Source organism: Enhydra lutris, unplaced genomic scaffold (genome assembly GCF_002288905.1).
Source record: "Enhydra lutris kenyoni isolate GAN:26980312 unplaced genomic scaffold, ASM228890v2 scaffoldscaffold2, whole genome shotgun sequence".
Classification (NCBI taxonomy): domain Eukaryota; kingdom Metazoa; phylum Chordata; class Mammalia; order Carnivora; family Mustelidae; genus Enhydra; species Enhydra lutris.
Genome location: NW_019154086.1, coordinates 18,862,541 through 19,006,719, shown reverse-complemented (window position 1 = coordinate 19,006,719; position 144,179 = coordinate 18,862,541). Strand labels below are relative to the sequence as shown.

At 41.9% G+C, this 144,179-nt stretch overlaps 2 protein-coding genes and 1 pseudogene across 4 annotated transcripts in view; 2 read left to right on the top strand and 1 right to left on the bottom strand.

The window, feature by feature from the left end:
• Positions 1 to 28,365, bottom strand: part of LOC111150121 (phospholipase D1) — a 154,372-nt gene extending 126,007 nt beyond the window's left edge. For all 3 annotated transcript variants that reach the window (XM_022507491.1, XM_022507500.1, XM_022507508.1), the window contains exon 1: positions 28,231 to 28,365. The gene's annotated coding sequence lies outside the window, so the exon portion shown is untranslated. The remainder of the gene's footprint in view (positions 1 to 28,230) is intronic.
• A 51,802-nt stretch (positions 28,366 to 80,167) lies between these two features.
• LOC111151912 lies at positions 80,168 to 80,534 on the top strand (annotated as a pseudogene).
• Positions 80,535 to 97,617: 17,083 nt separating this feature from the next.
• Positions 97,618 to 117,741, top strand: LOC111152431 (transmembrane protein 212). The gene is given in 6 exon segments (XM_022510939.1): positions 97,618 to 97,809; positions 106,775 to 106,834; positions 107,810 to 108,127; positions 117,359 to 117,430; positions 117,596 to 117,646; positions 117,649 to 117,741. Coding segments are annotated over 6 exon segments (753 nt in total). The 5' UTR covers positions 97,618 to 97,650.
• The last annotated feature ends 26,438 nt before the right edge of the window (positions 117,742 to 144,179 follow it).

Here is a 144,179-nt window from a genome sequence, read left to right as displayed (position 1 = left end):
TGTTTATCATTAAAATTCTTTCCAGCTGTCTAAACGTCTGTGACTCCTCCCTTTCACTTCTTTCCAAAGGAACAAACAACCTCCTTTGCAGTGGGTTTAGGCAACACACAGAGCATTTTCAGTGATAACCCATGGATCTCACCTATGAGAGGAATGAAGCTGGCAAATACACACAGGTAAAGTCCTCCAAACATTCTCCAGGGCTAATGAGCCCTCCAGTTCTGTCAAGACGCTGATAAACATAGCAAAGTCTCATTTTTTCTTACCCATCCACATATTTACAAAAAATATGTGTTGAGGCAGCAGAGTACCATGGAAAATATGTGATTTTTGAGTCAAACAGCTTAGACGCTCCTTATGCTGAAACAAGTTACCTACATCTCTGTAAGGCTCAGTCTCCAAATCTATAAAGTGGAAGTAATACTGTTCAAGAATTGTAAGAATTAAATGATCTCAAGGGAGTGGCTCAGAGTTGAGGCTCTAGCAGATGGTGAAATAATGTTGGTTGTTCCTATGCCCTCAGCTACTCCTCGAGCTACAAGACCTCTGACCAAGGCCCTGTATCCACACCAGAGCCCAGTCCCACCCCTGAGAACAAGAACTAGCAGTCAGAGTTGTATTCTGGGGATGGTCTGACGTCACCCACTATAGAAAACACTGCTACAGGGGCGCCTGGGTAGTTCAGTTGGTTAAGCGACTGCCTTCAGCTTGGGTCAGGATCTCAGGGTCCTGGGATCGAGTCCCACATCAGGCTCCCTGCTCAGCAGGGATCCTGCTTCTCCCTCTTCCACTCTCCCTGCTCGTGCTCTCTCTCTCTCTCTCTCAAATAAATAGAATCTTAAAAAAAAAAAAAAAAGAAAAAGAAAACACTGCTACAAATATATGAAAACAAAGCAATTAAGCTAATATAGTTGCTCCTTTCCCGCTACAAACACAGAACTGCTGAATAAACTGTAATCCATTTTAAAAATACTTAGTTAAGGATAAAAGCAGAGGCAGCAACAACAAACGCAATAATGAAGGAAAACCTCCAGTTTCCAAGGATGAAGACAGAAAGTCAGATGAGTACTCTAGAGCTAAAGCTGAAGGGGCTCAAGGGTTTTGGTCTTGGATAAAACTTCTGGGATTACAGTTCTGTCCCTACATGAATGTTAGGAGACAGGACCCCAGGACGATAGGCAGCCGGGGCCTGGAAGCAAGCCTCTAAGAGTTACACTATCTGTTTCAAAGAGACTAGAAAAACTATACCCAGCAATCCTGGGAAGAAACAGCATGGAACTGAGGTAACTACAAAATGAGAACCTTTAGAGAAAACTGATCCAAGATTACAATTTCTGGCTTTCAGAAATGGAGGCGCAGTTCCTGTTACATCAGTCACCCCGCTGATAAGGACTATAAATTCAATTATAAAAAGTCACTGAAGAACAACTACAGAGAAGCAGAAATGGGAAGGTAATCTACATTTGGAAGAAAGGAATGGCAGAGTTTTTGTCCAAAAGCAGACTGTCTGTGCTAGGCTGGGTGACGAAAATTCAGATAGAAAATCCATAATCCTGTTGGCTTGAAGACCCAGACAACAGGCTTTATGGCTTTCACAGCAGCTGAAAAGTGAAGTGGGAAACTCTGGAAAAGGGAGCCACAGAGGGGAGTGCCAAATTCTGCACAGGCTGACTCTTGAACCACGCAGGCATGGGTACAACGCAACTCAGATAGTAGTAAAATGACTTCCACTGAGATTTCTGCAGCTGCCCACCACAGGAATGACAGCGCTTAGAGTTTTAAGTCCAGGCAAATTAACTACCCACTCAAAAACCAAAAAACCTTTTGAAAGGAACATAACTGAATTGAGCTTCTACAATATTCAGTCAAATTTTACCTAACATTTTTAGATATAGAAGAAATAGAAAAATGTGACCCATTCTGAAGAGAAAAGACTATCATCAATGGAGACTCATCCTGAGATGTTGAAATCAACTGACAAGGATTTTATTATATTTTTTCCTAAAAGATTATTTATTTATTTGAGGGAGAAAACCAAGAGTCAGATGCTTAACTGACTGCACTACCCAAGGACCTCCAGCTGACAAGAATTTTAAAGCAACTGTTATAAAAAACTCAAGAACGTAAAAGAAAATACATTTTTCATGAACAAAAGAAAATCTTAGCAGGAAGAAAGAAAAATTCCCTGGATGGGCTTAACAGAAAATGGCAATGACAAAAGAAGGTGTCAGTGAACTTGAAGACACATCAACAGAAATTATCCAATCTGAAGAACAAACAGAAGAGGAAGATTTCTAATAAATGAATAGAGCTCCAGTGACTTATATACTAATGTCAAAAGATCAAACATACATGTAATTTGGGACCCAGAAAGTTGGGCTAGAGAAAAAATGAGGAAGAAAAAAAAGTATTTAAGGAAATAATGGCTAAAATTTTATCAACTTTGGTAAACAAAATAAATTTACAGATTGAAGAAGTCTGGTGGATCCCAAGCAGGAATAAATACAAAGAAAATCATATCTATGCATATTAAAGTCAAGCTGCTAAAGTATAAAGAAAAGAGATGTTAAGAGTAGGAAGAGAAAAAGGACTTATGACATTCAAGAGGACCGTAATAAGGACCACTAGACTCTCATCAAAAACAAATGGGGGTGGGGCACCTGGGTGGCTCAGTCAGTTAAGTATCTGACTCTTGGTTTCGGCACAGGTCGTAACCTTAGGTTGTGAGATCAAGCCTCACTTCAGGCTCCACACTCAGTGCAAAATTCTTTCCCCCACTCCCTCTCCCTTCCCTTCTGCTCCTCCCACACCATGCTCTCCCTTTCTCTCTCCCTCTCTTTCTCTCTCTAATAAATAACTAAAACTCTTTAAAAAGGCAAGAAACAAATGGGGCTATAAGACAGTGAAATGATATCCTAAAATTCAATAAATATAGAACCAAATAAACGAATATGTTACTTTTCCTGAAACTAATCTACTAATTCAAATTCCAAAGAATTTCCTGTAGAACTTGACAATATGGCCCTAAAATTCATAACAGAAAAGAATTAAGAATAGGCAGGTAAGTTTTGTCCAACCAGATATCAAGAATTATTACAAAGCGGGAGAAATTAAAATAGTGTGGTACTGACACAGAAATAGACACATAGAACCAACTACGTTCTTATTTTGGTTCCCCAAAATAAGCCCATGCATATATGGATCTTGGCAGATGACAGAAATGGCAAGGAAAAGAATTAGAAAAGAAAAAATAAGCCCTTCGATAAACAATGTTAGCACTACTGGCAATTCACAAAGAAATAGAAAATAAAATTAGTTCTCAATCTCACAGCTCCCATAAGAATACTTTTGTGCAGATTAATGTCCTAAATGTGATTAAGAAAAATTCTAACCTATAGAAGAAGTCTTTATGACCTTAGGGTCACAAAAGCATCTTCACAAGATATAAAAAGCACAACCCATAAAGGAAAAGCTCATAAATTTAACTACACTAAAATTTAAAACTTCTGTTAGACAAATGCCAAAATTAAATAACAAACCCAAATCTGGAGAAAACATACACAGAATATACAAAGAACTCCTAGAAATACGAAAGAAGAAGATCCAAAAACCAGTAGAAAATAGACCAGGAGTACATGCAGGCAATTCACAGAAGAAGAATTCTAAATTTACAGTGAATCTTTAAACATGTTTAACCATTCCAGTAATCAGGGAAGTCATTTTAAAACAGCAAGATACTTTTTCATATCCATTGAACTAGTAAAATTTTTGCAAATCAGAAATTATAACATATTAGTAAGATAATGAAACTCTCATGCACCACTTGGTAGAAGTGTGAGTTAAAATAGCATGTTGGAGGGGCGCCTAGATGCTCAGTGGGTTAAGCACCTGCCTTCGGTTCAGGTCATAATCTCAGGGTCCTGGGATCGACCCCCACATCAGGCTCTTTGCTCAGCAGAGAATCGGCTTATCTCTCTCCCCCTGACCCTCCTCCCGGCCTGTGTACTCTCACTCTGTCTCAAATAAATAAAATGTTTTAAAATAAAATAAAATAACCCGTTGGAAAGCAATTTGACAAAGTCTAAAAAACTGGAACATGGCATAACCTTCCCCCGCAATTCTTACTCTAAATATATTTACCAAGAAACTCAACCATAGGTGAGTTTATATAAGAACATATATTATGAATGAGCACTGAAGCATGGTTTACAGTAAAGAACACTGGAAAACCTAAACGTCCACCCATCAGAGAATGGATAAATGAATTATATTTTTAATGAAGTACTATATGGCAGAGTAAATAAATAGACCAGAACTGCCTGTATCAACATGAACAAATCTCAACACAAAGTTTGGTGAAAAAAAGACAACTCAGAATTTTTGTTTAAGATTAAAAAAACACACAGAATAACCCTATATGGTGTCCATTAACATCTAGAAGTAGGACATACAAAGCAACTGGGGAAATAATATACAACAACTTCAGAAGAGCGGTCACCTTTAGATAGAGAGAATGAGAAAGAAGGCAATTAGGAAGGGGCACTAGGAGGACTCAATACACCAATAACATTTTCTTTCTTATTTTGATTCAGAAGGCTATGGGTCTAAATGATAAAACTTATTAAATGTACATGTTATAGGTACATAGGTTTTTATTTCCTAAATGTTAATCTCTATTTTTAAAATATTTCATTTAAAATAAATTTTAAAACTATCCAATATAAGTGACATTTTACTCACATCCTTAAATCCAATCTTGGTTGATGATTTTTGCGTTCCTTGCAAAAATGAGATTCATTACTCCTTCTAAATTCAGCCAATACTGGTGACCCACTAACAGGGGAACATATGAAATACCACAAAGTGCTTTGTCCCCCACTGTCCCTCACTTGCCCTTGGGAAAGCATATATATTTATAGACTTCAAGCTGATTTCCCTTAAAATCAACAGCTGGTATGCACAAATTTTGGCCTTGGCTGGGGATTGGTTCAACATGAACGCTAGAAAGATGAAGTTAAACGTGCCAGTAGTGGAACTGAAAGTAAATCTGGTCTTTTCTGAGGTAAATAAACCTTCCCAAGTGGAGCCTTAATGATCCATGGCTGTGATCTACAAAGCTGGGTTTTCCACTGTTAATGGCAGTGATGCTCAGGCAAGGGAAAAATGGTCTCCAAAACTGAAGCTGTATTTGCTTTTGCCTTCTCAGGGGAGTTATTAAGGTTGCTTCAATTAAATTTTTTTTTAAAGAAAGCCTTGATATATGCACTTAATTTCCCTTCCTTAGCACCAGGTAATTTAACACTTCAATTTAGGAAGTCCCTTTCTTTACTCTAGAAGTCCAAGTATTTCAAATATAATGAAGCTCATTTCACAAGTTCCTCAAAAATATAGAAGTAAAAATGATAATACGTATTATTAAAATTATAACCAACATATGCCGAGGATGCAGAGAAAGGGGAACCCCCCTACGCTATTGATGGGAATGCAAGCTGGTGCAGCCACTCTGGAAAACAGTATGGAGGTTCCTCCAAACGTTGAAAATAGAGCTACCATACGACCTAGCAATCACACTACTAAGTATTTACCCCAAAGATACAAATGTAGGGATCTGAAGGGGCATGTGCACCCCAATGTTTATAGCAGCAATGTCCACAATAACCAAACTATGGAAAGAGCTCAGATGTCCATCCACAGATAAACAGATAAAGATGTGGTATATATACAAAATAGAATACTATGCAGCCATCAAAAACCATGAAATCGTGCCATTTGAAATGACATGGATGAAACTAGAGGGTATTATGCTATGTGAAATAAGTCAATCAGAGAAAGACAATTATCATATGATCTCACTGATATGAGGAATTTGAGAAACAAGACAGAGGATCTTAGGGGAAGGGAGGGAAAAATCAAACAAGATGAAACCAGAGAGAGAGACAAACCATAAGAGACTCCTAATCTCAGGAAACAAACTGAGGGTTGCTGGGGAGTGTGGGGGGAGGGATAGGGTGGCTGGGTGATGGACATTGGGGAGGGTACATGCTATGGTGAGTGCTATGAATTGTGTAAGCCTGATGATTCACAGACCTGTACCCCTGAAACAAATAATACATGTTAACTTTTTTTAAAAGAAAATTAAATGTATAAAAACTAAGAATTAGTTGCAACTTACTTGGAAAAAGATATGAAAACCACTTTTTAAACTTTGAAGTCTTCTAGTCCCCAAAATTTGCAAGTAATTTTGTATCTTATACATAATGCATGCAAAACTCATACAGAGCTCTGAATATATTACTTTATCTAACTTTATAAGGATGTTTCAATATCACATTTTTCATTTATTCTATATTCACACTTTAGCAGCATTTTTGCATAATAAAGAATAAAATTGCTCAACATTAAAAAAAAATTATAGCCAACATAGCATTTTACTTCTTTTAACACATTCTCCTATACTTGATGTCACTGATCTTAAGAATACAAGGGGAGTATCGCTGTCCCTTCTACAGCAGAGGTGAGCAAACTGAGGCTCAAGGGAGAGAGGAGAGGGGCCCCACGTCAGGCAGTTCGGCTACAGTGTGTGTGTGGCGGGGGGAGGGGGGGGGCTCACTCTCGAGCTCTAGTGAAATTGAGGAAAACACGTATCTCAGACTAAAACATGCAGCCTCCCTGTTAGAGAAACACCTGAGAAACCACTGGCCCCAGCTACCACCCGGATTCTGGTTGAGAGGTAGTCTACGAGAGTGATATGGCTACCTACATTTGTATGTCCATTCCACACTTACTGGCTAACGATCCTAGGCAAGTAGCTTAACCTCTCCGTGCCTCATTTGCCCATCAATAAAAATGGGGTTGACTAATAATGCCTCCATTACTGTGAGGTAAATTAATTAACATATAAAATGCTAAAAATAATATCTGGCCCAAAGCTAAGTGCCATGTGCATGTTAGAAGCTCTTAGCATAAGCGGGCCTTCTTAGTTTTTAAAGCAAAACAAGGTAAATAATGACACCAAAAAGTTCCTCCAAGAAATAATATTTGTGAGACCACTATCCTGTTTTTTATTTTACTTATGTTCAGTCAGCCAACATAAAGCACATCATTAGTTTCTGATGTAGTGTTCTACGATTCATCAGCTGCATAAAACACCCTTGCTCATCACCACAGGTGCCCTCCTTAACACCCGCCACCTGGTCACCCTATCCCCCACCCCCCTCCACTCTGCAGCAATAGCCACTGTCATATTTAAATTCTCCTCATGGTAGGGGCTAGCTCAGCCGGAAGAGCATGCGACTTTTGATCTCAGAGTTGTGGGTTCCAGCCCTATGCTGGGTATAGAGATTACTTAAATACATAAAATTTTAAAAAATAAAAACAAACATATTCTACTCATGGTAGCAGTTTTCAAAAGCCATCTGGAAAAAGTGACTATTTTCAGATTTCCTTAAGTACAAATCTCTTTCAATAGACAACCTTCTTAGATTTCTTCTTCTTACTTAGATTTGTTCTTTTTATACTTCTTAAGACTCCTGTTTCTCCCTAGACTGATTCTTATAATACTTGTATATATTCACAGAAGTATTTATACTAAGAATTACCATTCCCTATTACAGAGTTTCACTTAAGAAGGATTTGTAGGAAATTGTTAGGAACCTTATATCACATACTACAGAAAATGACAACCACCTGCATATTATTACAAGATTTCAGACTGTCTTTAGTTCACCCTTTTAACATTGTCACCAATGGCGTCACTTGCATGTAGATATGTGGCTGGAAAAGACATCTGTGAAGATGCTCTTCTTTAGCTCAGAAACCTACAGTGTGGCCCTCCCCATCTCCCAGCCCCCTACACACACACACACACACACACACACACACACAGAGAGAGAGAGAGAGAGAGAGAGAGAGAGAGAGCTGGACCATAGCCCAAGATCATGATTATCGCATTTGGATTTCTGATTTGTACGCAAAATACCTTTATAGCCCAACCTTCTACTTAGGTTCTACTAATTTGCTACTGTCTGGCCAGTTGGTTCCTGGGGATCGAGTCTCAATCTGATCAGACCTCTAGAGTCAACTACCAATGCACAGAAGCTAATAATACAGAGGAGAATGCTGAACTGTACCATGAGGATACAGTCAGCAAAACCCAGCCCACGGGCAACTCTACAGGTCACACAGGCCGGAGTTTTATTCAAGAAAAATTACAAGGAAAAGAAAAGGATGCAAGAGAATCTGTTGATTAAAATTGGTTCAAAATACATCAAATAAGAAAATGATAAAACAAGCAAAATTAAACCCTAGCATCTGGGGATGCACACTCACGTGATAAAACTATGAAGAAACAAAAAAAGAGTGATTACTCTGGGGATCGGGGGACTGGCACCAGGGCTGGCTTCTGAAGTGGCTGGCACAGTTCCTTCTCTTGATCTGAGTTACTAGTTACATGGGTGTTTGATTTACAGCTATGTACTAGGCTGTACACTTGGCCCTGGTCATTCCCCCCACCTGTGCATTCCCTTGTCACTCTAAACACCCCTCCTCCTCCAATTCTCTGCCTGCTGAGACCTTCCACATTCCCTCTTACTGAAACTTTCCAGGCTCTCGCCAACCCATCCCCTGCAGGCAGAAACAACATCTCTCTGGACTAAGCTTTGCATCATCTGGTTTCTAAGTTTCTGGTGGCACTTGTAACTCAGAGGTCTGGGGGCAGGCCTCATGTACTCCATGATGTTGTCAACTCTTGGGAACGGGAAGCTGGGTCATTCCCACAGATAAGCACAGTAATCAATCAAAAGTCTTTTCCAAGTTAGATAAACAAACTAAAAACAATAACCAAAAAACTACTAGTCAATTAAAATTAAAAATGAGATGAAAACTTTGACTACACCAGGTTTACTGGCTCACAAAATCCCCATCTCCCTTAAGATTCCACAATCTATCCTCACTCACTCCTTTGGCTTATCTGCAACCAGTGTACAGAACTTGGGCCCACCAGCTCACGAGCAGAGGCCCTTAATCCTGGCTCTGCCACTTAGGGGTCTTGTAACCAGTAACCTCTCACTTTACTTATATTACTCTGGGCCTCTCCGAGCTTCAGTTCTGTCATCTATAAAATGAGATGAATCTTAAGGATCTAAGAAAGTACTTAACCCAGCACCTGACGCAGTAAGAACCCAATACATCATCGATTGTAGACCTATTATTGCCAACTATGAGTATCGTTAATGGGAAAGGTATATCAATCATCAAACATGGCCACTCTAGCCAAGAGAAGTGACAAAATAAAACAACCTAACAGACATGTTTCCTAAATGCCAAGTAAAGCATGGGAAGTAGAAAACTCAGTGCATCTGTCATTCCTTTGGTCACCATCATATGAGTCCAACATTTTTTGCTAAAGCAAAAATTTTGTGTTGCTTTCATTCTTCCTGAACTGGGAGCTCCTTGGAGACCCTGAATGACCATGTCTTGAACTCATGTGTCCGGACTCCCTAGTCACAACCCCATGGCCACCAGTGCTCTGGGAGCACAGCCACTGTCTCCTCTGAGCCTCTGCAAAGCCTGACTTCTTCTGACCTCCCACTTAAGGAGCTTCATGCTCCTTGCCATCTCTGAAAGAAATCAAGTATGATCTGCCTCGCCATCTCTGAAAGAAATCAAGTATGATCTGCCTCATACCTTTAGCATTTGTTGAGAAGAAATGGATTGAATGAACAAGAAAATTACACCAACAGTACTATTTTGCTTTGCATGTGGGGGGGGGGGTGGTGTGTGTGTGTTTGTGTGTGTGTGTGTGTGTGTGTTTATCTAAGAAAGAGGAGCTGATACACGCGTATTTGGTAGCAGCCCCTAAGTAAGAACTGAGGCTACAACCTCGGGACTGAGGAAACCAATGGATAGAAAACCCGGTGGGCGCCATCTAGCACACGTGATGATCTCGCCGTCATTTTGTCCAACCTCCTCCCACGCATGAGAAGGCAGAAGCCCCGGGAACACACAGAGAAAGCAGACGGGTCTCTTTTGTTCCGCGCATGCGCACACCAGTCTGTTTCCAAGCCAGCTTGTTCCCACAGAACAGCTTTGGCTGTGTCCAAAACCTGTAAGAAAAACGACCCGACAAGCAGGATAAACCGCTTTGGTCTCAGCTGCAGCCAGATTCTGCTCAGGAGGTGTGGACGCGCTGCCAGCCTCGCAGGAAAAGAACGAGTTTGGGATTGCTCAAGGAACCGCCACTCCCCTGCTTGTCGTTAAGGATCAGAATTTTCTAGTGACACCTGACTCTGCGACATCCTGCGAGCATCAAAAGCACATCAAAAGCACATGGGTCGCATCAAAGCTAACAAGAAATGGCCAACAGAAGGACGCGCGCGGCCAAACTGCAGTGTGGGAGACAGAGGCAGTGAGGACGAGGCAGACCCGCCAACCTTCGCGCCTCTGCGGCTTCTCAAGCTGTTGGGGACCGCGCTCATTCCCTCAGCAGCTGTGCACTGAGCAACCACGATGCGCTGGGCTCCGGGAACACAAAATGACCTCCGGTATTCTGCATTACTGTGAAAAGAGGGACTCGAGGGAAGGAACCCTCTCATGACGCCTCACCTTACTCTATATTCACCTCCTTCCCATCAAACCCAAAAGCAGGCCCCTCTTCCCATCTCACCCATCTCCTGCCCATACTGCTTTCGAACTTTTTTTTCCATTCAACAAGTGCCTTATCAACCTTGCTGCCCTCGGGTTTCTTCCTACCATCATTGAAAACATCCCGAAGCACTTCATTTACACATCTGTTCCCTTCTACCTCTCATATCTCTTACGCTGTGATTTCATAGTCAAGCTTTGGAAGGTATCGTGTTTTCCCTGCTCAGCTGGACTGAGCCAAACACTCCCATGCTCTCCAACTTCTCAGCCTCCCAAAAGGCTGCTCCCTCTACAGCTTTGCCTTCCTCCAACTTCCTTCTTGGCCTGATTAACTCTTTGCATTCAGGCTTATCACTGGGGCCACCTCCTCCAGGAAGCCTCCCCTAACCTCCCAGTCTGTTTCAGAGGCCTCTCCTCAGTGCTTCTACAGCATTTAGGGGAGTCCACTGAGAAACTTCTTTCCACTTAGCCTCTGTCTCCTCTAAAAGATTCTCAGTTGCCTGAGGAGAGAGGTAATCTCTAGATTCCCAGTTCCTCCTGTGTTCTAGACTCTCAGTAACTACAGACCAACTGAGGAATAAATATGAATAAGACTTAGAACAACTCACAATATGAGCAAAACAGAGAACATGTGCATAATGCTTCCCAGATTACAAAGCATTTTTCACAAATACATCTTACTTGATTTTCCTCGTTCTACAGGCAAACTACTATTTTTTACCCTCTTTGCAGCTGAAAAAGCAATGAGTCAAAATGATTAAGAGGTCTGATGAGGGTCATACTGTGTAAGTAGTAGCTCTGAGGTTCAAATCATGACTCCTGAACTTCACATTCCTTGCTTTGTCCATTCCCTAGAAGCTAATGTCTTCATATTCAGAGGTGCACAATACTCTATAAATATAGTCTCCTTATCAAGCCTGATATCTGGAAATTTTTTCTACATGACTCATGCCTAACCAAACTACTTAACAGAAGGGAAATAAATGGATTTTGTATAATCTTAACAAAACAAATAAATCTAGAAAAAGAAATAAGGCCAGAACAATAGAGATACCATTTCCATCTTCCCTTTGTAGGATAGATGAACACCCGTGATGAGTGGCATCCTATCTTCCCCAAACCTGCAAAGCATCCCAAATTCAGGGCTCACGATGAAATGGCCACAGATTTTCCCTGTGACTCATTCATTGTTAAAACCATGAGGCCGTCACCTTTTTTTGGTCAAACAGCAGCAAAGACAACTTGTCTCCAGGAACACCTTTGACACCCAGCAACCACCACATCTCCGACAAGCCATTCCCGTTCCCTCAGCTTATGCCAGGCCTCACGACCCCTGTTCATCCAGCTGACAGCACCACGTCCATGACTCTAACTCCCCTATTGCTGAAAACCTTTCCTTTCGGGTCCCACTGTCCTCCTTCTGCCGTAGTCACTGGGAAAACCAAAACCTGGGCCAACCCAAACTCTCTGCCTTCTTGACCCTTCCCCCAAGGTCTAAACACAGGCGCAGAAAAAGCATTCAACTGCACGGACTCCAACCTCAGCTGACTCTCTCCTGCTATCTCTCTCTCACCCCTGTTTCGAGGAAAACAGCTTTAAAAAGTCATCTACTTGCTCCTTTGTATCTCATCACTCCTCCCTCATTCTTCAACCCACTGTACCTGGCTTCCACGTCAACACCCTGCCAGCTTTCACCAAAGTTCATAACCACCTGCATATTGTGCAATCCAAAGGACACCTCCCCATTCTTGTTTTCATTTAACTTTCTGTTGCGTAATCCTTGACTCCATTCTTCTTGACTCCCTACTTTCTCTCGGCTTTCATGCTCCCACATCTTTCCAGTGGTCCTCCTCCTTCTCCAGCCACTGAGATGGAATGTTCTTTGAAGCTGTTCTTCTGCTCAATATTTACATGCTAGTATTTTTCAGGGTCCTATGATCCTTTTCTCCCCACCTCTTCATTCTAAGGGTTACAATACATGCTGAGGTTTCCTTTTGTTGGGGTTTCAATGGCTTCCCAGTGACAACACCATTGAGTACATTCCTTTCCACAAAATACATGCCTCTGCCTCTTCTGGAAGACTGGGAGCTCCCTGAATCTCTGCATTCTCGGTGGCCAGTGTCTACTGGGCCCTCGAGAGCTGTTTCCAGCCTACTCTTTCTCCTAAGCTTCAGATCTATTTATCTCTCTGCCTGTGAACTTCCCCATTGGGTGAACTTACTATGCTCAAGTTAGAATTCATCATCTTCCAAATACCAAAACATTTCCTAGTCCTATACTTCTTTCCTGAATGAACTGGAAACATCATCTACAGCTGCATAAACTGAATCCTGGAACTCATCCTCAGCAATTATCTTTCCCTGATTCTCTACATCCAATCAATTAAAAAGTCCCGCCCAATTCTACGTACCTCTTCAATATAACCATGATATTTTACGTCCATAATCACGGCAGGTTGAGGAAATTTTTAAGAAGTTGCAGTGTAGCTGGGTATTGGGTCCAGGCAGGTGATTAAGGCATTTAGATTTAATCTCAAAATCGCTACCCACCACCTCCCATTCCCTCCCCTGGACGCTGGAGGCCTAGAGCTAAAAGGCATTTAAAAATACTAAGCTTGGGCTGCCCCCAAATAGAATTTTGTAGGATAAGTAACATCGATTTCAATTGATTACTTTTTTATTAGCCAGCTAAACAATGGTGTTCTTCCACAAATAAAAAAGATACTGAGCTGAAGAGAAAACTGGTTCTGCTCTGCTTATGAAGTCACTGCAGAAAACAATGACTTCCAGACGAGCTTCTGCCGTGGGGAGCAATGCCTTCATGGGACCATCCGAGTTCGGTTGGTCACACTGTAGAATCAATGCAATATATAAAGTAAGCAAGCCAAACTGGATGTGTGTGGAGGGTGAGGTTTGCAGGAGGGAAGGACAGAGGAGTAACGAGAAACATGCCCGGCTTAATAAACACATAGTTGACAGATGATGATTCATCATTAAAATGGCACTAATACAGAGTTAATAAAAAGCCACAATGTGATCAGGAAAAGCCTTCAGTTCGTCACTTCCACAAACTCATTGTTATGGCACCTTTGTATGTCCCAAACTGTAAGTAGTATGAAGATTCATTAAAGGAATGGTAATATGAAGGGGCTTGGGCTCCACAGTAGAAAGAGGAAAGAAAAATGTACAGCAAAAATCTGCAAAGATGACTTGAATATATAAAAAACTTTGAACTCTACAGTTCAAGTGGGTGAATTTTATGGTTTGTGAATTATAACCCAATGAAACTGTTGTTTAAAAAATCTGAAAAGACATGGAAATGGAAAAAAAAAAAAAGACACGAAATAATAAAGAGTTGTAAAAATCGATCAACACGTATCAACACTCAGCGGGACAGCGGGTAATTTTCCTTGATCCTACAGAGGAATAGCCAATGCAAAACCACTTCTACATTTCTTGTAACAAAAACAGACCAATTGCTATTTATAAGCGGAAAGACACAGAGGAAAAAGCCATTGTCAAAGTGCTTAAAGCAATCTGTCTGAGCCTACGAAGAACATTGCTCAGATTCTATTGTTTCCACTATCTGGAGACTGCTCAGTGAGATGATCACGTTTTCACAAACACAACAGTCTCACTGAAAGTTTCTGCCAAACCAGTACCTTTAAAAAAAAAAAAATCACAAAAGTATGTACCGCACACACACAAACTATTGTAAGCTCAGAAAAAGCATGCAGTCTCGGGTACTAAAAAAACAACTAAAGAAAAGATAAATTCTAAGTCAGTGATCTTTCCTCTCCTAAGAAATGTAGTAGTGATAGTGAAAAGTGGAAATACCCAGCTCCCCAAAGGCACACATGGAATTGTGCTGGGTTGTTGGCTGGTTGAAAAAGAGGCAGGGTATGTATTTTTTTTAGTCTGTATTAGGAAAACAAGTTAGGTCATGCAAAGACCTTTTGAAATCACTTTAAAAGGTAGATACCAAAATGGAGGGCAGGTGTATGCTCAGAATTTGATCCACCGGAATAGAAACGGACGCCCCTCCTTTCCCGCTGACCAAGCAAAATAATTCAGCGGGTAAGAAACAAACCAAAAACCGATCCTTCAACTTCTGTCCTCACAGATAACTCGTGCAAACCCAAGGAAACCAAACGTAACTTACTTTCGGTTTTAAAAATTAGAACATGTTGAAACCACTGAGATTCAGTGTATGGGTTCCACTTAATCAAAGTTGTCTGAAACCGGGTTTGCTCTAACGTAGCTACGCATCATAAAAAACAGCCAATGAGGGAGGGACATCTGGGTGGCTCATCTGGTTAAGCATCTGCCTTCGACTCAGGTCATGGTCCCAGGGTCCTGGGATCAAGTCCTGCATCCAGCTCCCTGCTTGGTGGGGAGACTGCTCTCCCTGCCACTGTGCCTACTTGTGATCTCTCTCTCTCTGTCAATGCTTTCTAATAAAATCTTAAAAAGAAAAAAGAAAGAAAAGAAAAAGAAACAGCCATAAGCACAAAGAATTAAGCAGGAAGGGCACTGGGCCTGGAGCCAAAAATTTTAGATCTACTCTCATCTCCAGGGACTCTCAAATAACTCAATCCCAATTCAATCCCAATTGAAATTGAAGAGTTGCGATTTACTCTTTACATACCTATCTTGACATGCCAGGCATGTAAGAAATGTTCAATAAATGCTTTCTGAATTATTACTACTAATAACCACTAATAGCAAGCACTTACTAAGCACTTCTATACATTTTATCATTTAATCATCACGATAATCTTACACATAGGTTTTCAGATATCTGCCTGTCACAAATTCAGAAACTAAGGTTTAGAGAAATCAGTAATCTGCTCATGTGATTCAAGTGTTGGAGAGCAGAGGGAGGACTGCAGGTCCGAAGCTGCTTTATTTTTTTTAAGATTTTATTTACTTATTTGTGATAGAGAGAGAGGAAGGATGAGCACAAGCAGGGAGAGCAGCAGGTAGAGGAAGAAGCAGGCTCCCCCCTAAGCAAGGAGCCCAAGGAGGGGCTTGATCCCAGGACCCTGAGATCACAACCTGAGCCGAAGGCAGACATTTAGTGGACTGAGCCACCCAGGCTGCCCAGGTCCCAAGCATCTTAATAATGTGCATTGTTGCCTCTCTGAACTCAGCTGGGCACCTATCAAAGTAATCACAGTCGTCAGTGAATATCTGCATCTCCTCCATGTAACGTTTGTTTCATCACCCAACCTTTCCCACCCCCTGTCTCCCTGAGAGCACTGACAGTGAAAACCTTGAGATTTTTGTTACTCAAAGTGTGGTCCACGGACCAGAAGCAAGGGCATCTCCCTGAAGATGGTTGGAAATGTAGAATCTTTCCCACACCCCAGACACAGTATTTGCATTTTTTAAAACATTTTATTTCTATATTTGGGGGGAGGGGCAGGGAGGGAGAGAGAGCACAGAGGGAGAGTGAGAGGGAGAAGTAAACACCCCACCAAGCAGGAAGCCCGAGGCGGGGCTCCATCCCAGGACCCTGGGATCATGACCTGAACAAAAGGCAGCGGCTTAACTGACTGAGCCACCCGGGCACCCCTCAGAATTGGCATTTTAACAAGATCCCAGGAGATTCAAATGGACCGCAGTTTGAAAGACACTGGTTTAGACTACTCCAAAGTGATCTGTTACTTTAATGACAGGAAGAAGGGAGGTCTGAGAAGGAAAATATGACAGAAGGGTTCTATTCCTGAGAACAAAAGCAGCTTGCCATGGCTGTATCAGGACCTCAGTTCACTCGGATAGTGGCACACGGATACTGCAGAGGACCTTAAAGGATCCCCAGGAAACTGCTGATAGAGGCAAGAGCTGAATCTAAAAAGGGTGTACCTGTAGTCCCACTCCTTTCTAAAATTTCCTAACCTGCGTCTCTATGGGTCTCTAGCATGTAGCAAATAAAAATACATGAAGTCTTCAGCAAACCCTGAACCACTCATCAGAGATGAAGTGTATTCTGGCAAAGAGTAGGGTTGTGCTGTGGACTGATGAAACTCAGTATCTGTATAACTACCTTCCTACACAATCCAGGGGTCACTTCTTATCAAGGCAGCTCTGTCACATTTTTTTAAACATAACACTGAAGTCAACTTATGTTTGAGTTTATACTTGACTTATACTTGAGTTATTCCAATATGGTACACGGTTTTCTTGTAGGCACACCTACATTATTTGTAGACACCAAGCAGCTTACATTTTTAGCCAAGAAGTGTAGGACAGTAATGGTCCTTTTGCAAGACACAGGAATTATGCTGGGCTCAGAGTCAAAATCTAAAGAAGCATCTGTCAGAGTTAATTTTTACTCAAAGTTTCTTACCTGTTTAAACCAAGTTATGAAAGCCAAATAACTCCACATACAAAATCCACAGACATAACTATAACTAAAGGTGGCCTTCATAGAAGGTAGATGTATATTTGGTTTTTTAATTCCCATTTTTAAAATAAAAAAATATTGTGTCTGTTTCCTAGTCTCAAATCTATAATTCCAGGAGCTAAGACACTACACTGTGTATAGGTGGAAATTCTTTCTCCCTTACTTCTATCCTTTTTGTCATTTCAAATCTCCTAGGCAGGTGCTTTTCCTTAAAACCTTCACTTATACATTCTAGACACTCTATTTCCTCCCTGTGTTCATCTGGAAAGAATGAACAACTAGAGGGGCACATGGGTGGCTCAGGGGGTTAAGCCTCTGCCTTCGGCTCCGGTCATGATCTCAGGGTCCTGGGATCAAGCCCCGCATTGGGCTCTGCTCAGCAGGAAGCCTGCTTCCCCCTCTCTCTGCCTGCTTCTCTGCCTACTTGTGATCTCTCTCTCTGTCAAATAAATAAATAAAATCGTTTAAAAAAATAGAAAGAATGAACAACTAGAAAGGATTTCTTGCTAATTAATCATCCAGATATCTCCTAGAAAGTTTGCAAGATATTCCTCCTTCAACCACAATGGATCTATAGAAGGAACTGCTTTTTGAATTGCCAACCCACTCATTCTCTTACCATCATGATGATCCTCTGGATTCAGAGATTTTCTATCAACTACACCAACCAACCCAGGATTTTACAGTAAAGGAAAAGGAAAGATGTGAGCATGCTCAGAGTCAGAGGGCAAGTGGGAAGCAAAGTTTGGGGGCAGAGTGTCCCCCAGGGATTCTGACTCAGAGTCAAGTCCTGAGGCCACAGAAACAGGGAGGCACATATTAACCACAAGGGAGAACTGACAAGGCAGCTCACAGGCCTGAGTCAGCCTAGGATGGGGGCTTCGGGGAGCCTGGAGACAATCAAATGCAGGAGTTTCCCACAACAGATCCAAATTCTCAGTCCCAGTGGGACCAGCAATGGATTGTGTTTAAAAATCGTAACAATTGTGCTAAACCAACCGCATTACTGATAGCATTATTAAGGAACACATCACTTTGAAGCATATCTAAGTAATGTGCCTGTATAGCCACAAAAACCGTGAATATGCTCTGATCTGGTAACGATACTCTAAAGTAGGAGGACAAGAACGTACAGAAAGCTGTTCACCGCTAAGGATAAACGCAGACATCTGCATTTAGGTTGAAACATACTGACAAGTTCAGGCTGGGGCTGCCTGGACTGACAGCTGTTTTGTGAGAAAGCCCTGGGAATTGGAGAGGAGCCAACTTCACCTTGAGCTCCTTGGGACAGAGATTTTTTATTGATTTATTGGAAAGAGAAACAGAGAGACCATGGGCCAGGGGAGGTTGCAGAGGGACAAGCAGACTGCCCGGCTCAGGGCTCGATCCCAGGACCCTGAGCCAAAGTCAGACATTTAACCGACGAGCCACCTGGGGGCACTGACTAATGCATTTTATATCACATTCAGTGTGATGGCATTTTCTTTCCTCTCTTTCCCCTGAAAAGCTGAAATTTAACTGATGATGTATCTTGCCATGAACAGTGTCTTCAAATCAAGGAAATACAACAGTAATCCTGACCTTAGCATTGTGAAGATTAAGTGCCATAACCTATTTAAGTCTCTTTGGCACATTGCCTTGAAATATAACAACTGTACCAAAAAAATGGCACATGTTAATATTGGTATTTTTACGATCTGATGCATTCTTAGGATACATTAACAGAAGAGCAGTATCCAGGAAAACAGCCGATAATCCCAGCCTGCCACTCAGTCTACAGTTGGTGTACCTCGTTCAATCTGAGGACCTCAGCACAAGGACAAACCATAGCCACTCAGAGAACAGGGACCAGGCTAGAAAAGAGTCTGCAAAACATGATATTAGGAGAAATGGTCAAGGGCGCCTGGGTGGCTCAGTCATTAAGCATCTGCCTTTGGCTCAGGTCATGATCCCAGCGTCCTGGGATTGAGCCCCACATCGGGCTCCCTGCTCGGTAGGGAGACTGCTCCTCTCTCTCCCATGCTTGTGTTTCCTCTCTCTCTCTCTGTGTCAAATAAATAAATAAATAGATAAATCTTTAAAGAAAAAAGGAGAAATGGTTGAAAGAATCAGAGGTTTTTAGGCTAAACAAAAATGAGAATCCTCTCGAAGAAGTAGATGTTTCTTCTGTGGATCCAGTGGATGGAGCTGGAATACAAGGATGGTTATCTCTAGAGGCCCAAGTCACATCAACATGAAGGAGAACTTTCTGAGGGCTCCCTAGGACAGAAAGGGCCCTGGGAAGCAGAAAGCTTCCTAAAACAGGAAGTAGGCCATCATTGCCTCGCTGGCACCTCCTTGGTATGCTCTAGAAAAGTCTTCTTCTTGGTCTCATGGCTGCACTGTGTGTCCACTTCAACTCTAGAATTCTCTGCCTCGGTCTTCCTCCTCCAGATCTAGGTCAGATGTCTGGGGCCCACTCGGAGCACTAATGGCACCCTAGGCCGCCAACCATGCGGGCTCTTTTCCTAGGGAAAAGCTAGTACAAAAATGGCCAAAAAGTCAATGGAGAAGACAGATGCACTGGGATGGCTGGTTAATACCAGTTCTATCTCGGGTTCTTCTAATGAGGAACTTCCACGGGAGGTGGGGACTCAGTCTGGAGAGAGAGAACTGGTATATTCAAACTCAAATGGCAAGAGGCAGAGCTCCACGGTCCACACAGAGAAGTATGAAGTCTAGCTCTCAAAGAAGGCATTCCACAGCTCCTGAAACTGGGTCCCACCAGCCCTGCACCTGCTATACGTAGACTGTCCCAGCTAGGGCCTAATGAATTCACTTAAGACGCACACCAGTTTTCTGAATTATAGCAAACCTGGGCAAGATCTGCATTCTTTCTTCCAGATGCAGACCAACTTCCTTATTGCCGCAGTTACGTATCTTTTCTTAAGTTAACCCTCTCTCCATGCTTAAAGGAAAAACTCCGTACTCTGTGAAAAGGTGCTACGATCTCAAATTAAAACAGAATTATGACTTTGGACTGTATCTTCTTATCAGCATTTACTTGAATACTGGCATGAAACTTCCTGTGAACTTTGTGACTCAATCACATTGTCAACGTCATTATCATTTTATCTAAATCTTTCCGAGCAAAGGTATGGGTATCAGCCTTGTCCAATACACAAGGAAGCACCTTGCTTATATCAGGCAATCAGTGGATAATTTCACCAAGTGAAAATGAACGGCACAGTAGCCATCCAAATGAATGGCGCAGTAACCAACAGAAACCAACCTTCAGTTGGCTTCCCAAAATGATGCTACTTTTGGTCCAAGGAAAGCCACGGGCTACGGCTTTTTAGTTTTCTACCTCAGCCCTCAGTTAATCAAAGTCTATCTGCACATCTTTTGTCCAAATACATTTATAACCAATAGCTCTGTAAAATCAGATACAGTTAGCAATCCACAAGGATGTAAGATCAAAATTCTCTCTGCCACTGTATCAAGGCGTTACCCCATGTCCAGTACAGGGATGGAGTTTAGAAGCACAAAGGTCAATAGCTCTCTGACAGGGGTTCACAATGCAGGGGTAGAGACAGACTTGTAAGAGCTGATTCGCAGAGTGTGAAGAGAAGTGTAGTGGGAGCCTAGAGGAGGACATGCTCAGTCTGGGGCCCAGGAAGGTTACTGCTGGAAAGGCACATCGGGAAGGACTCTTGAAGACTGCTTCAGAGTTCACTCAGCATACTCGAACAGAACGCATTCCAGGAAAAAGGAAAAGCAGCATATATATATATATATATATATATATATATACACACGTATATGTATATATATATATATATATATAATCTAAGGAACAATAAAAAATATATAATCCAAGGAACTATTAGCTTTTGACTTTTGGTGTTAGCTTTTGACTTTTACCAAGCCAGAAAGAATGGAAATATAATTTCATTCATCATTACTAAAATGCTTTTAGGTATACAGAATGAAATATAGGAAATAACAGCAACTGGGGCATCAAAAGGAACAATAAAAAAACCTCACGGGTTTGAGCAAGAGAATAATAATTGTCTTCGGATATCGGAGGGTATGATTAGATGCCTGCTTCTCTGTGTAGAAAATATTATGAAAATTGGGGGGAGGAGAACCTATGAGAGTGCAGAGTTTGGTTTATAATGTCTAAGAGCATTCTAAAAAAGAATTATTAACAAAGAAAGTGGTTGCCTTAAGCAGGCATGTTTACACAATAATTATACAGTTTTGGAGTCCATTTGGGCTCTAATTCTAGCTTAGCTCATGGAAGTGCTTAAAAGTTGCTATACACATTGTAAGATGGTGTGCTCACCTTGACATCGTGAGTTCCAACACCACAACAAGCTGGCATCTATGGCAAGGTGTTCTGCATGGGGTAGGAAGGTGGACTGGACACCATTAAAAGGTTCCCCCAGCAGGAGCTCTCTCCAATGGTCTCTGCCCACTTCTGATCTGATGTTACTCCCTCCGCTCAAAACCCGCTACCTAAATCTTAGCTATCCTAACTACTGTTATTACATTTTCTTCTGATATTATCTTTCTACTAACTTGATCATCCCTGGTTTTGTCTTATTCCTGTGTGTGTGTTTAATAGTAGGCAAATCCTCTTGCAAAGCCTACTCAAATCCTTAGGAGGGCACAAATAAAGTCACTGGAAAACAAAGTAAAATAACATTCTATAGTTTATTATAAATGGCACTAGGAACAACAGTAGCTAATGTTCACTTAACCCCTACGAAGCATCAAGTTCTATGGCAGGCCTTTTATATATATTATTTCATTCCATTCTCACAAGAATCCTACAAGGTAAGTACTTACATTTTAGTCCTCGTTTTATAGATTAAAAAAAAAATTAAGTCTTAGCAAAGTCTAGTGATTCGTTCAAGGTCCCAATTAGTAAGCAGTGATCCATTCTAACAATTTTGCAACACAGTCTGCAACAATCTCATACTAATGGATAGGTACTCCCATATAGTTTATAAAATTTGAATACCGAATATTTTAACACAGATCTTAAATATAGGAACTCCAGAAAACACAAATGAGTCCCTTAATCTAATAAACAGGTGACACACTGAGTTCATTTTGCCTCAATCTCATACTTCAAGACACTACTGATTAAAAAAAGGGCCCTTAGAGTGACCAGGTCATGTTTACTTAAGTCATCCTTGAGCATCAAATTAAAATTCCCAGCTTTCTCACATAAGTGTCCTGAGTAGGCAAATCTAGAGAGACAGAAGGTAGAACATGGGTTACCTTGGGCTAGAGGAGGAAAAATGGGGGCAAAAGAGTGAGTACAAGCCTTCTTTTTGGAGTGATGAAAAGGTTCTAAAATTACATTACAGTGATGGTTATACCTCTGTAAATGCACTAAAAACCACTGGATTGTACACTTCTAAGGGGTTAATTTTGTGATATGTAAGTTATACGATATAATAAAGCTGTTAGAAAACAGTTTCCAGGGTTCAGTACCAAGTGATCTCTAGTCACTCCACGTGGCTGCTGTCTTCCAGAATAAACATGAAAACCAGATGTTTTGATGATGAGAATAAAGACCATGCCTGTGAGACTGGTGAGTTTTCTTTGGAAGCAGTAATCGGCATTCATTACTCAAATGCCATTAGTTAAGTAGTGACTGGTATTAGCTTTTGACTTTTACCAAGCCAGAAAGAATGGAAATATAATTTCATTCATCATTACTAAAATGCTTTTAAGTGTACAGAATGAAATATAGGAAATAACAGCAACTGGGGCATCAAAAGACCTCAAAAGGCCCAAAAGACTCTGAGTCAACTAGAACCTTGTGGCCTTGGGGACTCAATCATTCTTCAGCTATAAAATGAGGAGGGGGAACAATGAAGTCAACTCCTCTAAGACTCATTTCCATCTTTGTTATTCCAGTTGAATCATTTCTAATAAGGATCACCTCACTATGTGACTCGTCTCTTTCTAAACAGCATCAGCTGCTTTTACAAGCAAAGTGTTAATGAGACACACTGGAAATCCATTGAGAGTGTCTTTCCTAGACTCATGTTTCAAGTGTTTAAGTGAGCTCCCTCCAACATCCCTTATGAAATAAACTATCTACCTTAACATTGGAATGGCTAATCCACTGACTAAAATTTAAAACCTGATAGATAAAATCAAAGGGCAACTTCCTATAACAATGTATAAACATAGCAAAAACAATTGTTCTCCAAAATGAAATCATCCTGGCCTTTATAAAAATTGATCTCACCTCAAATCTAGCCTCTTTCTCCTAATCTATTTTAATTTTCATTATAAAAATGATAATTTCTTCTTAAAAGGAACCTTAGATTTGCAAACTATGTGAGGAAAATTAAATCATTCTTAAAGCCACCACCTTAAACAGATTGTGGGTGACGTTAACCTACAATTAAACTTTGGTACATCTTGTTCTCATTTTTTTCTCTCCACAATAGTTTTTTTTCCCAAATATAATCATGTTTAAAAATATTAATATGTGGAAAAGTATATAGAGAAAAGAAAATATAAACTACCAGAAATAACCACTTTCAAATAATCCCTAAACCCCTAGTCCTTAAGGTGACCACCATTTCTGCTCTCCCTAAGCATAACACAAATAGGTATATATTTTTTTTTAAGATTTTTTTTGACAGAGAGAGACACAGAAAGAGAGGGAACATTTGATTTCTTTTCTTTCCTTTTCTTTAAACTTAGTTCCTTAATCTATGAGCTATGTTTTTAAACATTGTCAAAGATTCCCAACTTATTTGTCACATGTTTAAGTTTTAGCAAAACTAGACTGTTATCTGTCCAACATTTTCAAATGCACATTTACATTTTTAAAGGAAATACACTTCTCATAGTCTTAAAGAGACTATGAGAAGTCTCACAGTCTTCTTTGAGAAGAAGACTTCTTTCCACTAAGCCTCAGAAAGGCTTCAGGACTAACAAAATAACCAGAGCTTTGATAACCAGCAGGAAATCATAGTGGGCAGGAATAAAGAGGACACTCCTCATACAGGCCAAATCAAAGTGAAACAATCTGAAGATCCAAGCCTTAGTGGTTTTATTATTTTAGCTTTTTAAAGTCTCAGAACTCCAAGGTTAGCTTAAGTACAAAGTTAAAACACAGTTTCCAGTTTTCATGACCAGTTTCCAGGTGGACTGGTCACCATTCCACCATTCGTTCAGTGACATTGGGCAAACTCTGCCCCTTGCCACTGGTCATGAGCAGAACAGGTGAGAAAGCAGGGAACAAGCTCACCTCCCACCCGTAGAAAAAGAACACAAAGGATATGTTCTGCTGACAGTAGGTCAACAGAAACATCCCGGAGTATGACGAGCAACACAGATGTCAGTGTTTATATGGTTGTTTCTCATTAGTAAGAAATATTGGATGGGGCGCTCCCTACTTGTGTTCCCTCTCTTGCTGTGTCTCTCTCTGTCAAATAAATAAATATCTTCAAAGAAAGAAAAGAAAGAAACGTTGGGTGATATTTCCCAAGAACATCCACTTCTCATACTGATTTTTTTCCCCCACTAGAGCATTCCTCTGAGGCACAACACTGTTACTGCTGTTACCTGCTATGACTTGGGATAAAGGGCATAACCTTCCCAGGGCAGTTTCCTCGACCATAAAATGAGGAGAAAGACAGCTGGCCTCTTAGGGTTGTTGTGAGGAGCACCTAAGAGGCTTAGGACAGGGACTGCCCTTGGGAAATGGTTTCAGTATTAGCTGTTGTTGTTGTTCTATTATTATTATTCCCAGCACCAGCTCTCCTACTCCTGCTAGGACTATTATTACCTCCCACTCCTGCCAGAAATGCTGGAGTGTAAAACTTAGGTCGAGTGTTTCAGAATGAAAGGGGGAACTGGAAAGGTCTGTGGTCAGATCAGCCTCAGGAGTAGTCTGTCCTCAGGCTTTGCAATCTGTTTGGGAGGTTAGTATTTACTGTCACCGTGAAACAGTGAGTGTCTCAGATGGGGGGTACCACAATCCCTCCCCCCACCCACACCCCCACACACTTTCTGATACACCAGCACAAGATTCCTGTGCATCAGCTCCTTCAGTGAGCGGGGCTAAGCAAGGACCCAGGAGTTACAGGACGCCTTGGTGGCTCAGTCAGTTAAGCGTCAGCCTTCTGCTCAGGTCTTGATCCCAGGGTCCTGGGATCGAGTCCCGCATCGGGCTCCCTGCCCAGCGGGGAGACTGCTTCTTCCTCTGGCTGCTGCTCCCCCTGCTCGTGAATACACTCTCTGACAAATAAATAAATAAAATCTATTAAAAAAAAAAAAAAAAAAAAAAGAACCCTGATTCCAGGGGTTAGGTGTGAAAAAGGCCGTGGTGGCCCTGCTCCCTGGAGCCTTTCTGGAAATCCTACAAGGCCTGAAACTGCAGACCAGGAGCCCAAACCTCCCCAAATGGGCACCGTGAAGATCCAGACCAGGGGGTGTAATGCAAGCCACCAGGGACATGAACGGATTTATCGAGGCTCAGCAGTCAGAAAGCATTTCTTCTAAGATCACCTTTCCTCCTACATACTCATTTCTTTCCTCTGAGTGCCTATCTTCCACAGTCAGTCAGTGCTCCCAATGCTTGGGGTGTGGGCCAATTCATACTAACACCATGGGTCTAAAGACTTGTCTCCAACCTTGAAGCTCTCAGTGTTTGTCAAAGAAAATAAGGATCACGTGCTTCTGCGTCACCAGCTAGGTTTGTAAGATTTAGGAAACACCAAGACTACTCCGAATACCAGCAAGAAGGCAGGCTTGGTCACAAGTGATCCGCTCAAAGTTTCACTTAACATTACATGGTATGCAATGAGAAAAACACCCGTCTCTACTTGATTTCAGGCAAAAGGCAGAGGCGTAACAAAACTAAACCATCCCAGCAAGATGAGAACAAGAATGACAGCAGGTGGTCCCAACCTAGAGTCAGGAAGAAGATCTGCTTAGACACTTCATCCTCAAATTACCATTTCTGAGCACCCTACTGTATGGTCTTTTTTTTCTTCCCCATGTTTGCAGGAAATTATTTTAAATGAATATTCTTTGGGAAGACCCTAAAATCTGGCTTTTTAGGGAGTTTCCTCTCTTATTCTATACTTGTCACATTTCTTTATTTGTGCTTCTACTTTGTAGTACTGATTGGTTCTCTCTCATTACAAGGCTAGGAAGCCCTTGGGAACGCAGAAACAGATCTCCCAGACAAAAATGAGTTTTATGTGAGCTTTTTCAGACTCTTATCTGTGCCAATTAAGGAAAATAATTAACGAGCAAAATATTCTTAACATTGTTCTTTGCTAAGTGGGTGCCTGGGTGGCTCAGTGGGTTAAAGCCTCTGCCTTCAGCTCAGGTAATGATCTCAGGGTCCTAGGATTGGCCCTGCATCCGGCTCTCTGCTCAGCAAGGGGTCTGCTTCCACCTCTCTCTCTGCCTGCCTCTCTGCCTACTTGTGATCTCTACCTATCAAATAAATAAATAAAATGTTTTTTTAAAAACCACACTGTTCTTTAAAATCATGGGACAGCTATAATCACTTTGACAATAGTCTTCCTTTAAGTTTGAAGTTGAGCACATTTAATATTAATAGTATAATGGTGCAAATATGCAGTGAGAACATATATTAAGTTATAGCAGTCTTTTTTTTTTTTTTTTTTTTTTAAGCTAAAATGACCTACTGGATTTGCTGTTAAAAAAAAGATCTACAGGGGCGCCTGGGTGGCTCTGTGGGTTAAGCCTCTGCTTTCGGCTCGGGTCATGACCCCAGGGTCCTGGGATCGAGTCCCGCGTCGGCCTCTCTGCTCACAGGGAGCCTGCTTTCCCCCTTCTCTCTCTGCCTGCCTCTCTGTCTACTTGTGATCTCTGTCTGTCAAATAAATAAATAAAATCTTAAAAAAAAAAAAAAGATCTACAGAGGCAGGGGCAATAACTTAACTGGACTGTTGTCTCTCAGGGTATAAAGAACAGTCAATTTTGTAACCCTGAAATGGCATGTGGCCGTAACTTTACAACTTCAGTTTCAGCAGATACGGAAACTGTGATCCTTAAGGAACCGCGGTCCTCACAGATGTTTTGAAAGTTCCTTTTTGTCTCTCTTTCCCCTCAATTTTATTTTTTTAAACAGGGAGGAACATGGAAGAACAGATCCTTTCTTAAGACATGGTCTTTCCCACTGGGGGAAGAAAGGGGCAGAACAAAGCAGCAGTAACAGACGTGCTCTTGCATTCTTTAGAAATCAAGTACATTACCTCGAGCTAAAGCACACTTAACGTGAAAACAGACTATCCCGTAGTGTTCCAAACTTTCAAATGTCACCCAATTTAACTACTCTTGCAGAACAATTTCACGCGGGGTTGCTTTGGTGACAATAATAAAGGTGAAACTGCTCTCTAGGTCTCTAATGAAACTAAAGAAGATACGCTCTCAGCACTTACTGCTATTCACTGAATTTCATTTTGTTACTATTAGCAATACTTCAGTGTCTTACAGGGCACACTCCATTGTCAGTGCGATTTACTCCAGAAGTAATCTCGGATTCCGAGGAATTACATAAGAATAAAAACAGGGACAAATAAAGAAGGGATTCAGCCCAGCTTGACCCACCTGTACACTCCGCCCACATCTACAGTTACTTGCGTAGTTTATGATGCACTCTAGAAAAACGCCAGACTTTCCAAAGAGAAAATTACAGTGATATTCGGTTCATTTTAACTACGAGAAGTAGGCCCAAGGGAAAACTGCTTCGGGCAATCACAAGGCTGTGAGGCACCACGGCTGCAGGCTGGACGGCAGCACATGGCTGCCTAGGGTTCAAGAAACCTACAATCAACCACATATAAAATCACAGTTACAACGAGAAGATTTAATGGGGTGGGGGGGATACCCAAAGAAAGGAATTCAGAAAAAGGAACTGAAAATGCTTACAAACAAGTACAAACTATCAATCCAACACACACATGCCATTTCATCCTAGCCTGCATGTGCCTTTAATATTGCCAAACTATGCATATATTATAAGGAGAATCCTAACCTCCAAACCTCCCCAGGAGCAACCAACTCACATTATTTTCTAAAAGAACACGGCAACGCCACAAATGCTGTGCTGTCATATCGCCGGGGAGTACAGAAAGAAAACTGAACACATGCAGCAGAAAGTTCAAAATGTTATTTACTAACCTGGTGCCCCTGGGAAAGTAGTCGCTTCATACTGCTCTACACAAAGAATCTTTACTATGAAACTAATCTCCAAAGCAGCTGATAGCCCAGAGGGAAGCAAACAGGCTACCCAGGGAATCCACAAACACAAGGAAAGCAGTTTGTTCCCAACTTGGCAACTTAAGTCATAGCCAAGCCCACAAAGTACTTCAGCCTATAAGCTTTAGTAATGAACTTGAAACCACTCCCCATATGTTAAATAGACATCGGGCTGCTGTGAGAATGAAAACCCACAGAACACAATTGAGCAAAGGCTTCAGGCTTCATTTTTGAACTTGCTGCCTAAGAAAACCGTAACACAAACTTAAGAGAACACTCACTCCTTTCTCCCTCTCTGGATACTGTATTAAAGCGACTCATTCATTTTAAATAGGAGGAATACAGTCTCACTGACCTCCCCCGCCTGCCGCCATTAGAGCCATGAAATGAATTTTACAATGTTGCCCAAGTGGTTAAGTGGTGGTGATAAGTACTATGATTTCATTTTACATAAGAGGGACATATGAAGTTACTATTTCTGAGAGAATCCAAGTCACATACTGTTTTCAGGTGGTGGGTTGCATTAATTAAACCTAAAATCTCATTAATTATTCTAAAGTTCAAATCTACTTAAATTCAAAAGGAATATTTTAAAGAACCTTCTAGGAGCGCTGGGTGGCTCAGTTGGTTAAGCGTCTGCCTTCTGCTCAGGAAGTATTGGGACCAAACCTGGCATCATCAGGCTCCCTATTCAGTGGAGAGCTTGCTTCTCCCTTTCCCTCTACCAATTCACTCCACTTGTGCTCCCTGGCTCTCTCTATCCTTCTGCCAAATAAATAAATAAGTAAATCTTTAGAAAAAAAAAAAAGAATCTTCTAACTTTAAGGTTTTTTTTTTAATTTGAGTGTAGTTAACACACAATGTTACATTAGTTAGAAGTGTATAGCATAGTGATTCAGTATTTCTATGCATTATGCTATGTTCCCCACAAGTGTAGCTACCACCGAGGATTGGATCGTTCTAACTTATGATTTGGATTTAGTGTCTGTAAATCTAAAAGTCACTCATAATTCAGTTTCACCATCTACATTTTGGTTTTATTTAGGAAAAAAAAGACTTTTTGGTAGTATTACAGTTTTTTTTTTAATAGTTTAAAATGGAACTGAATAGGACTCTCCATGGTTTCAAATTAAGAAATTTGAATTTTATTTCTCATTCTAGAAATATGCATTTGATAATTTCTTGAAGGCATTTAGATCTTAAAACAGTTCATAATGTTCCAGCACTTTGCTCAAGAAATAATGAAAATCCGTGCTCTGCTTTTTAACGTGACGTGTTCACAGTACCATATATACAGTCTGCTCCTAGTTTTTAACTCCAAGGACAGTTTTAATTGTCATGGCTTGCTTCCATGATTTCCACTTTGTTTAAAGAAGATCTATTTAACAAAATGGTCAAGATTACCTAACTCTGTTGTTTCTTCTAAGCCAAAAGATCAGACCAAATTTTCAAGGAAAACTCGATTCACTGGTTGCCAAACAAGATTTACATGTATTGCCGGTAACATCAAGTTACTCAAAACCTGTGAAACTTAAGCCATCGACATATAAACACAACAAGATCAGGCATGAAAAACCTGGAGACTCCCTGAGATCTCACACATGCCCCCACTTGCCTCCTCCACCCACTCCCAGGACAGGGTTCAACAGTTTCTCATGGGGTCACTTTAGAATGACAGGGTCAAGACAGTCACCTCAGCGAGAAAATGAGAGATGAGGCTGACGCCTTAAAAAAGAGCCAGAACCCCACCTGGTGGCAAGACCAAGAAAACGCTGGAACAGTTAAACCTCAGGGGAAATACAACTCTGAAGCTGGAAGAAAAACAAAAAAGCAGAAAAGGATCCGTTGTGAGTACATTAATGTCACACACAATGTGTGGTAAGGGTCATGGAAAGTTTTGCGCCCCCCACGAGAGCAAAATATTTCTTGAGGATACGAAAACACTAATGCAAAAATAATAATAATAATAATAGTAATAATAATAATTACCCTGAAAACCATCTCTTTCATGTGGATCTGGTCTATAAACATATACAATGATTTACATTCCTGGAAAAATTCTCTGATAAGTAATATTCATCTTTCCTTTACCCAAAAAGCTGTGATAAAAATGCCTGTGAGGTCAACATCATCTCTGAAATGGAAAAAATGTGGATAAATCCCAACCTAACCAGCTAAGTTCTGGTGGGACAGTGTCCATCACTCTGTTAAAAGGCTGTATCCCTAAGATTGTTCCTGTCTCTCATCAAAAGTCTTTCCTTCTGGGGCACCTGGGTGGCTCAGTGGGTTAAAGCCTCTGCCTTTGGTTCAGGTCATGATCTCAGGGTCCTGGGATGGAGCCCCACATCATCATCTGGCTCTCTGCTCAGCAGGGAGCCTGCTACCCTCCCCACCCCACCCCCCCCACCCCCGCCCGCCTGCCTCTCTGCCTACTTGTGGTCTCTGTCTGTCAAACAAATAAATAAAATCTTTTAAAAAATGTATTTGCTTCTACTTGACTTATTTCACTCAGCATAATCTCCTCGAGGGGGGGAGTGGGGGGGATGGGTGAGCCTGGTAGTGGGTATTAAGGAGGGCACGGACTGCATGGAGCACTGAGTGTGGTGCATAAACAATGAATCTTGGAATGCTGAAAAAATAAAATTAAATTTAAAAAAATAAATAAAAGGATTATCCATAACGGAAAAAATTCTTTCCTTTCGTCTCATATAAGTTATTTCTGCAAAAAATCCATGTATAATATCAACTTCAATGGAGATAAAGAATAGTTAAATTCTGGGTTTCGAATTACACTGGAGTAATAAACGTTAAAAAAAAATAAAAGTGGAGTAAGATGTGATTTTTAAATAAGCCCAAGCCACACTACTGAAACTAAAACTAATAATACTAGCAGCTACTATTTAAGCTTTCACTACAAGAACTTAAGTGGTGGGCAAGGTTCTAAACTTCCTCACAAGTAGTAAATCATTTACATCTCACCACTGTCTTCTTATACCAGTTTTATAGATAAGAAAACTGAGGCCCCTAAAGGGTAAGTACCTTGCCAAACTGTGAGTGGTGGAACTGGGACGAGAACCCAAGCAGTTTAGCTCTGATGTAAATGCTCCTAACCATGTACTTTATTAATTCCGCCTTCCTGAGTGCACACCACTTGGGAAATCCTGCCAGATTCTGGTCAGATGCAAGGAGGAGCAGACAGGAGAGAACTGTTCCACGGACAGTCCTCACGATGGTGCAGAGTGGGAAAGGCTCCGGAGCCAAGCAGCCACACAACTGAGACCAGGAGGCTTCATGGCAGGTAAGGGATCCCCAGCAGAGGGCACCCACATAGTCTTCCAAGGCAAAGAGGGAAATGGGGAACCATGCGGCCGCTGGAGGGATCACAGGGAGCAGAAGAAAATGCTGCAAGGGCAGCAGGGGTCCTCTGATGTCGATCTCACAGAGGCAAAAAGGCAACTGGAGAGTTTTAACTGGAGGGTGGCCAGATATGCATGTTGGAAAGATAAGTAAGGAGCCAGGCCTTGTAGAGTGAGTAGAAATTAAGAAGACGGTCCAAGGAAAGGAAGGGGCAGACCAGTGCTTTCAAATGTACAAGCTTACACTTTCCCAAGTGTTACCAAGGAAGCCGGGGCCCTAATGCCGGCAGCAGGGGTGCTTGCTAGCTCTCTTGAGGAAGCTAGGTTCAGGGCCTGAGCCACACAGAGTTTGTTGAGGCCATCCGCAGAGCTGGGAAACCGGGAGGAGGAGCAGGCTGGCGGGAGGAAGAGGCATAGCGGAGCCAAGCCCAGGAGCTGGACTTTGGAGGTGGAGCTGGAGGTCCCGCGGGCCAGCCAGGGTGGACGTGCAGGAGAGAGGTCTGGAGCTCCAGTTCCTGGCCTGTACAGAAGGGACCCAACTAGCAGACACTGCACAAAAGGATGGAGGACTGTGGCTGGAGGGTAGCAACAGGGCACAAATGAGTCTGCCCCGGAGAGCACAGGGCATAAGAGTAAAGGGAGAAGTTTTGGATTTTTTTTTTAAAAGACATATATTTTAGAGAGGGTGTGTGAGCAAGTAGGGGAGAGGGGTAAAGAGAGAGAAAATCCTGAAGCAGGCTCTTTGCACGGAGCCCTACACAGTGCTGGAGCTGAGGACCCTGAAATCGTGACCTCAGCTGAAGTCAAGAGTTGGAAGCTCATCCAAGTGAGCCATGCAGGCACCCCAAGGGTGAGGTTTTAAGGCAAGCAGTTTCTGAAGATCTTGGACAGAATTCAGGATGGGGATGGGGAAATTTTTCGTTTTAATTTTTACTAACCTCCAGCTGAACTTGAGCGTTCCCTTCCATTACAAATGTAGGCAATGATCCACAGTAAAAGGAGCCATACCTGTGACTCGTCACAGTAGAAATCAAAGGTGCCTTCATATCACATCACAATTACTGCAGACAACTCAAAGTATTTCCATGCATCAGTACATCAAATTATAGTAGTTACTACACCTGCCACTAGTTCCTGATATGTAATGTGTTAATAAAGGCTATATATTACACTAGTACATAGTTTTTGGTGTATGGGTAACTGTATATCAGCATAATTGGTTTCCTTTGTAATCCAATGCATTCTAACTTTATGCATTTAAGTGTAGGCATTTAATTTTATGCATTAAACATTATTCTGAAAAGAAACTCATTAAATTCACTAGCATGCCAAAGGCACCCCACAGCACACACACAAAAGTACAGAACATCTTGGGGCACCTGGGTAGCTCAGTCAGTTAAGCATCCAACTCTTGATTTAGGCTCAGATCATGATCTCAGGGTCATCAGATCAAGTCCCACTGTGGCGAGCTCCCCACTTGGTGGGGAGTCTGCTTCAGATTCTCTCCCTCGGACCCTGCCCCTGCGCACGCTCGCTCTCTCTCTCTCTCTCTCTCTCTCTCACACACACACACACTTTCTGTCTAAAATCAATAAATAAATCTTTTTAAAAAAGGAAAGAACATCTATCTGATTTAAGGGGAAAAAGAAGAAAAAAACAGAAAGGTATTTTTAAAAAGAATTCAGAAAAGGGGAAACCTAGTATGAGATGATTCAGTATTCAAACCCAGGAGCTCTGACCTGTGTTCCTCCACCAACTGCACACCCTAAAAATAGTACATAAAAATACTCCATCCCTTCATTTGCGTCAGCCAAGTGCTTTCACAAGTATCAGCTCATTCGCTCATCACAGAGATCCAGAGTAGGAAAAGTCAACCCCAGGGCATGAGACTTCAGAGAGGTCACAACTCGGGAAGATCCCACACCTGGGGCGTGAGAAGACACAGCATCTCTCGTCCTCACTCTATGGGGTTGCAGCTGTGAGCCCAGAAGACTGTGTGAAATCTATCCCTTTTATCAGATCAGCTAGAACCTGACCCCAGAGGAAGGGAATAGTGAGTGCCAAGCCCAGCAAGGGGATCTTGCTTCCTTCCAGGCTTCCATCTACAGGCAAGGCTAACAATTTATTTGGATTCTTTGCTCCAAGCTCTTTTATTTTGTTCTCATTGGTGATCCAGGGTGAGTTACCAAATTTACAGTATTTCAACTATTTAATTTTCCTTTGGCTATAACCAGAACAGAAGCCTGTATTTAAGCAATTAGTTTGAAATTAGATAGACAAGCTAAAACAATGTGCTCTCTGTTCTCTCCTAGCTGTGCCCACTAACTGGCGTTCATTATTTAATCTGTGACGCGTGTTGCCAGGGCTGCATTAGTAACAACGTGGCTTATTGTCTTCACATCCATTCTCTATTCTGCAACATTTGTCATGGCTCATATCTACATTTTATTTATTTTGCTTCCTTCACAGGGTCATTTTCTTAACTGCTACCAATTGCTCTAAACTATATTCTAACCTCCCAAAAGGTAATGACGTTTTGGAACTCAGTAATGAGAAGAAACTTAAGGTGCAAGGACAGACACCCTTTTAGATTACTGCAAATTTACACAAAATTGTATCATTAAAGCAGATTTTATTTTATGGATGACTAAATAACCTATCTTTAATTTTTTCTTATAACCTGATCAATTCACAGATTACTTGGCATCTTCTCATATAATGGCATGTGGTTCCTTTTTCACAATGGGGCTTTATATGACTGATGTAATATGGTCTTCTGAAAAAAAAAAAACACACAAGTTGACTATTTCTTAACATGTGTATTAAAACATAAATTATTATGCTTATTAATGGACCTTTCATTTCTAAGGTCCCTATTCCTTCTTTCCATAAGAAGGACCCATAGTTAAAGTGGTTACTTGCCTTCTACTCACATTAGAATGGGAATTAGAGTGGGAATTAGAATGGGAATTCTTGTGGGTGAAAAGAGAAGTTCAAAATTGGTTTCCAGACCCTGGGAACAGAATGGAACCCTCCTGCTCTTGCCTCTCCATGGACACGTGGACATGTTGGATACACAGAGTCAGCATAACCACCCACTGTACATGCTGTGAAGGGTAGTATCCTGGCCACCTGCACGGGGATTGGGGGGAGAAGGGACCGAAAGCATGCCTGTGATATTACCTTCTGTCCTAACCACCCAGAAGCACTCTCTGCCGTGCTTGCCCAATCTAAGAAGCTGGAAGGATTCCCATGCCCTGGCAGTTCCTGTCGCCTGAAGCCACCTACTCTTGTTCCTACCCTGTTTTCTTTACATTGCTCTCGGACAGCTTCCTCATTATACTTCTTCCACCAGTCACAAAGGTTTGGTCAATTTTTCACACCCCCTAATTCTTCCCCGATTCGGGTTTATGTCATTGCTCCATCTATGATGCCTTTCTCCTTCCCAACCAGTAAAAGAGTAAAATACTCCCCAGCTTTTCCAGGGGCAACCCAAACCCACATCCTCTGCAAATCCTTCTCAGATCACCTGGGTTTAGGAAAAAAAAAAATCGTTTTTATTTATCACACCTAGAACAATCAGCAGCAAACGTGTTAGACAACTAATCATGCCTGATGAAGTTTCCATTGTTGTCTGGACTGCTTATTTAAATATCCTATGGCATTTAATTTTTCACATAGTTATATCTGTTTCCTCTAACTAATTTACCAATAACAGCAGATCATAGGTTACACCTCTAAAATCGACCATTGTAGAAAGCGTACACCAGGCAAATTAATTTTACCTTATATAGCATTCATATCTATTTGCTGATTATGAGACTTAATTCATTTATATTTTTAAATAGTAATTATAATAACAGCTATCACCACACTATCTTACTATACTTGATATTTTATGACATTCACATCTGCCCTATGAGGTAGATAACCATTATTTTACCCATATCTCAGATGAAGAAAATGGGGCCAACAAGGTTAACTTGTCCGTAGTCATCCATTCTACATATATTTACTGAGCACCTATTATGTGACACGCATTGTTAACAGCATTTAATGATTCCAAGGAGAAATTCCCTTTCCTCAGGGAACTTGTATTCTATTGGGACAGATGGACTACCAACAAATAAATACCAAACCAGATAATGCTAAGTGCTAAGAAGAAAATCAAAGCAGGGTGAGGGGCTGGAGAGTGATTATCAGGTAGGAGGCACACTCCTGAGGTAGGGTAGTCAGAAAAAGCCTCTCTGGGGAGATGACACTTAAACAGAGACCTGAATGGAGTAGGGTAACAAGCCATGTCATTATCTGGGGGAAAGGTCCCAGGCAGAAGAAACAGAAACAGCAGAGGCCCTGAGGTCAAAACAAGCTTGGAGTGTTCAAGAACCACAGAAAGGTCAGTGCAGTCAGCACCCTCCGAAAGAGAGAGCAACAGAAGAGAATGAAGTCAGAGAGATAACAGGGAGGTCTGATCATATAAAGCTCTGTAAACCATTGCACAGTTTTTCCCCCCAAAATATAATGGAAAAGCTCCAAAAGGTTTTCAATCAGGAGAGTGAAATACTGTGACATTTTAAAACATTATTCTAGTTGTACAGCTAAAGAACAGACCAAGAGAAAGCAGATTACGTAGAATCCCACAGTAAACCCCGTGGGAGATGTTGGTAGCTTGGACTGAAATGACGGCTATATAGAGAGATCTAAGGTATACTGTGAAGATAGAGCCAAGAGAATATTCTGATGAGGGTTGTCAGTCTTCAGTGTGGGATGTAAAAGAAAGATGTCAAGGAAAATTCTAAGACAGGCATATAAGCAACAGGGATAAAAGTCCAAATACTGAACTGGAAACACAATGGGTGGTGGAGAGTAAGGAAGAGCAGTATGTTTTAGAGGAAAATCAAGAGTTCCTTTTTGCATGGATTAAGTTTGATATACTTTATTTTTTTAAAGATTTTATTTATTTATTGAGAGAGAGAGAGAGAGCACATGCAAGTAGAGGGAGGAGGAGAAGGAAAGGGAGAGAGAGAATCTCAAGCAGACTCTGCGCTGAACATGGAGCCTGACACAGGGCTCGATCCCATGACCCTGAGATCATGACCTGAGGTGAAATAAAGAGTCAGACACTTAACTGGCTGAGTCCCTGATATACCTTTTAGATACCCAAATGGGGATCAGGAGGATGTTGTATCTGTAAGTCTGGGGTTTGGCTATTATAAGGCCAGGATTCTGAACTGAGATATAAAATTGGGAATCACGTGGCTTTAAATAACATATTTACACCATCTGATCTACTGAGAATGGACAAAACAAAGGAGGTTAGGACTGAGGCTCAGGACCTTCTAACATCTAAATGTTAGGAAGAAGAGAAGGATATAGCAAAGGAGGCCAAAACAGAGCAGATGGGAAGATGGGAAGAAAAGAGGGAAAGCATGATGAGATAGAAGCCAAGTGAAGAAAATGCTTCAAGTATAGAGTGATCAGTTATGTCAAGGCAGCTGAGAAATGAAGAAAGAGGAAAACTGAACTTGCCACTGGATACAGCAACATGGAGGTCACTGGTGATGAGACAAGAGTGGTTTCAGGGGAACTGGGCACAAAAATCTAAATGGAGTGAGTTCAAATGAGAATGTGACTACATGACATTGCTGAGGGAATTAAAGATCTAAATAGTGGATATATCATATTCATGACTATAAAAACTAAATATTGTTAAAAAGTCAGTTTTCCACAAACTGATCTAACAGATTCAGCAATCCTAATCATAAATATCTCACTGGACTTTTCTTTAGAAACGGACAAGCAGATTCTAAAATGTGTCTAGAAAAGCAAATGACCTAGAATAGCCAAAGCAATCATAAAAAATAAGACCAAAGCTGGAGGGCTTATACTACCTGAATTTAAGGCTTTGACTAGTAAGTCTACAGTGTGATACTGACAAGGAATCAACAAACAGATGAATGAGACAGAACAGAGAGCTCCAGGACTGACCCACATTTATATGGGCATTTGAATTTTCACAAACCAACAGAAAAAGCCAATAAAGGAGGAAAGGATCTACAACTGATGCTAAAACACCTGAATTCCTGTATGACAAAAATAAATAAATCTTGACCCTTAACCTTGTACCATGTATAAAAATTAATTTCAGATGGATCAGAACCCTAAATGTAAATGCTAAAGCTGTAAAGTTTTTAGATATGACACAGAAAGGAATAAACACAAAGCGAAAAAAAATTAGACTCCATCAAAGTTAAAAATTTCTGTTCATCAAAAAGACAGCATTAAGAGAATGAATAGGTAAATCTCAGCCTGGAGGAAAACATATGTAAATATATGTAAATCATATATCTGCCCAAGGACTTCAGTTCAGTAAAAAGAGAGCAAAACATCTGATGGGAGACTTCACAGAAGAAGATAAACTAATGATTGATAAGCACAGGGGAAAAATGCTCAATGTCAATATTTATCAAAGAAATTTGGGGCACCTGGGTAGCCCCAGTGGGTTAAAGCCTCTGCCTTCGGCTCAGGTCATGATCTCAGGGTCCTGGGATAGAGCCCCACATCAGGCTCTCAGCTCAGCAGGGAGCCTGCTTCACCACCAAATTCCCCCTGCCCACCCCCACTGCCTGCCTCTCTGCCTACTTGTGGTCTCTGTCAAACAAATTAATAAATAAAATCTTAAAAAAAAAAAAAAAAAAGAAAAGAAATTTAAATTAAAAAGCACAACGAGATATCACTACATACATAAGCACCAGAATGGAGAAAATCAAATACTGGCAAGAAAGTAGAACAATCAGAATTCTGACAGACTGTTGGTCCAAGTGTAAAACAATTCAACCATTTTTAAAAAGTTCTGGCAGTTTCTTATAGAACTAAACATATACCTACCCCATAACCAAATAATTTCACACCTAAGTGTTTAGTCAAGAGAAAAGAAAACACATATCCACAAAAAGACGTTTGTGTTTGTTCGTGGCAGGTTTATTCATAATAGCCCAAACCGGAAAGAGCTCAGCCATCCATCAAAAAAACGAGAAACAACTGTGGCATAAACAATGGGATAATAATTAGCAATAGAATACCTAATGACGGAATGACACTGAGCAACAGAAAGGCATGAAATACACACGACATGGATGAATCTCCAAAATATTACGCTGGGTGAAAGAAAATTTACAAAAAAGAGTACATCGTGGAGCATGAGGGAACTTTCTGTGGTGACGGTCATATTCCATACCTTGATAAGGGTCTGGATTGCAGCAGTGGTGTGTGCATTCATCAGAACTCTGAGTGGTTCACTCCAGATCCATGCAGTTCAGTGTATATAAATTTTACCTCAAAAGAGAAAATGACTAAACAAATACTGACCTGAATTTAACTGGAGAGATTAGGACAGACCCTACTGATAACTGCAACTTAGTTTAAAATGTATCCAAACGTAAGATGTATTGATCAGAGGACAGGGGATGGACAGATGGCAAGATGTGCGTTAAAGCAAATAAGACAAAACAGAATCTAGGTGGTGGTTTAAATTTAAAATTCTTTCAACTTTTCTGTATGTTTGAAAATATTCATAATAAAATGCTGGGCAGGGGAGAGAGTAAAAGGAAAGGAATTGGAGGCAGTGAGAGCAGACAATTCACTCAAAAGAGTTTTGTTTTAAAGAGGAACAGAGAGGGATGCCTGGGTAGTGGTGTCCATTAAGCGCCCAACTCTTGGTTTCAGCTTAGGTCCTAATCTCAGAGCTATGGGATCAAGCCCCGAGTCGGGCTCCGCTCTCCGCCCGAAGTCTGCTTAACATTCTTTCTCTCCCTCGCTCTGTGCCCCCTCCTGCCCCCACCCTCTCTAAAATAAATGAATCTTTAAAAAAAAAAAAAAAAAGAGGAAGAGAGAGGTAGGGCAAAGCTGGTGAGAGACAAAGGATTAAAAGGTGTATCTTTAAAGAAGAGACATATTACAGAATATTTGAATAGTAAGAATGACCCAGCAAAAAGAGGAATGATGATGAAGCCAGTGGGAGAATCCTGTTTGGAAACCAAGTTCTGAACAGACAAGAGCACAAGACGTGTTTGAACAGGGCTAAGGGGACCTCCCAGGAGCACACACAGCTCATTCACGGCAAAGAGCGGGCCTTCGGGGGACAGAATTATGTGTGAAGACAGAAGGATTTGGCAGTGGGGAGAGGAGGTGCTGCTCTTCTGACTGCTTCTAGCTTCCTAGTGAAGTAAGCAGCAGAATCATTAGCAGAGAGAGAGACAAGAGGAGATATTTGAGGTTTGAGCACAGAGACAAAGGTGTGAAATAGCTACTTGGGAGAGGGAAAGAATGAATTTACTGGGAAATGTGGTAGGATGGCCAGAGAGTGCTGAGTGTCACTGGAGAGGGGGTATTGGTCATTTTAATGTCATCAGAGGAAAGTGTGTGTGTATGTGTGTTTCCCAGGTACACTCAGCTGTTTGGAAGAGGAGTGCAGAGTAATACCGGTATAAACCCAATTTTTGCCAGGATTGGGTTTTGCAGGAGAGTAAGGCAGAGGGAGGAGAGGGGCAACACAATGGACAATAGACAAAAAAGTGAGAAGGGGAAGGGCAGAACACAGGGGGCACTGATGGAAAGCAAAATGGTAGCCGTCAAGGGCTAGAGGTAAAAATCAATCTGGAGATATCAGAAGTGAGCAGAAAAACTGGTAAAGGGTAGAGCTGGGATTTGAACCCACATGTCTGACTCCTGTGTCCACTCTCTTAACTGTAACACTCTCTAGCATCTTCAGCCCTGTGGTCTCTATAATTCTCTGCACTTGGACAGTGTATGAACCAATTTGGTCAAAGACTCTTAGGGAGTATTTGCCCTCATTTGCTGAAACATAGTTTCTATAGAAATGTTCTTTTTTTTTTTTTTTAAGATTTTTATTTATTTTACAGACAGAGTAAAATAAGTAGGCAGAGAGGTAGGCAGAGAGAGAGGAAGGGAAGCAGGCTCCCCACTGAGCAGAGAGCCCAATGCGAGGCTCGATCCCAGGACCCTGGGATCATGACCTGAGCCGAAGGCAGAGGCTTTAACCCACTAAGCCACCCAGGAGCCCCAGAAATGTTCTTTATTTTCATGGAATGGGAAATACAAGACAAAAAGTTGGTATGATTTTCCATCCCGAGTATTGACTGGGAGAGAAAAATTTATTCTCCTGTCTCTTAACACATGCCTTCTGGTCTAATATTTCCCACTCCTAAGGAGAATGAGTTGCTACTTGGAACAAAATAAATAGAACATTAGAAGGATTTGAAGAAACTAGACTCGAAGTAATTATTTCAAAAGAAGTTATTTTAAAAACATTTAAGCACTGGGGCGCCTGAGTGACTCAGTCAGTTAAGTGTCTGACTCTTGCTTTCAGCTCAGGTCATGATCTCAGGGTTATGGGATAGAGCTTGGATCGGATTCCACGCTCAGTGGGGAGTCTGCTAGGGTTTCTCTCTCCCTCCCCCTCTGGAACTCCCCCTACTCACACTTGCACACTCTCTCTCAAATCAATAAACAAATAAAATCTTTTTAAAAATTTAAGCATTAAGTCCCCTCACTCTCAAGGGAAAAAAAAAAAAAGATGCCATGACTCTTTCAGGCACTCAGAATTTTAGATGGACTGCTAACTGGAATTTTGAGAGACTGTTTTAAGGTCCCACACCCTCACTAGCATTTAAGCACTACAGGGAAAAGTCCAGATTCCCTAGCCTGGCCTTCCGCTATTCAAGTCCAGCCTTTACCACCTCCCCTCCCCTGCACAAACATCATGTCCCTGGCAGGTGAACACCCCTTCTGCCTACAAGACCCCTCCAGCCTTACCTCTGATCTTCTGTTCTTCCTGCTCCCTCTACCCAGTCCACCCCTTCCACCTGCCCAATCTCTGCCCATGCACATCCTCTCACCCTTCAGGTTCCAGCTCAAACACAGACTCCACGCCACACAGTGACCTTAGTCCTCTGGGACAGCCAACACTCTACATTTGATCTCTTCAGATGTCTATCTAATCGTATCTGTAGCATAGCTATTGGGTACCTATAGAATCTACCTCCTTCCCGAGAATCATCTAGTATCCCAAACTGGAACTCTCCATGATTTATCTTGTATTGGACTCTGAATGCCTCACACTGTGCCTGGCATAATAATGAACCAATAAACAGCTGTTGACAGCACAAGTAAACATTTTAGAGCGTCTAATCAGGAAAAGTTCCACACAATGGTAGGTGTGTCTATTTTAAGCTCAGCATTCTGTGCCTGATAGTAAGTTAACTCAGAGGTCCAGATTTCTGAATTGTGGGCTATCGCCAAATCATCGTTCAAAAAGTTTACCCCAGGGGTGCCTGGGTGGCTCAGTGGGTTAAAGCCTCTGCCTTCGGCTCAGGTCATGATCCTAGGGTCCTGGAATCGAGCCCCGCATCGGGCTCTCTGCTCAGCAGGAAGCCTGTTTCCTCCTCTCTCTCTGCCTGCCTCTCTGCCTACTTGTGATCTCTGCCTGTGAAATAAATAAATAAAATCTTAAAAAAAAAAGTTTACCCCAACTTAAATGCCCATCGCAAGGTTCTAACAATTTATGTATGTACCTCACCTGTATAATAGCATTCTCCAACAGATGCAACGCGTGAACCATAAATGTGAAAACCACATATGTCATATTAAATTTTCTAGCAGTCACATTAAAAGGTAAAAGAAACAACTGAAAATAACTTAATGACATTTTATTTAACTGAATTTGCCCAAAAATACAAGGTAATTTCAACATCTGATTCATATGAAAGTTATTAAGGAAATATTTTACATTTCTTTTGTACCCAATCTTTGAAATCCAATGCACATTTTACACACTCAGAGCACACTTCAGTTTGGACTGGCCACATTTCCAGTGCTTTACAGCCACACGTATCTGTACCAAACTGGACAGCACAGATCTGGAATGTCCTAAAGGACAGAGACTGCTTCTTTTCAGCCCCATGGTCTCCACAGTGATTACAGTACCACAAGCATGTAAACTCAAGTGTGTAAAAGGACCAAGCTGGCACAAGGTGTGCAGCATAAAGGGTTCAACAGCCACCAGCAGATGCTCAAGAAAGGCCTCTGGGATTGAACTTCCCAGGTGGAAACGGTGCTACCCAATTAAGGCCATCAGGCTACTCCCCAAGGACCCCTGTGACCGTGGTCTAATGGCACCTTTTCATAGTATAAGAATATTTTACTCACCAACAAACTATCTGAACTACATGGAAATAATAGCTTCTTAAATGAATAGTATCCTGGTCTTCATCGGGCCCCTGTGAGTTTGGTTTCTAGCAAATGTGTAGGGTTCATTGACCCCTGATGAATTCATGAAAGTGATTTCTGAAGCTACAAAGCTGAAGAAAATATTCAAGAAGCTAGAACCACGGAGGAGTCGATCTAAACTGGCAGGGCAGACCGACCCGACCGTACGTTCCTGCATCAGGGGTTAGTAAATCAACTGAGTGACCTAAGCAGTTACGCAGGTCTTGAATTCTCAAGGAATTAGAATAGGGTAAACAAGTAAGAATCCTAAAAATAACCTAACATAATTAAACACTATTTAAGAATTCAAAAGGCATTTCAGAATCTCTTAAGCATCAAAACAACATTATCATCATAAACTTATATTGGATGGCACCATAAAACTTGTGAATTTAAGCGCTCATGTTGTCTGAGCTTCTGTGATATTTGATTATATACTCAAAATGCAAATGAACAAGTCTCTTATATAGATACACACATAGATAACACATACATAATACAAAGCTCGACCTGACAAAATTTCGACTAGAATAGGTATCATGGGAATTTCCCTACCAATTCTGGGGTCAAGCGAATACATCATACAACACATGCATTGCCTTGTGTTATGTCTCCTGCTAATTCACTCCCTTTATTAGTAGGTCATCATTGCATAAAATCTTCTCTCCTCTGTCCACTCATTCTTTGCACCTTGTATGTTCACCCACAGCACCCATGCAGTCGTTCACCAAACAAATAGTTGTGAGTGCACATCTCCAGCAGAATGCTAAGCCCCCAGCGCACAACAGAGAATGAGACAGTGTGGTCTTGGCCCTGGGGAAGCTTACAGTTGAATTCTCACTGCTCATTCTGCTTTTCCATTGCTAGTCTCCCTCCCAGAAGCCCAGGGCTGCAGGCCAGGGCGGAGGTACCCACTAACAGGAATCTGGTTGGGGTTTTACGGACTCTGTACCATAAATCAGGCTGTCTGGTGAATTTCCTTCCTTAGAATGTGGTCATCTGTGTTCAACACAGACTGACTTTTCAAATTAGTTATGTTGAAATGGTCTATCTGCACTGAGTATTTTCCCCCTTTTTTCTTAAAATCAAATTACTTTCCATTGGTAATTCCTGCTGTTTGGGCTTTTTTTTTCGTTTTTGTTTTTGTTTTCATTACATAAAAACCTGGGTGCCCCCAAGTGGCTAAAGCTTCTCTCACATTGACCGACCGTACAAAATGCAGCACCCCAGAAAAACCTCACAACCATAATATTAACCCAAGTGAATTTATACCCCAGGAAAGGAATCTAAAGTATATTTGCTTATGTTATAATTTATTTGATGTCAACATGCCTGAAAAATAAAATTAAGGACGTTTTTCCCTTTTTAATGTTCGTGGTATGGCATTCATGTTCGTGGTGTTTAACGTTCACCATGTGGTGTGTATCTCAGGGGGGCAGTTCCAGGATAAACAGGGGGGGCTGATGCGGGCTGAGGGCAAACACCTCCTATGAAGCAGCAAATTCACTGTGCCTGGTTACTCATTTGGGAAAAGGGTCTTTTCTCTAATTAGCTAACGAAATTCTGATAATACAAGAATTAATTTGGATTTAAAAAAAGAGAAAAAGATTTTTTTTTTTTTTTTTAGAAAACCTGTTATGACCATCAGCGTGAAGAACAAAAAGATCCTCTGTGGTTGTGAGTGCATCTGCACTTTCTCTTTGCAAGAACTAAAGGCAGGATACGTGGACCTGTAAACCGAGGAGATGCCTGATAGACAGAAGCAGGAGGATCGGTTTACCCGCCACTGCTGAGAAACCGGGCCGGGTCCACAGGCTGACAAGGCCGGCCGGGGCGGTGGCAGGCATGAACTTTCCGGTCATGCCCAGGATTCCCAGATCACTCACAGCTGAATTCATTCAGTCAGCATGTCAATAAACCACACAGCTCGCCTCTGGTTTTCTAACAGTCTGTCGCTCATTAACTCCCCAAATGAAAACCAAAACCAACGGACAAAAACAACACAGCAACAAGTAGAACAGAACGACAAACTTCTATTACACATTCTTTGGGTTGTTAAAACACTTTTCACCTCCCCTGAACGCTGACTCAGGAAAGTACTGTCAAAACGACGACCAAACTCAGTTCAGGCCTAGACAAAATAGCTTTGACACATTTGCTGACCTGGGGTCCTCCGGGTCTACAAAAACACGTCACGGCCGAAGATGCTCACACTCATTAGAATTCCGTTTCAATGCTTCAGCTGCCAAGTCCAGTGATCTGTCTGCGCTTAAATTCATTGTGGCCGTTACAGGGGTTGGCTGGCATCCATTCATAAGACTCCTTGTTTGAATTTTCTCTCTCCGTTCCAGGATCTACCGAATTCCTACTCTCTGCTGGGCACTCTGCTAGGCACTGAGGATTCAAAAATGAGTAAGGCAATCCTCAAAAAGCTTGCAGACTCATGGAGGAGGCGGTCTAGGCAGGCCAACAACAAATATATACTGGGCCCCGGCACAGCTGTGCACGAAAGGAGGGGACAGAAGTGGTTCAGCATGCAGGACAATGGGTGGTCGGGGAAGACTCCAGAACTGCATAGGATGTTTCTGTGTAGAAGTGGACGAGGGAGGAAGGGCATCTTAGCCCCAAAGCTGCAGAGCACACAGTATATATTTGCTCTGCTAGTGAGACTCCTGGGCAGGGGCCAAGAGAGAGAGAGGGAGAGGATGTGTGTATGAAGACACATGACTGTCTCGTTGTGAAAGGTCTTGCTTTGGCCCAAATGTTTAAACAACCCCCCAAAACTCCTAGGCTGAAATCATAACCACCAAAGATAATGGAGTTAGGAGACAGGACTTGGGGAAGTTCTTATGTCCCACACTTTGTTTTAGATCCTTCATCTATGAGGCTACAAATCTTTATCAGTGCTATATACCAGACACGGTACTAGACATGGTACTGGGGAGAGGGGCAGCAAATAAATCAAGACATCTGCTCTACAGGGGCCAGCATCGTGAACAGTAGCGGGGTTGGGGGGAGGCCGCAATGATGGACATCTAACACAGAGCCCGGCAGAAACAGCAGAGCACGGGATGCAGGGCAGGGCTCTCCTTCCGAGAGATGGTCGGGGAAGGCCGCTCCGATAGATGGTGATTAAGGAGAGAATAGGAAGGAAGGGAGGATGCAACCACACCGCAGCGGAAACCCTTCAATTCCTAGCTCACTAACTGCAGCAACACTCACAGCACTTCCCAGAACCTATGTCCGCTTTTTGGAAAACCCCAGTAACTCTGCTCCTATCTGCTCTTACACCAACCCCTAGGAAGACCTGGGTTTCTCATGGGATGCTCAGATGTGTTCTCCAGACCTGTGGTCCCTTCCCTCCTGCAAATTCACACTTCTGGGATCTCCACACATGGAGTCTTTTTTTTTTTTTTTTTTAGATTTTTTATTTATTTCTTTGACAGAGACAGATCAGAAGTAGGCAGAGAGGAAGGCAGAGGAAGAAGCAGGCTCCCTGCTGAGCAGAGAGCCCGATGTGGGACTCGATCCCAGGACCCTGAGATCATGACCTGAGCTGAAGGCAGAGGCTTTAACCCACTGAGCCATCCAGGTGCCCCTCCACACATGGAGTCTTATAGCTCCCGCAGCTTCGTGCCTCCTGGGCTAGCAGGAATCTTACCAATCCCTCCCCCCACCTGACCACAAGGTTTCCAACAAAGTCTCATTGGACACTAGCCCGCCACCTAGGAAAGTTCGATAAATATTTGTTAAATAAATGAATGAAAGCCCTGATTCTGAATTACATCGGAGGGAAAAATATACTTAAATTTGGTAGAAAATCCCATAATGAAGGCCTTATGTGTAGTCTTTTCACAAAATTAAGCTCAACTGTTTGCAGCTCTGCCCTTACCAAGTCAGCAACTTCTGTTTTGAAGTGAATTGAAATCAGATAACAGAACTAAGTCTTCCAAACTCTTCACTGTCTTAAGATATTCACATCTAGGGACGCCTGGGTGGCTCAGTTGGTTAAGCAGCTGCCTTCGGCTCAGGTCATGATCCCAGCGTCCTGGGATCGAGTCCCACATCCGGCTCCTTGCTCAGCGGGGAGCCAGCTTCTCCCTCTGCCTCTGCCTCTGCCTACCACTCTGTCTGCCTGTGCTCATCCTCTCTCTCTCTCTCTCTAACAAATAAAAAAAAAAAAAAAAACTTAAAAAAAAAAAAAAAATTTAAAAAAAATTTAAAAAAAAAAAAGATATTCACATCTATACTTAATATAAAAGAATATAGCAGTTCTGGAATTAGTGGTGATTAATTCAAAGCTTTGTGAATATACTAAAAATCACTGAATTGTACACTAAAAAGGTGAACTTTATAGTGTGTCAGTCATATCTCAATAGAGATTAGAGCTCTCAACAGAGCCATTTTTATTTATTTATTTATTTATTTATTTATTTATTTGAGAGAGAGGCAGTGAGAGAGCATGAGCGAGGAGGAGGTCAGAGGGAGAAGCAGACTCCCCATGGAGCTGGGAGCCCGATGCTGGACTCGATCCCGGAACTCCGGGATCATGACCTGAGCCGAAGGCAGTCGTCCAACCAACTGAGCCATCCAGGCGTCCCAGAGCCATTATTTTTAAAAAGAATATAAAGAACTCTTCCAATAAAAGATTAATGTGCATCTGAGTCGCATCAGGAAAAAGAAATTTGCAGTGCTACTAATTTTTCCTTTAGTTACAAAGCTATTTTTAATTCGAATAAAGAATGAAAGGCACCATTCACATCTCTATATACAGAAGACGGAAAAGGTGCAGATGAGAAAAATGATTTGTGCAATTCAAAAATTAGACATCTTGCCATAATAGTTTTAAAAGCAAATTTTAAGTTCTGTTCATTTTGATAAGCTCGCAATGGCTGATGAGCCTCATATCCCTTTCCTTCGTTAATGAAAACATCAAGAATAAAGTCTCAATGATCTACAAAAAAGAGAGAGGGAAAACAAAGCAGAAAAATAATTAAAAAGCACGATACGGGGCTCTGACTAGCTACCAATGATAGATCAGTCCACCTTCCTCCAAAACATCGGAAATTAGAAAACATGGATTTGTTTTCATCCCAGCTCTCTCCAGATGACAACTAAATCATGGTATGTGATGGCTTATGGGATGTGTCAGTTTGGCTAGGCGAAACTCCAGGTCCTAGAATTACCTTTGTTGTATGTTTTCAGCACGGGCTGTCGGCAAGGAACATTCTCTCTCCAGCGCTGAGCGCCGAGCACCGGAGGAAAGAAGGGAGGCAGCGACCTTTTGCAGCATACACACACCTTTCCCCAGTTATTCAATCACATACTAGTTTATTTGCTAATATAATGCTGCTGTGAAGGGATCTAGCAGCCGTAATTAAGGCATGTCATCAGCTGACTTTAGTCAAAAGAAAGATTATGATGCTGAATGGGACTGACGGAATGAGCTGGGAACTCTTTTTTTTTGTTTTTAAAGATTTTACTTATTTGACAGAGAGAGATCACAAGTAGGCAGAGAGGCAGGCAGAGAGAGAGAAGAGGAAGCAGACTCCCCGCCCAGCAGAGAGCCCGATGGGGGACTCAATCCCAGGACCCGGAGATCAATGACCTGAGCTGAAGGCTCAGGCTTAACCCACTGAGCCACCCAGGTGCCCCAAGCTGGGAGCTCTTTTTTTATTTTTTTTTAATATATATATATTTTTTTTTAAAGATTTTATTTATATATTTATCAGAGAGAGAGAGAGAGAGAGAGAGAGAGAGTGAGCACAGGCAGATAGAGTGGCAGGCAGAGGCAGAGGGAGAAGCAGGCTCCCTGCCGAGCAAGGAGCCCGATGTGGGACTCGATCCCAGGACGCTGGGATCATGACCTGAGCCGAAGGCAGCCGCTTAACCCACTGAGCCACCCAGGTGTCCCAGGGAGCTCTTTTAAAAAAGGCTTACGCGGGCGCCTGGGTGGCTCAGTGGGTTAAGCCGCTGCCTTCGGCTCGTGTCATGATCTCAGGGTCCTGGGATCGAGTCCCGCATCGGGCTCTCTGCTCGGCAGGGAGCCTGCTTCCCTCTCTCTCTCTCTCTCTCTGCCTGCCTCTCTGTCTACTTGTGATCTCTCTCTGTCAAATAAATAAATAAAAAATCTTTGAAAAAAATAAAAATAAAAAATAAAAAAGGCTTACGCCCTGCAGGAATTCAGAGACTCCAAGCTTCAGCTCCTGTTCCCGAAAATCCAGTCTGCTTACGACAGACTCTTCTTGACTGCCTGAATTTCAAAATCCTTACGGATTTGCAAGCCCCACAACTGAGCAAGCCAGTTCCCTGGAATAAATCCTTTAATCCATACAGCCGACTAGCTCTGCCTCTATGATAAACCCTGATTGGTTCATGACACTGGAGTGACTTCTGTTGAGAAGACGGAGGACGACTGTTTGGCATGGACTCATCCAGAAAGAAACTACAGAATCTTACTCTTCCATGAGCCCCCTCCCAATCTCTTGCAATAATGACCAGGAGAACAGAAGATCGGGGGTGAATCCATTTTTCAAAAGATGAAATTTATAACAATTTAGAGACGGAGTGAATTAAACACAACGCCACAGCTAGGCCACCGTGCTTTGGCTCTGGCCAATGAGATGTACATGCAGGAGTGACAGAAATCTGGTGTAGATCCTTGGGAGACAGCAGTCCCCCTCTTCAGCCTCTCCCTGCTCTGTAAATGGGAGGTTTGGAGCTCCAGCAGCCATCCTCGACAAGCGCCACAACCTGGAGAGGGCAGACTGCAAAGCTGGATAGAGCTACCGGCTGGGGGGTACCAGCAACCATCATGCCAGGTCACAACTGCCTACTTCCAAACTGCTTTTTACATGACAAGCAAAGCCCCCACGAGGGGCGGGGGAGGGTCTCTGATACCTGTAGCTAAACACAATACCTAACTCATCCAAGGAATTTTTTCTCTAGGTTTCCTATTCCCATAGCAGTCGACTAACACACCCATGTCGATAAATTATAAGGACAAGCCATATTTAATCCCACCCACTGCTATGTGCATGGGGACACACTGAGTGTTTAAGAGGATTAAAGCAGACAGCTACAGTAGAAGTCCATCTTAATCTCTCCATGCGTCTATGCTTGGGCAAAAGAATATGAGAACGTTTTCGCAGTCTGCAATAAATGTCGTCCCAAAACCACTAACTTGGATTCCCATGGAGTAGAATTTCATATGGCAAGCCTGTGGTCACATCCAAATCCACTCATTCGACAGATTTGTGATGTAGAAAATTCATTCTGCTATCCCTTTAGATAGGCTGTCTTTTCATGGTGGAGTCATCTAATTTCGCCCTAACCAACAACCCCTGAACACATCTGGGTAGATTTTTTGCTGAATGCACACCGCACAGTCACCTCAAAGCCTATAATTCAGTTCAGTCACACCGGGCTTTCTGGATGCTCATGAACAGAACCACCAAGGGTACCACACACTTTTGGTGGTAACCTTGCCTGCTCAAGCTCCCCCGGGTCAGTCTACCATGAAGAAGAAATTGCCTGACCACAAGGTCACTGACAACTGTGAGAGAAAAAAATACCAGGCCTGTGACCAAGGGGAAAATGAAGTGATTAATATGGAAAACAGCAAGAAACATCAAACAGGAAAAAGTTATTTCCCTTTAGCTTAAAGTAAGTTTGTTTACTCCTCGAACGGGCTCTAAAAGGCCAGATCAAAGTACTGACCTGGTGCAAAAGTGTCAGATGTCTTCCTGACCCTGGGTCATTTATGATAACTGCAGAGTCTCTGACTCTTTTTCTTAGAGGGAGGAAGGGGGCAAGTGAGCATAATCATAACTCTGAAGAGATAAACTTGGGAAACTGTGCGTGTGAACACAATGGGCCAAACTGTTCCCAGCATGCGTCTCAGCTCCTTTGTGCCATTTCCTTCTGTCAAAGTTCCCTGGACATTCCTCCCTGCCCTGTTCTTGGACCCCTGACTGCTGACCCCATTCCTGAACACTGGTGTTCCCTGGGATTCTGAGCTCTACCTGTCAACGTCTCTCATCCCACCTCCTCATGGGAGGAGCGCCCCAGACCCGGCCTCACCAGCTTTCTGACTTGCAATACCACCATTGCTCTCCTCTCTTTCTCCCAAATGCCTCCAACCCACTCAAATATTGTTCCACAGGCATCTATTTTTTCTAGTTCAAAACTGAACATGATCAAAATCTGCCTTGCCTCTGGATTCCATCCTCCCTCCCTTTCCCACAGCCCCACCACATACATGCCACAACCCAACCCCACCCTCTGCCATATTCCATATCTCAGTTCCTGGCTCCACCATGCACCCAGGGGCCATGCCTGCCCTTATTTTTCTACTCAGAGTAGTGGAGGCTGGAGGACCCACAAATGAAATTCACCTACTCTGGGAGTGCGGATGGATCAGGGGGCTCATGGCCTTCAGCTATTCATCTCCACCAGCTAATCTGCAAAGAGGGAAGAGGGCCTTCAGACAGAGAGACCTCTGTGACTTCTAGGGGTCCGGGAGAGGGCAAAGGGGCTGTTTCAGGGCCCAGCTCCACAGCAATGGAGACTGGCAGTCAGCAGCTTTGGGAAGGCATGGAGAAAGCTGTCTGCCCCCTTGCCTCTGTGAGTCACGGAAGAATAGCCCGGCAACGTCAGGCTCCTAGACACAAATGCATGCAAGACATCCGAGGTACACACCAGGTTCCCATATCTTTCTAGTGCCTCCTCCCTCAGATTTGCAAACTTAGGGAAAATAAGGCCGGCAGGTCCATCCTTGGCATGGATCCCATAGCTATGGCGGGGGCAGGCTTCGTCCTTAAATCCCTTTTAACCCATGGTCATCAACCAAGAAGACAAAGCAGAAGACTGCCAAGGGCTCCACAAGCCCAAGTAAGAGGTCTCTCAGACTCCAGGAGCACCTGGAGGAGACTTTCAGTAAAAGTCCTACATTGCCACGTTTGAATGCAGACCAGTAAATTCTGTGTTACCTCTATTAACCTGACTTCATTTGAACCCTCATGCTGACAGAGTCTGAAGGCATTCCCCAAGTCTGTCTTCTAACTTTCACCCCTACTATAGCTCAGATAAACTTTTTTTCCCCACACCCTCTTTCAAAATATTTCTACAGATTGCAACCAAGGTGATCTTCTACAACTGTAATTCCCATAGTGTCCGGGCTGGCTCCTCCCGGCTCCTAAGAACTGATCAGTAAGTTTTCAAAAATTTTATGACTCAGCTGTTAAACATAGCAATTATGAAATCTTAAATTACATACAAAAAACTTACAGTAAAATAAATCATATTAAATCCATAGATAATAGGTATTCAAAATTCATCACTTTTTTACTACTTTAATACATTTTTACTAATATCTACATCTTTGAGGTTGTTTAGGTCCATTTTGCCCATAGGCAAAAATACTGTGAAATGTGCTACTGGGTGTCTATTCCCTATAACCTGAAGTTGACTGTAATGGGAGTGTTTTCACCTAGAAATTGACAACCCCTATAAGTTATTGTCTGATTTTTGTTTTGTTGATCCTCTGGGCTTAAAATGATAGAGAAAATGTTCATAAAATATATGGTAGGTATTTTGTGAATAAAATGAAAAGTTGAGGAAATAATTCTTCTAATACCATCCAGTTTACAAAGATGCTTCATGAACAAATGAAGTTCTGGGACACGCCTTCATCGTTTCACTTTGATCTTACTCCATGCTCTAACAAGAAAACATCAACTACTCTCTTTCATTAGTTGTAACCACAGGTTGGCTATAAACACAAGAGCTCAGCAAAAACCAAGAGAAACCTGTCAGAATCAAGGAGCTATACGGCCTTTACATAAAGAAAATTGTATGTTTTACTATTTATTTATAAATTGTGTGCTACACATCCTTTACGTCAGGAAAATATATGACCGACACGTATATGTACAGATATACATTTATTTTTCTGGAAAGTTGGTTGTTAAACATTCACCACATAAATCTGCATAAATCTGACTAGGCAGTTCCTTTGTTTCAAATCCCTCCATAGCTCTCTATGTCCACCTCTTTTTAGGCTCTGCTTCAAATCCTCTCAGACTCACCTCATACTCCCGCCATTGCGATGGCAGCCAGTCCCGTGAAGAATCTGACCAGCTTCATATATGGACAGCCTGACAGGGTCTCTCCAGCCCAGGCTGCCCCACACTGCTTCATGAGGTGCCCATAGGGACCCACCTGGCAGCCAGGTATGCCCAATCTGAAAAAGCAGAGCTGCCTCCAATCAGTGGGAGATGAGAAACAGATAAAAGCTTCTCCCTTCACCCCCTCCAGGTGAGCTGTGCTGAGAGACATTTCATAAGACTTCTCCTCAGATCCCCTGGAATCAAGCAAACCAGTTGCTTGTTAATGGCCAACTCAATCACGCCTGCTTCCTAGTGGGGCTCTTCCTGGGCCTTCACTCCGGCTCCCAGATAGCATTCCCTAGTAAACCACCTCACATGAGACTTTCCCATAGGATAGAGTCCACGCTCCTTATCTGAGCAGTAATGACCTTCTGAAACTGGGCCTCTAGCTAGCGTGTCATACCCTGGTCACAAGAGAATACGCATACTCTTTCCAATCCCTGTGGCGTGGCTTTGCTCATCCCTGCTCCCTGCTTATAATTCTGGGGTGTGCAGAAAGGTAGAAAATTCTGTAATTTACTACAACCGCAACCTTACAAATGAGGAAATTAAGGCCCAGAGTACAAAAGTTTGGCCCAAGGGGCTTAATGGCTAATTTAAGACAGAACTGAAAGCTCTCCTGGTTTTTATGAGCTTCTGTTTCTAGTTCCTAAAGTGTCCATGAATATCTATGTTCTAGTCCTGAAAGTCTACTGAATTATTCGTTTCCACTTTCAACCTCTCAAAATACATGGATGCCCGTTTCCCTCTAAACTAATACTTTTTATTGCCTGGGGCATTTTGTCTTCCCCTAAAGAAACAGATAGTAATTGACTTTTACTCAGTGGTTCAATCCAGTTCCTCCAGCATTTGCTGGAAACATTATACAATCGCTCATGATGAGTGCAAGTGAGGAGACAAAAATGAGTAAGATATGTCCTTTACTCCAAAGAAGTTATAACCCAGGGGATGAAAGAGAGGGCTGTGCGGAAATCTATCAGTCTATGCTGTGATTGTTATAATGGGAGAGCAAGCCAAAAAGATTTAAAATATCTATACTCTAGTTTTTCAAAACATATATAAAGAAACACATGCAGAAGATGTCCACATGCATAGGATATACAATAGGAGCAAGAACAAGTCAACATACTTAGAAAACTAGAAGTTCAAAAAGAAAGCTATTTACAGATTTAAGTATTTTAAAGCCAATAATCATCCAGGATCAACCAATGAACAAATACATTAGTGCCTGTTACATACAGGCCATTTGCTTCTTATACAAACATATGCTGCAGTGTTTCAGACAACCAGCAACCAAAACACTGGTTACAATCAAACAAAAAGAGACCTTGAAAAGTATCTGATCCAGTGCCCTCCTAAAGAAACCAAGGTTCCACGGGTTCATTTTCTTCTCCAATTTATTTCCCCCAACGGATCCAGCCACTCCCATTCTTCCCCAACAACTCAGACTTGAATCCTCAATCTCTCTTGACCTTTCCATCTCCCTCATTTCCCAGGAGTCAATCAACTCCCACATCTGTGGCTTCTGCGCAGATCTATCCCGTAACTGTATCCCTCCCACTTCACACTCCTCTTCAGTCAGGTCCCTGCATGGAGACTGGGCTGCCGAAGTAATTCCTGAAATCACGGTCTCTTCCCAAGCCATTCATCACAATGCTGGACTTCCTAAGCATGGCTCTGATCATGCTGATCCTTTGCTGACAAAAATCCTAAAAACCAAAAACATGTTTGGTTTAATTACCGAGCTCTCTCATTCTCAGTCCCATCTGTTTCTGGTTGTTCCTTCCCCCACACCAACACTCAGTCCACCTAGGCTAGACTACCCCTGCTCCCACACTCAACCTGCACTCCCCCTCCCATCCAAAGATGGGATGGTGCCATTCCCCCAAATGCCCTACCTGTCAAGGCTTTATCTGCTTGCCAAGATCCTGCTGGACCTCTCCCTCTTCCATTAGGGCTTCCTAGATCTCCAGCTGTTCATTCATCTTTTGACCCACTTCCCCACACCCTGTTTCCCACTGTGCATTACTTATACTTACTTCACAGCATTTAATCTTTGAATTGTGGCTCCTGATGTGTCAGCTAAACCATTAGATCAGTGCTTCTCAAATCATGTCCCCACACCAGCTGCATCAGCATCATCTGGGAACTTGTTAGAAATGCAAATTTCCCACCCAGCCCAGAACTACTGAATCGGAAACTCTAAGGTGAGGCCCAGCACTCAGCTCTGATGAGCCCTCCAGGGGATTCTCTTGCGCAGTGGAGTGTGAGAACCACTGACCGAGACTGTAAATCCCCCGAGGGTAGTGGCTAGGACTAGGTTAATTCACACCAGCTTCAGAGGCAGGGCCTCCAACAGACAAGAGTACTAGTGGAATTTCCGGAAATAAATTGCCCAGGGTCACACTAAGTCAGTTGAGGAGACAAAACCAGAACTCAGGTTACCATGAATATCAGACCAGAGTTCTTTCCAGCACGATCAGTCTCTAATGGTGACTGCAGGCCATTGAAGTTCACGTATAAGTGCCCATGTGTTGTAGGAAATGCACTTAAATTGCTTAAGAATGACAAATTGTGCAATTAACAAATCAAGTCATTTTCAGTCCCTAACTTCAAAAGGAGGAGTTAGTGGAGCTGGTCCTGGAGGCTTACTTAGAGATGTCCTGCTTGTGTAAAGGGAGATCCTGCAAGAACTGAAGAATGACCAGCCGCTGAACTTGTGTGCCTCGAAGTCTCTAAAGGACTATGAAAAAGTAAATTACGCTCACAGAATGGATTTAGAGGTGGACCCAGGAGATTGCCTTTTAAAAAACATACCATATTGTAGCTATAAATGCCTACTTCTAAGCAAGCAGCTTTGGACCAAAACTTCTGCAAATATCTTAATAATGTGGAAAAAGCTGGTGTGTACCAATGTGAATAAGTATCTAAATTTCTCACTTACTTATTTGGGCCTCCTATTTAAAATTGACTTAAGTTGGCTGATTTTTTTTAGAGTCTATTCTTTTTCTCCAAGTCTTTAGAATCTTTAAAGGTTTACTACTCCTCAAGCGCGTTCTTCCTTACATTTTGTGATGGCTCTCTGTGAACCATCGCCTGGGAAAACTCATTTTCCGTTTTTCATGACTCATTAGTAAAATGATAGATAAATGGAGGGATCACTGATCCCTTAAATCGTGAAACCTAAAGAAACTTTAAAGGGAAGGGAAAAGTGCTCAGGCTACTGGGTCCAGGTAACACTCACCCATGCAGGGCTAAGACTGTCCTTCTGTTGTTTCATCAGCTGCAGCGGGAAAGTGGGCTTGGTGAGATCAAAGGGTACCAGTTCAATGCTATGGGAGGCATTGCAAAACTAAAGGATGAGACTGAGCTTAGTAAATGACCATCACTTAAACATCCTCCACTAATGTAATTCTAAACTAATATCTGCAACCTTAAGCAATGCATCTACATTTTGAAGAAAACCAAGCCTTTGTGTTGGGAAACAATGCCTTCCAAGCCTACCTACCCTCTGAGAAGAGGTTCCAGGGTGGCTGGAGAGCCCAGAGGCTAATTCAGGGCCTGAAGACCTTCAGGTGAGGTTGGGGGGTTGGGGGGTGGGGTAGGCGAGGGTAATCATCCTCTCTGCCCTGGGGCTGATGGAGTCCTGCATCAGGCTTTCTGCTCAGCAGGGAACCTGCTTCTGCCTCTGCCTGCCTCTCTGCCTACTTGTGATCTCTCTCTCTGTTAAATAAATAAATAAAATCTTTTTAAAAATAAAAATAAATAAAGAAGCCAGGCCTTACCTGAAGCAATGCCTCTCCTTCCCTGCCCCAGACCCAGCTAGGCTTATATGCTTATGACAAAGAAAAAAATTATATTCATTTCTGGTCATTCCTACTCATTGAATATATGGTCATTTTTAAAAAAGATTTTATTTATTTATTTGACAAAGAGATCACAAGTAGGCAGAGCAGCAGGCAGAGGGAGGAGGGGAAGCAGGCTACCTGCTGAGCAGAGAGACCGATAAGGGGCTCGATCCCAGGACCCTGGGATCATGATCTGAGCAGAAGGCAGAGGCTTAACCCACTGAGCCACCCAGGCATCCCTGAATATAGTTATAGACAGATGTCATAGCCTCTCTAGGTCCTTGGCCCTAAGAAATCACAGTGTAAGGTAACGTTTGCTCTATAGAAGTCACCAAATTAAAGGTCTATGATTTAGTGAATAAACAAACTAAATTAAGAAAAAAAATTCTGGGCGGAATCAAAAGATAGTATTAATACAGGCACCAATTTGATAAGAAGGAATGAGAATTAAATATCTGATCTGGTTGTGTTAAAATCATTCTAATTACAGGCAATTAAGTGAGGTGCTTATCCTTTATACTTAACCTGTGCTTAATTCTCATGCAATACTATAATGACTTCTCAACATGTTCTAAATTAATACCATTATTCTTTATTGGACTGCAAAAGTAAACCCTTCGTGCCTATCTAGCCAGATGTCAAGGTCCAGCTCTGGATGCTACTGGCAACTGATTCACAGGCCCGCGTTCATTTGGCCACTTACAGGGTCGGCCCTGCTGGAATGGGCCTCGAAGGCTCTGTAGCAGGACTGAGTCCTCATTGGGGACATCAGAGCATAGGACTGCAACTGCATGGGTAGTCCACTGCGCACTAAGCCATTAACCAACACAGGACTCTGAAACATCTCTCTGGCTCAAATAGCCAGGTCGTCTGGTCTCTACATATAATAGCCCACAATTTTGATTTTTAAAAAGGAGAACTTGCCTGCGACTAAAACCACTCTCTAAAGTATTTCTCTGTGTGTGAACTGGGACAGAAACAAGAACGCCTAAAAGCACTGAATTTTAGAACAAAATTAACTAATAACATACAGAAGAAAATCTAGAACACTAAAAGATGTAAAGGGAATGAAATATTTTTGGATGCTTTTCCTTTATTTTAAGCCAGGTCAATAGACAGGCGAGGACACGTTAGATTTTTAGATGCTTTAAAAAAAAGGTGAGGGGCGCCTGGGTGGCTCAGTGGGTTAAAACCTCTGCCCTCAGCTCAGGTCATGATCCCAGGGTCCTGGGGTCGAGCCCCGTGTCGGGCTCTCTGCTCGGCGGGGAGCCTGCATCCTCCTCCCTCTGCCTGCTTCTCTGCCTACTTGTGATCTCCGTCTGTCAAATAAATAAATAAAATCTTAAAAAAAAAAAAAAAGAGTTATTCAACTTCCTAAGGAGTTTTTAAGAGACAGATGCCTACAGGGGCACTTGGGTGGCTCAGTGGGTTAAGCATCTGACTCTTAGTTTCAGCTTAGGTCATGATCTCAGGGTCCTGAGTTCCAGCCCTGGGTCAGGTTCTGTGTTCTGGAGGGAGTCTGCTGGAGATTCTCTCTCTCCCTCTACCTCTGCCCCTCCACCCATTTATGCTCTCTAAATAAATAAATAAATAAATAAATAAATAAATAAAATCTTTAAAAGATAGATGACTACAAATCTCCCTAGAGTTAATCTCAGCAATAATTTAAAATACTGAGTGCAAACTCAGTCTACAATAGGGGAAAAGACACCTTTTGACCTCTGCTCCTCAAAAAAAAACCCACTGAAATACTTCTATTTTAAAGTATTTTTTAAAGATTTTATTTATTTATTTGTTAGAGAAATCACAAATAGGCAGAGAGGCAGGCAGGGGAGGGGGGAAGCAGGCTCCCTGCTGAGCAGAGAGCCCGATGCAGGGCTCAATCCCAGGACCCTGAAATCATGACCCAAGCCGAAGGCAGAGGCTTTAACCCACTAAGCCACCCAGGCGTCCCTGAAATACTTGTATTTTAACTTTATTCTTACAAAAATAAAGAAAAATCTAAGTGATAATCTCTTTTTTATTGTTCCAAATAAATAAATGCATAAATAGGATAAAGGGCAAACAAAGAGGTAAAGATTTAAAAAAAAATAGTTTTCTAACATTTTTTAAATAACAGGAAGATTATTTGTTTGAATAAAATTCCTAAAAAGCCCAATATAAGTAAAAAACACAGTACTGGATTATATAATTAAAGTAGAAGATAAATATCCATGTGTCCATATAAATAAGTAATGGAATAACTAAATAAATAAATAAATATGGATGGAAAGATAAATCTTCCATGCAGACACAGTCTAAATAATTCATAGAGCTACTATCCTCTCTAGGAGGTACAGCATAACTGCTCATCACAACATATGTGATGGGGTGCCTGGGTGGCTCAATGGGTTAAGCCTCTGCCTTCAGCTCAGGTCATGATCTCAGGGTCCTGGGCTCGAGCCCCGCATCGGGCTCTCTGCTCGGTGGGGAGTCTGCTTCCCTTCCTCTCTCTCTGCCTACTTGTGATCTCTGTCTAATAAATAAATAAAATCTTTAAAAAAAAAAAAGTATGTGACATCTTTCCAAAGGGTACAGTATTGAAAAGAGGCAAATAAATAACCTGTCGATAGAGAACCCTAGCACTCCCTCAGGGCAAGTGATCAAAATTACCATCGACAATAATACATCACGCTGATGATGCATGCCCTTAATACAATGCAATAAGAATGGTATTTTACTGCTGTGGTTTTCCTCTCAAAACCCATAATCCCATAATCAGGAGAAAAAAATCATAAAAATTATGACTGAGGGACATTCGACAAAATACCAGTACCCCTTTAAACAGTCAAGGTCATCGAAAACATGGGAAAGTCTGAGAAACAATCACAGGCAAGAGAAGTCCAAGCAGAGAGGACTACAAAATGTAGCATTGTATTCTGGATGGGCTACTGGAATAGAAAAAGGATACTAGGGAAAAGCTAAGGAAATCTGAACAAAGTACAGACTTTAGTTAATAATGCATTAATATTGGTTCATTAATTCTAACAAAGGTACCCTACCAGTGTAAGATGTTAATAACAGAGGAAACCATAGCTTACCCACGTACACTATCTTTGCAACTTTTCTGTAAATCTAAAAAGTTTATTGGGGTCCCTAGGGGCTCAGTCCATTGGGCGTCTACCATTGGCTCAGGTTATGATCCCAGGGTCCTGGGATGGAGCACCAGGTCCAAGCTCCCTGCCTGGGAGGAGCCTGCTTCTCCCTCTGCTCCTCCCACCACTCATGTTCTCTCTCTCCCTCAATCTCTTTCTCAAATAAATAAATAAGCAGAAAATCTTAAAAAAAAAAAAAAAGATAAAAATATTTTTTAAAAGGCAAATATACTAAATTATGGGTTCTTAATGAGATGCTTTTGGTGTACGTGGGGTTTAAGAAGCCCCAGAACTCTGCTCTCGGCATCCCGACCCCACCCCAGTTCCAACTGCCCCTGAAACATGGAGCAGTTTGAAAACCACTACCTTGAAAAACGGGGACATGTGACCGTTACAAATGCCAGCCCATTCCAGGAGGTGGGGCAGGCCTCAGCTGCACGACGCAGTCCTGCCTTCAGAGGACTGATCAGCTTTGACCACAAGCCCCAGGCCGGCAGAACACACCTTACACGCACGTGCACTTGCTTAGCACTAGGTGGGCATCGAAGGACTCCGCTTCATAAACTCTCCAACCCCAGAATGAGCAGGAACCACCGCAAACACAGGGTGACGGCTTTCACTGTCAACCCAATTAGCCTTCTTGGCAATGGAGTTGCAAAAATTACCTCGCCGTTAGTCAAGCCTGTTCAGTGTCTTCTGGTAGGATCGGACAGGGCAAACCTCGCCAACATGCATATCTGTTCTCCTAGTGTCTTACAGAGTGATGCACACGCCCCAGTTCCCATCACCCTCCCTAAACTGTCCCTCCTAGCACTCAAAAGAAGAGGGGGAACAGGGGCTTCCCGAAATTGATCGGGTTTACTTTCCATTAATTTCATGCTGAATTGATCCCTTCTGTCACAGGTAATTCACCCCTAGGACAGATGGGTGCAGCTGAATCGACTCCTCATAAGCTCTCCGAAAATGAAAGGTGACATTGACACAGGAAGCCACGAATTTTATTTCCCACGGGTCAACAGGGACCCTTGTTCCAAATGGCAGTAACACTCGTCAATGAATCGTTGCCGTGAACGTTATAATATCTGCAGGGTCAGAAAAGAACAATTAGGAGAGCAGTTGAACTGTTTGGGAAACCAGGGTTCACACTAACATCATATACTCATATAGTAATTGGGAGAGGCATTTGCTGAACAAGTAATTAGTGAGCACCTACTATGTGCCAGGCAAGTCCCTGCAGTCACAGAGCTTACATTCTTGTGTAGGAAACTCGGTATTCAAGAAAATCTGACCAGAAGAAGAATTCAAACAGGGTAAGTGCTGAGATGAAAATAACACATAATGACAGGCTAGGAGGGATGAGCTGGGAGGCAAAGCAATGCAGACTGAGTGGGGAAGCAGATCCCATGGTCAGGGAAAGCCTTTCTAGGAAGGTAACATTTCAACTTTTTCTCATGACCTCAGTGTTAAAAAGATGCAAGCCATGCTGGGACTTAGGACAAGGGCATCCCAGGCAGAGGGAACAGTGCCATCCATTCAAAGGCCCTATGGTGGAACCCATCTTGGAGTGTTCCAGAAACAGAACCCTTCTGATAAGCCCAAGAGATGGGCAGTGGCCCCTGAGAAAGGTGATAACTGAAGCAGTGCCTTCACATCTGCTCCTAGGAGCCCTGGGGTTCCAGCGCTGAGGGGCAGCTGATGCCAGGTGGTAGTCAGGGAGGGAATACTGGAGGAGGCAGCTGGCTCACTGTCGGCCATCTAGGAACTGTCGAGAAGAACAGCTCTCCTTTTGGGTATTTACATAATGGGATTTTACAGAGGTGCTCCTTTAGAAAAGAGGTTCTTAGGGGTGGGGATGGAGAATGGAATGGTTCATGCCGATATGTATTATCCACAGCCTTACAAAGATAACGGTGCTAGCGATAGCTTCTCCCATATAATGTGGAGCTGAAGAATGTCATGGGAAGGGTGTTTTTCTGACACACCATGAACTAGTTCACTCCTACCTGGAGAGTATACCCTGTTCTTCTTAATTCTAAATGCATTTTAAAAACACACCTCTGTAACTACACTCATTGGTAAAGAGCAATGAATCATGCTTCTTCTATTAAATACTATACTGCTATTAAATGAATCAAGGTTCCTCTATTATACGCCATGCTAGACTTATGGGTTAAGAAAAAATCAAATTTTCTAACTAATGTCAAAACATATATCCCAAAAGCATAATTATCAAAGGCAAACAGTTCACTCCCTCTAGTTAGAACCAGATTTGCAGCCAGAAGTCTTCCCAATACTTCTCATCACTGGGGTCTCATGAAATCCCACTCTCATTCAAGATTTCCTCCCGGGCAAAATTCATCTCTCCCTCAGCCATATTCCCACAGAGCCACATCTCCATGTCTACTCTGGCAGCAATTCCAGTTTGCTTGGTTATTATTCACGGATGTCGCTCGTACACGATTTGGGACAGAGACAGGAAGGCAATGTGTGAAGGAGGGGACCTAACATTTCTTGTGCCATTTCTATGCTCCAGGCTCATGTTAAACCATTTCTAGGCATTGTTTCCTGCGGTCTTCACCATAGTCCTGTGAGACAGGTACAACTTTTATCCCTGTTTTACAGATGGAGAAACTAAGGCAGAGAAAATTTTGAAGTTACTGGTCTTATACCACATGGTGGTAGAGTCCTCTAGATCTGAACGCAAGCTCTTTGGCCTAAGGCTGAGGTCCACAGTCATTATTTCTCCCAGTGGGTACTCTGTGGAGCCCAACTGTGCCTTACAAGCCTCACACACCTACTTTGCTTAGTCAACGCCCCATCACCCTGCATTCCCAGCCCTAAGAGTAGCAGCTTGGTGTTGGGATTGAGGCGAGGTAAGAGTTGGGGTTACAGTCTTTCCGCCATGTTCCTAATTTTGAAATATTTACCATCTACATATCCCAACAGGTGGGTTTTTCCTTAGGATAATAGGATTCTAGCTGGATTTTCCCCTCTCCCTTTTCTGTTTTTGTTGTGGTAGTAGTGGTTGTTTTTGACATCACTATCATGTTAGTACCACAAATATACTTCCTCTCCAAATCCTGTACCCTTACCTTCGCTTCTACATATTTATTCCAAAGTGGGAGAAATGGTGAGATTTTTCAAAACAATGTCAGATTTTTTTTCTTCAGTTTGCTATTTTTCCTACTGTTAGCCCTTTTTACCAAATCTCCTACTTTGGGTTCTGCATATTCACACCACCTCCCTTCCATACATCTGGAGCTGTTTTCCTGCTGCTCTAAGCCATGGAACCCACATCCCAATCCATTGCTACCTCTCCAATCTCATTTCAAAGGACTCTTTCATCAAAACTTGGGTAGAGAACATTGCAGGGGAAAAGGACAAAAAAAAAAAAAAAAAGAGTACAGATGATAAATCCCACAGACTGTTCACTCCACATCTACAAATGTATTTGTAAGAATAGTTAAATGGCACAATAGAACAAATAACTCAGTAAAACAGCCATAAAAATCTTCTTTTCTGGAAATATCTATATATTTTGAATAAAATGAATCACACCATCTTCCTTCATCCATTAAATGTACCTTTTCATTCAGCTCACAACTATGGTTCACCACAATGGACACTGGAGACACAAAAATGTCAAAAACACAGTCTGTGGCCTCAAGAGCCTTCTCCTCTCACAGGGAAGGTAGATAATAAAGAAAACAATTGCAAACCTAGTGATTCCAACATCATGCTCTGTATAAAATCTATGCATACGAAAATGATGTAAACAAAAATAGACTAGATGGGTAGGAAGATCCCAAGCAAGGGCCAAAGAGCCACCCGGTATCTCACTGTCCCCATCCTTTGTTGATTAGCAATGGTTTTAAGCAACATTGAAGTCACTTCATGACAAACCAAAGGAAAATAATTTTAACTCCGTTTGGCATCTCGAAGGGCAGTAAGAGGTAACACACTAAAAAGCAGCCTTGTAGAAAGAACTGGTAAGGTTTTAGCCCTGTGTTTTCATTCTTTGCACCCTCTTCTGCTTCCTCCTCTGTCTGCATTTGTTTCTACCTCCCTGTCCACCACTTTTCTTTTCCCATATTTATTCCTTATTCCCCCTCATTCAAACTTGGGGAAAAAAATCGCTGTTGAATACTGAACTTTGATGTCCCTGTTCTTAATATAAAGTTTGTCAGTTTATGCCCTTAGATGCATCTCTCTCTCAACAAAAGGACCAGCCAAATGAAGTTATTTTTATTTCCGTGTTGCTCTTGGCTGATTGTCTTTTGGGCATCAGAGGTTTTCAAAAGTTTCCCAACTCGAGATCCAAAAAACTCAAAAAATGATTGAGTACAGAATAACGATTCCCTTTGTGCAGAGGGGAGCCCAGGGCCCCAGGCATCACCAACAATTGGGATAAGGAATCTGGGATCTGGAGCCCTAAGCAGCAAGACTTCCCATGGCCCACAGCTGGCCATAAGCTTCTGCTCTGTGCACCCCTGACATCACCCAGGATTTAATTGAGCAGATTAACTCCAGGATGGTCAAAATGATTATTAAAATACTGAAGCATCCCCCCCCCCATTGGTAAAAAACCCCCCCCCCCCCCCCGTGCAAAAAAAAAAAAAAAGCATATAAATGGCTAAAAGACACATGAAAAAATGTTCATCATCATTAGCCATCAGGGAGATTCAAATCAAAACCACATTGAGAAAACACCTTACACCAGTCAGAATGGCCAAAATCAACAAGACAGTAGACAACAAGTGTTGACGAGGATGTAGAGAAAGGGGAACCCTCTTACACTGTTGGTGGGAATGCAAGTTGGTGCAGCCACTTTGGAAACAGTGTGGAGATCCCACAAGAAATTAAAAATAGCTACCCTATGACCCTGCAATTGCACTACTGGGTATTTACCCCAGAGATACAGAGGTAGTGAAAATAAGGGCCATATGTACCCCAGTGTTCATAGCAGCAATGGCCACAGTTGCCAAACTGTGGAAAGAGCCAAGATGCCCTTCAACAGACAAACGGATAAAGAAGATATGGTCCATATATACAATGGAATATTATGCCTCCATTGGAAAGGATGAATACCCAACCTTTGTATCAACATGGATGGGACTGGAGATTATGCTGAGTGAAATAAGTCAAACAGACAAAGTCAATTATCATATAGTCTCACTTACTTGTGAAGCATAAGCAATAACACAGAGGACATGGGGAGAAGGAGAGGAGAAGGGAGTTTGGGGAAATCGGAGGGGGAGACAAACCATGAGAGACTGTGGACTCTGAGAAACAAACTGAGGGTTTTGGAAGGGAGGGGGTTAGGGGGTTAGGTGAGACTGATGGTGGGTATTAAGGAGGGCACGTATTGCATGGAGCAGTGCATGTGATGCATGAACAATGAGTCTTGGAACTCTGAAAAAAACAAAATAAAGTTTAAAAAAAATAGAAAACTGGAAAACAAAACAAAACAAAAAAACACAAACAAACAAAAAACACTGTGGCCTTTTCAGACCTTCCCAGGATCTCTATCCCAACCTCCTCAATCAGGAGATAAGGCTTAATTAGCCCAAAAGAAGTTTTCCAGGAACTTACCTTGGAAATACAGGTCATAACCACACTCCCCCTTAATTTCCTCTTCTGAACAATAAGGGAGTCAAACTGATTTTCTGATTGCAATTATGTCAAATTATTTCTCCCTAAGGACAAGGACAAGGACAAGCTAGGAATATCACAACCTGAAAAAAGCTTCTTTGTTGGGAGGATGGAATCTCAAGTTATAGAGCACTGGTGATACACCTGTGCCCAGATTCTGGGTACAGGCCAGCAGAGATAGGACCCCAGGTCTGCCATATGCCAGCTGTATGATCTCTTTGTGCTTCCAGTCACCTCATCTATGAAACAGACATGATATTATTACCTCTTCACCAGGATTATTTTGAGGATTAAATGTGTTCACATTTGTAAAATGCACAGAAATAATGCCTGGCACATGGTAAGCCCTACATAAATGTTGGTTAAATAAACCAATCATTTTCCTCTGTCCCTGCAATGTTTGTTTAATAAATTCAAAAATTAAGAAAATTTCACAGCAGAAAGAGAAAAAAGAAACCCTGTGACATTACAAAACACTGACATACATACACTATGGTTGAATGACCCAGCACGAAACATCTGGGACCCAGATTTTACACTGCACTGTGAATTCAGGGAGACCAACACGCTGGAATGCATTCCCACTGCAGCCAAAAATATGATCTGTACAACTCTTTTTCTAATCAGGAAAGTCACGGGCTTATGGGAAATGTAGGTTACAAGTTTCTCATTTTCACTCTGCACAGCCCAGCTGGAGAATAAGTTTTATTGTGTGGTGCTAACACTTAAAGGATTGTAAACATACAACCAGGCTTGGCACAGGGACAGCTGTCTCCTGAACACAATGACTCAGACCAACTGTGAGTTTAGAGCCACATCTCCTGTGCTGAGTCCTCTAGCAGCGATGTTTAGTAAATGCCGGGAGGGCAGAAGAAATTACTATACCCAACAGCTAGCTTGGTCAAAACTGCTTCTACTTATGAAAAAGGTGCGATGATCTGAGCTCAGGCATCATTAGATACATGCTATTGCACAGCTAAAGGAGACAGAAGTATTTGGATGTTCTGTGAGATATATTAAGGGGGAGGAAATGATCAAGAACAATAACTCCCTCCTGGACTCCTCCTGATTCCTCCCTCTCTTCCTCCCTCTAGAAAGCTAAACTTCACAATACTTTTATATGCAAATTTAACTACCTCACCAGCTCACCCATATCTAGTAAAGTCACAGATCTTTCTTGATGGAGATAAGATTGGCTAAACACAAACTGGTTGTGGCTTTTCACCTTTCCTCTTTAAAAGTGCATTTCTGTAAAGCTATGAGAACTCAAACTCTGCTTCATGAGAAGACCAAAGCCTGCAGCACAATCATGGCCATCAAAATATTCTGAAAACCCTAGAAGAAAGACAAACAGTGTTCTGTGGGTGGACAGCGGGGATGGAAGCACAATGAGAAGCACGTAACGCGACTGAACTGTATGCTCACAAATGGCGAACGTGGCAAATTTTATGTGATGTATTTACCACAATAAATATAAAACAACTTAAAAAAACTCTGTAAGAGTTCGAGGTAAACGAATGTCATAATAAATTCTCATTAAGAAACCCACACTTGGGAGCACCTGGGTGGCTCAGTGGGTTAAAGCCTCTGCCTTCGGCTCAGGTCATGATCCCAGGGTCCTGGGATAGACCCCACATCGGGCTCTCTGCCCAGCAGGGAGCCTGCTTCCTTTCCTCTCTCTCTGCCTTTCCTCTCTCTCTGCCTGCCTCTCAGCCTACTTGTGATCTCTGTCTGTCAAATAAATAAATAAAATATTTAAAAAAAAGAAAGAAAGAAAGAAAGAAACCCACACTTGGCCATCAGACAACTCCCAAAGAGCAGGGTCTCCCACTATCCCATTTTAAGTGAATCAACAAACCTAAATGAGCTTTATACAGCACTTATCACTGTGAGTAATAACTACTCTGACATCAAGGACAAACATGGTAAAAACACACCTTCCTCAAATTCTTAACTACCCTGCTTTTTGTATGGATTGTGTTATACTGGATCCTGGAAAGGCACACTGGGAGTTCACACAATTAGTTGAAAGATCCCCAAACGACATTTAAATGCTGTAGACAGCAGTTGGCTCCATAGTTCAGGGGTTAGAGCACTGGTCTTGTAAATGCTGTAGACAAATTCAAGCTAAAAGTCACTGTACAGATTCAATTGTATGTATCTTACAAAACATTGAATACTGAAAGATCTTTATTCAAACAGGCAATGCGTAAATGTGGTTTCTGTGAACAGTTCAAGCTGTCGATTCTTTTCATTCTTTAGGCTTTCATCACACCACCATTAATTAGCCCTTTTAACGAATCACAAAGGTCTCTGGGTACCTAGCCCCACAAAAGCCCTCAGAAGGCCCACAAGGGGTTATATCTCAACTGAAGTTGGCAGACCTGGCAGATAAAAGTTAATGGAACTCTCCATTCTGGGGAAAGACCTAGAGATGATCAAATACAGAAACAAACCATGTGGTCTTAAGCATCTACCTGCATCTAGTACTTCCCAGAGTAAGTAAAGAAGGCAATAAACCGAGACTTGGAGAAGCAGCAAATATAGGCGTGGCGATAGCTCTGGACTGATTGTACAAGGGCAGCTCTGAAGGGCGTCACAAGATCCTATCCAACGCTGGGAGCACCCCGCTCCTGGATCCGAGACTGAGGTCCCAAACACCTCGAGGTGAAGAGAAACAAACGAGCCCTTTAACCCACGCCCAGCTCCCGGCCCCCTTGCCCTTGACCCACCCCACCGTCCCCACCTCGTGGGCGCACAGAGTAGCTGCGTGCCCACACGCCCAGGGCCGTGCATCTGGAAGGCTGGGCTCTAAGCCTCGGAGCGCAGCACTTCCTGCTTGGTCCGGGATGCTGGTCCCCTAGCGCCGCCATCCCCGTCATCCCGGCGCAGGGCAGGACCTGGTGGCACCGACCCCACTGCACAGGCGTGGCCCACGATGCATCCCGAGGCACGCCCCCATTTCCCTAAAGCCCGCGCGCCTCTGCGCTCCAGGCAGCGCCCACCCGGGCGAAAGCGCGCCGAAGTTGGCCTGCGTCGACTCCGCTAGCCCTGGGCCCGAAGGCGCGCACGGGAGGCCCCCGGCCCCCTGGGAGGCTGGTCCCTCGGGGCCGTCCGGGCCTGGCTCCCGTCGCCGACGCCTCCGCCAAGGTCCCGTCCGAGCTGGGCTGCGAGCGGCCGGCTGCCCGGGGACCGGCGGGAGGAGGGAGGGAGGGCTAGGGCAGCGGAAGCCAGACGCTTGCGGGAGCCTGGCGCGCCCTGTGGCGGCGCGGCTCCTACCTGTAGGACGAAGGCGGCCGCGGGCACCTGCGCGGTGACTGCGAAGTCTCCGGGCTCGGGTGCAGCTGGCACAGCTGGAGGCGCGGAGGAGGGGAGGGGGGAGGGCCTGAAAGGGGACCGCGCCGCCGGCGCCACCGCCCGGAACTCGCCGCCCGGATTCGCCCCGGCCTGGCAGGGGTGGGGCGAGGCGGTGCCGGGTCCGGGTGCGTCGCGGCGCAGGCTAGCCGCCCCCGCGGGCTAGGAGGGCTCCGTCGGCGGGGCCTGTGTCCTTGTTTCCGTTTCTTCTTCTCTGTCCTCCCTGAGTTACGTGACTCAACTGTGTCATCCTACGGAATGTTCACTAGCATTATTGTTACTACTTTCAGGAACTCTCAACCCACCAAGTGCCCAGGCACTGTTCCAGGAGCTTTGCCTGTGTTATCCTCCCCGCTCCTCTACTGCAGCCAGGAGCCACAAGGGGCCCACTCTGCAGGCAGGGCAACACGGGTGGAAAAGGTGAAATTACTTGCTTGAATTGACAGAGTTCAGAAGTTGGAGGCTTGATGACATCACCTATAAGCCTTCTTCCAACTTCCCAGACTGGTGTTACTGCTAATTTATAGGTAAGGAAACTGAGGCCCAGAAAAGCGAAGTAACCAGCGTAAGGTCACACAGATTTAGAGAGTACTGGAATTTGTGCCTCGATGTCTTTAAAACGCAAGCTAATTCAGAAATCTTAGCATAAAATAATAGGTTGGGAGTAAAACATGGAAAATTCCCATTCTGCCCATGGAACGGTACAAATACAGCAATTTTTAGGTTTTTAGTCCACCTAGAATAAATTAAGAGAAAGAGAACCTGTTGCCTTGTGGCTTGATGAGCAGGCCTTTTGGAGTATGGTTTTGACTATAAGCCAGTTCCAGCCTCATTACATAATATTACATTCGGCCAAGGCCAAAGGAAGCAATCCCTCCACGTACAGCAAACTGTTAATAATGATGGCCACTTTAAAGCACTTAGTGGATATTGCACAGCTGAGACAGGCGGACTTACATAATGTCTTCCTGCAAACATGGAACTACATGAAATGAGAAATATAATATTCCAGTCCAGGGAAAGGAATGGGGGGGGTGAAATTGCAGTCTGGAACTCTTTTTCCTGTAACCTATAGTTGCTCATCCCTCCCAAGACTACATTTTTTTCTCTTGAGCACATCTTTTCCTAATGATAGGAGAGTCACACAGCCGTCACTCTTTCCTTGTTGACAGAAATGATTGATGTCTTTTACATCCTAAGATACTGACAGATTTTTACAATTAAACACATGGCCCTCTGACCAAACAGAGTATTGCCTAAGGAGAGTTTGGCTGGTGTAAGACAGGCATGTTACTGAAAGGCGGATGCTCTTTCCTCCTCTTCTTTCTCAAGTTTTATTAGTCACAGATGATTTGGTAAGTATTCTACACACAATTAACTGCACTCTTACAAGCTTGTCTTTAGAAATTAGAATGCTTTTGATTGAGAAGCAGCAGGCTATAAAAACTGCATCCCAAACCTAAAACAATAGGTCTTTCTATTAACTGTGATTAAAAATAAAATTAAGTGCACTGCCAATAATTGAATTTCTGCTTCCCTGTGCTAGAGGAATCAAATAGTAAAAGGCCGTTATGGACTGCCAAAGAGAAGTTTTAGATATGGTATGATTCTGTATGTAATTCTTTCTATTTTCCTGAGCGATTGGTGATTGTTGGTTGTTGCTGTTATTTTCCCAAATCTTGCCTATCTTCAGAGATGTGAAGAAAAAAGTGACAGCAAAATCCTTTTATATATCCATGTGGATACACATTTGACATTTTTATCAGACAAATGATATTCTAAATCCTCTTTAATTTTCATCTTTTCTTCTCAGTATAAAAGAAATATATGCCCACTTTTATTAATTTCTACATTTCTATTTTACAAAAATAGAGAGTTTTGGAGATGACAGAAAACAAATACTTTCAATTAAAATTACCTCTAACCCCCCCCAACATATCACCCCATTGTTAACATTTTGATGTATTCCTTTCTTGTTCTTGTTCAAACCATAAACAAATTTTTATTATAAAATTAGCACCATGCTATACAAGTTAGAATCTTGCTTGTCTCACTGCTTCAGTATTTATGAGTATTTTTTACAGTGACTAATTTTTTAAATATAATTTTTAATGGTTGAAAAATGTTCCGGCCATTTTTTAATCTATTTATCTATTGATGGCTTTGAAGATGTTCCAGACCTTTGGGCAGTTTACAAACATGCTAGAAGGAACACTGTGAATACCAATCTTTGTTGAGATCTCTAAATTCCTAGGAGAGACTCCTTAAAGTGGAACGACTGGGTCAACATTTATAAACATTTCAAAGCTCTGTGAGATATTGCAAAGATACCTTCCAATTATTAAGTATCATTTGTCTATATTAGAAAATGTGATGGATCAAAATCATATCTTGTTTTAATCAGCACTTACTCAATAACAATAATGATGAACACTATTTTTTCATGTTTACTGTTTGTACTATTGACTGAGAATGGTATATTAGTGTCCATTGCTTGGTTTTTTATGTAATATTATTGCTTTTTTTGTTAATTTGCATTAATGCTTTTAAAAGAAACATATTTATATATACATATACATTACTTATAGGACAATCTATAAAATATAATGATTACTAATACACATATTATTTATAGATTGCTTTATAAAATTTGCACACCAGTGTGCTCCCCCAGATTTTCCCTCATGGTATTTCTTTATATGTAACATTGTTGCCCAAATCATCGAGGTCAGTTTGGGATGCCCAGCATCTGTCATCTTTTAGAATAGTCTCATTTTCTTTCTTTTTCTTTTTTTCTTTAGAGAGAAAGGGAGGTGGGGCAGAGAGAATCTCAAGTAGACTCCACGCCCAGCATGGAGCTGAATGCAGGGCTTGAGGTCATGACCCTGAGATCATGACCTGAGCTGAAACCAAGAGTCAGGCGCTTAACGGACTGAGCCACCCAGGCACTCCTGGTAGTTCCGTTTTCTTATAGAGCACCCTTTCCCAAATGTGTATAGTCTCAGCAAGACAGCAGTTTGGGGCAGCAGTTTCTAAAGCAAAGGGCAGATCCTTTCTCTGACTCCCACCACCACTCCATTTACCCCAAAAGCCAGGTGGATGGAATCTCAAGGAATGAGGAAGCAACCAGAGCTGTGTGGGGTAGGACTCACTGAACAGAGGCAGAAGCAGCTCCAGCAGCAGATTTGCCCTGACCAGGGCAACCCACTGAGAGACAGTTAGTTTCCAACTTCCTGATTTTTTTGTTTTTAACCTTCTGCACTTCCTTAGCATTTGCTGTCCCCAGCATCGCCTTAAGTCTGTGGGCGCCCAGTGCTCTTTTCTTTCAGATGGCAAGCGTCTGTGTGCATTGTTTGCCTCACTGACATAACCTGTGTGATTTCTGCGTCTTCCAGCCCACTTGAGAGTCCCCCCCATTAGCAACCATTCACTCCATTTATAAACATTTAATTACTAATGCTAATTAACGAACCACAGCACATAGCTACTCTAAAAACACAGAGTATGGAGGAAGGTATTTTATCCTTGATCACCTGCTGACATAAATCAATTCAGCCATCATAACAGTGACAGAAAGATGAGAACGGTGTGGTTTTCGAGACTTAAAATTTTTCAAAATGCATGACCACGGCTAGGACCACGGGGTTCAAGAGAGAATGAGGAACAGAGTACATGTTACCAAGGTATGTCAAAGCTCCGTGTGTCTATATCTTCATCTTAGCTCTCTGTGGATCCTTCATGTTCTGTAATTTCTCCCAGCGATGTTCAGCTTGTGGGCTGTCTAGTGCATGACTCTTTAAAAAGGGGCCACCCTTGACACCTCAGCTCCAGCTGAAACACCTGAGATGAAGCTTTTCAGATGCCCTCAGCCAGTCCCTTTGAAGGGTTTTCTTATCCAACAGTCGTTAAATAAATCTAATAACTTTTTAAAAATATCTCTATATCTTCAATGTTTACTTGCTGTTCAAAATTGTACTCATTGTCGGGTACCTGGGTGGCTCAATTGCTTAAGCGTCTGCCTTTGGCTCAAGTCATGATCCCAGGGTCCCCATCAGGCTCCCTGCCTAGCGGGGAGCCTGCCTCTCCCTCTCCTCCCCACTTGTGCTCTCTCCTGTTCTCTCTCTGTCATTGTCTCTGTCTTTCTCAAATAAATAAAATCTTTAAAAATAAATAAATAGAATTCTACTCATTTTCATGGATTTGTACATATGTATAAGGTGTGATTATTAAATAAGAAAACATACAAAATAACTTAAAAGAGTGAATATTTGTTTAGAACAATACAAGTGTATGTCAACTGATGGCTGCAATTATATTGAAGTAAACTATAAAAGCAACTGTACTCAGTTTCCCATAAAATCCAGAAATGGCACAGTAAAAACTGATCCCAAGAAAGTAATGGCTTTAGGAACCCATAATAAAGAAAAACAACCTTTTTTTCCCCCAAAGCAGCTTTATCTAAATATACTAATATATTTTTGGCTTTTAGACTTAACATCAAATACAAGTGTTTCTCCATTCATTTGTCCTGAATACCTACTATTGCAGGTCCTGTTATAGGAGCCGAGGATACTGCCTGAACAGAACGGAAGACTCTGTCTGTCTGAATGGAAGTCTGTCTGTAGGCAGACAGACCTGAAATATAGAGGAGATGCTGGTACCGTGGAGGACTATAAACCAGGGTAAAGAAAAAAGCTTCGCTGGTGGGGTTGGGGGAGACAGGGAAGGCTTCCCGGATAAGGTAACATTGGAGCAGAACGAAAGGAGCAAGGCTTGCGGATGCCTGAGGATAGACCATCTAGGCAGAGGGACTAAGGAGGTACAAAGTCCGTGAGACAGACATGTGTTTGGTGTTTTCAAGGAAGGGTAAGGAAGCAAAGGTGAACACAGTGGCATGAGCAAGGAGAAAAGTAACAGACTGAAATCACAGGGGCAACAGGGAGCCAGTCTCTAAAAGGAAGAAGTCTGAATTTAATGTCAGTTGATGTCGAAAGCTTCAGGCCAAAGAATGTCATGCTCTGACTTCTGTTTCAGAAGGACCATACAGACTGCTGCGTGGAGAATAGACCCCACGGGGGTGAAGGTCGAAGCTTGAAGACACAGCAGCTGCTCAAGCAGGGGTGGACTTGAGCGACAGTCGTGGAGGTGATAGAAGTGGTCAGATTCTATATCTTGGTATAGGTAGGAGAGAAACCAATATTCAGAAAGCCAGATATTCAGGAGGAGCCTTATTTGGCAAGGGTATCCACTACTTTTCCCCGACAATAAAAAGTTCATGGAGAGATGAATTAGTGAAGCCATCAGTGGGGCCAATTAGTTTCATTCGTTTTGCACTTTTTATCTTCAGTGAGGTAAATGTTCTATTTGTTTGTGAAATGAAAGTTTGAGCTCTTAGAGTTTACCCCTGTAGAACTTAGTTCTACCACCTTTAGTCCCATTCCTGTCCCGTACATATTCCTATTTCAAAATTACAGACAGATTTCTTTCCCGTCAAGTTCTTTATTCAGCCTTCACCTAAATAAACATACAACCAATTCAGCCTCTTCGTTCCTAACTGCAGTGCTGGTTGAAATCAGATATGACACCTTTAGTCTCAGAATCATCTAGCATCAGACCCCCTTCTCCTCCATTACATTAGCATTCTTTGCATTCTTTAAGAAAAATATTTCTGCAAACACTTGTTTGGTTTTATACTTTCCTAGTTCAATTTAGACTTAGAAAGTTATGTCTGTCATACCAGCAAATGTTTTTGCTTAGAATAGAAATAGAAGGACTAGTTATAAAAGGTTTCTTTAATGATAGTAAGAAAAGCGAAACTTCCCAGGGTGAAAGCCACTTGGAGCCTGCCCATGTGCCTTCTAATCTTATAGAACCTCCAGAGAATTATGGAAGTGTTTTCTTGGTAAACATTTGCTAACAGCTAAGGGGTTTGGGAAACATTTTCGTCTCCCTGCATCTTTTTTCATTTTCTAGGAGAAGTGCAATCCTAGGGATAGACACTGGCTCTAAATTGTTGCTGGCATAGGTTCTCATACTTGTACAGTCTGTTGAATCAGATGGGCACTTTCAAACCTGTGTCTTTGGGTAGTTTGTAAGGCCAGTCAAGACACCCCTATGCTCACACCCCAGATAGAGCAAAATCAGCTCTCAAAAACCTCTTAGCTCAGGGTGCCTGGGTGGCTCAGTGGGTTAAAGCCTCTGCCTTCGGCTCAGGTCATGATCTCAGGGTCCTGGGATCGAGCCCCGCATCGGGTTCTCTGCTCTTTGAGGAGCCTGCTTCCCTCTCTCTCTGCCTGCCTCTCTGCCTACTTGTGACCTCTCTCTGTCAAATAAATAAATAAAATCTTAAAAAAAAAAAAAAAAACCTCTTAGCTCACACTTCAATTGAGCTCAGAGTATTTCTGTGTAAAGACAAAGTGGAATGAATGAATGAACAGTTTCTTTATCAGGGACAATTTATTTGGCTTACATTTTAACTTTGGCTTATAGACCCTCTGCCCAAAGATGTAACTGCACTATCCTTATAACAACAAAAAAATCAGGGGGCAAATTTCAGAGTTATAGATCCTTAATATAAAAATACAGTGAAAAAGACCCCTGCATAACATCAAAAATACTTTCGAATTCTTTCCTCATCTCCTGTTCACTGCTGGGAATCTGCACAGGCCCGGGGGCTCCAACACCCTTAGGACCAGAAAAAAATAAGATATTCAGAATTTTATAAATTTGGGAAAATTCATATAGCATATATTATATTCACCCCCAGCAAGCCCTGGGATTGCACCCCATAATTGAACCCCTTATAGTTCTGCAGCAAAAGATGTAATAAGCACACTGTACGTAAAAATAAAGACACTTGATAGGCTTTTTTTTTGGAAGATTTTATGTATTTATTTGACAGAGACACAGCGAGAAAGGAAACACAAGCAGGGGGAATGGGAGAAGGGAGAAGCAGGCTTCCTGATGAGCAGGGAGCCCGATGCGGGGCTCAATCCCAGGACCCTGGGATCATGACCTGAGCTGAAGGCTGACGCTTAATGACTGAGCCACCCAGGCGTCCCAATACTTGATAGCCTTAAACCAATGCAGATCAGGTTTTGTTGTCAAGTGAGTTATGAACAAAACTTGGTTTTCAGAGTTTCTTGAGTTTTAGAATTGCAGTTAAGGCATCAGGGGGACCTGAATTAAAACAGAACTGAACAGACTCTACAGTCAAAGAACACTTTAAAAGCCTTTCCTACTCTCACCAATTCATTCAGTATCTTAAAGAACAGTATTTTCTTGTCAACTAATCAGAGGTTAGTGGGTTTTTTTTTTTTTATAGTTTTTACAGTTTTAACAATTGTTTTTAGCAAGGAGAGCCAAAACCCATTTGATAGTCATTTGGGGGAAGATTTCTAAAATGAATTCATAATGTCTACCTCCAAGTTTTTTAAAGTGGACAGATATGAGCATTTTTACAGGTGACATGTTTTTCTCAAGCCAGTCAGGAAGGAAGCACTTGCAAAGGTATGTTATCATTACGCTCACACCACAGTCCAACTTTCCTTCAAAAGTAGAAACTCCCACTTGTGATCAAAGGAACACTTTTATTTCGGAGGTATAGGGTGTTTTAAAATTCTGCTGTCCCATCACAGAATTGCTAGGCACTTGTTATCCTAGAAAAGACAGAATGTGAACACTAATGTTTTTTAAAAATAAGAACATGTAGTTCCTTTATGTTGGACAATTCTGCAAAGTACTCAGCCATGATGAAATTGAAGACCTTGTCCAAGATACAGAATGTTTTCAACATCACTCATCATCTTCTTAGAACAGTGAGTAGTTTACAACAGTTTAAAGCCCTGGCTTTTATACTATTATCTTTATTGGCGACATCTTGTAACGATTTGTACACTTCTAGCTCCACTTCCTTTGCTGCAAGAGCTTCTTACCTCTGAGTGACACAGTGAATAAACATATTTTTGAAGCTATTTCTGTATCTCTATCCCAGAATACAAATTTTATTCCAGACAAAGCAGTTCTCCCATCAGTGGTGACATTGACACAGTTTTTCCAATAAACACTGTTTTTGTTATGGAATTCATATATGTTGGGAATATATTTTTACTCTGTTGGTACATCTTTCCATTATTCAGCAGCTCTCAGCCCCTATCACCCTATCAGAACAACACACCCTTTGTATTGTGGCAACAACCTCTTTATTATCTTGAAATGGAATTAATTCATAGTTTTAGAAATCACATATAATGTATTGGCACTAAAGGAGAAGTAAGAGAAAGTAAGTTATAGTGAAATAGACTATCTCTCAATATGTAAAATTCTCAAACAACATCAGAGGACATAAATAGAAGGATCAGATGTTGGTATTACCTGCAGTGAATACATTTTTATTTACGACAGATTTCCATCTAATTATGCTCTACATAATTGCTCCTCAAATTTTGATGTGTATATAAGCGACCTGTGGTTCTTGTTAAAATATGGATTCAGATTTCACAGGTCTAAGACAGAGCATTTCTAGTAAGTTTGCAAGTGATTACAGTGCTACTGGTCCCCTCAAAGCTGGACATCTTGAGTAGGGAAGGTCAACACAATTGCTTTATGTTGACATTTGAATGGGACAGTTACAACCGTTGACGGATAAAGGTGTTGCTGTGAGTGACATAATTTTCCAAATAGCCTCAAATCAGCTCAGGTCGGATTCTGCAGCCAAGTCAGTTACAGGCAACCAGCCCGTAACTGACGAATGAACGAGAATTACTGGGAAACAGCTTTTAGCAACGTTCCAAACAAAGTACACTTTTTCCTCCATTTGTACCCTGGTTACTCCAAAAATGCAGTGTCTATGAAAAGTATGCAAGCAATATTTTGTATTTATATGTAAAACAGTTTAGGTTCTAGGCTATTAGCAGGCTTTTCGCTTACATGAATGTCCAATGAGACCTTTGGAAGTTGTGTGGGACAAGGGACAACTCTTCATTGTACAAAACCATCCCACACATAGCAGACTTCTAGAACTCCCAACTTCTACCCATTACATGTCAGCAAGTGACCCCCAGTCACTGTTGATAAAAACCGCACCCCCCCCAATTTCTAGACTATTCCAGTGAAGCAGGCAGTATGACCTCTGTTGATGGATCACCACTGCTTAAATGAAACTCAAAAATTACTTTTAGCATTTAATTCAAGTGGAATCCAACAGGAACCCAGACATTATAGAAACATTCATTCTTTCCTCCAACTGTACAGCAAACCTCTCAGTGTAATTTGTTCTAACACTTATTTCTCAAATTCTTCCACAACTTAATTTATGCCTCTTCCACAATTATTTGCTGATATTTGATGGCCTCATTGTTTTCCTCACATTATTTTAATTATTTTTACTTCAAGAAAAACTTGAGGGATGCCTACATCTATTAAAATGTCTTATTGACGGGGCGCCTGGGTGGCTCAGTGGTTAATGCCTCTGCTTTCGGCTCAGGTCATGATCTCAGGGTCCTGGGATCGAGCCTCACATCGGGCTCTCTGCTCAGCAGGGAGCCTGCCTCCTCCTCCTCTCTCTCTGCCTGCCTCTCTGCCTACTTGTGATCTGTCTGTCAAATAAATAAAAATCTTTAAAAAAAATGTCTTATTGAAACAATTTTCTTCTTGGGGCACCTGGGTGGCTCAGTTGATTAAGCATCTGACTCTTGATTTCAGCACAGGTCATGATCTCAGGGTCCTGAGATACAGCCCTGTGTCCCCCCTCTGCCCTCAGCGATGGAACCTGCTTAGGATTCTCTCTCCCTGTCCCGTAGTCCCACCCCTTGGTCCCACTCATGTGCTCGCTCTCATAATCAAACATATTAATTAATTAATTAATTGATAAGATTTTCTCATTAATAAATTAATAAGAATTATTCCTTGTATGTGCATTATACATTAATTAATATATTAATATAAATTTCATTAAATATAAATTCTATTATTGGTATATATTAATATGTAATTAATATATGTTAAGTGTAATATATAAATGTCATTAATAAATAATTTAATCTTTTCTTCCTACTCTTCTGAAAATTGCAAGACAATTTCCTTTGGGTAGTACAATTTAATGTTTGCTCTCAGAAATTTTGATTTCTAAGTAATAAATAAGTTATAGAGTGTATTCTTATGTTAATCTTCTTCTTTCAGTTAACCACTGTAAGAAAATTTCCATAAGCTTCAATCTTATGCAAATAGGTTGATTAATATATAGTATATACAAACCTAGGAATCTTTTCTCATCACTTCATTTACAAAGCCAGAACTTTAAGAAGTCAGTTAGGCTAACACTTAACAGAGATTGATATTTTCAGTAAATGTTCAAATGAAATTTCAGTTCAATAGTTAAAAATGAGAAATATATTAACTTCATTTTTTTTCTTTGAGCTTTGTTTTTATATAATTAAGCTAGCTGTATACCAATTACAGCATATGGATAGTAAGCAATATAAATTTTTAATTTTACACTAATTACATACGGGTCACCCAAATTTTGCATATAAATGTTGAATACAACAATGAATAAGTTAAAATCTGTTCAAAGAAATAAAGAAAATGAAGCAACTAGTTATGTACAAGGGAACACCCATAAGGCTATCAGCTGATTTTCCAGCAGAAAGTCTGCAGGCTAGAAAGAAGTGGCATGGTATAGTCAAAAGTGCGGAACGGAAAAAACCTTACAGCCAAGAATACTCTGCCTGGCAAGGTTATTATTCAGAATTGAAGGAGAGGGAAAGGGTTTCCCAGGCAAACAAAAGTTAGAGGAATTTATCACAACTAAGCCATCCTTACTGGCTTAAGTTGTGGGGGGGGGGCGCATAATTAGAAGGAAATTATGAAAGACAAAATTTCATTGGTAAAAGCAAACATTTAGTAAAAGTAGTGGTTCAATCACTTGTAAAGCTTCTATGGCATTTAAAAGACAAAAGTGGTAAAAACAACTATATCTATAAAATTAGTTAAGGAGCCAATATTGCTTTCCACTCCCGTAATACCTCTCACTCTTCCTTTCCAACCAGGGGCCTGGCAGAATGGCTCTTGCAAAGAAGGGTAGCAGGAAGAAGAAGAGTCATTCTATTATCAGTGACATAGTGACCAGAGAATACACCATCCACATTCACAAGCATATCCATAGAGTGAGTTTCAAGAAGTGTGCCCCTTGGGCACTCAAAGAGATTCAGAAATTTGCTCTGGAGGAGGTGGGAATTCCAGATGTGTGCATTGACACCAAGCTCAACAAAGCTGTTTGGGCCAAAGGAATAAGGAATGTTCAATACCGCCTTCATACAGTTGTCCAGAAAACATAACAAGAATGAAGATTCATCAACAAGGTCTACATATTGGTTACCTGTCACCACTTTCAAAAATTTACACACAGTTAAAGTGGATGAAAACTAATCATCAATTTGTCAAATAAAGGTATAAAACTGCAAAAAATTAAGGAATACACAAAATAAAAAATGTAAAATATGACATCAAATTCATAAATTGTGGTTGGGGAAGTAAAAATCTAGTGCTTTTAGAATGTGTTTGAACTTAAGCGACTTAAAATAGACTGCTATCTATAGAATATTATCTATGAACCTCATGGTAACCACAAACTAAAAACCTATAATAGATAAACAAAAAATAGCCTGGGTAGCTCAGTTAGTTAAGCATCTACCTTAGGTTCAGGTCAGAACCCCAGGGTCCTGGGATCGAGCCCCACATCAGGCTCCCTGCTCCTCGGGAAACCTGCTTCTCCGTCTCCCTCTGCCTGCCATTCCCTCTGCTGTGTGCTCTCTCTCTCTCACTCTCTATAAAATAAATAAATAAATAAAATATTTTTAAAAAATAAAAAGAAGGGAATCAGAGAATATTATTAAAGAAAGTCATCAAATCACAGAAATAGAGAGCAAAAAGAGAATAGGGAAACTACAAAAATAACCAGAAACAATGAATAAAATGGTAACAAGTACCATTTGCTAAGTACATACTTAGCAATAATTATTTTAAATGTAAATGGACTAAATGCTCCTATCATATGCTCTATATCAAAGATATAGACTACGTGGTTAAAAAAAAAAACAAGACCCATCTATATGCTGTCTACAAGAAACTCACTTCAGACCTAAAGACACATACAGACTTGAAAGTGAAAGGATGGAAAAAAATTTCATGCAATAGAAAAAAACTAACATAACAGCTGTGGTAGCAACAGTTATATCAGACAAAATAGATTTTAAAACAAACTAGCAAGAGACCAAGAAGGGCATTACATAATGATAAAGGGATCAATCCAATAAGAATATAGAACAATTATAAATACCTATGCACCCGACATTAGGAGAACCTAAATACATAAAGCAAATATTAACATGAAAGGAGAAACTGACAGTAATACAATAATAGTAGGGGACTTTAAGACCCCACTTACATCAATGGATAGACCATCCAGATGGAAAAGTAATAAAGAAACAGTGGCTTTGAGCAATACATTAGAAGCAGATGAACTTAACAAATGAATACAGAACATCCCATCCCAAAACAACAGAATATACATTCTTTTCAAGTGCACTTGGAGTGTTCTCCAGAATAGATCACATGTTAGGCTACAAAAGAGTCTCAAAAAATTTAAGATTGAAGTCATATCAAGCATTCTGACCACAGCAGTGTGAAAATTAGAAATCAAATAAAAGAAAAAACCAAAAAACAAGAAAAACAAACACATAGAGACTAAACAACACGCTACTGAACAGTCAGTGGGTCAATGAAGAAATTAAAGAGAACATTTCTAAAATACCTGGAGACAAATAAAAATGGAAACAGAACATCCCCAAATCTTTGGTACACAACAAGAGCAGTTCTTTTTTTTTAATTTTTTATTAAAGATTTTATTTATTTATTTGACAGACAGAGATCACAAGTAGGCAGAGAGGCAGGCAGTGAGGGAGGGGAAAGCAGGCTCCCTGCCAAACAGAGAGCCCCATGTGGGGCTTGATCCCAGGACCCTGAGATCATGACCCAAGTTGAAGGCAGAGGCTTAATCCACTGAGCCACCCAAGCGCCCCACACAATAAGAGTAGTTCTAAGAGGGAAGTTTACAGTGATACTGGCCTACCTCAAGAAACAAGGAAAATCTCAAACCTTCTAGTCTTATACCAAAATTAATTAGAAAAAGAATAAAACCCAAAGTTAGTAGAGCACTGACTTTTTGTGTCTTGCTTATCTCACATAAGGTAATGTCCTCAAGTTTCATGCATACTGTGGCATATTACAGAATTTCCTTCCTGTTTAAGACTGACTAGTATTCCATCATGTATATATTATTACTATATAATCATATGTGATATAATGCAGCATATTTTACTTTTGGTAGATTTTGTGTTTCTAGTTATTTGTTCATTTTACCTAGGTTATCTAATTTTTTGATGTACATTGTTTAGTATTATCTTATAATTCTGTTTCTGTAGAATCAATAGTATTGTCCCCACTTTGATCTCTGATTTTAGTAACTTGGGTTTCCCTTTTTTTTCCCTTACTCCGTCTAGCTAAAAGTTGTCAACTTTGTTGATCTTTTCAAAGAACCAACTTTGGTTTCATGATTTTCTCCATTGTTTTTGTCATCTCTATTTCACTTATCTCTGCTCTAAAATTTAGCATTTCCTTCTTTCTGCTAGCTTTGCATTTAGTTTGTTCTTCTTTTTCTAGTTCCCTAAGTTGTAAAGTTGGGTTGTCAATTTGAGACCAGAAAGTGTCTATTTTTTTTTCTTAGCATTTACAACAGCCAAAAATGGAAACCCTGAATATACTCATACACAAACGCTAAACATTAGAAAATCAGATTTCAAAAAACATTTAGAGAAATTCTGACATGATTGCATAGCAAGATACCCTTCAGGAAATGTTCTTGGAGTTTCTTGGCCCTCCAAAGAAGAGATAGAAAAGATAGAAAAAGGGACACAAAATTCAAAAGAATAAGAATCTTATTAGAAAGTCTCAAACCCTGAATAAGGGCCCTCATGAAAAAGACTAAGTTCGAATTTAAAAGACTATTTCCTAAAGCAATAGATGGAGCAAGAAATAGGAGGAAGAAGAGATGAAAGCATTGCTGGGCCAAACAGGGAAAAGAGAAAGCAAAAGAATTTAATTTCTATTTAAGCCTTGTCTTTATGAAAGGGAATAACTTTTAAGCTAAAAAATAGAGAACAGCCACAAGGGTTAAAGCTAAGATAAGTGAAGAATCAGATAAGAAGAGAACTCTTAGCCATTCTAAGTTCCAGTTTCTAAACCAAGATGTTTGACATTCCAGGATAGTAAACACATTGTAGTTGCAATCGCAGAGTCTGTGCTTGGTAATGAGTCAGAAAGAAGATGAAGGTCAAAGGAGACTGGAAAATGAAAACTGATGTCCAGCGTTCAGAAAAAAAAAATTGTCTCTAGAGAATATGAACTAATTATTCAGCCATAACTTATTGAACACCTAACCTATGCTAAACGCTGAGCATGGTTTGGAGGCTACAAGAGGAAAATAGAATCCCTAGCCTGCAGGTAGCTTACATCCTAACTGGGGCACCCAGATTAGAACATGAAAAGTTACAGTGCTACGATAGAGATCAATGTTACAGTGAAAACAGGAAGCAAGTACTGTGCAAGTCAGGGAGGGACAACCTAATGCTACCTTGAGAGGTAGATAAGGCTTGGGTGCAGACAGAGAAGCTGATCTTCACCAGCTGATAGGTGGAAATGTTAGGGAAGGAGAATGAGGAAAAGCAGGGAGAATGTGGGATGGAAGTTTCCCTTGATGGGTGAAAAAAAAAAGATGTCTGAGATGGGAGATGACTGGAGAGAGAGTGGGTCCAAAACACCGAGTATTTGATCCTTCCGCAGGCTTGGATGATCTACAAGCACTTCCCTGGCCTAAAGCTACTATGATATTGGGCAGTGTTCATGAAAATGCCACACCTGGAACAAAGTAAAGAATATTCCTCCATTCTCTGATTAGATGACGACCTTCATTACTCATATATTTGTGTCTACTGACCCAGTTGCACTGAGTGTAGGAGAGGGGACAGAGAGGTGTTCCTCATTGCAGAGAATTTGGGAAACATTCCAAATTCACCACCATTGCCATTGGACCAATACTACGGCTGCCAGTCTTCTTGAAGTTCACACACTTGTTTGGATCCAATACTTAGATCAGCTAAAGAACAGATACCTTTACACAATTTCCCTAACTTGTAACTTCCTCCCCATTGAGAGTATTTGTGCAAAAATATTGCACAAGGACTTCCGAAAAGTGTTAATGCTAAGCTTGTGTCTGAAGTCCAGGTCACAACTGAATTTGAGATTCATGGATAGAGGATGTTTTCTACCCTCCTGTGCTAAAACCATGAACCTGGACTTGGACCTAGGCAGAGAAGATGTTCTTTGCAATGACATCTCCTATAAGAGGAGCTTCCTGGCTAGCTTGAGTGGCATTGGTTGACTGTTTGGCAAAAGTCTTTAAGTTGGCATCTAGCGTGCCTGGGTGGCTCAGTCAGTTAAGCATCTACCTTCTGGTCAGGTCATGATCCCTGCTCAGTGGGGAGTCTGCTCTTCAGCCTCTGCCTGCCCTTCCCCCTGCTCCTGCACTCTGGCGCACATACGCACACACTCTCTCTCTCTCTCTCTCTCTCAAATAAATGAATACAATCTTAAAAAAAAAAAAAAGTTGGCATCTAGATATCCGCTCTGATTTTGTCATCTTATGGAATCTGCAGTGTGTTCAGATATGAATAATCATAACTAAGTAGATAATAAACTTCCTACAGAAGGGAAACATGTACCCTTTAGGATTTCCATTTCTAGTCCTTTCATCTTTTTAAAATTAACTTACTCTTCCTTCCATCCTTCCTCCTTTCCTTCCTTCCTTCTTTTCCTCTTCCTTTCTTCCCACCCTCCTTCCTTCCTATCTTTCTATAGAGTCAAACAGTGCTAAACACAATGCAGCTGATGACTGATAGTGATAGCCCCAATCTTTATGTAACAGAGGACCCCCAGGCTAGCCTAAACTGTTGCAAATTCAGACAAGCCTAGGGCGATTCCAGGGCCAGCTGTATTTGTGTGAGGTGGAGGAGTCCCCTGGGAAAGAAAACTCACGAGGAAGGAGAGTCAAGGCCAGAGGCCTGGACCAGAGATAATGGACTAGACCATACTAAGACCAGCTGCCAAGGACATATAGTGGAGGCAGCATCATGTCTGCTGTTGGATGAAGGCCCAGGGCCCAGGGCCGCCTAGAGGCAGCTGGAGGAAATGAGTGTGGGAGACCTTGTGGCAAGAATGGCAGACACCCAGAAGGAGACAGGAGACGCTCTCCCACTGAATTCTGCCAGAGGGAGTCAAGTCAAAGGAAAATGGGACAGCCTGGGGAATCAGAGTGTTTTGAAATATTTTAGAAAAAAATCTGAAGGGAAAACTGATGTACATCAAAGGGCACATTCCTTTATCATTCATCATGAAAAAATGCGGGTCAAAGGTAACTCATGTGTTCTATGGAAATAGGCCCTCTGTTCACAAAGGCCACACTTGAATTAAGTAAGGAGAACCTCTGGATTGCCCAGATTACCCTGATGTGGCTATTCAAAAGGAAGACTTTCGCTCGCTTAAAATTGCACCCAAAAAAGTTGCAAATCTCTCCTCTAAGGAAATAGAGCACACGGTTTGTCTAAATGAAATTATTAAGACTTTTCAAAACATAACTAAATCTATGTTGTAAATACTTCTTTTATTCAACAAAAGTGCAGGCACTCTTTGAAATGTCTCTCTTATCATTACTGTCTTTAACCCCGCATTAATAAGAAAAACTAAGTTGATTTGGGGAAATTTTTTATTGCCATTATGATAAACACATAAAATGAATTCTCCACAGTGTGTGTGGGCTTAGCTGGTTGTAAGCCAAGATTTCTAGACTTCAGTAGTGCTAGACTTTCATATGCCTTCCAGGGGCACCTTGCAATAATATGGTCTCCCTCATCACTCCTTTGTCTTGTGTACACCTCGGCGAGCACATCTCCAGGCTTCAGTTTAGGCCAATGTCGACCCTGCTGGGAGCATTAAAAACTTATGCTTTATCATTGGCTCCAAAATGTGTATAGTTGGGTTTTATAATGTACTCCAGGGTTGTTGTTTTTTCTTTTCTTTCTTTCTTTTTTCACTATCAAGAGAGGAGACAAAATATAAATTGCATATGGCCTAAAATGGACATCTTCTGAGATCGCAACTTGTGTTAACTACATAGCCTTGCTTCCCGACCACAGAACATGTGCCCATTTCAATGTTTACAGAATGTATGATTAGGGAACATAGAATAATAAAACATGAGATGAGGCAAAAGCATAGGAATTTGGCTTTTATTTTGCTTTTGGTAGAGAGATTTTAGTCTCAGTCTTGGGACAAATGTAAAAAATAAGGATTGTTAAGCTAGGCTGAAAACAACTTTTAAGCAAGTGCGGGAGGCATATTCACCTTTTTGGAATTATGTAAATGTAACCTGTTTGGAGATAAAAAGGGATGGAAAAGATTAGGAGATGACATTAGAAGGGCTCATACAATGGCATTTAAAATGAAAACAAAACTTTGATCTGTTTCGCATGAAGAAAAAACAAAGGGTAAGCATTTTGTGTTTCATGTATGCATGTCTGGGTATATAAATGACAAGTCTATTTTCATCGCTCTTACATTTCTTCCCCCTACACACGCCGGTAGACTTACCAAAAATGTAATACAGAAGTGGGTCTGACTAAAGATGGCAGAAATTTCCTCAGTGTCTATGCCATGGTGCCTCTCCTTCCTGCCACTCTCTAAAAACACGACTTCCAAAATAGATGCTCTCAAAAATTCTTCTCTCCTTCCCTTTTATAGGAAATAGACAATTTTCCTAACACATAAATGTCTTGGACCCTACATTTATAAGAGCACGGATCAGAAGTTTGACCTATCCCTTTTGAAAAGTTGTCCGTCTTCAATACGGAGCATAACAAATGAAGTGCAAAGATCCTAGGGGATACTACTTTACATCATCATCGAGGCTATCGGGAGCAACGAAAGGGGAACCTCTGTGAAGAGAGAATTGGGAGAAAAAGTGGAATTCACTCTGTTTCTAAATATCCTAAGTGAATATGGTATAAAAACCACAAAGCACAGTTTTATCCTCAAAGGATATAAAGGAAATAGAATCTTCAGAAAAGAAAGGCTGGCTTGTGCTGGGGAAAAAGCTGAAAAGGACATTTTGTAAGAAAGTCAAGCTTCAGCCAAGTACTTAGTTTTTTCAGCCTGAGGCCTGAACTATAAAAATTGGAAGGAACCCTCTCTTTAGGACTAGACTGAAGAGAAATTTCAGTTTTCTGGCTCCTAGTAGCTAGCTTTGTATATACTCTCCCTCTACGCTAAGCTTGGTAATGAGATTAGGATGCTTCCACCCTGGCTTCCTTCTTCCATTTTCCTTCCTGCTAAAAATGTAGGACTGTTATTAGCATCATTGCCTGATTACTGGTCTTACAAATAGTTACTGGTAAATAACCAAAACTGAAAATAATAACATGTTTAGCAACAATGCGCTAGACATTGTTTTGTTACATGCGTGACGATTTTAAACTCAGTATTGGGTGATTATGACATTTGACTTGTAGAACTTGAACATTTGCACTGAGTTTATGTCGAATTTATCCAAGTTGAGCGGCACCTGGTTAGCTCAGTCCCTTAAGCATCCGAATTGTGGTTTCAGCTCAGGTCACGATCTTGCTATTGTGGGATCCACCCCCAGTAGGGCTCTGCGCTCAGTGTGGAGTCTGCAGCAGATTCTCTCTTCCTCCTCCTCTGCCCTTCCCCCTGTTCCCATTCACTCTCCCTCTGTCTCTCTCTTTCTCTAAAATAAATAAATAAAATCTTAAAAAAAAAATTTACCCAAGTTGAAAGCACTGAGTAATGATGTTAAAGATCCATATTTAATAGCTGAATTTCATTCCCTTTAAAACTTAAAGGCAGATCGAAAATTTGTCCTCTACCTAAACAGTGAAGTTCTTCAAGCAGGACCTGTTTCTCCCTATGGTATCAAACGAACCTGTACCCCTCAAACGAACAACGAACTAATCTTAGTAATGATGCATCTGTCACTAGAGGGGGTTAAAGCATTTCTGTGCTCTGCTGTCACGGGAAAGAAAGGTTCTAGAAAGTGTCCTTTCTCCCCCTCGGTGTGTGTGTGTGTGGGAGTATTAAACCCCAAATAGAACAGTGCTAAACTTTTTTTTTTTCCTATAAACAAACTTTATCTGTGGCCTTGTAGCAGACGGTCAGTTCCAGGAAACACACAGCAACAATGTCATTCCCCTTGCATTGCGCATAATATAAAAACAGAGTTTAAGTAAATATTTGAATTAGGACAACTTTAAAAAGTTGACTTTGGAGTCGTCTTTCCCTGGCACAAATTGATCCCTTCTTTCCAAAGCAGCTGTTTCGGTGGATTCCGTTCCGTAGGCCACACCTGAGCCGTTTAAATGAAACTGCTTCCGTGAAACAGAGCAAACACTAGCAGGCGACTGTCTTAAAAACAGCATTTGCAGAAGGGAACTCAAATTAGGAGGCTGGGCTTCTGTTGCGTAGCAAAGAAATCGGGTCTAGAAACAGCGGTAGAGCAACACCTAGTGCTAAACGTAGATATAGCAGAAAGATCATGGGTCACAGAGGGCTTGCGAAACTGTAGGTGAAGGCTGCAGCTCTAAGGCTCTCTGTTTTGGTGTTTCAATCGTGGAATTCGTCTGCGAAGCGACAGGCGTGGACTGGCTGATCGCTCAGGTCCGGTTCCATTCCGCGATTGCCCAGTCCGGTCATTGCTATGTACTTTTCATTCTCATTGCCCCACATGCTTTTTAGTGAACTTGTCCATTGGATCCAGGAGGCTGGCCTAGGAGCCTAGCTTTTATCTTTAATGTCAATTAGCTTTGGGTGACCAAGAGAAAGCAGCAGAAAGGCTTACGTACTGGGACAAGGAGAAGGGAAAGTACCAGGAAATGTCCTTTTCTCCCCTCCCCTCCACGCCTTAAAATAAATATATAAATAAATAAAAACCAGAGCAGGATATCTGCATTGAAAAGAGAGAGGAAAGTGTGGGCCTTTGTACACAAAAACGATATCATCATCTGGTAAAAGTAGGCGATGTTTATTCTAGCTACCCAACTCCTTGTATCAGAAGGATGACCTTAGTTTGTCAGTTGTCCTATCTCAGAAAAGATCACAATATCATCTGTGTGGAGCATTTGTATAATCAAATTCCCTTGAATAAAAGTTTTATTTTATTTTATTATTAAAAAAAATTTTTTAAAGATTTTATTTATTTGAGAAAGAGAGAGAGAGCACAAGGGGGAGGGGCAGAGGGACAAGCGGACTCCCCGCTGAGCAGGGAGCCTGATGCAGCGCTCGGCCCCGCGACCCAGGGGTCATGACCTGAGCTGAAGGCAGCTGCTTAACTGACGGAGCCACCCAGGTGTCCCTTGTGAATAAAAATTTTAATATCTTTGCTATCCTTTTCCTACAGAGTAGGGGGAAATACTTGTTATCCATGAAAAGAAGTTGGAGGAAGAATTAGATAAAACCTTGAATATACAGATACATAAAAACCATCCAATGAGATCACCAGTGAGCATAAGCTGCTTTAAAAGTCGGCATCACCCTTAGAGCTTTCTCCCCGAGGCGGAAGTTCTCGCTAGACTCACGAGGTTGGTCTGTGACCTTGTGTCTTCCTCTATTTAGCACAGAGTCATGGGGCAGTAGGTCACATGCTGGTATAGCAAGGCCAAAATAATGCCAGCACGGGAACGCCTCTCCCATGTATTCACATCCAATGCACACGGATTTATAGTGCAGTCTCACAGCCGAGTGAGTGAATGTGGAAGATTTCCTTTGTGTTCCTGTGTGGATTTGCTTGAGAGGGGATGGAGAGGGTTAAGGGACTGAGACATTAGGTGTTTCTAAGGGAAGACCCAAGGAGCTAGCTTTGTCAGCAAAAGGGTCTAGAGAAACTAGTAAGAGTGATAAGCAGTTTCACTCATTTGTCAATACCCACTAAGCATCTACTACATGCCAGATGTTGTTCTGGGCTCTGGAATGGAGCAGTGAGCCAAACGAAGTCCTTACCTTCATGGAGCTTTCTCTCTCATTGGGAAGACACACAGAAAACAAATGAGCCCAGAGTGATGAAGAATGAAGTCAAGTGATAATGAGAAAGGTCAGTAGAGGGAGGGGGATAGGTTGACGAGCAAGGTCTGTGACGAGGGGATTTTGGAGCAGAGACCTGGATGAAGTGAGGCAGCGAATCAACCGTTGTGCCATTTTTAGCTCACCTTGCTTTCCCGTATTACAAATATATAGAAAACTGAGGTTCCTGATCTTTTAACCATTGCTTGGAAAATAGAGTAAGGACTTGGTTTCCTGGCTCATCAGAAGTTGATTTAGAGGGGTGCCTGGGTGTCTAATTGGTTAAGCATCTGACTCTTGATTTTGGCTCAGGTCCTGACCTCCGAGTCATGAGACGGAGCCCCAGCTGGCCTTCCCCACCTGGTGTGGAGCCTTAAAAGAGTCTCTCTCCCTCTCCCTCTGCCCCCACCCCTCCTCCCATGCTCGATCTTTCTTTCTCCCAAAAAAAAAAAAAAAAAAAAAAAGCTGATGTAGTGAGAGTGAGGTTAACCCTCAGCCCATGGACGGGGACCGGTGTTCGAGTTTGGCCACAGCCAATTCTCACCGAACTCTCACCTCACAAGCCCCCTACACCAGACTCCATGACTTCAGATGTTACCAGTTCCTCCCAGCTCTGCATCCCTTTTCAAGGAGCTAGAAGAAGAGTGATTTGGCCCTATGTTCCTTCAGCCCTTGCCCTTTCAGGCCTCTGCTGTGTTGGTTGACAAGTTTTAATTATTTTATGACACCGTCACCAGAGCTGGGCCGAGATCACTGATTTGTTACTCAGAGGCTGTTAATTATGCAACTGGTGAGTGTTGGCCTCCTGGCTGCCTGTGTGTGTGCAGTGAGGGCCCAGGGAGGCCTCTGCAGAGGAACTCTCCAGGAAATCTCTCCCGCAGGAATCCGGTTGGTCAAGAGACCATGCACCCTGCTGGGTTTGTTTCCATTGCTTGTACCCACCAGAGGTGGATCCGGTTGGCGGTTCCCAGTCCTCAAAGAGATAACATTTTTGCTGATAAAGGCTTCTGGGGGGACAGGCATTTTGGCCCCGCAGGCACTTTAGCTCCTTGGGGATTTATTTCAAGTCACGGAATCTGAGATATGGAAGGAATCTGAGAAATTATCTCCTCTAAGCTCCACATGTCCTAAGAAGGACACCAGATTACTAGAGGTTTTGATTTATTCAAGGTCACACAGCCGTGGTCTTTTCCTACCGCATTACACCACTCCTCATCTTACTCGTTTGGCTTAGCCTGTGCCCCCTCGGCCAGCCATTCGAGAACAGTACATGGAACAACAGCACAGTCCCTCTCTGCATGAAGGCCAAGAGGACATATACGGAGCTCTGAGGAATGGACAACTACATCAGCAATGCACTGGCTAGAAAGCCCAGATTTTGACTTCAATACATAGGAATGAAACTTTGGTTGTGGCTCTCCCCTTTGTCCTGATTTTATAAAAAGAAAGGGCAAGGAATGTCTCTCTGTCTCTCTCTCTATATATAACTGGGAGTAGAATTAACAGTTCTAAAAAATGTCTCCTTTGTGTGCACACAGCGTCATCCTCTACTATGTCCTGGGTTGGAGGACAGCCCTGTTTGGATCACTTTTCATCTATGCATACATGTTTTAAAAGGTGTAGTGCACTTGTGTCCTGATCTGGACAACAAAAATTACAGATTTCGGAGTCGAGCAGTAGTAGGTTCAAAACCAGCATTTGACTCTGATTATCTGTGTTCACCTTCATTATCTACCGCCTTAGAACCGCAGCCTGTCATCTGGAAAATGGAAGAAATAATGACAGCTGTAGGGGACTTCAGTGAACCCATCCTCACCATTCCTGACTCTCTGATGCCTTTTACGTGGATATAATTGGATCCAAAATTGTGTTTAGTTTCTCGCTGAATAGTTTGGTTCTTTCCTTTTTAAAAAATGCTGAGAGAAGGAATGAAATGAAGGAACATACATTTCCTGTTGCAGAGGATTTAAAGCTTTGCCCCTAAAAGCAACTTAAAAACAAGCATAACCTGAGAACATATCAAGATACTTGGAATTCCTTCTTTCTCATCCCGTTTTGTTGTTGTTGTTTGCCTCTTCCCTCTATTTATTTCCCTTTTGTCCACCCTACAACTATCTTTTGTAAAATGTACATGAATGACCCATGGCTTCTTGCATTGCTCCTCTGTCCCGGAATCAACTCCGTCCAGACCCAGGCTTTGGATCTGTGAGTGACGCAAGAAGCTGTTTTTGGCTTCAGGAATGTTTTCTTCTATGTTCTGACTCCTCTCTTGTTGTCCTTCTTTCCTCTCCGTCTTCTCTCCACCTCTCTTCCCCAGACACCCCCACTGTTTCTCTCTTCCTGTTTTCTTAGTTTCTTCCCTCTGCTCCCCGGTGGCCAGAGCACCCATCAGTCATAGCTGCTGTCACAATCTCGCTTCTATCTGTAGCTCCTCTATCTCCGTTATTACGCCAGATAGGAGCCGCCTTTCCAAAAGACAGACAATCTCCACAGTAGCCTGTGGGAGGCTGCCTGGTGAGGTCAAGTCTGTCAGTAAGAGCATTTCCTCGCAGCTGCAGGGCTTGGGAGAGCAAATGGACAGCGAGATGCACGCCTTTGCTGGTGACACACTGAAGTTGTTTTGCTCTGCAAAAACATGGGAAAATTCTGATAAATTCCAGATGATGTCAAAACACATCCGAGGGTCAGATATACAAAAGGCAGATAGCATCTAAACTAGGTAAGTACAAGTTGATGCACAAATCTCTATTTGGGTCCAAACATCTTGCAGATTGGAAGGCTCTAAATTTGACAATTCCCAGTTAGGGAGGATAAAAATTGAACTTTGCTCTCCTTAAACCCCAAGCCATTATGAGAAGAGAGGGGTCACTCAAAGCTGAAGTCGAACAGCTAGTAAAAAACAGAAGGAGGGGTGCCTGGGTAGCTCAGTGGGTTAAAGCCTCTGCCTTCGGCTCAGGTCATGATCTCAGGGTCCTGGGATCGAGCCCTGCATTGGGCTCTCTGCTCGGCAGGGAGCCTGCTTCCTCCTTTCTCTCTGCCTGCCTCTCTGCCTACTTGTGATCTCTGTCTGTCAAATAAATAAATAAAATCTTAAAAAAAAAAAAAGCAGAAGGAAATGGGCATTATGAAGGAGCATTAGAAAGGTTTTTAATCCAGTGAAGAAACTGGAAGAGCTGGAAAGACAAGAGTGTATAAGTGATACACATCATTGTGCTGCAAGGGGGGTTTATCTTCACAGCGTAGTCCAACATACCTGTTGCCTCATCCCTGTTTGAGGAAGACAGGAGCCATGTTGGTGCTAAGGGCGGGGACAGAGCAGCTTTTCCCTACACTTTACACCTGTGACCCACAGGTGTCAATATTCTCGGGGGTCATCGAGCTAGCAGAGCTGTATTTTATGCAGTTCACAAAGCTATTGTTTTTCCTTTTGTTCTCTCACATTTTAGTTTAAATTTTTCAGACCTGTAGAAAAGTTGAAAAAAGCATAAAGAACACTAACCTAACTAATTTCACCAATAGGACCTTCTCTTAGATAACGGTCACATCGTTCATACTCCCAAGATACTCAGCATTGATATGCTATTATCTAATTAAAAAAAAAGCATACTTTATTTTATTATTTTCTAAAGTCTTTATTTATTTAGGGAGAACAGGCAGAGGGGCAGAGAGAGGGAGAGAGACAGAGACTCTCCAGCAGACTCTGCGCTGAGCCCACAGCCCCATGCGCAGCTCGATCCCCCAGCCCTGAGATCGTGACCTGAGCTGAAATGAAGAGTGGGACGATTCACCCACTGAGCCACCCAGGTGCTCCAGAAAGCCCCAAATGTCTCTGCAATATTTTTTTACCTTTCGTGACATGGATAATTTTGAAGAGTGCAGGCTAGTGCTTTTTAAATGTCCCTGTAACCTGTATTTGTCTGATTCTTTCTTTGTGATTAGATTCAGGCTAAACGTATTTGCCAAAAACACTATGCACGTGATGGGGCGTGCTTCCCTCGTAGGAGAAGGCAGTGCTGTCTCTTTGTCCTGGTGTTGGTGATATCAAGCCTGATCACTTGGTTCAGGTGGTGGCTGCCGCATTCTCCATTGTAGAGGTCTCATTTTCCATTGTGTTTGAGTCGGTTACCGCAAGGGGTTTAGCAGGGTGTTAATATTCTAATTTTGCATTCCTTTGGTCTATCTTAGGTGGAATCCTTAGTCTTACACCCAGGTTTCTCCGGTGTCAAAGTTCATGTTCCTTCTGCTGCAGGAGCTCCGTCTCTACTATGTAAACAAATGAAGGGAGTCACCGGAAACTGCTGGGACGATAAAGCATTTTCATTTCATCTCTTGCTTAGAGCTCCATCCTTTTTCGTCTTGGCAAAAGCAGACCCATTCTGGAACTTTGAATCCTACTTTAAAAAAAAACAAAAAACCAAGACTCTAGCACCTGCAGAGCTATTTCCAGGGCTCACATGTAAAGGAACTTATCTAAAGAGGTAGAGAGTGTCCAAATCAGCTTTTCTCCCTCAGTCAGCCTCACTGATATTATCCCACCTCTTTTTTGGGGAGAGTGGGGGGGGGTCTAGATTATATTTCTTTTCTCTTTGCTTCTTTTTTTTTTTCTTTCTTTTCTTTTTCCTTCCTTTCTTCCTTCCTTCCTTCTCTTTTTTAGTGACAGAGCTGGATTGAAGAGTTTGGTGCAAATTGTGCCATTCTTTCTTGAGCGAAGATTGCTGGACCTCTTTGGGTAAGAGGAAAGGCAGGGTCCGTAAAGCAGCCGGCAAAGACCTTGACTCCACTACCTTCACGGAGAGTTGCAGACATACCTTCCAGAGGTGCCAAAGGGAAGGCAGGGGCCCTAGAGCGGGGACAAAAGGGAGCAGGGACCCTGTGAGCCTTGCTGGCTGCGGACACTGGGAACACATACGACATGGTCGAGCTGAGAGGAAGCCCTGGTCAGAGGCAGAATTAGACTTTCTCATCTTTCCCGGTAGCTGCCCTCCCTGAAAGTCTCTATGCTTTGAGGAAATTAGAGTGGATAGATTCCCGCGTGAGGCGGCTGGGAAAACGCCCAGTGAGAATTCCCTAATCTACCTCTGTCCCTTCTCCTTGTCCCATTAAGGGGCAGGGGCGCATCTAGTTACGAGTATACTTTGGTTTGTGAGTCCCCGGTGGTGTCGGGGTTAGCCTGTCAGGGTTACAAACACTAGAAAAGCCCCCTCAGATTAAAGCACAAAATATTCTCTTTGTTTGCCATCTTTGTACTGTTTAACATGAGTATTTCAACAGTCTTTATTTTCCAAACATGCAAACAGGGGAGAGTGATCTGACCCACAGTATATTGACATGTCATGTAGCTATAACCTTGAGATAAAAAGTAAAGGAAAAAGTCAAAACAGCCCAAACCAAATACTAACACAAACAAGTCTTTCTTCAGCCCAGACCTCTTCCCTCTGTCACAGGGGAACACACGAGCATTGGCACACAGCGGTGTGGTGGACACGTAGCTCAGCGGGGGTGGGGGGGAGGCGGGCACAAGTGCCAAGCTGGAAGGTCTAAAGTGGTCATTCATTAATTCAACAAATGTGTATTAAGTATCTACACCGGGCCAGACACAGGTCTGGGCGCTGGGAACGTCTTACACATTGAGGGGATGCATAAGGCTTGGAAAGCCTCTATCCTTGTGGAACCGACCTAGTGGCATGAGGAAGAAAGAGAGAGAGAATATACTCCTGCAGTGTCAAGAGGAGATGGGAAATCACAGCTAGAGCAGAAAGCCTGAGCTGCTTTCCTGGGTTCTGTACATCCAGGAAACCAATGGCTTCAAAATCGAGGTCCCACGGTGGAATGGCTATCAAAGGCAGAAAGACAGAAAGAAAAAAAAAAAAAAAAAAAGCAGAGAATCTGAGAGCAGCTTCCCTCCTCACTGAACAGGGAAGAGTCCTTTGGGAGCTGCATACGATGCAGTAAGATGATAAGATGATGCCTAAAAGCAACAGGAATGACAGCGCCCCTGTCCCATGTTGAAAGAACTCCAAAGATGGCCCGCCCTGTGTAAGAATAGGCAAAGGACCGTGATGCAGAGCTCGATGCTAAGCATTTCACGTGTATTGTCTCATTTACTCTTCTCAATCACCACCTGGTGAGAAAAGGCTAAGTTTATTCCCATATGAAAAAACAAACCTAGAAAGCTAAGTAACTTGCCCTTCTCCAAGGTCACGTACCTGGCACATAATGGATCCTAGGTCTGTCTCATGCCAAAATCCATGCTCTAAACCACTGCATTTCCATCCCTAAAATTAGTTTTCATCAACTCATTGAAGGGAATAGCCATTAATATTGAACAGGAAAATTATTCAGATATCTTCAGAAAGTGGTCTGTGTTCTCAAGATACCGTCTTAGTACAGAAAAACATGTCCTAAGAGTCTAAAGCAAATATGTACCACTTTCTCAAATGTGTGAGAAATTAAGAAATCAACTTTTACAGTTGCTTAAATGTACATAAGCCCAACATCTAAAATTTGAATTATAACTCAAGAATGATTATAGATCTGTATTTTATTAAACTAATTACTCCTCAAAGTTTATTTTACAACTACATACACTTCCATCTTTGTCCTCTACTTGATGATTGAATTAATAGTAACATAAGGTAAAGCTGGTTTCACGAAAACAAGACAGAACTCCATAATGAAGCCTACGCCTCTTTGGGAATGAAACCATGTCAAAAATCTGTACCAAAAATTCAAAAATAATTGTAGTAGAATTGAACTTTGAAAGATGGGGAGAGATCTTGTTTTTGCTCTAAATCATCTAAATTAAATATAATGAAAAGTGATCAGAGTGCTTATTTTTACTTTGTTTTGTGGGAAATTGTGCTGGGAATGTGAATCTATTGTGCACAAAGGATGTTGGCTTTATGCTGGAACCACCAGGCAGGTTGAGTTGAGAAACAATTAGCTCAGTCAGCAAGCCTTTGAATCTGATTAAGCCAGGAAGTGGGCACTCCCCACCACAGGGCAGAATGAAGGGAATGGAGGCGGTAATCCAAAACAAGGAATGATTTCTCTCTCTCTTTCTCACTCACTCACTCTCTTAGTAAACTAGTATTAGAATTTATTGTACCAAATTTATGTCAAGGATTATTTCATTACATGTTATTATCTTTGGTGAAACAAACAGAAGCTTGTTTCCAAGTAGATCAACAGTCCACATGTGTCATGGCTACTGTCTCTAAGAAACTTCTGTTTACTGAGGCTTCACATACCCTCATGTTTTGGTAACAAAACATCTTTGAGATCGAGGACCAAGTCACAGAGGAAAATGCAGAGCCTACACCAGGCTGCTGGCCGAATTCTCATTTCCCTGGGGGCTCTCAGTGTATTCTCTGGAGTTATCGCTTTCTTCCCTGTCTTTTCTTACAAGCTTTGGTTCACGGGATGGAGTGTCTGGATTGCTTGCCCCATCTGGAATGGAGCTTTGGTAGGAAAATATTTTATTACATATATTGGGAGAAGGAAGAAAGAAGGGAGGGAAAGAAGAAAAAGAATAACATGGTTTCCAACAATACGGAGAAGTCCAAAATCAACAGAACATTAGAATTTACCATAGAACGTTGATTTCCATTTGTTGCCTCTCAAATGTAGAATCTTTCTTGATATCATTTTATCATATATACCATCATGTGTACTATAATGAAATGCTGTTCAAGAAATTCTTAAAAAGTTATTTTAATCTTCTCACCTTGGTATTCTGAGAAACTGAAATCTCTCCCATAAAACTTGAATTAAAAAAAAAAATGTGAACCATAAAAACATGTAAAAATGGAGAACAAAGTAAAATAATTTTCAGACTAATGCTTTCCCTAGAAACACTGAGGTGTGTCAATCTGATCCACGATTTGCAAGCCCCAAATCTTAGTTTTCCCACAGTTGTCCTTGTGAACAACTGTTTGAACTGAAAGTCATTCAAGAAGTTGGGTGAGGTACCTCTCCAACATCGCAGTTCATTAGGAAAGAGTACACGGGCCAAGTACAAGTATAATGACTGCACCAATGAAGGCTGTTCTGGTACCCCAGCTCTCTGGGTCAAAGAAATGAACACATCTAGCCTTGCGAATAGATGTCTTCCATGGTGGTATGGTTTAAGACGAGTTACAGAGCCTTGCCACAAATCCTTCTCTCATCGTTTCCTGTGATGCCTGACATTCAACATCGGAGACTAGAGAATTTCGACTTTAGAGCCTTTGATCTTTAGTTTTCTACTAAAATGTAGCCATTCTTTTTTTTTTTTTTAAGATTTTATTTATTTATTTGACACACAGAGAGAGCGCAAGCAGGGGGAACAGCAGTCAGAGACAGAGGGAGAAGCAGGCTCCCCGCCAAGCAGGGAGTCCTAGGTGGGGCTCGATCCCAGGACCCCGGGATCATGACCTGAGCCAAAGGTAGACGGTTAACCGACTGAGTCACCCAGGTGCCCCTAAACGTAGCCATTCTTGAGAAAGGCAACCTTTTAAGTCTAAAAAAAAAAAAAAAAAAAAAAATCCAACTTTAACTGGGATATCACCTAAAAGTAAGACCCTAGAACATATCATTTTTCTCTATTTATTAAATAAATATGTATTGACAGCCTACTGCATGCTTGAGTGGCAATGGTAAAAGAAACAAACAAAAGGTCTCAGTTTTTTAAAAATTCCATCTAGTGGGGTTCAAGGATGGTGAGTAGATGGAGAAAGCAGAATGGTGGGAGTGTGGAAATGAATGAGGAAAGCGTGGGATGGTGTTTTTTTTTTTTTCTTTCCTAATACATTCTTTTACATCTACCTCCCCAGTCTTCCCCATCTGCTCTTTTTCCCATCTCCTGCCTGAGCCATACATTCATTCAAAGAAATATTTATTAAACATCTACTGGAGGGATGCCTGGGTGGCTCAGTCATTAAGTGTCTGCCTTTGGCTCAGGTCATGATCCCAGGGTCCTGGGATCAAGTCCTGCATAGGGCTCCTTGCTCTGCAGGAAGCCTACTTCTTCCTCTCCCACTCCCCCTGCTTCTGTTCCCTCTCTCCCTGCATCTCTGTCAAATAATTAGCTAAAATCTTAAAAAAAAAAAAATCTACTGGAATGCAAAGATGACAGTTACATTTATCCAAGCACCTGCCACACTTTCCATTGATGACCCAGAGTAAGGAAAACCTTTTACATCAGGACCTAGAATGTACATAAATACTTCTCTATAATTCTCTCTAGGTAAATAGATAGGTTTTGATAAATACATATAACTAAATATAACAAAGTTTCACAAAACAATATTTAGCCTTCTGTGTGAAATGAAGTCCGATATTTTTCTATTCTATTATTTTTTTTAACTCTGACTTCAGAACTGACCCAAAGTTAAACAAAACCACAATTAGAGTCCAACTCTGTGTCCCTTTTTCTAAATTCTATGTCTGTCCCTGCTATCTATCATAGAACATTCAACGGAGACTGAGATTTAATTAGGAGAAAAAATTATTGAATATAGGCTTATTCTATACCAATATCTGTTTTATCGGTTAGACCCAGAGAAATGACAAAATCTGTGTCCAGCACACAGATAGTTGATAGCTATTTGATTTTTAGATTGACAGCATGGGGAATTGGAATCCAAAAATTAAGACTGGGGAGAATGGGCCTACGTTCAAGTGCTGACTCTGACATTCTTGGTATATGGCCAAGAGCAGGACCCTCACTCAGCTAGTTCTTCATTGCTTTTACCTAGAACATGAGGAATTTTGCAGGTAAAGAGAGTCTGTGCGACACTATCTGACCCTGAGTTGTTCAGTGAGAATGACCAAATTTGAACAAAGCTTGTATAATAAAGGGCTTTGCCAATTTTAAAGTTCTACACACATGCTAGTTGATACCATGTCTCTTGTTTGTGCTGTGATGGAGGAAAACTTCTACCCTCCAGTGCAGGGAGGGCACCCCTTCACCTGGGGAATTCATTTCCTGCTTTCAGGGGGACAGAGGAGAGTCAGTGTTCTTCTTGCATCTATTGTTTCCTGAAAAACTTTAATTCAAAATAATCAACATGCCAAAGTCTCCTATTTGGGGGCCACCCACCCTGAATCCCATCAGTGCCCAATTTCTGTTCAAACCCTTCCTTCCTAACCTCTTGCCATCCGTTCATTTTCCCATTCTATTCCCTGATGAGCAGCCAAGTTCCCCATCTTGTTACCTTCTGGGACCTCATCTCCCACCACTCTCCGTTCCCTTAGCCATCACACGTGCCCCTTGTTGTGTTCAAACATTCCAATGTTACGTTATTTGCCTGAGGACCTTTGCACTGTCTGTTCTCTGCCTGAAGCCTGTTCCCACACATGGCTTGTTCCTTAACTTCCTTTACTTCTTTAAAGTCATGTAACTTTCTCCTTGATGCCTTCCTTCATGACCCTCATTACCCGATTTAAAATTGTAAATCTCCCCCACACCTGGCATCCCCGATTTCTCATTCCCTGTTCTATTTTTTTCCCCATGGCCCTTATTGCCAGATAATATACTATATAATATACTTATTTATTGTTTGTTTATACCTCCCCCCTAAAAAGCGTATATTATACAAGGGTGGGGATTTTTTTTTCTTTTTGTTTTCTGCTATACCTGCAGCACTTGGAACAGAGTGAGTCACAGACTAGGTGTTCGATAAATACTGTTCAATAAATAGGGTTGAGTAAGTGAATGGGTCCCATGCCCTGGTACAAAATTTCTCACACCACTGAACTCTGATTAGGTTGCAAAGACGAAAAGTCAAGCTGGTATTATACTAAAGCAGGGGGAAAAAAACCTCTTGAGAAGGAAAACAATAAGAATGCTCACTCTTTTGATGATGTCTAAGCTTGGAACAATGTTGTTTTTTTCTTTTCCTGGTGAGTTTCCTAGCAAGTCAAAGCTCCATCTGATCAGGGTCAACTTCAAAGGTGTCTGACTCATTCCACAACCTTCTTTACTGGTCACTTTTGTTTGTTTGTTTTTTCTGTTTTTAAAGATCTATTTGTTTGAGAGAGAGAGAGAGAGAGGACGTGGAGGGCAGGGCAGAGGGGGGAGAGAGAGAATCCCAAGCAGACTCCCCGCTGAGCTCAAGGCCAATGTGGGGCTCCACCTTACAGCCCTGAGATCATGACTTGAGCCAAAAATCAAGAGTCGGACGCTTAACCAGCTGAGCCACCCAGGTGCCCCTACCAGTCACTTCCTACTTGCCTGCAGAGTGAATCTTCCTCTGGTGGAAAGACAAATTGCACACTTCAATCGTATTGCTATTTCCTTTCACAAGAGACTTCCTATCTATTTTGAGGCTTACAAAAGATAGATTTTTACAAATGTCACAGAATTTTGTATTTGTTCAATGCTTTCATTCCAGACTTTCTAAATTCTTCATAAATATTGGTCCTCAGACTCTCCCAGCTCTCCTCTGACAGCCACATGATAAGCAGATTTCCTATAATTTCTGCTAGGTGATTTAAAGTCATCTGCTGCTAGCAAGTATGGAGCCAGGAGACACAGTGCCTTAAGGACTGAGCTCTACTTGAATCCTGGAAAACGTGGCTTGGCAGCTCCAGTGACTTAGTGGCAGGCAGCTGTGCTGCACCCAGAATCTTGCCTGGAGACGGGAACTTAGGAGAAGGGCCCCAGTGTCTTCCTCTGTCAGAGGACGGACTTGATTTCACCATCACTCAAGCTTCTTACAGCTTCAACGGTTTTGTGATTGTCAGACACCTGATGGCCAGTTTTCCACTTGGATAGCCTAAACTTCTTTTTTTTTTTTAATTATTATTTTTAAACATTTTAATTTATTTACTTGAGAGAGAGAGGTGGGGGGCAGAGGGAGAGGGAGAAGCAGACTCCCTGCTGAGTAGGGAGCATGACACGGGGCTCGATCCCAGGATCCCGAGATCATGACCTGAGCCAAAGGCAGACACTCAACGGACTGAGCCACCCAGGTACCCCTAGATGTCCTAGGCTTCTTTAAGCTCAGCTTGTCCCCCCAAAATCATCTCACCACCATAAGCAATGATTTCTTCTCCTGACTTTCCAGGCTCTGAACCCAATTTCAAATCCTAGAGTGACTTTCAGTTCAATCTTTCCCTGCAGTTTAACTAGTGCTTCTCAAACTGTAATGCCCATATGAATCACTCTGGGGACCTGGTTAAAATGTATACTCTGGTTCAGTAAATCTGGGCTGGGGCCATAGACTCTGCCTATCTCTGAAGTTTCCAAGTGATGCTGAAGCTGCTGGTCCTAGAACTGTGCTCTGGGCAACAGTGCCCTAAACCAACCTACTCTCAGCCCCACTTCTACCCCACTGCATCCAGTCCATTGCCAGCTAACTTTTATTTTTCCTGTGAAGCATATCCTTATGTATGCTTTCCTCTCATTCTCACTGTGCTCCACTTCCCACTCAACTCCTTATCACTTCCCACCCCACCCAGGTTTTACGCCTAGATAACTTCAAGAGCCAAACTGTGGGAACCCATTCATTAATGAGTTCTAAAATCAATCTATTGGGTAGCTAGCAGCATTTATAAAACATGGATAGATTAGGATAGAATAGAATAGAATAGAATAGAATAGAATAGAACCAGAGTGTATCATACATAATATATTTATGGCTTGGGCATGATGCAAAATATATTTCTTGCTATGGATAGAGGTATAAAAAAAAGTTTGGGTCAGGGGGCGCCTGGCTGGCTCAGTCAGTGGAGTGTGCGACTCTTAATCTCAGGGTTGTGAGTTTGAGCCCCATGTTGGGTGTAGAGATTACTTTAAAAAGGTGAAGTCTTGAAAAAATAATAGTAAAGAAAAAAATTCATTCCACGTCTGAAGACCAAGTTCCTACAGAGACACCTAGGCCTCCCTGCATCCGGACCCAACATGCACTTGACCATAGGCTCAGCTTTCTAAATCTCTACTGCATCAGTTCGACTCCTTCTTCAAGAACCTTCAGTGTTGCTTCATTGTCCAAACAAAGTTCAGATATGTCAGCCTGAATTTCCAGGCCCTTTTCAACCTGGCCCCACGTGGCTTTCAAGCCTGATTTCCTACTGGTTTTGTGCCCAGAACCAGCCCTGTCCTGCATCGGGGAGCCTGCCTCACTGTCCGCCAAGCCTGCCTGCTGTGTTCCCACCTTTGCACATGTTACTCAGGCTGTCCTTTCCCCGGCACCTCCGCTGAAATCACATCCATCCTTCAAACCTGCTTTGGCTCCTGTTTCCCCTGTGGGGGGTAATGCTTTCATCCTCAATCTTTCCCCCCCAGAAGTGGTATCTTATCACTGGGCTCTTCTCACACAGAAAGCATTCACTCTTTCTTGCCTCAGTAGGTGGATGTTCTTCTCATCACGTTCACATCTGGACTGTAAATTCCAATGAAAGCTGGAACCCCTGTGCCTGTCATTGTTACTTGGTGAGCTTGCTCACCTGATTTGCCTCTCTGTGGCTCACTTAAAAAGGAGGAGGTCTCCATCATTATAAGGATTAAATGAGTTAACACATGGAAAGTGTTTAGTGTCATGCTTGGCATACAGTAAGCGCTCCGTAAATGTTAACTGTTATGATGCTGTCGGCAGAGTGCCTATCACATCCCTTGTTCGCAGTAGACACACAATAGATGTTTGTAAGTGAATAAATTAGCGCCTATTAAAATGATTCCCCTAAAAGTTTCTATTTCCGTTGTGACTGCTCCCCACTTCCCTCAATTCATCCGCTTCTGGGAACTGCGTCTTTACGTGGGCAATTTAAAGACTCAGTGGGAGGGCTCACGATTAGCATGCAAGTAGACTGTTAGCAGCTCCTCTCACAAAACCCAAGTCTAGTCCCAGGAACTGCCCTGTGGAGCAGAAAGCTAGCCTGTCAGAAAGAGCTGAGGGTGGAGAGTGCAGGCCTGGGCCTTCTGGCCAGGCTTATACTCCCCAGGCACCTCCTCCTGGTCCTTCCTGAAACCTGACTGACCCGCTGGACCCAGCACTTGCCTCTCAGAAACTACCTCTCCCATTTCCTTTTCCCACTTGACTTCTCTTCCATACCCTCAAAACTCTTCCTTTTACCTTCTTTCCCCTCTCCCTAAGTATAAGGTTAAAAAAAAAAAAAAAAAGAGGGTGACTGGGTGGCTCAATCAGTTGAGTGTCACACTCTTGGTTCTAGCTCAGGTCACCATCTCAGGGTGGGGACATGAAGCCCAGCATCCCAGGCTCCGCACTCAGCAGGGGGGTTTGCTGGAGATTCTCCCTCTGTCCACCGCGCACCCCCGCTCACATGAATGTGTGCTCAGGCACTTTCGCTCTCTCTCAAATAAATACATATATCTTTTCTTCTCGAGATTTTATTTTATTTATTTGACAGAGAGAGACACAGTGAGAGAGGGAACATAAGTAGGGGGAGTGGGAGAGGGAGAAGCAGGCTTCCAGCAGAGCCCGGGGCTGGATGCGGCGCTCTACCCCAGGACCCTGAGCCGAAGGCAGATGCTTAAGGCCTAAGCCACCCAGGTGCCCAATAAATAAGTCTTAAAAAAAAAAAAAAATAGAAAGAGAAGAAAAGAGGAAAAGAAAGCCAGAAAAGGGAGGCTGTGACTCAGGGGACACCTTGCCCTCTGGCTCACGGTGGGGGCGGCGGGGGGTGCGCACCAGGAAAGATGGGTGTGCTGGCTCCTGAGCCACCACCGTCCACAGGGTGGATTTCACAGGTTACTGAACGGCATTCATACACCAGCCTCCTCCGTGAAAGATCTTTTCAAAGTTTTGTGTAAACAAAGCAAAACTCAAGCTGGCAGCGACGACAGAAATAACAGCCCACTGCCATCCCGCCGCATTTTTCAACTTTTGAAAGGAAAGCGACGGTTCACGCCAAAGTAGCTAAGGCAACCTGGAATCGAGGCACCTAGCCATGTTGGCTATGGACTGGGAGTTACCCTAGCACGGGAATGTGTCCTTCGCTCTTCTCCGACTGGGTCAAGGGCGGCTCTCTCCCAAGGAGTGACGTGTGGGTGAGAGCTTGTTGCCTCCCGGAGCAGAGACCCGCCCCAGGCTCAGCAGCCAAGCCCAGCGGCTCTTTCTAATGCTCCCGTTTTGTCTGCTCCTGATGCAAGCTCAACCTCCGCGGGGTCCCTTGGAAAGTTTCCTCTTGCAGAATCAAGCCAACCTCCTTTGCCTACAGATGGTTCTGTTTTTATCCACGGGAGTTTTATGGGTCGGCGATGCCACGTCTGGAATTTCAGCCGTAGCTATACGAGAAGTTTCTTGTGAGCAGACGCGTGTGTGCTTCTCCCCCCCCCCCCCCCCCCCCCCTCAGTAAGTCGGACAAAAAAAAAAAAATATGTCAGGAAAAGGAAAAGCTGGATCTCAAAAAAAAAAACGAACAAACAAACAAAAAAACAATCAACAACCAACCATCACCACCACCACCACCACCACCACAAAAAATACCGAGTGGACACAGAAGCTATGAAAGCAGCATACCTCAAAACCATATTGGTACAAAAGGATTTTTCCCCTCAAATTGGTTGATACTATACATACAGTCATATTTATTTCTCTGCCAAAAGCCTAATTTGTAACTAGTCTTAGTCCTGCCCTCATTCTACATCTCGTTTCAGACACATTTCCTGGTTTTCTCTCAACCTCAAAGCGTTCCTCGACCAGGAACAAATGATTTATGGGTCAGAAATAAGCGGTTTCCAAGCTCAGGGACCACAAAGGTCTTCATCAGACCCAGAGCTGAGTCAGAGATGAGCCCAGAATTTTTTTTTTTTTTTCATTATATATTGCTCAATTCCGGTGACACCATTCCCTCCTTTAACTATTTTCATTCTGCACTTTGGGTCTTTTTCCCCTCAAAGGAGACTAAAACAACAACAACAACAAAAACCAATGGTCTCACCATGCATTCACTCTAATTATAACTTCGTTACTTGAGAACCAGGAATCACATACTTGCATCCCACCAGCAGGCTGAGGCTGCAGAATCTGGAAAAAAAAGAAAAGCAGACAAGAAAAGATAATGCCATTGCTGGGTGGGTGTTCAGGGCTCTGTGACATTTCCTTTCTGGTTCCTCCCATTTGTAATTTTAACAATTTGTGAGAAAGATGAACGATAGACAATGAATCAAACTAAAACATATGGTGAGGGTTATAAAGCGAGGCTTTTCTCCAGTGACACCTAACAGTAGTGAAGGTTATAATTGCAATGGCAAAGACAACACAGAAAATCAAAAAATGAGCTTGTATGAATCACGTTTTTATGACACTGATGGCTTCCTTGACTCATTGTCATCCCCGATGAGGAGCAGATCAGAGCCATAAATCCATTTAGCCATTTGCTGTTCTTTCTAGTTCATAATAAAGTTGTCAAACTGTGAGACCAATTGAACTCTTTCCAGAGGTAAGATCTATCATGGATGTTATTTTTCCATTTTCTTCTCACAGGCCATCACGACTGGTATACTTCTGCTGTTGGCTCACAAAGAGTGGACCAAGAGATACCTGGTAAATATACAGACACCGAGGAGGATGATTGAATAGGTTTCAAGGTCAAATCTCTACCAGTTCAGGATGGAACATAGAGAACGTGATTTCCAATTATCATTGAATTCTGTCTGATTGATCCTTACTATAATGGGTTTCAGGAGTAAACTGGGTGTTAAATGGATAATTTTTATCTGATTTCTTCTCCAAACATTTTCTACAAGTTCCTGTGATTACTGTAAATATTTAAGTGTTCCAATTTGGAGAGGACACCACCGATGTTAATGCTCCTGAATTTTATTTTGAATAAATGGACCCTTAGGGCTCCTCTGTTTTTAAGCATGTCTTTTTAAGGCTCAGCTCCTCAGTTTGGGATGTCCTTCCAATGTCTCTGTTACTTCTCCCCCTAAAAAAGGATGAAAAGTCCATGATATCTTGCACTTCAATAGTATGGAGCCAAGTAATCCCATAGTATAAAAAGACTACCTTGATCTGATCATAGATCTTCCCGTGGCTCAAACTTGAATATACGTGTGAATCACTGGGGAATCTGGTTAAAATGCAAAGTCAGATTCAGTAGATCCGGGTGAGGTGTGAGATTCTACATTTCTAACAAATTCAGGGGTTGTCAGTGCTGCTGAATCATGGACCATGCCCTCCCTGATTAACAAGGTGCTAGGATAAGGCAAGGATTCTGTGTACTCCTGTTTGTTTTTCCCACCCCAGACTGGCTTCAACACATGATACAAGCAAAATAAACACATGTTTCTTGAATGGAATTAATTTCATTTTTGGCCCAATTGGCTAATATGTTATTCTCCCATAGTGTAGATTCAAGAGGCGAACAAAAGGCCTAAAAGGGAATGTTGTAATTCATTTCTCCTTAGCTTCCCAATAAAAGAGATTCATACCTGACATCTTCCTTCTTCATATTGCTGAAAAGCTTTTGAAGAATTCAGTTCCCAAAGTAACACTTTGTTTTTGCTTTATTTTCAGTGGGAAGCTAGTTTCACCTTTGTGATTCTGAGCATGATGGGATGTCCACTTCATTTTGCTGTAGCCTTGGAATCTGTTCTCCTTGGCCCATATTGCTTCTACTCGTTTTCAGGGATAGCAGGGACTGATTACCTTGGTTATGCAATTGCCTTTCCTTTTCCATATGCAAGCTTCCCATCAGCTTGTGTGGACCCGCTGCACTATGAAGAGTACCACCTGACCCTTCAAGCCTTCGACCTGTGCCTGAGCTTTGCCATGTTCTGTGTGTCCTTGACAGTGTTCATCAAGCTTTCTGCAGGACTGATCTGGAAGACACACTTACACGTAAGTTTCCAGAAAGGGAGAACCCATTCTTAGCCCTGAATGCTAAAATGGAAAGTCTGCCATATAGTTCTTAATCTGCCTCTCTTATTTATCATTGGATCTCGTATAACCAAAATTTTCTCACCCTTTCTACTTCTGCCCCAGCAGAGAGGCTGATCTATACCAACATCAAATTTAGCTTTCTTACTTTTTCCCTGGATGGCTAAGAATAATATTGATAATATGATAGCAATAGAAATATGAACTGAATGTTTACTACCAGTGTCCTTCCCATTTTACAGATAGTAGACTGAAGCTAAGAGTTTATGTAACTTCCCTAAGGTCACACAGCTAATGAGCAGTAGGGCCAGATTTAAAACCCAGAACTATTTCTCATAATAGGACAGATCTATCCTAAGCCCCCTTGTCACCCACCTTGTACCCTCTCTCCTCTGCTAGATCACCAAGATGTGTGGATCCGGCCTCCAGGAGGGTTAGAACAGAACTACTGGGCAAGATTTCTGATTCCAAATTCCTATGTCTGATACTGGGTCACTCCATTATGAGTTGAATAGCCTCCTCCTGGAAAGAGATATTTCCCACAACAAACTCTTCTTCTGGCTTTATGATTCAAGTTAGTATTATATTAAGGCCAGGTGAATTTGAGTTATGTTAGCCAATTTTTTTCCCAGTTTGATCCTATCAACACAAATCAGCAAAGTTGGAAGACAAGAACTTGGCACTCTCTATACCTTTTGTGGTCAGTCTTGTCCTCTTCAACTTCTACATAAGTCTGCAAAGGAAATCCTGTACATTCTTAGGAACAGAGTTGATTTTACGAGGAGGCCTACTGAGAATTGAGGCTGGCAGACAAAAATTACCTCCCCTGCTATACTGCCGGTACATCTAGGAGTTTAGAATGTAGAGATTTCTCCCTGGTAGGGACCATCCCAACTTCTTAAAGCCCTTTGTTAAAATGAACATAAACCCAGGAGAATCATACATTAAAGCATTGGTTACCCATAACCCTTTGGCATGCATAGCTAATCAGACGATTGGCTGCCATCTCGGACATGACACCCGAGGTTTAACATTGGCTAGAGAGCAGAGAGAAAAGAATGAAAAAAAAATCCTTAGAGCTTGGTAAGTCAGCCTCATGGAAACCCAATAGTGAGGCCATCTAAAGCGCCTGGAAAGAGAAAAAATTAATTGAAAACAGAGCAAAGTTCTCCAACTTTAGAATATCGCCTTCACCTACCTTGCTCAGATGGTAGGTTCTTGGTGTGTGATTTTTTTTTTTTTTAAGATTTTATTTATTTGTTTGTCAGAGTGAGCACAGGCAGACAGAGTGGCAGGCAGAGGCAGACGGAGAAGCAGGCTCCCACTGAGCAAGGAGCCCAATGTGGGACCCGATCCCAGGACGCTGGCATCATGACCTGAGCCGAAGGCAGTGGCTTAACCAACTGAGCGACCTAGGCGTCCCTGGTGTGTGATTTCTAAACTAGGGATAGGACACAACACAACTACAATATATTTCTCAAAGTGGATCAATGACATCAGAATCACCCATGGATCTTGTTAAACCATATTTCTGGCTTCTGTCCTGGCCCATTCTTTTTTTTTTTTTTTTTTTTAAAGATTTTATTTATTTATTGTTTATTTATTTGACAGAGATAGACACAGCAAGAGAGGGAACACAAGCAGGGGGAGTAGGAGAGGGAGAAGTAGGCTTCCTGCGAAGCAGAGAGCCCGATGTGGGACTCGATCCCAGGACCCCAGGATCATGACCTGAACCGAAAGCAGATGCCCAATAACAGATGCCTGACCTAAACTGAAGACAGACCAGGCGCCCCAAGTCCTGGCACATTCTTAGGGCAGAAACGCTGGGCTTGAAGTCAGGGAATATGCATTTTTAACACATGCCCCAGGAGGTCCTGGTGAAAATTCTCTTCCTAGCACAGGATTCTCTTAGTGTAACTTCTGGACAGAATTTCCGTTTTCCCCTCTGTGTAAAATGCAGCACTAGTTTGGGTAAGAGTTCTCAATAAATTTAATAAACAGCAAATCTTTGGTGAGCATTTTTGGATGACCTGACACCACTTAATCCATAATGGTACCAGATCATGTTTCATTAGCAAGGATGAGTGGCTGACACAATGGGATAGGAGTTTCTGTATTAATAAATACACCATTGCCCCTGAGCACAGAAGGAGCATGTGCAGCTTGCACAAGCCTTTGTTACCATGTGGGACACCTTGGTGGCTCAGTAGGTTATCTGACTCTTGATTTCAGCTCAGTTCATGATCTCATGGTTGTAGGAGAGAGCACCACGTCAGGCTCTGTGATCAACATGGACTCTGCTTGAGATTCTCTCTCTCCTCCTCTGCCTCTGCCCCTCCCCCGACTTGCACTCACTCTCTCTCTCTCAAAATAAATAAATAAAATCTTAAAAGAAAACACAAACCTTTGTTACTATGTTACCATGTAGAAATCTCAGCTATATGAGGTGCAATTTCTAGAAAACACACAACTTTCTTAGAAGAAATGGCAGGTCACTTGTTAGGATATAGAATTCTACATGGTGATTCTACCTTTAATGAGTCTCCATATAGTTATATTGTTAGGTTCATGCTGAAAGAGATAAGCAATACTTTTACTTTTTATTTATTTTTAAGTGTTTTATTTAAATACAATTTAATTAACATAGATTGTATTGTTAGCTTCAGAGACAGAATTCAATGATTCATCAGTTGCAAACAAGGTCCTGTGCTTGTTACTTCAAGTGCCCTCCTTAATGCCCATCACCTATCAGGAAACTCGAGAGCTATGCAAATTTGTAAAAAAGGAAAAAGTGATAGTTTGATGGAAGATTTGGAGGAAATTATAGTTGTATTGCTTTATAGAACAAAATTTTTTTCATATCTGTAATAGTCAATATTTTGATGGAAAATATTCTTTTCTAGGAATTCTTCTGTAAGTTCAGAAACAAACCAAACACTCCCTTAGGAATCACCTTTCATTATTTCTCTGCTCTCTGTGCCTTTTCAGTTTAGGAGAATTGAAGTGCATCCCCGTCAGCTCAAGCTATTATAACAAAATACCATAGACGTGGTAGCTTAACCAACACATTTATTTCTCTCCGTGCTGGAGGCTGGAATCCCAGGGTCAAGGTACCAAGATGGCTGGTCTTTGCTGAGGCCTCTCTTACTGGCTTGTGGACAGTTACCTCACTGTGCGCTCACACGACCCTTCCTGTGCCTGGTCTTGGACAGAGAAGATCTCTGTCCCCATCTTATATGGACACTAATCCCATCATGGGGGTCTCATCCTCATGACCGCATTTAAATTAATTACCTCCCAAATAACTTACCTCCAAAGACCATCCCAGTGGGGATTAGGGCTTTAATGTATGGATTTGGGAAGGAAACACAAACAGTTGATAGTATCTCATTGAAGGTCACACAGTGTTGGTGTGTGAGCTGCAGTCATTTGGTACCCAACCAAAACCACAGTGAGAAATGTTTGAAAGAGGCATAAAGGGTGTGATGATTTTGATAAAAGCATTATACTAGCACTACAAGACTGAATGTTTGTGTCTCTATGAAACTCCCAAACACCCACTGTGATGGTATTAGGAGGTGGGGCCTTTGGGAGATATTTAGGTTTAGTGAGGTCAGGAGGGTAGAGCTCCCATGATGGGATTAGCTTTCATGATGCCCTTATCAGAAGACGAGGAGGCCAGAGTTGTCTCTCCCCCCTAGGTAGGGAGACAGCAAGAAGGTGGCCATCTGCCAAATAGGAAGAGGGCTCTCACCAGTCGCTGAATCTGCTGACACCTCGATCTTGGCCTTCCAGACTCTAGAACTGTGAGAAATTGTTGTTTAAGCCACCCAGTCTATAGTAGTCGGTGACAGCAGCCCCAGCTAAGACCGCGAGCCCTTCCAAGTTTCCAGGGCTCATGGGAAGAGGTGGAACTGGAAAAGGAACGTGAGCCCCCCTTGTGTGGCTCCCTGCAGCACACTGAGGTGACCTTCTCCGCTGAGGACTCAGGGCAGGGGGCAAAGAGCACCCCATAGGATTAAGTCGAGAAACCAAAACGCAAAACAACCATAGCCCAAATTGTCTACATTCTTGGTCCAGTAAGTAATAAAGGGATGGGAAAGGAAAGAATTGGGACACCAGACGCGCGGCAGCTGTGGCCAGCAGCTACTCTGCCCCTCCCCCACGGAATGGACCGGCTCCGTCTGTTTTCCTTTCATTATTCATTGTTATGTTTGGGGTTTTGCATTCTTTTTTTTTTAATGAAAGGGGAAAGAAAATATTTTGCCCCTTATCATGTGATACAGTGGTTTTCTTTCTTTTTTATTTTCAATGAATTGAGAAATATTTACTTCCCATAAAAGATGTAGGTAAACCCTTTAAAGAGTTCAAAAACATATGAGGACAGCATATTTACCAGTGGAGGAGGAAACTCTTCTTCCAAACAAAAGACAAATTTGCAGAAATACATCGGCTCCAAATCTTCTAGCGGACGTACCCGGTATCATTAGCAACAGAAATGCGTTTTGAAACAAATTCATCTTCGACTCTTTCCCTAAGGGTCTGAAACCTCAGGTCGGGCTTTAGCAAGTTCTCTCTGGTGCTTCTGGGAACTAAATCCCCTCGGGGAGAGTCAAGTCAGCCTCAGGGAGGGCCACACAATAGTCAGAATCCACTGTATTTCTTCCTCACAAGCTCCTTTCTGTGTCTCCTCAACACGGTCAACAGAAAAATCAGAATCTAGAAAAATAATTGCAATCCTGGACATTAGTGTTCCCTCTATCTCACTATGTCATCTGGAATAATAATGGTGGGGATGTGAGCCCACCTAGGAGCAGAGTAATTGGAGGTGCTATTTATGGGACAGTTACTACTTGTCAGGTGATTTCCCTCCTCCTTCCTTCCTCACAACCCCACAAATCTCATCAGCCCCGTTTCACAGATGACGACGTTGAGTTGGTCAGGTGGAGTCAGGATTCGCTCCCAGTGTCAAAGGGTCTTAGACAGTGTTTCTTCAGCTTTACAGACTCGAAGTGGCTTTGTGTAGGCATGCTTTTTTCTTTTTTTAAGATTTTATTCATTTATTTGACGGGCAGAGATCACAAGTAGGCAGAGAGGCAGACAGAGAGAGAGAGAGGTGGAACAAGGCTCCCTGCTGAGCAGAAAGCCCAACTCGGGGCTCTATCCCAGGACCCTGGGATCATGACCTGAGCTGAAGGCAGAGGCTTTAACCCACTGAGCCACCCAGGTGCCCCTGTAGGCATGCATTTTGTGGGCAGTCTTTCTTATGTTTCTCACAGAAAAAAATTAACTCACGTATAGAAATGGAAGCTTTCTCTTCCAGGGTATTTTCATTTCATTTAATCAGTGAGACCACACCAAGGCTGAGAGCGACTTAACGAAGAAAGGAAATGAGACCAAAGTTGTCTATTGTGATGTATTAAAATTAACTCGATATTTTGCCAAAGCAGAAGCAATAAATAAGGAGGTAACTGGACAACTGTTTTTTCTCAGTTTTTACTTTATAATCATTGTGAACATCAGCATGTTTTCCTTTTGACATTCAGTTAGTTTAATCTTTTAATACAAAATATTCTACTGGGTTTTTCTCCCCTCCCTTCTTACTTTTAATCTAAAATGGTATTATTATGGGGCCTCTGGGAGGCTCAATCAGTTAAGCATCTACCTTCGGCTCAGGTTGTGATCTCAGGGTCCTGGGATCGAGCCCCCCATCAGGCTCTCTGCTCAGCGAGAAGTCTGCTTCTCCCTCACACTCTCCTCTGTGCTCTCTCTCTCTCTTTCTCAAATAAATAAATAAAATCTTAAAAAAAAAAACACAGAAGAAGTTTTGGCTTTATAAAAGGGCAGAAACTTGAGTAGAAATCAGAAGACCCCATTCTCTATAATCATATAAATTCGGTTTCAACAAAGAAAACTGAATTAATACCTAGTGAATAGTTCAGAATGGCTGTAATGGTGCTAAGATGTGAACAGGAAACCATTTAGCAAAGTAACAGTGTTGGTTGGACATTTTGCACTGTATTAAGTACCCAGGAGAATATGCAGGGGTTGTTGCTGGGTGTTACGCGGTTCATTCCCCCAGGAAAGAGAGAGACACAGAAAAAGTAACTAAGATAAAACACAATGAAGGCCATGAGGGGTAAGGAATGACACGATGTCACTTCTCTCCCAGACTAGCCCTACAAGCCAGGGACTGTGGACAAGGCAGTGGTTCACCCCTGCACACATCAGTAGTTGTGGACTTGAACTTCTTCATCTCTAAGACAGCCGGGCTTGGTCAGGCACATCCAAAGACCTTTCCAGCTCTGTCTCAGTCTTTGATTTCCTTCCTTCCTTCCTTCCTTCCTTCCTTCCTTCCTTCCTTCCTCTCTCTTTCTTTTTCTCTCTTTCTCTCTCTCTTTCTTTCTTTCATTCAGATTTTATTTATTTGAGAAAGAGCACAAGTGGGGGGGGAGGGCAGAGTGTGAGGGAGAAGCAAACTCCATGCTGAGCAGGTAACCCAACATGGGGCTCTATCCCAGGACCCTGAGATCATGACCTGAGTCCAAGTCAGACACTTATCCAACTAAACCACCCAGGAGCCTCTCTGTCTACGATTTTCAAATAAAACTTTATTCCACTGGAGAAGATTAACATTCAGAAGAGAGGACTGTTGGTAGCAAGGAGTGGCTCTTTTCTTGTTCCAAACCATGCTGATGTGTCATTGTGGTACATCACACTGCCTTTACTCTGCTAGCTCAAGAAGTAATATATGCCAACAATATTATTCAAGCGAGACAGGTAGGAGAGTTGTTACAGATACACAGATCACTATAATCACTTTAGAAAAACAACTTTCTTTGCTCACTATTCAATCTGTTGGGGCACCTGGGTGACTCCCACTCTTGATTTGGGCTCAGGTCATGATCTCAGGGTTGTGAGATCAAGCCCCATGAAGGTCTCTGCACTGAGCATGGAGCCTGCTTAAGATTCCCTCTCTCCTTCTCCTTCTGCCCTCCCTGGCTTGCACCACTCTCTTAAAAAAAAATTCAATCTCATATCAAACCAACCAGAATTGTCTTGTTGGCTGTCTTTCTTTTTTAATTATTCAAGTACAATTAATATATAGTGTTATATTAATTTTAGGGTATGATATAATGATTCAACAATTCCATATATTTCTCAGTGTTCAGCAAGGAAGTGTACTCTTTGTACTCTTGATCCCCTCTATCTATTTTCCCCATCCCCCCACCACCTCCCCTCTGGTAGCCACCAGTTTGTTCTCTGCTTAAGGGTCTGTTTTTTTCAGGAGTCTCTTTTTTTAATTTCTTCTGTTTCTTAAATCCAACATATGAGCGACATTGAATGATATTTGTCATTCTCTGATTAGCCTATTTTCCTTAACGTTATACCCGCTAGGTCCATCCGTGTTGTTGCAGAACTTACCATTGTATTTCTAAATAAGTAAGGAACTTCAAACTCCAGTTGATTTGCAAAAAATATTGTTCCAAATGTTTTTTTTTTTCCCTCTGATTTCATATGACTAACCTAGTGTCATGAATTAAAAAGAAAGCTGCTACTTAAAGCAATAGAATTACTTGGCACTGGCTGGTAATTAGAGCCTATTTGAGAAGAGGAATATCTTGGGTTCACTAATATGTGACTTTCCTCTTATCATGTGTTGAGGAATATAGCTCCAAAGCCCTAAATATAACATTCATTGTTTATACTTGCCTCTCAACATTTATTGAGTATATATTATGTGCCAGATATTGTGTGAAAGGCTAAAGGTAGAGACAGAAGTGTGAATAAGGCGTAGTCTGGTCCTCCACTAACTTACAGGAACTGAAGGAAAATGTCCCCTAGGGTAGGAGGACCAAGAGCCCAGATGAGGAATAATGAAATTTGAATTAGGTAGTGCTAATGGGCATGGAGAAGAGGTGATACATTTGAGAGATATTTAGAAGGTAGAATCAACAGGACCTTATAGCAGTTAGCGTGTGGGACAAGGAAGGAGCCCAGGGAGTTGTAGAGGGGTTTCTTGACCATGAGAGACAAGACAGAGTTATTGGATTTAATGTGTGAGCCCTACTCTTGTCACTTAGGGTTAATTCAGTTTCACATCTTATCATTTATAAAAAGCCATTTTAAGAACCTAATAGAAGGCACCAAGAGTATTTCTGCCTGGGATTCTAGCAAATGAGGTTCTGAAGCTTGCCACAGGACACTCCCTGGCTTTAGTTAGTCACGTATCAGTTACAAACAACGCATTGCTTTGAGTTCATAATAAACCTAGTGCTGAAGAGCATGGGCCATAAGACCATTTCAATCTAGGCCATATTTAACAACTTATCTCTTCTTTTCTTCTACTCATGCTCTCATGGCAAAGATTGCCAATGAAAACCTGTACATAGCCAAGCCCAATGGAGTCTTTTCAATCTGCGTTTTCCTTGACCTCTCCACTGCCTTTGAAACTGTTGACTGCTTTCTTCATGAAATCCTCTCCCCTTTGACTTCCACACATCACTGGCTTTGGTTTTCTTCCTTCTCCAAAGCTTTTCCTCCTCAGTCTATCCAAAGGCTCCTTTTCTCTGCTTACTTCTTTAAGGCTGGTGGCCTCAGTCATCATCTTTGGGCTGATACCTCACACATCCATATTTATAGCCCAGTCCCTTCTCCTGCTCTATTGAGCTCTACATTGGACTATTTTCTGGGCACTTTCCTGGGTGTCCCACACACACACATCAAACTCAAGATGTTTATAACGGAGCTGATCATCTCCTTGTCCCCACCACCTGCTCGTCTTCCTGTATCTCCAGCTCAGCTGCCAGCACTCATGACATTCAGGACAAGACTAAGACCTAAAGTCATCCTTGACTCCTCATACCTCAGTTGATCACCACATCCTGGCAACTGCACCTCTTAAATATTTATTCACCGTGTCCCCCTTTCTCTGTACTGACCAGGGTGGCCCTGGTTCAGCCCTCTGTCTTCTCTTACTCAGATATCTTTGCTTCCAATCTTGTCTTTCTTAAGAAGTATCCTCTGCACAGGCTTTAGAATCAGCTCTCCCAAGTTCAAATCTGTTCTTATTACTTCCCTGTGGAGTAATAGTAACAGTATAAGTCATAAATATTATCTTATGCTAATAGTATAAGTAATAAATATTATCTTATTACATCCTTCTGTGCCTCCCCATAACACGCAAGATACAGCCAAGCTCCTTCATGTGATATCCATGTGGGTGCAGCTCCTCTCCAAGAATCTGGACTGACTAAGGTGAGGAGAAAAGGTGGGACTGGGAGTGTGGGGGTCAAAAGAGTAGCAGAGTGGCAGGCTGCAGTACTAGAGGTCACTTTTATGGCTTCCTAGCCATAGTTAAAATTTTACCTAAATACCTATGTCAGTAATATTGCAAATTTAAAAACAACCCACACGTCGCAGGGGAATTTACTGTGGTATTGGAATCCAAGAAGAATTTCCAGGAAGAGAAACAGAGAAAAAGTCGATTTGAATTTCCATACTGAGGAACGGTACCTTATTGAGGAAGCATTGTGTTCGACATTATTTATGACACATGGAGAACCTGATATATGGTATGTTTGAAGTCAGACACTTTGAGGTTTAATTGTTTCCTCCATCACCTACCATCTGAGTAGCCTTGAACAAATCAATATTGAACCTCTTTGCACCAGCGAGACCACACGTACCTCACACGTTGCCAAATGAAATGGTGTAATGACTTTTAAGAGCCTTACATGCGTTGGGCACTTGATAGCTGCTCAAGAAATGCTTGTTTTCTTCCTCTTACTTCTAATCAAATTTAAATTCTTAGCTCTCATTCGAAGATTTTAGAAACTTCCCTCTAATCTTCTGTTAATTTTCCAAAAGCTTCAAACCAACCCAAACTAGACAAAACAAATAGCAAATGACCAAAAAAGATAGTCAATGGAGAGAGCCCTCACTTCCTTAGACAGTCCCTGCCCACAAAAGTAATAGTTCTTCTGAATTGTTTTATGCTTATGCCAGATATTTTATTACACATCTATTTCTTTTTTATATCTTTCTGCCACCCCCCTCCACCAATATCACCAATATTGTTTTCTCTGGTGATTCCTCTTAAATCCTTAAGTGGTATCATGGTGCTGTTACTTGAATCATCCTTCATTGGGCTCCTGTGACATAAAAAAGGCTAAATTAAATGTCAAAAATGACACTCTATTTTCGTTGATAAATTGTAGAAATAAACACTACTTTAATTTTTTTTCTTCCTAGGGTCAAAAGAATGGACAATAAATTTCAAGCAGCATTCCTCTTAAATTTGTTATATTTGTGGCCATTATTTTGAAATATTTGCAAAATAATTTTTTCTTCAAACTTTTTCCTCTATGTTCTTATGAAACAAAAATTGAAATAATTGTACCTTGTAGCCTTTTTAGATTGTTAACCCCATTTTTTCTGATTTACCTGCTATGATTTTTAAAATGGAAATTTTATCATCATTGTCATAAAATTTTAGAATCTGAAATATAAATTCACAATGAATGAATGTTTTCTTTAAATTCCTCTTGTCTCTGTGTGGTGTTTTAGTAAACTGTCAGTCTATATTACCTAAACTAAGGAACCATTTTTCTCACCATTTCTTCATTGCCATTACCAAGGCAACTGTAGATCCTCAAATACAATTAAAACATGGAAGTATAGTCATAATGGGAAGGGCCTCCTGCAGGGGGAGAATGACCCTCCCTTCTGGCCTCTCTGTAGCTTGTCTATGGCACTCATGACAGTTTAATAGTTAGATGGGACCTTAGCTGTTCTCTGGGCCAACTTCTCATTGAAAGTTCCAAGATCTAAATGTCCCTGACAGCTGAACCATTCCCAAGAGGCAACCTCATTCAGCTGTTGCGTGCCTCTAAAGGTAAAGCTGGGGTGCCCAGCTGGCTCACTGGGTAGGGCATGTGACTCTTGATCTCAGCCTTGTGAGTTCAAGCCCTACATTGGGTATAGAGATCACTCAAAAATAAAATCTTAAAAAAAAAAAAAATGTAAGAGGTCTTTCTTAAACTGTCTAGAGATTTGCTTCTTATATTCTCATTGCCATATATTCTTTTTTTTTTTTTTTTAAGATTTATTTATTTATTTTTGAGAGAGAAAAAGGGCACAAGGGAGGAGGGGCAAAGGGAGAGAGAATCCCCAAGCAGACTCCCCGCTGAGCACAGAACCTCACATGGGGCTGGAACTCACAACCCTGAGATGGTGACCTGAGCCAAAAGCCAGAGTCCTCTGCCCAACTGCCCAAGCCACCCGGGCGTCCCTCTATGTCATATGTTCTCACATGTCTCTATGTCTGCACGCCTGCGGCTCTTAATAATACAGCACAGTGGTTCTCACATGGGATTCCCATGCCGGGAGCATCAGCATCACCCAGAAACTTGTATGAACTGGAAACTTGGGGGTTGGGTCCCAGCTGTCTGTGTCAGGAATCCCTCCTCCCGGTGAGTCCGAGCATGCTAAAGCTTAAGAAGCACCCGCGGAGGGTGGCAGAAAGTGGGCGGGACTTCTAAATGAGAAACACCCGGTTTCAGACCCTGGCCCTCTCGTGGGTTTAGGCAAGAGCCTCAGTCTCTCCCTGGTCCTGTGGAACTGATGAGGTTTGCTAACTCTCGGGCTTGCTGAGAGAATTCCGTGGCACTGCAGAGGTATCCCATGCGGCAGACACTCTAACACGACTTAAGCACAAAAATTGCATCTAGAGTCATTGATTCAATTCAGCACATTTATTAGATGCCTTTGAAGGTCTGTTTCTATAAAGTCCATTCATTTGAGAATGCACAAGTACGGAGTGAAAATGTGAGACATCATGAAAATGATGATGTGTAGAGAAGCTAAATGACACGTTCCAGTCCTTGGAACGTATGACGCAGCTCAGTCATTGGTGTCTGGAAGTCCCATAGGGGCCGCCCAGACCTCAGCTCTTCAATTAACGCATGTTCACCTCTCACTTAATGAAGTTACCCGATGTCTAGTTGTGGGTGATTACAGCAGGAGGGATTTAAATTTTATCAGTATACTGTCTGAATTCATTTCCACCTTACTGGAGCATTTCCACCCAGGACTGGGTGCCCCGGAGAGTTATTTATTTACTTCCATTTTGCTTTCTGATTTGCATCCCTCTCTGTTCTAAAAGGGTTTCGGGTGACCATTGGACATTCTCTCAAGAGTCGGCTCTCCAGCCCCTGTGGCCCCCACTGCAGGAACAGTGAGATGCTGTGATTGCTTCCCGGATCTTCCGTGCTCAGCACAATGTGCCCAGTTCCAAGGTCCTGGTGAAACTGTCCAAGACCAAGGGCTTTAGGTTAACTGGGATCCCATGTAAAATGTGTGAAAAATCATATTCCGTTGTCAAGATATATGCGGGGTTATTTCTTGCCTTTGCTTCCACGGAGAAATGAGCAAACGTTTTACTACGCCTTTGCCGGGGAGAACTGAATTGTTACCGCTCACCATCCCATGCCAGAAAAAGTCTGCTTTACCCGGCCTTCCGGAAGGAATAAGGCACCTTTGCTCTCAGATAGCCTGTTTTCAGTTTTGTGCGGCTGATGATATTACTTGACCGGTGACAGAGGCCAAGGCTGGAAAATAGACTGGTTTACTTACAAGTCTTTGAATGTGGACACATCAGCTTGTGGGAAGGAAACTATTTAAAATGGGGCTTAGGGAAAGGGAGAAAAAAAATCCCCTTTCTCCATATGAGATTCTTCCACGGTGTTGTCATGCAATGTTGAAACCTCCTTAGAACAGTGGATCACTCTCATTGGATATATGCAAATTATCTGAGACCCAGTGGTTTCCTGCCAGGCAAAAACTTATAATAACAGAGCAAGAATGCAATCCGAGCCCTTGCTCTCTGAAATCCCTGAAAGAACAGAGTCGTTCTTGACAGGGCAATTTCAGCCCTTGACATTCCAGGAAATAGCTTAATAATGTCATTTAGGCTGGGGTTGTAACCAATCCTAAGACACAGAGACACAAATGGCCTATGTAAGATTTAAAATATCGGTTCAGGAACCACTTTTCATTCTCACAGAGAGTTTAACAACAAAAACACCACCACCACAAAACTAAGCAATGCATCCTAATTAAATTAACCATTGTCCCCACTAATTAAACCCAACCTAGGAAAAAGGAAGGGTTTCTGCCAGGAAATTACAGACACATCCTGACGACTATTTCTTTTCCATTTACTTTCCTAGGTACTAGGTCCATGTCATATCCAGGATGTGAGACCCAAACAAAACTGTTTTTTGATCATTAATGTAGGTGCAGGAGCGAACCCCACCCTGGGGCCTCAAAGGTCTTTATGAGACACGCTGGCCTTTCCATTTCGATGTGTTTCATTTTCTCTGGGTGCAGTGCAGCTGAAAAAGGTTACAAAACTCAGGTTAAAACTCAGGAAGTAGATCAGGGCCCCACACTATGACATCACTCTCTTACAATGCAATGATGCAATGACATTTCCTACAGGAAAATGACTCGAGCTGACAGACAGCCTCAGTTCCCTGCAGTGGAAGGTGTCAGGCCTCCCCCACTCCAGCTCCTGCCTCCTTCCCTCCTGCCCCTTGGCTGGGTATTCTCAGAGAGAGAGAAAGAGATCCAAGCCACTTTCATTTTGCAGCAGTCTTGATACATTTAAAATGAAGGGGTGCTAGAATTTAGTTACAAAAATTGTGGGATTTTTTTTTTTCCTAAAGATTTTATTTATTTATTTATTTGACAGAGAGAGAGAGAGAGAGAGAGAGAGAGAGAGAGCACAAGCAGGCAGAGAGGCAGGCAGAGGCAGAGAGAGAAGCAGGCTTCCCACTGAGCAAGGAGCCCGATGCGGGGCTCGATCCCAGGACTCTGAGATCATGACCTGAGCCGAAGGCAGCGGCTTAACCCACTGAGCCACCCAGGCGCCCCAATTGTGGGATATTTTAACTGTTAAAGCAATTAATGCTTTTAAACAAAACATAGGGTTTTGTCATTCTAAAGACAGTTTCTAGACCTGTTATTAAAAGCGACATATAGGCAGAGTCACAAGGGATGGTTGTACGTGTTGGCCAAAGGGAAGAGCAGGGATTAAAATCTGGTTTGCTCTCTGTTTACCAAACCCTGCTTGCTGGTGCAATACTAGATCTGCACTTTTCTGATTCACACAAACATCTCACCGCCGGTGATAGATGGTCTTGTAACAGACCCAGGTTTAAGTTAAATGATGAATCAGTCTACTGCTTTCAGTCCTGGGTGTCTCTATAGCTGTAGGTATAACACCTTTCAGAGGAATGCCTAGAGGTGCACATTTGAGGACCCGCCTGATTATGAATTCTGGACAAATGAGTCTCCTGCCATAACACCCCAGCACATAGAGAACCTTTGTTGGGGGGTGGGGCTTACAAACAAGTGCTACCAATGAGCTCCCACAGGCTGTGTGGGGGACACGGCTTGGTGAGTAGAAGGTCTGAGCTAGGTCTCAGCCTGGCCAAGTAATTTTATGCTCTAACTGTAATACCGTAATGGCACTCCTCGCCCCCAATATGGTAGATGCTGTTCTGGACTCCGCATGAAGACAGACCTGCTCCAGTCTTAAGACCAATTTAGAGACCTGAATCAAGGTAAGAGATGTAAGGTCTCATGCTCATCTTGGGACGCCACCTCAAACTGTTCCTGCTTTTCCATCTGTGGCCTTGTAACTCGGTTCCTGGGTTCCTGCCTCTGTGTGAGTTCTAGCTGCTGGGTGTCTGGTGAGTGCCGCCTGGGACTAAGCATTGATTGCCTTGATTTACCTTACCATTGCCAGACAGATTTAAGCTCTCTATGGCCGTTGAGTGGCTCGGTGTCAGGGTGGTTTGAGGTCCGGTTTACGCAGTGCCCCAAAATGGGGAGTGCTTCTATAAATCGTTACACGGTAACTGGATGGAGCTTGCAGTAACAGGTATGCTATCTCTGGAAAAATTTGCAAATATCTCAAAGCCTAATACATTTCTTTAGGAGGAGTCAAAACACAAGCCTAGTTGTCACATCTTTTCCTCATTACCCTCTGGGGTTCTCTCAGAGGTGTAGGGTCTTCACAAGCGAATAACTGTTTCCAAAGTCTATCAAAGCATCCCTGGTTACAATCTGGGAAACAAAACATGCCTAGAAAGGAGGATAGAATGTAAAATGCCCAGAATTACTGGGGTTTGATTACTCTGCCAAATTTGCATTCTTATACTATCTAATCACTCCCTTTTAAGGACTCATTATTTCCTATAGTTAAACTTACGAGGAAAACAAGGAATTTATTTTACATTTGACACATTTGTAGAGTCACAGGATCTGGGGCCTCTGTTTTTCACCGTTTGAGCAAACTTCTGCTTGCCCATACATGTTGAAAGTGTCATTTCACCTGAATACACAGAGCAGACTTGCTGAAGACTCTACCCTTTCACCTTGCTCGAGGCGAGGAGAAGGATCAAAGCTTCCTGTATTTTTTAGGGATGACCCCTTCCTTGTTCCGAACACTTCTTACATCTCCTGTTTGTGGAAGCTTCTGCAAAGACAGCGTTGTTTTTCTATTCCATAAATCTCCTTTGTCTAAGCAGGACTGTCATCGCCCATTTGGCCCCCTAGAAGAGGGAACTTACCTACGTGGATAGATTCTTTACTTTATAATGGTTCCTTAAAATCATAGTATCTTAAACACACGTTTTAGAAGAAAGAATGATCTGAATTAGATTTCTTTAAAAAGTTATTTGTGATAAGACGGATATAGAACAAGGAAAAACTCATCTGTTATCAAGTCTGCCATTAACAAACCAAATGACCGAATGCCTTTCTTTCTATATTTATCTGTTAATTTCATTAGTTCTTTTTGCGTTGAAGTAGAATATGAAATGAACCATGATGCATTATTTCACTTAGTTCATTCACTTATTATTGATTAAGAATATGTGGAGTGACCGCCAGCAGACAAGGTGCAGTAACTCGGGAAACAAAATCTCCTAGTTCACAGAGCAGAGATGAGATAGAGATAAACACCACAAAGGGTACACGGGTTCAATGCTTTCCAGGCTAAGGACTGAAAAGCAAATCATTTCACCTTCTTTGGTCTTCGTTTTCTCAACTGTAAAATAGATGAGCCAAAATTAATTGTACAGTCCCTTTAGCTCTAAAATTCTGGGACTAAAAGAACTACAGGCCAGTGTTAAAAGCAAATTGTAAAAGCACGAACTTTCACAGGCTTTGTTTGGCAAATATCATGAGGGAGATAAGCTCAAATCTGAATTATGACCGCTGATAGGGAGATGGACACTATTACAGACCCAGTGGACAACGGGAGGAAAAATATGGAGCTTGGCAGTAAGTGGGAGAAAATATCTAAGAGGCACAGACAGACTGGCTAGGAGGGAGTCAGAGCTGAAAGCTGCAAAGCAGGACGGGGCTGAGGGCACCGCAGGTCTCAGATCAATCAATCAACAAGGATTTTATTCCACTCGGGTTACTCTATTTGTTAAGGGATACTTAAAGGGGCGCCTGAGATAACATGGCCAAGGATTATAAGCCGTACTAAGTATAGAAGACGGCGAAAATATCCTAGCATCCAGCTCTATAAGACTAGAGGAGGAAGGGCATCTGGAAGTAAAGAGGGCTTAGAAAATATTTTAAGAATGCTCTGAGGTTCAGCTTCAAATAGGGTTCCGGCTAAGGATTGTGAAGAAACAGCAGTTACAGGCAGCTGGGGGACAGTAACCAAAACGGAGTGTCTCTCTTTAAGTGAAGACTTTGGACAACTACCATTTGGGAAGGGTGTTACCAACCTATGGCAAGCAATTAGTTTGGCTGCCAAACAAGGAAAAAGCGTCACATGTCCTCAAGACACGAATGATACCTTGGTGTCATAGAACGATTTCCCGAGGGACTCCTTTCTCTCAGGGATAGAAAATTACACAATGCCCTGTAATGCTGTATTCTCTTCCACAGTGAGAACTAGTTGAAGTCCACGGCATTACAATTTTTGCTCTGCTTGCTAGGAAGCTGGAGCCAGAATTCAGATTCAGTCTCAGGACTTACACGTCAGTATCTGACCTACTGGTTTAAAATGGGTAACTTCTCACCTGATCTTTCTTGCTTAATAATTTTGCGATAGTTGTAGGTTTAATTAGAGGCCACCTCCTGCACTCATTTATTTCACAGATTGTTTATAAAATACTTACTATGTGCCAGGCACATCCAGTCATTTAGGAGGCAGGTGGTATGTGGCCCTGGCCTGGCAGGCAGGAGTCTCTGTCTCTGGTTTGTGCTGTGTTTAGTTCTTCGGGTTTGGCGTTTATATTTGGATGCAGTTCAAGCGTTTTCCAGATGAGCAAGGGTTCTGGGACATATAGCCACTTTTCCTAATAACTCACTCCATTTCATCTCAGTTAAGAGTGGATTTTTCCCCTGAGGGTCTTTGATCCTACAGCTGCAGACATTCTGGCACCAGGGAGCCTTAGAGGTCAAGGCTCCAGGACACACAGAGGTCAATGAAATCAGGGGACATCTTAGAAACCACTGACAACCAATGAGGGTGAGCACTGTGGCTTCCAAGATGGATGGATGATGTCATTTGTGGTATAAATAAGTCTGTACTTACTAAGCTCTGACTGGGAGCCAACAGGTGTGTCCCAGAACAGTGCTCTTTGGAAGAGACCCTCTGAGGAAAAAATAGTCAATAACCTTTGTGCTTACCTTAATCTAGGAAGTCTCCTTTTTCATGTAAGACTCCCCAAAATTGAGCATTGTGAAGTACAAAAGCAAGACTATGAACTTGAGTTTCAGTTTCCTCATCTGTAGAATAAAGGAGCTAGACTCACCAGTCTTCTAGAACCTTCTAGCTCTAATCACCTGGCATTTTATGACCCAGTTCTTCCCTTTGGCCTTGCCACTCTACACAGATAGTCATCATTATCATCCTCTTCAAAACTAATAAAAAGCAATATGCAAACAAGTCTAGTGGTAATACCTGTATAATGGCAACACTGAAGGACAAGCTTGAGACCGACTGAAAGATTATTGAGTTATAGCAAAGACATACTAGATATGGTTGCTTTTCAGGATGGGTCGTTTCCTTTGTAGCATATCCAAATCCACAGCAAACTGTTTACACAAAGTCTTAATGTGCACCTGTATTTGTACCCGCATTCACATGTTAGCACAGCAATATGTATATAATACATATGAGAATACAAATAACTTGTGAACCTAGAAGTGGTTTACCAACACTTTTATTTCTTATCGGTGATTTATATATAAAACAAACATCCCGGAGTATAACGGACACAAGTAAAGGGAAGATACAATTTCTGTCCCAAGGAATTTATGATTCAACCGAAGTGCTTAAAAATGTAACCAGCATTGGGGCGCCTGGGTGGCTCAGCGGGTTAAAGCCTCTGCCTTTGGTTCAGGTCATGATCCCAGGGTCCTGGGATCGAGCCCCGTATCGGGCTCTCTGCTCAGCAGGGAGCCTGCTTCCCCCTCCCTCTCTCTCTGCCTACCTTTCCTCCACTTGTGATCTCTGTCAAATAAATAAATAAAATCTTTAAAAAAAATGTAACCAGCAATGTGTGCAAAACATTTTAATAGGTTCAGTGATATTTGAAATATGTACATAGGAAAATGACACATTCCTTTATAGTGAAATATCAATATTGAGTACTATCCACTATGTTAAATGCTGACTAAAAATAGTAACAGAGATCTCTGCAATTTCTATCCTCATCAACTGATTAAAAGGATACTTATTCATTCATTCATTCTGCAAACAATGACTGAATGCTTACTATGTCAAGAGCACAGGGACAGGCCCTTTGGAGGACAGAGGTATGATCTCTTTCTTAAATGATTCCTGTCTTCAAGGATCTTAAAATTTAGTGGCAGCGAGGAAACAGCTAACAAAGCAGAATGGAAACAAAATATCAGTAAAGGGCTAGAGAGCACTTCCAGGCGGATGGACAGAGTAATTACGCCCAGAGGTTAGGAAAGCCTCCTAGTGGAGATGGCCCTGGAACAAGAAAGATGAAAAACACTTTAATGGCGGGGACAAAGGGGACGGTCATCTCAGAAGAGAGTTCAGTGAGAACAGAGGCATGGAGGCATGAAAATTAATGCATGTACTGGGACTAGCAAGTAGCCAGGGATGGCTGGAGCGTGGTATCCAAATAGGGCGAGACAAGGCCAGGAACTTCGGAGGGAGCGAGCACAAGAAACACCTCCAATGCCACATTAAACCTGCTGAAGACTATTCAGCTAACAGCAGGGAGTCAGCAGCGGTCTGTGCAGCTCTAAACAAATAGGAGGCTGGACTTGTCCTTGGTATCGAACATGGAACTTCCTGGAACTTCTGTCATGAACACTGCTCAAGGATAATTAAGTGGGGTAGAAAAAAAAAGGGTCTTCTAAGTTAGGAGATTTGGGGGCTACAAGGCAACAAGAGGAAGTCTTGTGTGGGATGTCTTGGTGCTCCTCACCTAGCCAACTCCAGCACATCCTTTAGATATCAAAGTGAACATTTCTTCCTCAGGAAAGCCTCCCTGCACCCTGACTGAGTCAGGTGTCTCTGCTGTGGAACCACAGAGATCCCTGTACCTGGCCTTCCTAGTACTTCACAGAGTTTGTAATCATGTATTTGCCTGCATGTGATTAATGTGTGTGTCCCTCATTGGACTGTAAGCTCCACAAATGTGGGGATTATGTGTTTGTCTTGCCCTTCAGTTTTACTGTAGGCTACTCAATATGTCTGATCCAGAATAGGGACTAAAATATTTGACGGATGAGTGAATGAATGAATGAATGAATGAAAGGAAAGAGAGATGGAAGGAGGACAAAAGGAAAAAAAAAGAAAAGAAGGGGGAAGGAAAGAGAGAAAGACAGATATATGGGAATGGACACATTGTTGGAGAAGAATAATGAGAAATAATATTTGGGACCTTATAAGTGGGTGTGGTGGTTTTAAAATATGGCTGCAAAGTTCTTCGACATTGCTCTCATTGAAAGATGGGATCTACAGCCTTTGTCCGTGATCCTGAGCAGCCTTGTGATGAACAGAATGCAGTGAAGATGATTGTGTGTGATTTCTGAGGCTAGGTTGAAACTACTTGGTTCTCTCAATACACTCTCTCTGGCAGAAGCCAGTTACCGTGTAAAAAAGTTTGACCCCCTTGAGACCACCAGGCTGAAGAAGCTGGCTTGTTGGATGTTCCAGTCGACAGACTGAACTCATCTCTGCCAAGAAAATGTGAATCAAGTTGTCTTGACCCTTGGGACCATCTCATCTGCCAGCTGAGTGCCTTTGAGTGACCTTAGTAATTGCCTCGAGAAGCAAAAGAATTGCCCAGCTGAGCCCAGCCTGAATATCTAACCCATAGAATCTTTTGCACAATAAAATGGTTTTCGTTTTATGCCAATTTGGGATAATTTGTTAATAGCAGTAGTAACTGGCACATCAACCAAAGTCTCCATAGAATCTTCCCCAATCACCGCCCACTCATAGCAACTGAGGAAACTGAGATCCAGAGAGAAGAGCATGTTTAACCATGTTTCTAAATTGACAGCTGTAAAGCAAAGCCTACAAGCTAATCTTCTGACCCCCAGGCCATTGCCTTTTTCTTCCTAATATATGATAATGCACTAAGAAAAATTTCTGTTTAATTATATGCAGGGTCCAGAGAACAACTCTTTGTCATGCTGCAATTTTATCCCCATTGATGCTTTCTTCCCATTGATAATTAAATGGATTAGTCAAACTCCTTGACGTATATACAAAAAAGTGAACTGTGGGCTCCCGTGTGTGGAGCTTTACAATGCTGTCGATGATTTGGACATTTGAATGCAACTACCTCCCAATTAGAAGAAGAAGCATGTTCAAGTATATAAAACACAATAACATTTCTTTGCAAGTTTGTGGCATTTGAATTCTTAGCTGACTAGGTTTTCAAGGCTGTCAGTTCCAAATTCAATGAAAGATCTTTTCTGCTGAAAAAAAAAATGCCGCCTCTATTAATATCACCTTTTCCTCTGCAGTACACTTGCTTGCTGGTGATTTATTATGGACAAGCTGCTTCCTGTTCTTTTTGAAAGTTAGATTCTTTTTTTTTTTTTTTTTTTTTTTTTTTTTAAATTCTGCAAGTAGAGGAAGAATTCCTCATCTCTTGTCCCCAGGGTGATTTAGTTAAGGCTAATCTTCAGGACAGAGTTTGGGTATTTACAACTCACAAATTGATGCTGCCTGATACCAAACAAAAGAGAAAGGGTCTTGCTGCTGTATCTGATGTCAGTTGGGAGCTAATCTGAAAAACAAATAAGGAAGACCAGCTCTCTCACAATGTGTATGGGAAAAGATTCTTTGAGATTTTGGAACTCTGCAATTACATTTTAAAGATGGAAACCTTTTCCCTTAAGAAGATCAAAGATATCGGGGCGCCTGGGTGGCTCAGTGGGTTGAGCCACTGCCTTCGGCTCAGGTCATGATCCCAGGTCCTGGGTTCAAGCCCCACATCGGGCTTTCTGCTCAGCAGGGAGCCTGCTTCCTCCTCTCTCTCTGCCTGCCTCTCTGCCTACTTGTGATTTCTCTCTGTCAAATAAATAAAATAAAATCTTTAAAAAAAAAAAAAAGAAGATCAAAGATATTAATTATTCCTTGGTTGGCGATAATGTCATTATTTTTTAAAGAGACTCTATCTGAGGAAAACAACTGAGTAATCTGACGCAAACGCTCTGCATTAGCTCTATCTCAAAGAAAACCATGTACACTAATGACTCAAAAGTTAATGTTTATCTTATTACATTTTTCCTATTCCTACAGTGAAACCCATGAAAAATCTAAGGAAAGACAAGGTCGAATACAATTTTATTCAGAATTTCTCATAATCACAGCTTCAGATTTTAACAAATGTTAATCTCTTTAAAATCCGACTCGTGATGTAGAAAGTACTTGAGTAGAGTGTGTGTACATGGTTTTAGGTGATGACGCCCAACTCAAACCAGTTTCAACAAAAAGCGGAATTGATTTGCTTATATAACAGAAAAGTACAGACTTAGAATGCGCCTCAGGCACGGCTAGAAGAGGGGGCACACTGGGGCTAGGCTTCTACCTCCAGACTCTGTCTCTCTCACTCTGTTTTCCTCAGAGTTGGTTGGCCTCTTTCTCAGGCTGAACCCGTGTAATGGAAAAGATGACCATTGGCAGCTCTCAGCTCATTGGGCTAGCTTCCAAACTCAGCAGCAGAATTCTGGGTCACTTCAGACACAGGCCTGGGGCCGATCCTGTCTGGTCCCTCTTGAGTCACGTGCCCACCCTTGTGGAATTCTCCTTGGCCACACCTGTAAGGTACTGGGAGTGTATTTTAGAATTTACCAAGAGTTGTAGTTAGATTTTTGGCATAATTTATTTTTAAATAAAATATTTGCCTTAAAGACAGTGTATAAAATGGCATGCCAAGTTATACAGCTAAGCTTTCCAGAAACTCTGTCTCTTAAGCTATTTTCCCATACATATCTCACCTTCTTTTCAAAACCAACCTTAGTGAAAGCTTAATCTATATTTGCTTATTCCCTTTTCCTGCCATAATCCTCCTGCCATCTAATCTCACTTCTCTACTAAAGGGCTTTCCCAAACATCACTCGTCACCTCTCCATAGCCAAATCCAATGGCATCTTTCTCGTCTCCTCCTGCTTGTCCTCTTGGCAGCTTTGGACACTCTGAACCCCTCCCTTTTTTCTTGGCTCACTCTTGTGAACTTGTGCTCCTTCTCTTTCTCTGATAGATTCTTCTTGGTTTTCTCTACTAGCTTCTGCTAATGTTCAGCAGCTCCATAAGTGCCAATGTTCTCCAAAGTTCTGTCTCCAGTCTTCTTTTCTTCTAACTCTATAGTCTCTCACCTTCATTCAGTTCCATGGCCTCGACCTTCTGCTATCTGATGTTGACTTTGGGATCTCTAGGTTTAGTCTTCTGTCTGATCTTAGGTGTTAGGCAATAATTTTTGAGTGTTCCTCGACACTTTGATGTCTGTCTTTGTCTGTTCTCTAGTGTAACAGAATACCATAGATATGGTGGGTATAAACAACAGTTTTGGAGGCTGGGAAGCTCGAGATCAAGGCAACAGCAGATTCGGCATCTGGCAAAGACCTGCTGTCTTGTTCATAGCTGTCTTTTCGCTGTGTCTTCACATAGCAGAAGGGGTGAAGGCACTGTGAGGTCTCTTTGATAAGGGTGTTGATCTTATTCATGAGGACTCCACTCTCATGACCTAATCACTTTCCAAAAATCCCCACCTCCTAATACCATCACGTTGGGCATTAGAATTTCAATATCTGAATTTGGGAGAGGACACAAACATTCAGTCTATACCAATGTCCTTCCATCACCAGAAATTCAGTATTTTCAGAAGCAAATTTATTCATTTACTCCTTTTTGTCCTCTGTACCCTATGAAATGTTACCAACATTCTTCCAGTCACCCAGGGCAGAAGAAAATGGAATAATTTCTGCTATTCATTTTTGCCTCATATCCAATTGGACCTCCAAAGACCTCAACCTGTACTTTCTTATTCCAACTACCACTGTTCTGGTTCAGGGCTTCATCCACTTTTCTCCGGCTGTTACAATAGCATCCAAATTTCTTATTTATTTTATCTAACCCATCTTACTAAGAAATATATGTCACTACTCTCAAAATTGTTCCTTCCATCCCATGTTCTAAGTCCAAAATGCTTCATTTTCAAGACTTTCTATTACTAAGCTCAACCCTTCTTTCTAACTTCATCTCCCATTTGTTCATTTCAGACATTCTCTGGTTGATCCACACCCCCCACCCCTCCACATCTCTGCTCTTCTTGTTCCTTGGGTTTCAACAGTGTTCTTTCATCCCCTGTCAATACTCTGCTCATCCTTTAAGATCCACTTGTGGTAGACAACAGCGTGATTCAGCAAATATTTTTGGTTCGTCCCCTTCTAAACACATGGTAGATTGCACTCTTCTTACCCTGTGCATTTGGCAGAGTCATGTGACTCAATCTGGCCAGTGAAATAGAAGTACAGTGACACATGACGCTTCTGGACAGAAGCTATATAATTTAGTGTGAGATGGGCTATTTTTTCTTTCTTCTTTTTTTTTCCCCTTTGTGTTCACTAAAGTGATTAGCAATGTCCCAGATAACGGTTGCTCAGACAGTCTAGAGTAAAGTTGTCATGGACCAAATCTCCCACTCGAACCATGATGGACGAGTAACATGAGCAAGAAATAAATGCAGGATGTCTTCACATAATAAAAACCCTGACTCCATTTTTTTTGATGTCAGACTGCTGATCTTTTAAGCCTCACGCCTCCCTCTTCCCTTCTGTCCCACTTCTGCAGGAGCTGATAAAAAACCCTGGGTGTGGGGGGTGGGGAAAAAAAAAAAAAAAAAAAAAAAACCCTGGGTGCACCTTTCTTTGATGGGAAGTTCAGACCATGCAAGCCTCCTCTCTCATGAAAGAACACTCCCTGGCTCACCTTCTAACTATTATTAAAATCTCAGACTAGTCTCCTTTTCTTGTTCTCTCAAGTCATTTTTAGACCAGTTTGGGAGAACTTCACTATGCCCCCGAGAAAGCCTCACTATGTGACAAACCCTCACATATCATCTTGCTATATATATGGCATTATTAGTCTTGACATCTGAGCCAAATTTGGTATGGGAGGCCCCATTCTGCTTTTGAGAAATGACCATAATAGTTTGTGATTTGGTCTTTGATTTCCTTTGCATCGGTTGTAACTAGGCTGCTACAAAAAGTGCTATTTCTTGATCTATGCATTCTTTATATGGGATTGCTCACTTGGTGAAAATTAGCTGATCTGTATGTTTATGATTTGTGCACTTTTTATATGCATGTTTTACTACATTAAAAGATTGTTTTTAAACATTTATTGGAGTATCCTTAAATAATCTTGACCTTGTTTTCTTTACCACTATCTGAGTATATTTATTGAAATGAGGTAGTGTACATGTATGTATATGATGAAAAAGTAGTTGATGATAGAGAGAAGAAAGCAGACATTTAACAAGGAAGCTAATTATTAAGAAAGGCAGAATGATATGAACTTTAAAATAGAAACACAAGCAATATTCCTTTGTCATGTCATTGCAGAAAGAGAATACCAGTTAAAGCTTCTGAGAGAAGGTGACATTTCTGTTAGTGTATCAGTCAGGGTGAGTGAGATTATGCTGCATAACCTACCATTTTGAATTCTGTTACCATGACCATCAGTGAATCTTGCCTGTCTGTGAACTTCATACAAATATAATCTTATTGAATATTTTATTTTGTGTTGAGCTTCTTCTGCTTAACATTACATTTATGAGATTCATTCATTCTGTTGCATGTATTGGGAATACATTCCTTTTTTGTTGCTCTGAGGTATACATTGTATGAATATATCCACAATTCATTTCTTCATTTTCATGTTGATGGTCGATTTTTGACTGTTCTAAATAATGCTGCTGTGAACAAGTCTTTTGTATGCATAGAGTGCATTTCTATTATGTTATATGCAGGAATGATATCATTTGGCATATGACATACATATGTCCTGTTTAAGGAGATACTGTCAAACTGTTGTCTAGAGTGATTACACCATACATTTCTACCAAAAGTGTGTGTTATTCTGTATCTTTGTCAGTTCTTCATACTGTCAGTCCTCTTAATTTTAGCCATTTTTTAGTTAAAGTGTAGTAAAATCACATATGTGTTTTCCTGATGGATAGTAATATTTGCTGGCCTTTCGGGTATCTTCTTTTGTACATCTCTGTTCCAATCTTTGGTGCATTTTTCCCCTGGATTGTCTGCTTTATTTCTTATTGATTTTTAGAAGTTCTTTAAAAATTCTGGTTCGGAGTCATTTTTGTGTTCTTTGCATTGTAAATATATATTTCTATTCTGTGGCTTGCCTTTTTGTTCTCTTCATGGTGCCTTTTAAATGACAGAAGCTCTTACTTTTACCAATGTCTAATACGTATTTTTAGTATTTTCTTTTTTCTTCTTTTTTTTTTTTTAAAGAGGATTTCTTTTTTTTAAGATTTTATTTATTTATTTGATAGAAGACACAGCGAGAGAGGGAACACAAGCAGGGGGAGTGGGAGAGGGAGAATCAGGGTTCCCACTGAGCAGGGAGCCCAATACGGGGCTCAAGCCCAGAACCCTGGGATCATGACCTGAGCCAAAGGCAGACGCTTCATGACTAAGCCACCCAGGTGCCCCTATTTTTCGTATTTTCTATGCCATCTTTAACAGATAATTTTCTATTTCAAAGTCACAAAGATATTTTTTTGCTATTTTCTAGAAGCTTTATTGTTTTTCCTTTTACATCTGGAATGGCTTTTTAGTATGGTGTGAGGTCAGGGGTCAAGATTCACTTTTCACACACACACACACACATCCAATATACACATTGATTCTTGGTGTAATTTAATCTATTAAACACATTAATTATTTCTCAAATCTCAATTTCCCTAAGGTTATTATATCATTGTTGAGGTTCCCAAATCACTGACTATAAAGTAGCAGCCTCTTTTGAAAACTCCTCAAGGTTTCCTAAAATCATTTTATTGATCAGGAGTAGGGAGAAACAGTTATGCTTCCTTATCACTAGTCCTAGAGATTGACAGGCTGGTACTTCCTCCCAAACCAACAATTTCAAGCCTTTGAGGAGATAACAATAATTTTTGTCCACCAAAATAAAGATCCTCTGTCCTTTCTTGGTCCTTTTGGCCCACCAGCAAATATATATTCTTTATCATAAATTAAGTTCCATCTCTTCCACAGTATTTTGTGAAAATGTTTTTTCTCTTGAGTTCATGAGTTCTAGGAGTCTACATAGAAGGAGTAGTCAGTAAACAGTAGACCATAGCCTCTTACCTATGGGAAGAAGTTCTCTTACCTCCCAAATGATGACCCACAAGGAGCAGCTAGATGCAACTGTGGAGGACCAAGGCCCATCTCTGGATAAAACTGCCCAGGTTCTGATTCCAGTTCTCTTTCCCATGAGCAGTGTGACCATATGCAATTCCCTTACCATCCAAAGCTCAGTCTCATTCATCTGCTCACTCAGGATACTACCCTACTATTATCATGGGCTCTGTGTTAGTATTATCATAGGGTTGTTGTGCAGAATGGTACACTTAAAGTGGTGGTCTCACTGCCTCTCGTATAGTCTGCACCTAATAAATGTCAACTACTGTTATGTTCTGCTATTAATGCAGAAGCCCAACCAATCTTCATCCTAGCGGCCCTTCACAAAAGAAAGTTAAAAAAAAAAAAAAAAACTGTTACAAGGAGGCAAAATGCTAGTTTTTATTAGTATACACACAGCCAAATGCCCCATGATAGGTTCTCAGGTTTCTTCCTCACAACGCAATGACATACTTTGAAAAAAGAAAAACATCTTTAAAGTCAAGCTTTTTCCAGAGATAGACAGGGTGAAATAAATAGGTAATAAACACACTATAAGTGAAATGAAATAGAAATGTGTTCTTTGGTTATGTTCTCCTTGGATTATCACAGTGACATTGTTTTAAGGTGTCACTTCCAAAGTGACTTTTTCATTTGACTCTAAATCTCCAAGGAAAGGAAAGTCCTCTCTAATTGAATAGGCCCTTAATGGTATGGGGGGGTGTAGTTACAGTTATCAAAAATAAGTCAATATTAAGATTATAAAGTTTCTTAGACTTTAATTGATATAGTAATAGTGATTGAAGGCCATATTTCTAAAGATAGGGCTTTATGTAGGCACAAGATAAATGTAGTTTTCATAAGGGCTACAGACAAATTTTACTTTTTCTTCCACATAAACCCTAAGAATTATTGTGAACTTATTTAACTAGGTACTCAAAAAGTCTTTCCTCAGAGAACAAAGGAGACTGAACATTTTAAATAAGAACAATTATCTCTTCCCTAGAGGTAATTTTTTAATGATTTTGTGCTTTGTTTGATTTGATCCTTTTTTTCTCCAAATATATCCAGGATCCCCAACACCCACTTGATGAATAATTTCAAAGATGAGGTCAAGACTATCTGAGCTGTGAAGGCTTTATTGAGTAGGCAAACTTCTCTTCCTTCCTAAACAAGTCTTGATGTAGAGAGAAGCAGAGGAAGGACGAGAGTTAACACTCTGTGCAGTTTTCCAGAGCCTCACCAAAGAGGGGATTCCCTTAAAACTTGATGATTCTTGGCCAGTGGACTTGAAAAAGGGTAGAATTCTTTAGCATTATTGGGCTTGTGGGCCAAGAATTTAAACATTGACAGGGACTCAGTATAATGCTTCATCAATGATGTTTAAGTTCGAGTCATATCATCCCGCTCCACAAGCAAGTGAGCAAAAGACCAAAAACCAAGCATATCTGAGCAGAGATAGGATTTAACTTGGATAAAAATCAATTTTATTAATACTTGCACCTCTCCAGTTGCAGTCTATCTCCGAAGAGGGAAACCAATCAAGTCACAGCACAAGAGGCCTGCTTGGTGCAAAACAGCATCCCAAGATGGATTTCTTCAGTTGTGTGCGAAGAGGCGTCTATGAATCACCTGGACAGATCTGGAGAAGAAAAAAATCTAGAGGTCCAGGTCATTGCAGGTCATTTACTGAATTCAGGAGTGATAAGTCAATAGGATGGGGTCCTGGGGTTGTCCTGTAGAGCCTGAGAGTAGGTGGGAGCCAGTCACCTCACCAATACCCTCCACCCAACACCAGTAGTCTGAGCCCATCCCCCAATTCCCTCAGTACGCCCAATCATCTCAAATAAAACAGAAAGCGTATTGCCTAAGAAATGTTTGGCAAAAGACAACTCTGTTATTAGCTTTTACACTAAGGTTTGATTATTGGCCTACCGCGGTGAAAAAGTCTTATTGTAGCTTTATATGCCCCTCTATACCACAAAATGACTTTCTTCATGCACTATGTTACTCAAAACTTCTTTAATCAGAATTATTTTGCTAAAGTACCTTCTGATCTCTTAACAAATAAAAACCACGAACTGAATACTTCTACTAGCTTACAAATCAGCAGATACTGGGTAGCTCTGGGATGATTTTTCCTTCAAAATTAGGAAGGAAACATGGATAACATTTTCCCCTCAGGAACTGAGGGCATTAATACCGGAGCACTGCTAGTAACATACTATTAAATTTCAGGCAAGCCACTTAACCTCTGCCCTTTCTCCATCTGGAAAACCAGAAGATAAGTAGTCTACATCAACAATACCGTTACAAAGGCAAACTGGTAAAAGATCGCTAAGCACTTTACAAGTATTAAGTGCTCCAACATTACTGCTTATTGGGACAAACTCTATTTTAAACTCATCCAGAATACAAAAAAAAAAACAAAACAAAAAAACTCCCCCTGACTTCTAATCTAAGCTGCACGGTATGATCTGGACAAAAATATAGCAGAAAGGAAAATGAATCCTTAGTAGATCTTCGGCTACTATGAAGAATGGTGCTCTCGAGAGAAATTCAAGAAGCAAACTTTGATATATTAAAGGGGGATATGAAAGCACAAATAACTCCAGCCACTGATTCCTTCTTTCCCTCTAACCGCTTCAACACAGATCTCCTCAAAACCTCTCTTTTGTTAAAATATGTAACTTGAAATGGATACTACGAGGTTGGCTCTCTTGACGATTAAATGTAAGGCATTATGACTAGAGCAAAATGAGATTATCCTCAACCTGAAATCACACAAACTTAAACCTTGAAGGAGATCAATTCCCCATAAAGAAAAAATGTCTGTGCTTGAAGCTCATTAAACCTCCATCTTCTTTGGGCCAACAAGGTGGTCTTGCAAAACATGTTCCTTTCCCAAAGTTTTAATCAATTAACAATCAATTTAATCAATTAACTGACCACCTACAACTGTGTGTAAAGTACTGTGCTAAATTCTTATGTGTGATATGGTTTTAAAAAATAATAAATAAATAAATAAATAAAAAGATAGTCACTCTTGCTCTTAAGAGCTCTGAATTTAATTGGACAGATAAGACATACATAAGGGGCGAGATAAGTTGCACCATCAGACTTTCATTGATAGGGACCAAATGGCTCGTTCAAATAGTAGGTGAGAGACCAACAGGGCCAACTGTCCCAGGCTGGGGTGGTCAGGGAAGGCTTCTGAGGACAAGCAGGATAAGCACTGGATCTTAGTGGGGAAGGAGGGGGAGAGGAGAATGACTTTAAAGATGACTGTGTGAAGTAAATGAAATGAAGGTCGAAATATAAGGCAATGTACCAATTCTCCTCTTTCTTTCTTTCACAGGCACACACATGCACACACACACACACACACACATGCGCATAAAATATAAGGGGAGAGAGTGCTCAGAGGTTAAGTATGCCATATTTTTTGGCCCTTAAATATTAAACAAATTTCCATGGTACTTCTTTTTCCTCCCTCCCCATTTTTCTCTCCCTTCCCTCTCTAGCCCTAGTCTGCTTGGGAATTGGAGTACTGGTCACTTTCAACTGTCCTGGGGCACTACAAAAGACTCTAGAAATTCTTGTGGCTGCTTCTGGGGAATTCCAAGGCTCTGGGTCTCAGAACCACAGAATCCTATCAACAAAGGAGCTTTAAAAGCCCCTTAGTTCATATTGTTCTAAACAAGCCTGACACTGAACCCTTGAGACAACTAGCATGACTTTCTGGCCCATGCCTAAATATGGCTCTGAGGCTGTTAGAAGAAAATACCTCTGGGGACCCTTCAACTTAACTTTGTGCAGAAACTACATCTAAGACTCTCTGATTGTGATCAATTTTTTTTTTTTTTGGCCATTTACTGTTTGTATTAAATAAGTTATTACACATCAGTGAGGTATTTTGGTAAAATGCTGATAGCATTAGTTTAAAGATCTAATTTCAAATCCAAGAGCAGGCAGCAGGCTGTTTCTCACCAGAAACCAGTGGCATACATTGAAGTGCCTTCCCTGATTCTGGCCAGTGGACATCAAGGAAGAACAGGAGAGAAGGAAAAAGGGAAGGAAGGGAATGCCTTTAATGAAGATCTTCCCCTGGGAAATTACCCAAAACGTGAGTTGAGGTGCTGGAGGGGTCCTGTTGCTCAGATTCATGTTCTGTAATACTTACAAATAACAGCCAAGGCAGCTTGCCGCACGTTTAAATTAGGGGAACAGTAGCTCAGCTTCTCCAGGCTTGACTATCTTGCAAGTTGCATTTAGACTTGAGTGTGTCATATTCCTTCCAACCTCCCCGCCCCCACACATCCACAAGGAGGGAGACTCCCACCACCACCACCCGTTATATATAAGAGAATCCGAACTGAGACTCATTCCTGGAAAAACAGAAAACTATCGTTCACCAAACAATAGACAAGTTACTTTTTATAAATCATGCTGTTATAATAATTGTGTTCTTTAATGGAAGAGTTTTTCACAAAATATGTCCTTTGCTGCTTAAGCAAAGCTTTTCAATCCTCAAAGGGGATTTGTGGGTCACTGTGGTTTTGAGGACAGTTTACAAACTGGCATAACCCTGGATAAAAGTTCTGAACAAAACTCGGGGAAGAATAGAAGCCTTTAAAATTGAATTCTGGCCATTTGGATGGTAACGTTTGGTAGTCTGTGAAAATCAAGAACTAGGCCTGGTCGTTCCATCACCTTTGGTAAAATCTAAAAAACTTTATTATGAATGGACATTTCTTTTAAACTATTAATTGATTGGAATTTGCAGCTTTTATTCTTTTAGAAAAATTTAACACAAGAACCTAAAAGGAAGAGATTGTGGCATTCAATCAGGCAGGATCAAGCAGTCCTTTTCACTTGAAAAACCTGGTCAAAAATAATTAATTTTGAAGAACTTTTGTCATTATATTACTAACATGTTCTCATCTGTGTCAACTGTTTTCTTTCATTTGTTTATTTGCCCAAAAGTATACTCAGTATCTTACTGTAATACCGTGAGATTCTCCATACATCCAAAGACTGTAAAACTATCTTTTTTTTTTTTTTTTTTTGAGGCAACTCTCCTCAAATGCCTGATACGAAAGGGAGTTATTGATGTCTTCCAGGACTTTAATTGCAAGAACAGCTTTATCTCCCAGGCAGACAGACACTACAAAAATGTTTGGTTTACTCCGTATCACATAGTTAACAAGGTTCTTGTAGGTTCAAGGAAAACAGATTGTGAGGCTTTGCCAGGAGGACTTAACTTTCTAGGGGGAAAAAAAACAAACCAACAAAACCCTGCCAGATAACTCTGAAGGGAGGGAAATTTTAAAATAATTTCTATTTAGACATAATCCTCCAGGAAAAAGTAGAGTGTGGAATGGAGTTTTTAGAAAAGATGAGCATAAATGTAAAAGACAAGGAAAGAAATTGTGTTTTTTAACTCCTATGCCCTAAGTACGACCATCATAAGAAGACGGTATGAGCACTGCAATTGCCCTCATTTCTGACCTAATAATCCAATCTCCTTAATTCCAAACCGTTCAAACTATGGAAAAACCTGATGAAAACAGCCCTTCCATCTAACTTGCCTGTCCCAGCTGAATGCTAAGTATATCTTTCAACGAAGCTCGAAAACCTAGTTCACGTCCATGTCCGTACTGTGCAGCCTGGCTGCCCACAGGGTCCCTGTGCCACCACCCGGACAGTAGGTAAGGAAGTGTCTTCACAGGCTTCTTGGAAGCGCACATCCCTCCTGCTTTTACTGACTTACCAATGGGCTCTGTTTGTGAGGAAGTTACCAGACTGACATTTATGGCTCTCCAGGCAAATGAGAACAAAAAGAAGAGATTCCGAATCTTAAAGCTGTTTACCAGCTGCACAAAAAGGTCGACTTTGGACACCAACCACCCAGACAAAACCCAAAGGTATCAGAGCCATCTTTTCTCCTTTCCTCAAGTCAAGCTGTAAAACACAAAGGCTGCACAATTATTACGATGTGCTGCCAGACTAAATTAGAGCATGGGAGAAGAAATTACATGTACTTCTGTGAGAAATGGAGTCTTGAAAGACCAGTTCTTTGCTCAGATCCCATGAGCTAAATTGCTTAAAAGCAGACATTGTGGTTATGGTTCCCCGCCATGTGGTGTTTGCTGAGCTCTCTCTGGATATCCTAAAACACTTAAGCCTAAAGGGTTTAGGATGTCTTTGGAGGCCATAATTTGGAGAGAACAACTTCATCTTTGTGGGAGACGCAGGACACAACACAAATGTTTGCTGGATTCCTTCTCTTTTTCTTGACAAGGAGCTTATCAAACAGTTCTCAAGCAAATGATATGGTAAAGTAAATGATTTCGTGGAGAAGAATCATTGCGGTTTAGAATGCTAAGGCTAAAGGCTTCAGTCAAGTGATATTCTAGGTTTACAGAGAGTTAAAGACAAGTTGGAACATAGTTCATCAAAAGTCAATAAGGTTCGGGTGATACACCTTGATGTGGAGTTTGTAGGGAAATACCAAGAAATTTCAAATGTGGGGATTAGTTTCAAGGGTGGAGTGGTAAACATTCCAGACAAATGGGAGCAGAGGTGGCAGGAGAAGTCAGAAGATACCTCAAAAGGGATTGTCTAAAACAAGGACTACTCTTTAGAGAATTTTCTCTTCTTTTGAAAGCGCTCCTTGGGCCAAAGAACTAGGAGCGGGTAATCAGAATAGAATTTTCAAACTGACAGGAATGTTGAAATATCCATAAACCACACAGAGATCACCTCGTCTCTGCTTAAAGTCTTCCAGGGGCTTTTCCCCACTGCTCTTCATGTGAAACTCATGGCCTGCCTCCCGGGGACATGTTCACCTCTGCAGCCTCCTCCCACCTGGGCAGCCTCTCCAATACCTGCCACCCCCCACCCACTACTTCCCCCACCCCCACCCCCTGGCACTCCCTCTACAGGTGGTCCTCATGCTCACCTAACTTACCAGCCTCAGGGTCTCTACCAAGCTACTTTGGCTTGAGTGCTCTTTCTTTGGCTGAGGGACCCACCATCGTTTGTAATTATTCATTTGGTTGTTTATTTGTTTTCTGTCTACTTGCACTACACAATAAGCATCATAAAGTCAAAGATCCTGTCTCTCTTCTTCTCTGTTTTATCATCAGGGTGAGTCAGGATACCGGGCTCCTGAAAGATGCTACACAGAAATTTATTGAACCAAAGCATGCAAAGGAAGGTGCTAAGGCTGGAAGAGATCATTTCCTGGAGCTCTCCCGAATGGCTGAGAGCAGAACAGGGGCGGGTACTCAGGTTTCCTGAGAAATCCTAGTTTCCTAGGGTAGCTGGAATACTGTCAGGTAAGACTTAGCAATGACATTTATAAAGGAGTTGTGACTTACGCTTTTGGAACGGTCATGCAAGGGAACAAGTTTTGAGAATGGGACTGAGTGAGGTCCCCTGTCCTGGGGGGTGTCGGGTGCGTAAGCTGACACCCGGGACCACCTCCCAGCACCTCCCACACCCACTTTAAGGTTTCCCTTCTCTCTCTTCTCTTGGAGTGACTCTCCCATGGTTGCTGGTCCTCACTCTCTGGTTGTCCTTCCTAGCACGTACTCTGCTCCTCCCTTTGGAATATCCCATCTATATACCTAGACCATTTCTTTGAGATGAAATTACAGCTTTTCCCTTCTAATGCTTATTTCGGTGGAGGGTTGTGGAGGAGCAAGATAGAAGGAAGGGGCAAGGGATTGAAATAACACTCTGGTGTCAGCCAAGGTATGAAGCCAGCCATTTACGAGATGTTATCTTGTATTAGGAAGAGGCTACCTTATTTATTTACTTTTTTGTTAATATGTTAAAGGAAATCTCAGGCTTGATTTTGTAACTCCCCTGAGAACCTTCAATAGCACAAAGGGTGTTACAAAATCTAAGATCTCAAGCAGCAAAAATCATTTAAACTAATAAACATGTCACAGGATACCTTGTGGGGCCTTGGGAAGGGTGGTATCGTGAAATCAAGAGATGATCAGCTTTTAAAACTCCCCAAAGGACAGTCATCATAGGCTGATGATTTGTTGTTGGCCTTCATTTTTTTTTTCCACCTTGTCTTTCCTTCCTCTTCATCCCTTTTATGCTCATAGACCCTTTCGCAGGCAATAATACTAATAATAGCTAACCTTTACTGAATGCCTACTGTGAGCCAGACACTTCACATTTTCTCTAATTCTTACAATAATCTTAACAGGTAGGATGGTTATCAGCATTTCAGATGAAAAAAAAAAGAATATTTAGAGAAGTTAAGTAAATTGCTCAAGATCATATAGCAAGTAAGGTCTGTGGGATACTGTAAGCCTATACCTAACCCCAGAGGCTGGGCCCTTATAGGGGGTTGGGTGGGGGGCAGGAACTTTAGTCCTGCCCCACAACCCAATCTCCACCAGCCCAAATACACAATTCAAAGACAGAAAAGTCTGTAGTTGCAAACCGTATTTCGGGATAATTTGCTTGATCTCCTCACCCCTTTCTGACAAGTTTGCCACATCTGAGCTCATTTTATATGTATCGTTATATTACATATCATCGTGTCCTATATATCATGTAAGCAAAATCAAGTGCCAGGGAAATTTGAACTTGAACAATTGGATTTGAAATCTAGTGTCCTGGATTTTACAGCATGGCCAGCAAACTAAAATTTTTACACAGCAAACTGAGTTTTTTACTTATTTTCTTCAGCACTCTGTGTATCTGAAATGCTTGTGTTTGATGCTGTCTATGTGCTTGTGAACTACATTAGGACGTGAGATGCATATTTAATCTTTTGGAGAGCATCAGGATCCTGGGAAGCCCATTACGTTAGAACTTCTTTAATATAAACAGGGAGAGAAACCCAAGCCAAGTGTGTCTAGCTGATGTACATATCTCTAAAGTCTGATTGCTAGCAGCAGTAAGAACCTGCTGAAGATCCTAAAGTCACCTTTGACCCAGAGCCCATCTCCCACTGCCCTTCCCACGAAGCCAGCTGCAGTAGAACTGGTTTCCAGTGGTCCTTACAACCAAAAGAACA